The 144,179-nt window shown below is 42.9% G+C and overlaps 2 protein-coding genes across 5 annotated transcripts; both read right to left on the reverse strand.

Annotated features, from left to right (window-relative positions):
• Positions 1-2,470: 2,470 nt before the first annotated feature.
• Positions 2,471-7,439, reverse strand: gtf2a1 (general transcription factor IIA, 1). 2 transcript variants are annotated; one of them, XM_021319658.2, is made up of 10 exons: positions 7,191-7,439; positions 5,814-5,915; positions 5,542-5,707; positions 5,371-5,435; positions 3,948-4,023; positions 3,699-3,823; positions 3,519-3,605; positions 3,132-3,428; positions 2,793-2,882; positions 2,471-2,626 (listed from the first exon to the last, which is right to left on the reverse strand). In XM_021319658.2, exons 1-10 carry the CDS (start codon positions 7,218-7,220, stop codon positions 2,519-2,521), a joined length of 1,146 nt encoding a protein of 381 aa, XP_021175333.2. In that variant the 5' UTR covers positions 7,221-7,439; the 3' UTR covers positions 2,471-2,518. The 2 variants fall into 2 exon arrangements, with proteins under 2 accessions (XP_021175333.2, XP_012724363.2); XM_012868909.3 differs by having other exon boundaries at positions 3,501-3,605.
• Positions 7,440-12,973: 5,534 nt separating this feature from the next.
• On the reverse strand, positions 12,974-109,847 carry ches1 (checkpoint suppressor 1). Of its 3 annotated transcripts, none has more exons than XM_012868908.3 (6): positions 109,399-109,847; positions 66,612-67,211; positions 49,228-49,379; positions 33,321-33,379; positions 24,289-24,397; positions 12,974-18,291 (listed from the first exon to the last, which is right to left on the reverse strand). In XM_012868908.3, the coding sequence occupies exons 2-6, from the start codon at positions 67,191-67,193 to the stop codon at positions 17,745-17,747; spliced, it is 1,449 nt and encodes a 482-aa protein (XP_012724362.2). In that variant the 5' UTR covers positions 67,194-67,211; positions 109,399-109,847; the 3' UTR covers positions 12,974-17,744. The 3 variants fall into 3 exon arrangements, with proteins under 3 accessions (XP_012724362.2, XP_036003564.1, XP_036003565.1); XM_036147671.1 differs by lacking the exon at positions 109,399-109,847 and adding an exon at positions 93,440-93,855; XM_036147672.1 differs by lacking the exon at positions 109,399-109,847 and adding an exon at positions 67,354-67,376.
• Positions 109,848-144,179: the final 34,332 nt, after the last annotated feature.

Raw genomic sequence — 144,179 nt, forward strand, 5'->3', positions numbered from 1 at the left:
TCCCCAGTTTAATTTATCATGTGTTTCAAAATGTATACAAACAACAAATCAATTTGTTTCCTCGCCATGTGGATTAGTTGCTAAAAGACCCACAGCATCTAAACTCGGAGCAGTAATGATTGCGTTCTGCCTACGATATACTTCAACCAAAATTGCAGTTTTTACTTTTCTCTGCGTTAACCACAAGCAACAAAAATGGCCTCTAAATAAAGATGTTTGTAAACACAAGGACTATTTTAAATATGAACTTTTAATGTTTCTATTGATCAGAATATTATTCAAGAGAACAGCTTTTAATTTAATTGGACATCAATCCTTGTTGAATATAAAGTCCAACCAACAAGCAAGTCTATGTATTAAACTGATTGACCAGTACTTAATGCTTTGTATGATTATATAAACTCTAAAACAAGTAATAAAGTTAGATTCTCTCACTGCTGCAACTGTCTTCCCTTCCATGTGGAGGCAAACCCACTTCAAACATTTTATCGACACCTAATGGACGCGTCTAATTCCCTAATTGTTACATAGCCAAAAATTGCAGACCTCTGCAATTTGGAAATTGCGTTATTTTACATCACAATTATATTGAAAATGCGATTAATTGTTCAGCCCTAAGCAGGTGGCATTCTTTTTATTTTCGGGGGGAGAATAAAGTAATATTTATGTAAGATTTTTAACCCAAAAAGCACCGCCTTCATTAAAATGAGGAATGTTGAGCATCTTGTAAAGCTATTCTTTGGTATTGGTTTCAGAAACAAGGAAATACTAAATCTTTTCAGCACATCAGCATCAAATCACTTCACAACCCCCAGAGGTGTCCTTAAGTACGGCCCCCACTTGGGGAACCTTGCCCTGGACGCCTCTGAAGCTCAAACAGCATGAATGATAAAGTAGTGACGCTTTCTTAGTCTTCAGGACCTGGAGCCAACAGGACAAACATGCTTCCTCAGAGCTGACTTCACTTCAGAGACACGGCCGTCACACAGGAAGTAAACCCCACCAGGAGAACGAGTCGAGAAACATTTTATTTCAAACTGCTGCGGCGGGGCACTAAAAACAAACTGCAGAAATACACACAGCCCCTTCCCAAGAAAAAAAAAAAAAAAAAAAACAAGTTAAACTTACAGTGATAGAAAATGGATCATCTTAAAAGTTCTGGGAATAATGAAAGCGCAGGAGAACATATAGTGGCTGAAATGGTTTCCAACAGCGTTACGTAGCTTTCAATCAAACAGACAAAAAAAAAAACAAAGAAAGAAGAATCAAAGGAACACTTATGACATAATAAGAGCACAGTTTGGTGCTGAACAAAGTAAAACATTTCACAAGCTTTTAGCAATAAATAGATAAGGGAACGCCTCCATCTTTGCTGGCTTTACTGCGGCATGTTGACGTTGCAGGACAGAACTAGCGTCCTCCTGGGGGGAAGCGGTGGACACACAGCCCCCCCCCCCAGGCGTCTGCAGTCAGTCAGCCGGAGTCCGTCTCTTTCACTCGCACACAGAACAGAAGACGCCATTATTGATTATTGGACTGGCAGACCTCACAACACATCGATAAACTGACAGTGCAAATTATTATTCTTTTACATGGCTGCAGAACATTAAAATAAAAGCTAAGACAATCAAGTTGAAATGACAAACTTTCCATTTATACTATTCTTAAAGTTTTATTTTGGTAAAAGATGGAATGAAGCTCCAGAGACGCAGGGAGGGAAAAATAACAGCATTTTCAATTTGGGGGACATCGTGTTTTTTATATATATATATATATATATATATATATATATATATATATATATATATATATATATATATATATATATATATATATATATATATATATATATATATATATATATATAGCCAAGTTTTAAATTTAATGTAATTTTACCTTCTTTTTCCTAAGCCTTCATTACCAACACTAAAAAAAAAAAAAAAAAAAAAAAAGGATCTAAAACAGATGAACTACTTAAAAGACTCTAGAGCACCATCTTTGCCAGGACACGACAAACGGACCCAAGAAGAAGAACAGAAGCCAGAAGGTGGGGGTGGATGTAGAAGGCAGCAGGTTGGACTGAAGCGTGGACACGAGCCGCTGCAGCGCGTCCAGGCCTGCTCCTGGATGAGCTCGGCCCTCCTGCAGCTAGACGGCTCACCTCACCCTGGTCCACTACACCTGTTCCATGGCAAATGCTTACTTTAGTGAATTCGGTCAGAAAGAAGAGGCGGAGGAGCCCAAAATGTAAAAAAAAAAAAAACAAAGAAATCTGAAGAAATGACGCTTCATTCCCAGCCTCTCTCTTCTTGTTGGGTTCCCTTCCCACAAGGCCTAGTTTGAGTGTTTTGTTTTTGTCCAAGGCTGACAGCCGGGTGTTTAACGGTACCTCCCGGTCCTTTGGGTGTGGAGGAGTTCTTGACGTCTCCCCGGTCACAGAGAGTGGAAGGATGCTCGAGTGTCTGTTAGCTGGACAGGAGGAGTTAAGAGTCTCTGCTCCGGACGCTTTTCCTCCCCTTCACCACTCGGCGTCTCCGGTGGCTTTGGAAAAGACGAAATCTCTGCCGTTAAGATTCATGATCCCGTCCTTCAGGTGGAATTTCCATTTGGTCTTACTTCTGTGGATCTGTGGAGAGGGGGGGGAGAGAGGAAATGAGTCGGGGGCGGAGAGCACAGATGGACGCCGTCTTTACAGGATCAAATGTCCCCGGCTCACGCACACAGAGCATGAGCTCGGCCAGAACCATCTAGAATGAGAGTTTTCTGCAGAGGGAGGACGCCGCCGGCCTTACCTTGTCGTACTGGCACACCACAACGTTTTCTGTGTCAAACAGCTCCTGGTCTTCATCCTCGCTGACGTCGTCTTCACTGTTCAGAGGCTCCTGGCGGGGTAAACCACAACAAACAGGTCAGTACAGCTATGATCTGATGCAGAGCTGCCTGGTTAAGGTTAGGAACACGACTAAAGATGATCACACGTTGCCTCACAGCGCCGTGCTGCATCGCTACTGTCTGCTGCTCAGCTACAGCTACAGGCCTATTGTGTGGCTCCACTAACAGCAGCCACAGCCTTTCCTCCACCAGCCTCCACTCCTCTGCCGCTCGGCAGCGTTCCCTTCCCCAAAGCTCACCTCCTCAACCTGCCCGTCTTCTCCTCCGTCTTTGTCCTTCTCCTCCTCCTCGTCCTCGTCGTACTCCTCCTCGTCCTCGTCGTCCTCCGAGGAGGTGTCTCCCGCTCCGTCCACCTGGAGCATCATGGGAGGCTGCTGCTGTGCCTGGGGCTGCGGCTGGGTCTGCTGCTGGGCCTGGGGCTGCGGGGGGGCCTGGGGCGCGGCGGCCTGAGCCTGCTGGACCTGAGCCACTCCTCCGGCGGCGGCCGCCATGGCCGCCTGGCCCGGCTGCTGCACCATGGCTGCCGCCTGCACCACCTGCTGGTGGAAACGCCGTTAGAAACGGGCAGCTGGTCACGGGGGAGTCCCCTTGAAGCCATGGGCTCTGACCTGTGTGTTGCCTTGGACCTTGTTTCCTGAAGCCAAGACGATCTGCTGCGGCTGGATGATGACTCCCGTTTGTTGGGACAGCCCTCCCTGCAGAGGAGCCAGAACCTTGGGGGGGGGGAAAAGTTCAATTAATCTCAGCGGCATTAGGCTGCTTGACTCCATCGCTGATCCAGCTTGCTGGTTCCAGGGCGGGCGTACCTGCTGTATGACCGGAGCCTGCACGCCACCGGGCTGCATCTGCTGCTGCAGGACGATGGGCTGCTGGGACTGCTGGATGATGTACTGCGTCCCGTTGGGAGCGCGCACCACCTGCAGGATCTGGCCTGAGCGTCAGCAAACACAGCGAGAGGAAAAGCCACGTGAAGACGGGCCCGCTGTACCAGCGAAAGGAACAAAAAGGCAACGAGTCGCAGTTTTACAAGCTGCTGTCATCGGCGACTGCTTTACCTTGGTTGGTGATGAGCTGCTGGTACGGGGTGACCCCTGTGGGTAACGCTAGGGTGGCGGCGGTGGCTGCTGCACTCTAGAGGAGAGAGAGATGTACATCAGCTATTCCAAAAAAAAAAGTAAAAAACAGAGCAACTGGACTTGTTTTTAGTAGTTGAAGACGTTCTGCTTCCTCTCCTGGAAGCTTTCTCAATTCAAAAAGTCTGGAGTAATGTGGAGTAACAAGCTTTATACTACTGCTGTACTGCTACTGTACGTCAGCCACTGACAGAAGGCTTGGTTTAACAAAAAAAAAAAACACTTCTGTAGAAATATCAACTCTAATTTTTCTCAAGTAAAAGCATAAAACTACTCTGTTTCAAAACTACCGTACTTATAGCAGCAGTGTGTATTTTTAGCCACTAGGGGGCACTACACCTGTAACTTCCAGGTTGAATGCTGATGAAGGCCACTGGCAACACTGCACTGACGCTAAATTAAACAGTCTGTCTGTTTTTTATCTATTAGCAGACCACTTTGGACCAGCAGATTGAGATGTCATGGAGTTAGTAATAAAGACAAGGCCACATTCATCCCTCTAGGTTAACCTCAGCATCACTGAAACAGGGAGGAGGAGGCAGAGGGGGGAGAGGAGCTCCAGGAGCCGTGGAAGAGATGATGGGGTGGACCACAGGCTCCATCTTCTGACTATGAAAGGCTGCAGGAACTTCAACAGAGCTGACCTGCAGGTTTGTGAAGTATATTTACTGCATTTTGTAATAATAAGTGGAACACTGAAGCCTGTAAGGTCAGCTCTGGTATTTAAGGGGAGGTCAGACTGCCGTAAAGCAGCGCTCTAGGTCACATGACCCACTCAGCAACGGATCGGACCCTCTCAAGTAACACTGGTGAGTTTTTGAGAAAGGCAGCCCACAGTGAGCATCGGTAGCTCCAAGTGCTGTATACTGACCTGAAAAATCATTTAATACATCTCAATTCAAGCTAATATATGGTATACAGTGCTGCTTTAAGTATAAAATTAGAATTACGTAAGAGAAAAAAAATTCCAATGAGGACAAACGCTTAGACCGCCCCCAAAAAAATACACATTTCTAAGCCCTGTTACGACTATGTTATATTAGCATGTTGAATATTTTGTCTGTTTCACCTGCATCTAGTCCCACTGACCAGACAGAGCTGACCCCCAGAGAAAACTCCGTCCTCTCATTTCAATAAGAACGAGAAATAAAAAGGAGAGTGGGCTTAAGCGCATAGGATGGAAGAGAAAGAAAAGGAACGCGAGGCTTTTGTGAAAAAGGGACTGTGCCGGGACATGGACTGTGGGCCCTGCCTCCTCCTGAGGGAGTCGTGAAGAGCTGCTCAGAGGCTCGGGTTAACCCCTTTATAAATATTCAAAAGCTACACAGATCTGGGAGCCACTCACCATCCCCGTGGCACTCATGTGCTGCAGAATCTTGGGATCCTGAACGATGACTTGCTGCTGGGGTGCTGTGAACAAAAAGCGTACAAACAGCGTGGCCACGGGGCAGCTATTAACGCCGCTCGCTCCTCTTTCTCACTTCATACGATGCGTTCAGGACGCCGTTCAACCCACCTTGCTGCTGCGGAGGGGGGAGGATAACCTGCTGGGTCTGTGCCTGCTGAGGCACCTGCTGCGCTTGATGGGCCTGCTGCTGCTGCTGAGCGGCCTGCAGGGCTGCCTGCTCCTCCGTGTGGAAGCCCTCCACTGCCTTGGACTGCTGCAGCTTGCTCTCCCATAGCTGCAACATGTAACAAGACACAAGTCAGGAGGATTGGAAACAAAGTGGCTTGTGTAGTTTTTTTTTTTTTTTTTTTTTTTTTTTTTTAAGGGTTGGGGGGTGTTACCGTTTTCAGCTCCAGGAGAACCTGCTCGTCCACTCCCTCATCCAGGAACAGCTCCCGCACCTCGTTGATCACATCCTCGATTACCCCCCTATATAGTTTAGGCTGGGAGAAGGCAAAGCAAACATCTGTTAAAAGAGGCCGCTACAGAGGACTTGATTATACAGAAAGCATTTGGAGTAATAAATAAATAAAATAATCAACAGTTATTGGGACAATAAAAGATTAATCTGATGTTTACAGATGCCTTTTAATTAACGAGAGCCGGTTACTAGCGCACAACTGAACGCGTGATGCGTTCAAATGCACGCCGAGGGGCGGTGAACGGGGCGATAAGGGCAGCCCGACAACCAGCACGCGGCCTTAAAATGTCCCTCAGCGCGAGGCGACAGAGCGACCAGAGCCGATGTCCGCAGTGGACACCTCGGTCTTCTCCCTTCCCTCCCTCTCGGTTTCCTCCACTATTTAAAGCACGGCGCGGTGTTTATATGCAGAGTCGGTGACGTAGCGTCGCGAAGCACCGTCCCATCCCGGCCGGTCTATATTAGACGGCCAAGATGGCGCTATAAAACCAGGCAGCGGAGAGGAGGAGGGCCAGAAGCGGCCGAGAGAGGAGACCAGGGAGGCCATTTTACGGAGCGGCGCCAACAGCCAAGCTTCTTTTCGGCTTCATGAGCTCTCTTCAGTCTTTTATCGAGAGAGATAAAAAAAAATAATATTCGACTCAGACGAAAGTAATTTGTCTCTGACGTTAGGGAGCAGGACTTGTTTTGTGGCTAGAGTGTGTGGGTCGGGACGGCTTTCGGCGCCTCGTCGTCGTGGAAATGGTGGACAAAGATGAGGCAGCTGACTGAGCGTCGATGAATTTCCACCAGATGAGGCTTTAATGTTTCAAACCTAAGCTTGTTTCAGCCGGAGTGGATGGTGACTGTGCTTTTGGGTACATCTGAGTTTCAGAAGTCATGTAACAAACCCGTTAAACCTAACATTTATCTTATTTAACTCATACCTTTGGTACCAACACAAATTAAGAAAAAAAAAAATACCTCGCTAAAAGACGAGCAAAACTAACCTAATTTAGAAAGCTTTAACATAAAAACCTAATTTAATCTTAAACTGCATTTAAATTTTTAACCCTTACGTGTTTTTTTATCTGCCCTTTCAATGGTTTCCTGTGAAGCAACTGTCGAGTTTCGCAAACTGAAAATAATGGCTGCTTGACAGAACGTTGATTCTGCCCTTTTTAATGGATTTAAAACAGTGGTGAGTTGGTTACAGCACATTCACATGACTGCGAGAAATAAAACCAGCCTTTTCCACCAACTTTACCCCCCATTCTCCCTCCCCTCTCACTGACAGTCCTCGGAGATTGATCCTTACCACTTGGTTCGAGTTAGCCGAGCTCGCCATTATACGCGTAGTGTACAAACCACACGGAAATGGGCGAGAGATAGAGCCAAAAAAATACGACAAAAAAGACTTAAAACGACTGTGAGCGGTACTTTTAAAAGAGCCGGTATCGCTTTTGTAAATAAAACACAGTTTTTGTGGTCTTATTTACAATCCCCGGGCTGCGACTCCCCAGCCGTCTTCCTCCCGTCGTTGTCCTGCTTTATATACTGAGCGATGGAGCTGCGAGTGCGCCGAACATAGGGCAGGGTCAAATGCCGCCTATCGCGAGATTTCACGATGGAAACGATGACTAATCGCCGCCGTGGCTGCTGGGAAACGTAGTAAGCGCGTGAAAAAGGGGGTAAATACAACTCGACTATCGCATTAGCTTGGTAATGCTTCGTGATCTTATTTACCTAATTGCGCCGACTGTAAATAATAAAACAATGTAGATTAGGAATTAATGCTATTATTGCGAAGAACCACACGTAGTTTACATCAGATATATGCTACTACTACTGATAATGCAAATGTTATTATTCAGATGTTAATATGTTAAGAAATATGCTATTACTAATATTAATGCTATTACCATTAGTATTGTTACCGTTTAATTGTATATTAATAATTTAAGTAAACAATAAAATATGAAAAAAACAAATTTTTGAACAATTTAACAAAAACTGTTGCTGGTGAGGAATAAAATATGTCACCTCCACATTCATTTCAACCTAAAAAGGCTAGAATAAAAATATTTATATATAACATCAGATGTACATGGTTAGAACATCATTACTCAGCATTTTGAAGGAGGTTTGCCCTGTTTAAAACTCAAGATGTTTAGTTTATTGTGCTTCCGTTCCGACTGCTGAAGTGAGAGGGAACGCCAGAGTGGGATTAAAAAGAGTTGCTTTAGGCTTTGAGAAGGAAGATTTTAGACACTTGTGGGTCTGGCAAGGTGCTTAATAAGTTCTCTCTATGGAAAATAGCCTTCAAGTGGAGGACATTTGAAACAACTGTCAACATATGCAGGTTTGACCCTCCAAACAAGACAGCCCATGAGTTTAAGTTTTATGCGAAAGTGGGAGAGTAGGAAACATTTGCTCTCTGAGAAACACATGAAGGCCAGACTAGGGTTTACCAGAAAGAACATAAATAAAGACCACGACTTCTTTCATAAACCAAATACAGCATTTCAGCAATTGAATTTCGCACCAAGTTTGAAGCATGGAGATGGACGTGCCATGGTTTGTAGATGCTGAGCTGCAGCATAACCTGGCCAGCTCACCATCATTGAATCAACTGTGCATCAGAAAGCGCGAAAGAAAAAATATCAGTCAATCGTTAAAATAAAAAGATAGGATGAAGCAGAACACATTCATTTTAACATGAAAATGACCCAAAACATACCAGGATTAACAAGAATTAGGTATTCCTGGCCAGCGTCATAGTCCACAGACTGATGTCAGATTCGTAGTTGGCCCCAAAAAAGGATCTTACTGGTGTTATTCAGCCAAAGGGGGTAGAATACAATAGGAATATCTTTAATGTGCACAGTGGGGGAATTCGGGTGTTACAGTGGCAAAAACAATTTAGGTACCAGACTTACACACAAGATTAAAAAATATGAATAAAAAACTAAATTTAAAATTGATATGTAAAGCAGAAGAGGAGCAACTTATCAGAAAGGGGGAAAAAATACGTGCAATCTGGGTAAGATTAGTTATTAGAGGGTAGGATGTCCAAATTATTCTGTATTGAGTAAAACGTGGCTGATATTTGGTTCTTAGTTGAAAATGAATCGCAATGCCTTCCTAGAGATAAATACATGGAAAGACCAGTCATGGACATTTGTGAACAGTTCGTTTGAACAAACTATTTAATGGGGCGTTGTAATTTTTCATGTTGGTATCGAGTCCCAAGGCCTTAGAAATGGCTTCATACCTTCAAAGATTTCATGATCGAAACCCAATACTTCAAGTCAGTTTGACTAAAAAGACGATTGTTTTTTAATAGAAATGACATGGAAATCTGCTTGAAGACAACAACACAATGTACAAGCAATTTAATTCTCACAAGCAAAAAAAACTCTTAATGATTTAGCTGGGTTTATCAATGTTTTACCAAAAAAAAAAATGGCATGTCAAAGGGGGATTACCTTCCTCAATAATCTTTATCGGTATTATAGTAATCGAACCCTAAGCAGCTATTTGCATCTTCACTCTGGGGTATTAGACAGCTCAGCTTTTTCCAATTAGCCACAAACCTCTGAGTCTGAAAGACCTTCCTACCAAGCATTCTCATCTTTAGCTTCCTGCCCAGATTCTCATCCGGATTTATTAGAAGACTCCAAAATAAATATATTTCCGTTTTAAGATAAAGGAATATTTTAAGTTAGGTTTACTTTAAAATGTTTTTAAAAACGCACAATGTAGTTCGTATCTTCGAAAATGCCGTTTCTTCTACTGCTTCATTGTCAGCATTCCCTGCCTGTTGACTTGCTTGCCATTTACTCGTGTAGCTATATCAGGCTGCCACCAGGGGGCGATCGCACCGCATAAAAGCAGGACAGCGTCTCTTTCCAATTCCAGGACACATAATCTGCACTAGTCATAGCATCCAACTATTTTACATGGTATTCATTAACAAACAAACAAAAAGTGAATGCGGCATGAGCCGAGTGCACCCATGACGAAACGAGCAAAATGTCCAACAACAATAAAAAGCCTTTGCAATAAATCCGTGCTGACAGGAGAACGTAACCTCCACTTCAGTCTCCATGGAAACTTGCCTCGCTGGTCATTCTGTGGTTATGGATGATATGGAGCGGGAAAGACGCAGACCGCGCTCTGTAGCAGCTCCACCTGACGCGTCGGTTAAAACAGAAGGTCACAAACGTCCTGTCAGTTCACCTTACAGGATTTTTATTCATTTTTTTTTTTTTTGTTATCTTCTTCTTCCGGGTCGTGCTCTCACATTTTGGGGGTTAAGGATTTAGGTGAAGCGTGTTTGGAAGCCACGTGACTCATCTTGCACTTGTGAGCGTTTGTAATGCGATGAAGCACCAAAAGGTGGCCGTGGTTGTCTCCAAGTCGCACGATGCCCTCCAAAGATTTTGAGAAGGCACACTCCCCCCCCTGCACCTCTGTTCATCTTTGCTATAGTTGCATAGCAACAGAGGAGCTGCCGGCTCCAGTTGTTGTGGTGGGGAGCGTGCTGCACAGTGGCTCAAGATTAAGCCGGTCTCTCTGCTTCAATTATGAATGGGCCTCCACAGCCACACGACTCCGAAATGGCACCACTTAGACTGATAAGGCATCGAGGAACTCTTTGGTACTCTCAACATCCCCCCCCCCCCCCCCTTTCCCCTTGAGTTTGGAGGGAGGTGGGGGGGGACTCGACTTTAATCGCATGTATTGAACTTAAGCGATTAGAGGAGGTAAATGAATAATTAACTGAGAGAGGACCCACGGTTATGATAAGACCCCTGTTGATGGAAATATGCGAGGTTAATGATTGGGGTCAGGTGGAGAGCAAATTAAAGAGTTCTCATGTCTCACAAAGCCAGCTCCGTAGCAGGAAAGGGGGGTTATTGTGCAGTGTGGGAAGTGGTGTGAAGGAGGAAAGAGTGCGCTTTCTCGTAATCCTTGGCTATATTTAACTTTCCTTGAGAAGAAAGCGGTTAAATGAGACTCGAGACGCACAGGGCCTTGGACAGCCCAATGAAATTACCCTGAAGTAGCCAAACTGTGGCAAAAATATAGCGCTTTGAAATAAGTATTCACTCCCCTGACACATTGTGGCATGTTACAACCACCAGCTTATAGTGCATAATATCGCACTGGAAGGAAAATAGGCCTTTTTTATAGTACAAATATGGAAGTGGGACAAATGGAACAAAATGCAGTGGACCCAATCACCCATTTCAGGAGTGTCCAACTTTTGTCTTTGACGGTCAGTGTCTTGTTTGCGCTGTCAAAAGCCCCATGGAAGACACAGCAAACACATGGAAGGAGATGCTTCAGTCAGATTAAAGAGAAAAAAAAAGAACTAGGTCTAGATGCAAATTAGTATGTAATGCGTGAAATTTACATTGGACATCAGCCTGAACACACCATTCAGACAGTTAAACATGGTGGTGGCAGCATCGTGCTGTGTGTTGTATTGTGTTATTATTTCTTTCACTTTTTCGCAAGAAAAATCTGTAGCAAAACTTGAAGATAGCAGTTCACAGACATTCTCCGTCCAATCTGATAGATCTTTTAAAAAGGACGGGCAAAACTTCAGTTCCTGAATGTACAAATACAAGCCATACTTTTCAGATTTTCTTTGATAAAATATTTTGAAAAGCACGAATGGTGGGAGGAATTTAGAGAGAGACTATGGAGGGAGACTGTCGTTTGGCCTCAAGGAAGTTCTGGAAAACCGTCCAGCAATTCAAAAAAAGGGAAACGGGAACCGTCCCAAGCTGTGTAAGCTTTGGGAAGGGGAAGTGCTGACTGAGGACATTGTCGGGCGGTGGAAGGAGCACTTTGACGATCTCTCCAATGCGGTCACCATGTCCTCCGCGGAGGAGGCAGGGCCTGAAGGTTCGGAAGAATGTGATTCTGTACTGTAGCAGAGGTCGCTGAGGTAGTTAAAAAGTGGTGTGTCTGAGGTTTGCCCAGGTTCTGAAGGAGATGGACATCGCAAGCCTGTCACGATTGACACGGCGCTTCAATGTCAAATGGAGGACTGGGACAACACTACTGGAGTGGCAGACTGGGGGTGGTGGTCCACATTTTTAAAGAGAGGGGACTGGAGAGTGTGTTCCAGTTATAGAGGGGTCACACTTGTCAGTCGCCCTGGGAGAGCTCACTCTGGGGTGTTGGACAGGAGGCTCCGTCTGATTGTTCTCATCACAAAGTTGAGGCTGTTCCCAGTGCCAGGTGGACCAGGGAGGCTCCTGGTTACCGATCCTGTCTGAGGTGTTCATGGACAGGATCTCAGGGCGTAGTCACGGAGACGAACTCCAGTGTGCACTGGAGTGGCTCGTTGCCGCGTGTGAAGCCATGGCCCTTGACAGGGAAAAGGTGAATTGCTTGGTCTCGGTCAGGAGTCAGTGATGGAACGTGAGATGGACAGGATTGGGGCTGCATCTACAGTACGGGCACTGCTCCGGTATGTTGAGCTGAAGAAAGAGCTGGGACAAAAACAGAACCTTTGTATTTGCTGGTCCGTCTATGTTCCGACCCTCACCCCTAGCCATGAGGTATGGATCACAACCGAAAGACTGAGATCCTGGTTGCAAGCGGCTGAAAAGAGCTTCGTTTGCAGGGTGGCCAGGCTCAGCCCTAGATAGGGTGAGCAGCTCTACTCTCAAAGTAGTTGAGGTGGTTCAGGCATCTAATCAGGATGGCCCCTTGGGCATCACCATTTGGTTTTTTTTGGGGGCATGTCCCACAGGGAGGAGACCCCGGCAAAGACCCAGAACTCTCTGGAGGGTCTATATATGCCGTCTGGCCTGGGAAGCCTTTGGATCCTCCAGAATGAGCTGGAGGATGTCGCTGGGGAGAGGCACGTGTGGGTTTCTCTCCTGGTTGCCCCCCACAACCTGATCTCGGATAAGTGGAAGACAATGGATGGCTGATTTTCTTCCCATTTTACAATTCTGAATTTTTTTTGTTTTGGTCTATCAAATAAAGTCCCAATAAAATAAGCTCTGTGGTTGTAACATAAGGTGAAAATGTTTAAAGGGTAGAGATAGTTCAGTGAGAAATAAACAGTCAAGCTTCTCCTCAACTTGTATTTTTTATTATTGCAACCAACTGGAAGACAATACATCACATAAACATCATTGTAGTTTCTCAGAAAATGGAAAACAAAACAACAAAGAAAAGAAAACAACATTTATATATTTTTTGCCACGGCATTGGACAACGTTGATATTTACATGTAGTGATGAAGTAGGTCTTGAAATCATTCTTTGGCAACATGATTGCACGATAAGGAGAAAACCGAACACTTACTGAGATTAAACCAAAAAAATAAAAAAATAAAAACAAAGGAAACCAACACCCGGGTGTAATCCAATCACATCTCGCAGATCATTGACAGCTTTGACTTTTGACATCTCGAACCTATGGCTTTCCAAGATTCAGCTGAGACGGTCTGCAGAAATAATGGCAGTATTGTAAGAAATTTCGTCAGGGAGAGAGAGAGAGAGAGAGAAATAAAGCGAATAAAAACAATGGCAAAAACTAAAATGGCAATGATTTTTTTTCTTTTCCAACGGGTTTCGTTTGGCAGGTTAGAAAATAAATGACTTGTTCTGAGCGCTTTATTTTTTTTTCCCAGGCAGTGATGTGCATTTTCTTAGCGGGAATAATTAATCAGATGTATTTCCGTGACTTAAAAGGCCCCCGTTCATCTTTACGACATGCCACAGAGTGAGTCCCATTGAAAAAGCGCGGTTGTTAAATCAACACACACACCCCCTCTTTTGCTTGCCAAGTGAGCGCATTACTCGTCGCCACAAGAGCGGGGTTGTTGCATCAAACGCAGCCGAGTGATCGACCCGGGCCACGGGAGCACTCAGACAGATATGAGATGGGAGACGGATGGCACACAACGAGACACTCTGACGGTGTCTCCTCTTAGCCTTTTCTCCAGAAGCGCGGAATGGAAAGCCAGCGATGCATGCTACAGGTGGCAGAGGAGCATCCCGGTGGATGGGACGTGCATTTGTTGTTCCTGCTCGGCCTACAGATAATCTCTCAGAGCCCCATTCAGCTCAAAGAAACCCCCTCGCCTGGCTCTGCTACTCCAAACAACCCTAGCTGCATCTCCACAGACAGATTGTGAGCACTTTGACATGCTCCTCTTTAATGTTTTACATCGTTTCTGATAAAAAGACAATTAAAAGGGAAAATATAGTATTTTGTATGCTTTGAAATGTTGAAAGTGCAAAACTTAAGCTTAATTGGCCTTTCTTCAGTTTTTCAAAACAAATACTCTGAATGCACGGTCTTTGCATCCACACCTCTCTTAAAAACAGGAAGTCCCATATGGCTGATGATGCGTCATCTGGGTGTGCAACGTCTGGTAGACCTTTCACACACTTTTGAAAAAGGCCCATTGTTGGAAACACCTTTTGTGTGCAGAGTACGAAACTGTCGGAATTGTGGATTTGAGAGAAGCAACAATCCGAAATAGAGCGAAGAGGACAGAACACAGTTCATGCGAAGGCTACGTCACACAGCTGGAGCTGAGTCAACAGCAGCTCGCTGTTGTTCGTCGGCATCAAAGCGTGTCAGATAAGACGATGCTTGCTTTTCCAGCACTTGTTTTTACGTTTCCCGCTTGTCCGTAAAACAACGTCTGCTGGTTTCTGCAGACTGTATTGAATCAAGAACAATTCTCCACGAGTATGTTAATCCATGATAAATAGCTTCAGTTGCGACTCCCCCTCCCCCGCCTTTCTAAACAAGATGAAGAGAGATATGAACTGCTGCTGCACTCTGATCATGTCTTCCATAGCCCACGTTAGCTAACGTTAGCTTAGAATTATCTTGCCGTTTTGAGGGAGGTAGACAGATTTATAGATTACGGGTTTTGCGACAGGTGTCATCGGAACACTGATTTGTACAGCTGCCCCACTGTTGTGTAATAAAGCCCTAACAAGTAAAACAAGGACAGATTGTGTGAGGAAAAGTGAGACTTTCACTACGCTAGCATAAAGTTAGCTAATGTGAGGCCACAGTCGCTGGGCGGCACCTAGCCACACACGCCTGTGCGCTTCAGATTAACAATGCCGGTCGGAACTGGAAGATAAATGACGTTCACCCGATTTACTGCCAGAGCAGTTTTCCGATTCCCGTTTTTGTCACAATTGCTCGTTCACCGCTGTGGTGAATTACAGGTAAGACAGGCTTGTGAAAGTTTTTTTTTTTACATCCCTCCCTAGGATGGCCAGTTTGTTCTCTAAGATCCTGCTCTCAGATTAATTTCTCCTGACTTCCTCCTCCTCCTCACTGGATTAATCATACAATTTTTCACTTTATGAACATGAGCCGGAGACTTTACTATCACTGCCGTTGTGTTATGGTTTGATGCCTGTGTTGGACTGCATCTTCACCCCCCCCCCCACCTTTCAGAACCTCTTTAATTAAAGAGTGATTGTAATAATGGAAATGTTTTTAACTTTGATGACATGAGCTACAAGTCTGCATACGGTTGAGAAGGAAAAGTTGGGAAAAAATGACGATAATTTACCTTTTAAAGTTCACTACCGTGTTTGTCTTCTACGACAGCAAACCTCTCCATTTTCCAAATCAAATGGGTTGAAACATTGTATTCAATTTAGAAGACAAATATCCCTTTTTCTTCATTTCTTACAAGGTAGTATTTTTTTTTTGGGTGGGGGGGGGGGACATGAGCTTTATTCAGGACACCTACAGAGTTTTCCATGCCCCACTGATTCATACATTTACACTGAACAATGTCAATGGAAAGTAAGGACACATGTACATCTATACGTTGGAAAAAAAAGAAGAAGAAACAAACCAACAAAAACAATACTGTCATAAATACAGGTGGCGCTCTGTTGTGTAAATAGAGCGACTGAGGGCAGGCAGGGAGGCAGGCACAACGTTAAAGGGTGCGTGTGTTCTTGGACACACTAACTCACACACTCCACAGACATGTTCTGAAGAAACTCCGGGGGTGGTGGTGGGGTGTTAACACTGACGCCTACGAGAAAAATCAAAGTCAAAAACAAAATCAGGCAGAGGAAGACGGAAGCCCACCCTCCCCAAAAGAGGCCATCTCCGAGCGTCAGATCCTGACGCTCGGAGATGGCACCCTCGGGGAAGGGGATTGGGGGTGGGGGTCTCTTACTGCAGAGCGCTCTCCTATGTTCCTGCCTGAAAATATGTTTTTGAAAGCCCACTCCCCAAAAACAACAACAACAACAAAAAAACAACAGAAAACTAAAATGCTAAAAAGCAAAATCAAAGTGTAGGCAGAAGTCGACGGAAGCCAACCCCACACCCCCAAAAGAGGTGCTCCTGCTGGCCTGAACCCAAATCCTAGAGGTTTCACCCTCAAAGGGAGTGGGGGGGGGGGTCTTGAACTACAGAGTGCTCTACGACGTCCCTGCCTCAACACGTGCCTTTGAAAGCCCACACCAAAGAGAGAGAGAGAAAAAAAAGGCTGATTTAAAAACCAAAACAAAAGCTCCATAATAATCACAGGTATAAGAATTGGCGGAAAAACATGTTTTTTTTTTTTCCTTTCCTCTAGGATCAAGGTTTATATGAAAATAAGTCATGCTTCATGCTAAATACATCGTTTATCTTACATGAATCTTTGAATAAAAAAGATTTTGCTTCTCATCTTATTTACAAGCACCCATGCAATATAACTGAGAAAGTCCTGCAGGTCAAATTGCTTCAATTAAGAAAAAGGAAAAAAAAAATAAAATATTTTCTAACCTTTGTACAGAGTTGCCCGCGCGGGACAAATTGCTTATATCTTTATGAGGGTAGAGTGGGTTAGACGGACACAACGGACAGGAGATCTAACCCCACAGTTCATGTAGAGAGTTCTTTGACAGTGTCGGATGGACAGGAAGGTGTGGCACCTACTGGGTTTAGCTATGGTCTCTGTGAACGGAGGTACTGAGCAAGTTTTAGGGACGACGTCTACATTATGCAACAAGAACAACAAAATGAAGGAGATATTGCCTCAGACCCGGCTTCCTATCTGTCTCTACTGTGATAAACATGACCACTTTTTATTTTTATTTTATTTTTTTAGATATTTCTTCTTAAATACTATGAGTGCTCTTGAAATAAACCAAGTTTTCTTTTGTGTGAGTGGCATAAAATAATTTGAAGTGCATGAATATACATCACACTGGGTTTTGTTTTTGACACCTTAGGTCGCTCTCTTTAGCTCTTTACTACGATGCCTCCGTCTCGCTCCAGTTTTTTTTTTTTTCTCTTTTCCATCGGCTGTCGCATCGGCTACATGAAGCAACCTGGTCGCGTATCTTTGGCACAGTCTCACGTTTGTGCTCGTGGGTGTAGGAGAGCGATACCCCCGGTGGGGGTGGGGGTGGGTGGGAGGGGGAGCGCTGGGTCTCCGCCGCGTTTGCTGGCATCGCTGAGAGATTGCTACAGATTCAATGTGGAAACCAAAGTAAATGTAAGAAAACAAAAAAACAAAAACCCCAAAGAAAAACAGGTAAGACAAACAGCCATCCTCCGCTCGCCAAAATTAGTGACAAAACATGCTTTTTTTTATGGCTTTCATCCCCTTTTTAAACAACAAAAACAACATAGACACATGAGAGATACCCATCGATGTTAGTGTTGCTGAACATGTAGGAAAACATAGATTTTTGATATTGCCACAAATAAGTAGGATTCACCTAATGCCCTGCAGATAGATAGAGGGAGATGACGAGTGTCTGTTGAGACTAATGCTGTAGTAATGTTACCTGTTGACCTATTCGTGTGTGTGTGTGCGTGCTTTGAGCTGTCTGAATGTGTGTGTGTCTTAGTTTCTTAGGGTCTCTTTCTGCTCCTTCTGGCCCTTGGCGGCGCGGTTTGTGATGTTGTTGAGGCAGGCTCTGACGCCTGCCAGGTGGAGCAGCGACCCCGCCGCCTCCTTCATCTCCTCGTCGTCGCTCTCCGGCGGCTTCTCCAGCGCGCGCCGCTTCTTCAGGGGCAGCGTGTCGCTAATGCCCTTCGCTCGGCTTTTGGTCCAGGGCAGGCTACTGCCTGGCAGAGTCCCGGCTCCGGCCACCAAGCTGCGTCTCTGTCCGCGCAGGGGCTGCTGGGAAATGTAGGCGGCGGCAGTTGTGATGTGAGAATCCAACGGGATCTCCCGCGGCTCGGGCTTGACGTCCGACTGGATCTCCACGGCGATGATGTCGTCGTCTTCCACCGGGGAGGAAGGGTTGCTGGCCTGGGGGGAGGACAGCCTGCTGGGGGACTTGGCAGTGCTGTAGGTGTGGTCGTCCTGGAGGTCCTCGCCGCAGGGGGGAGGAGTGTAGCGGGATGGGCTGTCCTTTTCCCGGCTAAAGTAATCTCCCAGGGCTGATCTGCATGGAGCAAGGACACAGAACAGGAGAGAATACTGTTACTTCTGCAGCTAGGCCACGTGGAGCCATCGTCTACTGAAGCTGCTGGAAAGCAGGAAAAAGTTAAGTTAAGGTAATCTATCACGCAAACAGCCCTACTGGGCCTGATGTGCACGTCTCTCAAGTCCAATGAAAACCGTGCCTCTCTAAAAAAAAAAGGCGTAAGCCATTCCCTTTAAAGGACAGCAGCCATTGTCAGACTGCCACCTATGCATATTTCAGACGACAATGAGCCTTCTGAGCGACACACACTTGCTTTAAAATCTGAACCCTGCTCAGCACAAAGACACGACTCCAAACTGTAACGTCAGAACACTGCAAGGTGACAATTCAACAGTGAATCTGCAACACCTTGCAAAAGTATTCAAGAGCCTCTAACAATTTAACATCACGTTACAACTATAAACCTTTTTATATGTATCTATTGATAGAACAACAGAGTATTTTCGGGTAAATTGTGACGTAGGTTTTTCACTGTTTTTTTTTTTTTCCAAAGAAAACTCTGAAAGGTGTCGTCTGCACTTGTATTAAGCCTCCGTTAATTTAACACCTGTAAATAAGAACCAATGCACCCAACTGCCTTCACAACCAGAGTTCACCTGTGTGTGATTCAGTCTCAGTATAAACTCAAGTCTGGACATTTGAGTAAAAAATATTAACTTTACCTGCTTGAATATTAATTGGGTCTTATCTGTAGGCCCCACAAATCATGGAACAGAACAATGCTGCAATGGTTTCCGATTTGGGGAGTGTGGTATAGGGCCGTTTCACTGCCTTTTAGCCATCTGGAATGAAATAAATTTGCTGTACTTTACAATCTGTCAGGATTTACACCAAATACACCTAAACTAAATTCAGATGGATGAATCCATACTTTGTGAATACTGGTACCTATTAGGGATGTGCTGGTCACCGGTAAGCCATATTCTGCTTTTAAAAAGTAAACATTCTCAAAAATTCCACCAATTTCCACCATAATGTTCATTCTTTTAACGAGATCCCAAGGAAAGTGCCAGTAATGAAAATTATCACCTAATAGTTATCATTAACAACTAAACATTTTTTTGGTTTTAAATTTTTGTGTTGATACCATAAAACAGCAAAACCAAGGTATTATATTATGAAACTCTTATACTGGCCCACATCTAGAACCTTTGTTCCAAGGAAGTACCAGTCTTAGAGCTTTGTTTGATATTTTAACCAGACCCATTTTAAAATTCAAAGGCCCAGTTCTACCTACATTTCAAGAGGTCAAGGGGTGTTAAAGAGTAGTCAAATTAACTTTTCTTTTCATGCAAGTTCATCAGTGAGTCAAAAACCAAACTACGGTACATTGAGACAAGACCAATCACAGAAAAAAAACATGACCTTTCAGTATCAAATGTAAAATGAAGCACATTTCTTAAGCTATATTTGATTTATGCCCTTTAGGAAAAACTAGAAAGAGGGAACAAGTCCAAATCACACCATTCAATTTTCCATAAACAATTACATTATGTCCAAACTTACCAAGACCTGGGGCCTCATGTAAGAAGCGTTCGAACACACAAAAAAACTTGTGTAACGCATAACTTGGTGTGAAAGTACGGTGGCCAGGAGGTGCAAACGCACTGCAAATACATAAATGCGCTACGAACACAAAAAGAAGCTTACACACCGAACACATGCAATGGAAAAATGCAGCAAATCACAGAAACACAAAGTGCAAACATGCTGCAAACACAAATGATGCTGACACACAAACACACAACACACATGCAAAGGCAAAATGCTGCAAGTAGCAAAAACCGCTGCAAGTTAGGAAAAGCTACAAATTAGCTTTGCACAATTAAGTACTCCAGACCACTAGGGGGAGTAGACCACCAACTAAGTCAAATGGGGCCAGACCCGACAGCCTACGGGAATGGATGCTCAAAGGAAACTTGGATGGAAGAAAGAAAATATAAGTTTTCCTTTGTGTCTTTTTAAACATTTATTCTTTTAAAATATTATAGAACAGCAGCATATATACTTCCTTTGTGGAATGACGTTGCCAGGGAATCTTAGTCTGGGGGTCGGTTTGTTTTGCCGACAGGGGAAGGCGGGGAAGGCGCATTCGGATCAGCTCCATCATGATACACTGAAATCGGGGACATTTCTGGGGACAGCTTTCTCAGGGGACAGGTCATCCAAAACGGGGACTGTCCCTGGAAATCGGGGACGTCTGGTAAGCCTAATTTATAGTAGTTTGCAATTCTGATGTGTCGATCACTGCAGTCTAACATCTGTAGATGGCAGACCGTTGTCTGCTCCCCCTAGTGGAGGACTTCCTTTATGCAGAGCTAGTTTGCAGCTTTTCTCAACTTGCAGCGGTTTTTGCAACTTTCAGCATTTTGCCTTTGGATGTATTATGTGTGTTTGTGTGTCAGCATCATTTGTGTTTGCAGCATGGTTGCACTATGTGTGTCTAATTTCTGTGATTGCAGCGTTTCTCTTTCGCTGCATTTTTCCATTGCATGTGTTTTGTGTGTTAGTCCCTTTTTGGTGTTTGGGGTACTTTTTATGTTTGCAGCATGTTTATGTGTTTGCACAAGGACTGTCAGTTTTAACACGCTAATAACTTAAGTCTTTTATACCATAACAGCGTCATTTTCTTTCCCACCTTAATCTCTCCGGAGTGTGTTTCTTTTACTCTCTGCGCTTTCTGTAATTCCAAGAAAGTGTACAGTACAGACTGTAGCATAATAGATCAGTGCTTACTGTTGCCAAGTCCACCTATTATAAGCGACTTTGGGCTTCTTTTCTCTAAAGTCGCTTGTAAATTTCATGAGTCGCAGGTTACCTTTTTTTGGGATTGTTTCTGAAAGTGAAGTTGCTTATTTGGGCTCTAAAATAAGTGACGATAAACACAAGTTATAAAGAGACCCAACTTCAATGCTTCTTACTTTGTTGTCTCTGTATTTGGCAAATTAAGGCTGAATGACGTTGCCAAATGAAGTTACAGTGTCAGCATATGCAAGCTTTGCAAAACGGTTCTCTTTCAAGGGTATTAGGCTCCTGCCCCATTTGCAAGCAAAGTGTAAACTCCGGAATGACCTGGAAATGTATAACTTTTTTCCAGGCTTTAAAAAAAACGGTATGTAGAAATATACGAAGAAATTAATGTTGTTGGCGTGAAAGCTCAAGATTAGATGTGTGTGAGAGTGAAAAAATGAACAATAAAACTTGTGACTTTGACCTGCCGTGAAAATGCGTGGGAGCAACGATTTTTTTGTGAAATCAGAGTTTTTTGCGTGTCCGTTCACATTTCCAAATATATGCGACTTGTATGCAATCTCCTGTGTGAACTGCATTCATACGCCTAAGTGTCCCGCATGCGCAGTAGAGGACGCGATGACGTCATACGTAGCAAGCGTGCTCATTGTTTGCGGAAGTAAACATGGATCGTACTGCTGCAGCGTATCTTGCGTTCTTTCCGTTATTCTCCAACCGGAGCCAGCACATTACAACACAATCTTTTTAAGAAGATCGAAAAGGAAGATATCCAAATTTTAGTGATGTGAGCGACTTTACTGATACGGACTTCATTCATAATTTCCGAACGACAAAGGCAACCTTTAAGTGCGTCTGAACGGATCTCTTTAGCGCTCTCACATAAAAACACACATCTTCAGCGGCCAGAGCAGCAAGTAAACGTGTTGCTGTGGGGCTGTATGGACTTGCAACAGGTGTTCGTTACCGCACAATAGCCAACCTCTTTGGCATAGCCAGGTCCACCGTTAGTGACGTTTGTCCAGTATCAATGACGTGTAGGTCGGATGAATGCGACCTGGCCGTACAGACACAGGTCGCATTTGAAAAGATCAGATACGTATCGGATTCAGGACCACATATCCAAGCGACCTGGGTCGCATTTGAAAAAATCAGATCTGTGTTGATAAGACTGTCATGAAAAGATCAGATACAGGTCGCACATGGGCAAAAAAATCGAAATTGGGTCACTTCAGGCTGCAGTGTGAACGTAGCCTATCTCATGGAAATAACGTCACAATGACTTGGTGTAGCTCGGTTATCATAATCAGCATAAAGCTATAATCAGGCTCAATGGAGCAGCTAGACCGCTGGGTTTGGTTTTGATAGACAAGGTAAAACATAACTGGTACGATCCAACAAACTTTATATTGTTATATCAGTCGCTGATCTCACTCAAGACGCTGTTGGTTTGTCATTCACAACAAATATCCCTCGAGGTGTCTCTGACTGCACCGTTTTCATGGTTATTTGGACACGTGGTTAGTACTTTCTGGGTATTTATATGGATTAGCATAAGTATTTAGGGGCAAATTGGTATGTATGAAGGTAAGGTGTGTGATGACATGTCAGAAAAATGGTTTTCTACATCTGAATTGTTTCATGTGCAGCAAGTTTGAGGATTTTTCCCTACCGCCAACTTTTAATGTAAAGACTGCGCACTCTTCTTTAATCGCCCCAGGAGATTAAACAAAAAATTACAGAACTTTTAAGACTGCAAAGGAACCCTGCATGGAGCAAATATGTGGACTAAGGTCCTCTTTTTAAACGAGACAGGCAAAATGCTGTATGATGGAAAACTAACACTGAACCTCATCATGAGGAAGATGGAAAGATGGAAGAAGCTAAATGCTTTTCTTCTGGAAGAACATTTAAAACTGAGGTTCACCTTCTAGCACAACAAAAGTCCCCTGGACAAACAGAGAGAGCTACAACTGAACTGTTTTGTTCAAAGCATTTTTAAATCACATTCCCCATCTTGTTGTTTGTAGCTTGAACTATTTTGAAAAAGAAAATCCCCTGTTGAGGGGGTAAAGCTGGCAGGGAGATACCCTTTAAATTGGATCTCACACTTTTCAGATTTGTATTGGACTCTATTAATTTGGTTACATCTGAAGTTGCTTTAAATGAGCTTTTATTTAGGGGTATCAGAGTGAAGGAGGATGAATTTGAATTTTCTTTTTTAAACTGTCACAATTATGGACTACTTTATGTCAATTGATCACATACAGCCCCAATAAAATACAATCAAGTTTTGGTTTAATTATGACAAAATGCAGAAAAGTACAGAGGGGTGTGAATACTTCTGCAAACCCTGTGAATCAGTTTACAAGACATTTGCTGCCCTGATACTGCAAAAAGGGAACTAAAAGTGAGTAAAATCTTCTTGAAATGAGGATATATGTCCTTGATCTGAGTAGGTAAACCAGAGTATCTGCCAATGGAACGAGTATTCTGACCCCTAAAATAAGATCATTAGATATACGGCACTAGAAATAAGATAATAGAGATGAGTTGTTCCTATTTTAAGTGCAAAAGTCTTATTCCGTTGGCAAATCAAGGACAAATAAACCCATTTCAAGAAAATTTTACTTACTTTTAGTTTCCTTTTTGCAGTGCAGGGGACTGTGCTGTGTACAGCATTAAAGGAGGGGGAAAATCCTGAAAAGCCATAAATCAGCAGGAGCTTCAGCAGCGTAGCCCGTCCCACCGACATCCTCTCCTTCAGAATGAGAGAGTTAGCATATTAATATCTTATAAGCAAAACATGCATCTCGAGCAGTGATCAAATATTCACTGCATACCTCCAGTGAGCCCTCGGCTATGTTTAATTCATTACGCCGTGGCGACCATTATACTCTTACGCTCCTGTGATGGATGTGCATGTCCGTGCATGCTGCAAAATGTTTTTTGGATCAAGAAGCCTCTCCCTCTAATAAACCTGTTTGTGTGTGTTTTGAGGAAGGCAGACCATTGCATAAACACACCTGGGTGAAATGTTCAGAGCAGCAGGGAGCGTGTGAACGCCCGACTTTTGACGACAATAAAGATGTAATTATGGAAAATGTTTGTTTTGTTTTTCTGTGGGTGGAGGTGTGTCTGTGAGGCGCAGGGAAAGCCCTCTTTGGTCCACTTTGAGTATACGTTTGAGGCACAAAGTTTACCCACCTTATGGCCGAGGTTCTGGTTCCCACAGGGCTTACGGGCAGGGGTCTGATAACAGGGAAGAGGGCCTGGCTCCTGACGCGGGCTCCGTTCTGGATCACACCGCGAGGTACTGAAAGACAAGACCAGCACAAAACCTGAAACGGACATCGATACAGGCCCGTCCCGCATACGGTACTTAAATCAGTTTAAGAAGCAGAGAGGGATAAAAATAGAGGATCCGTCTCGAACACTTGATCGGACCTCGATAGGACGGCGGGGGAAGCTCGATGAGAATTCACTGACTATCCGAGGAGGCCAACGGGGCAATATTGATGAGCAAGGAGAGCTTAAATTGAGCGGGAAAGCGTCATAAATGAGTTAGGGCCGCTTTGATTCATTCGATTACCAACGACCGCCGGGCCCGGCTAAATGCAATGCTCTGGGCGGAACGGTGGCGGCAGCAAGCAGATCCAAACCTGGGGCTTCAGACTCATCTAAATAACTCCTTGTGCTTAGGAGTTGGTTCTTAGAGCAGTTATTTATCCCGCCAGTGAAATTTCAGATTAACTCAGAAAAAATTGCATGTCAGGAATCCGCATACAAAACACGCAGGATCTTTACCCACACCCTGAGCTGATAAAACTCAGACTAACATTTGAATATTACCACATCCATTGTAAGACCTTAAAAGTTATTTACTTTCCAAATGCATCAATGTATAAAAAAAGCAGCTACTGCTCAACAAAGAAATGTGGCTCCAGCAATTTTTCCTGCACACCTCTTCATTATCTGATTATGAAAGCAAATAGGGATTAAATTTGTGCAAATCTGTTAATTAAAGGCTTTCATTTTGAGTGTTTGTTCTGTCCAAATTGTTGTATTCATTAATTTTTGCAATGCACTAAACCGCCTGCCTAATAATGATCTGTTTAAGCAGGGCCAAAAGGCATCATTTCCTTTCCCCTCTTTTGGCGGTACTTAACTCAACGGTGATCTACGGCAACAAGTCAGCGATGCACACATCTGCGTTAATTATGTCCTCAGATCGCGGTAAATGTCAAAGGAGCTGGAGAGTCCAGATTGGACTGTGTTAGAGGAAGAATGGCTCCCGGTGGAACTGAGCTTCGATGGTTACACGTATTCGGCCTCTTAGTGCAGTTCTGGCTGGTCCAAGATGAACAAATAGGTGGGACTTGTTTCAGGTTTGGGGATGTGAGGTTTATCTCAAACTGAAGGCCATCACAGGGTCATCGAATAGTTTAAACACTTCAACCTATGCGATAAGAACATCACAACAGCTGAATTAAAGCCAGTCACTGTGGCTACAGAGTTACAAGGAGAGGAAAAACATCATTCCTGCCAGGATTGGCCTGCATTTAGCTCCATGCAGCTTACCGTCACCTCTAATGAGACTCTGTGTACTTGTTGAGGAAATACAACCCTGCCAGTTCAGGTGGACAGCCATGTCATAATAGGCCTGCAGTTTCCCTATACTCTTCCCATGTTTACATAGATTGAACAGGGATCCATTAGGTGCTCAAAGCAGATTTTTTTAAAGGCTTGAAGTCGTAACATGACCAAATGTGAAAAAGTTCTAGGCTTAGGAAGGATAGTTTTGTGAGCCACTGATTTGCTCAGACATTAGAAACTGTCCCAGCTTTTTTCTCTGTATATGCTACAATGAGTAAGGTAAGGTAGCCTGGCTGTTACACCCCTTCTCCAGAAAGGCCCACATACTGGCAGATGTATTGCTGCTGTTTCATATACTATTGTTAAAATTATTTCATTAAAATGTCTGCATGTACATTTGCAGCAGACTCTCTGGGCCCATAAAAACGCGGTGTATTTTCGGCTCCATGTGCTAATACGGGGGGTCTTGTTTAGGAGGGTGGGGGGGTTGGGATCATTCGCAGCGAAAAGACCTGCTTGGTTTTTGACCGTCTCCATAGCAACAAGTCTGAATCCAGACTGACGCACTAGCGGTGCTGGCACCTAACATCCTTCCATCCCGACGACAAAGCGAAGGGTTTGTTGTGAGCTACTGTATCTGAGCCCTATAGAAGTAGGGGAGATTATCCACCGCTTGCTAGTTACCGTGGAGATTGACCAGAGGCTGCCGGTAAGAAATAGCCGACAAATGACAAGCCTTCCATGGCATAGTCCGACACCTGGTATCAAGGAATACTGAGGCTGTAAAAAAGAATATTCAGAATATAGTCGGAAAAATTATGTTACATTTACGTTATTTGCTGATCAAATGGTTTAAATTTATTCATTTTAATGAGATGCCCTAAAAAATGCAGGACTGGGCCAAGTTTTCTCCATAGGAGTAGCCCAAGACACCCCTCTCCCCGCTGCACACTGCCAGCCAGCTGGCTGAAAGAAGCCTACTACACTTTTCTCTCTCCCTTTCAAGGTAAACAGTCAGTTTTTTTTCCAGCTGTGAAAAATGTCGTTCAAACTAATAAGAAATAAGTGTTGAACATTATATTTTTTTATCTTTAATAATCAATGTCAATTATGTCAATTGCAGGAGGAATATTGTTGCTTTTGCTTTAACCGAGATATATTAGTTCATGTTATACTGTTTTTTTTTTTTTTTTATGTTTAGATACCATATATAATGTGAAATGTTGGCCTTTTAACTCAAGGTTATTGTAGCATTAGAATTTTTAACAAGTCCTAAACTTTGTTGGTAAGATCATACACAGGCGTATAAATTGAAGAAGGCTTAGCGGCCTCTAAAAATAGATCCTGCCCAAAACTCTTCCTGGATTATGTACAGTACATGATATGCTGAAACATTATGAAAATAGTTTACAAAATATATGAAGGTCACTGAACAAACTCTACAGATGTGCCTTTAAGAGATAAAATAACCAAACTTGGGAGCAAACGCCACTCTATCTGTAAATGGTGCCACTTCCACTGTACTTTTAAAACCAGACTTTATTGTAAACATACTGTGTAATGTTAATCAACTATGGAACTTTGGACAAAACAAGAACTGACGTTAGAAAAGACCATATTTAGAGCTTGCCTTCACACCACATGAGTCAGAATATAAAGAAACCTTAATGAGCTGCAAATAAAAATGGGTTCCCCATGAAATTTCAGATTTTCTACCAAGGTCACAGTGTCATGTCCTACTTCTGACTGTGGCAGGACAGTCAGAAGATTTTGGAAGGTTGGATGAGAAGAACAGAGATAAATCTGAGCCAAAAGCTCTTATTATTCAAAGCGGACAGCTCACCACAGCCATCCCAGTTCACTAAAACAGCTGTCACTCTCATTCTCTGGGGTCAGCTTGTGTTTTGCAAATGATGACCCGCTGTTTGCTTTTGTCTGCCGCAGACGCATTTGTTGAGATGCAAATGCCAACAAACATGTACCGCAGCATAAACACGCTGCACCCCCCCCCCCCCCCCCACCACCACCACCACATGTTAAATCTCAGCCCAAATGCTAAATTTATGATTGATGTCGTAAGGAGAAATTTAATTCGCCCCGGGAGCCGCAAGCTCATTAAAACATACAAGTAGTCACGGCAAGGCCCCCCCAGAAAACAGCCTCACATATTTGGTTCATGTTGTAAGACATACGTGTACCAGCACCAGATGAAATATGAAGGAGTTGCTGGTGCTTTTGTCATTGGAAGGGTGTTTTTTAGCCTTTCCCCAGGCCTGCTGTGTCCACAGTAATCTCATTGACTGCAGTTAGCATGGCTCTGCCCCTGGTATCGCCAGCACTGCTCTCCATAACCTTATAAGTAAGTCCCTGCACAGAGTCTCTTTTGTAATCTTGATCACTTGCTGCATGGCTCTGTGTGTGTGTGTGTGTGTGTGTGTGTGTGTGTGTGTGTGTGTGTGTGTGTGTGTGGGCAGCGCATTAGGTCTTCCCGGGTTGACGTGCACCCTCCCCTCCTTCCCCACCCTTTTGCTCCAATCAGGCTTTGCGTTGCCATAGCAACATGCCACAGAGTGAAGGATCAAGCATCAGAAGAGAAAGTGATAGAAAGAAGCGGGGGACTGGGGATGTGGGGGGGTGGGTGGAGGAAATACCAGGCTCTGCTTGACACAGCGGCGCTGAAACCAACCCGAACACCGTTTCACTTCTATATACAGACAAGACCCCACACATTTCCACATATACATTTCCAGAGTTCTCAGTCCCCCTTAAACCCAGTTTAAAGGTAAAAATACAAAAAAACTCATTAAGAATTTCTGAGAGATCTTTCTACAGATGACAGGAGATGGATGGAAAAAGAAATAATGAATGGACAGATGGATGAAAAGACAGGGAGGGATGGATGGATGGATAGGGAGAAGACTAATTGATGGACGGAGAGGATAAAATGGATGGATAGATAGGAAGACGGCTAATGTACAGACTTATTAACAGATGAAGGAACAGATGGACGGATGCGAAGACGGCTAATGGATTGACTTATGGATGGATGGATGGACAGGTGGATGGATAGATATTTGGAGTAGGGGATAGGGGAACCACCGATATATTTCCATACTTTATTTTCTAAAATACTTCCAGACTGCGTAGGAACCCTGGATATAAATACACACCCACAGACACATGGCTGCCAAGTCCAAGCGTGGGCAACTCTCCTCTTCTTGCTCTCTCTACCTTGGTGTTTGCACTTGTTCATAAACCCTGTTTGTCCACCTAATTCCACCCTCTTGTTGATATTTCACCCCCCCGTCCCCCCCCCCCCCCCCCCCCCCCCCCCCCCCCCACTCGCTGTATTGATCTTGCTGCCATTCTGTGTACACTGGTGACTCATACCTCCAACTGAGCATGTATGCCGTCTCTGCAGGTAAAGAGCCCGGGACATATGCTGGGGGAGAAGAGGCGACAAACGAGACCGGGGAACGATCAGGCGGCGCTGAGACGGAGCCCTGCGCTCCTCTTAAAAGCTTCAGGCAATTCAACTATGAAAAATCCCTTTTGATGGTTAGAGAACATGTGTGTGCATCTGAGACATTTTCCTAGAAAGAATGTATTCCTCTGGTAGTTTTTCTTCTTTTTTTTTCTTCTTCCTCCAAGTATGGTCAGCTGCCCTGCCTTCTGTGTCGGCTTCCTGCGTCCCCCTCCACGCCCCCCGTCTCCTCCTCTCCTCTCCTCCTAAATGACTTCCACACGGCCCTGCAGGCTGCAGTCTGGGCTCGTCCGGCAGAGGAGCTCTCACTCAGCTCGCGCTCACAGCCCACAGGTTCAGAGGTCATTCCCAGCAGACCTTGAGATTGCAACCGTTTGAAAGCGGCCTCTCGCTCAGTCAAAACAGCCCCCCTCCTCCCCACCGGTCCGTTTGCCTGCCTGGCTGCTGTGTGTTAGACTGAGAACAGAGTCTGAGGGCAGGATGCATACTAATGCTGTCTGACTGACTGGCTGAATGACAGCCTGGATTGCTGGTGGGATGAAGTTGCTGGCAGTTTAACTGGACGGCTAACCGACTTGTCTATCTGACAGTCAGGCCGAGGAGTTTAAGAGCTTGGCTGACTGACATGCGCTGTAACTTGTAGAGGGGAGACGAAATGAAAGTAACACTTGATTACAGTAATATAATACGCCTTTTAAACAAGTGCCTCCTTTTCTTTCTGCTAAAAACCTCCAACGAGCCGAACGTTAACCTACAGCGAGAGGAAGCCGGCTTCGTTCTGATCCTGATAAAAGTTCAGTTAAGATGGAAATGGGACGTTGGAATAAGGACAAATTTGAAAGATCAACTAGGAAATATCTCTGTTATTTAGAAAAAGTCAAGCGATAAAAGCCTGAAACTGCTCAGTTGCTACTACAAGCACAAATTCACACTTGCCTGTTCGTCACTCTAGTCATCCGTATTTGGCCACTAAGCGCCCCAAGGATGATCTGTGGATTGCCGTGTGCAGCTCAAGTTTTTTAACCTGGCGCCGCCAGATGGATTTGCTCCGCATATCCATCTGGAAACCTTCCGTTGAAGTAATTTTGGGAAGGGGCGAAAATACTGGTTAGCCGATTGGCCTATGTTGGTGATAGACGGGCCAAATAAACCAATCAGATCAATGAAGCATATGACAACCAGTCGGGAGAAGAGCAAAAACATCTTTTCCTCTGAGAAAAGCCTCCAGAACAGTGTTTTGCTCTTCTTTCAGTGAAGAAATACTCTGTAATTCCGATAAAACTTGCTTGATAGCCACGCTAACGCTAGTTTCATCGGCTGAAGCCGCCATGTTCTTTAGACTCCCAAATTTTCTTTAACGGAAAGTAGCCAGACTGATCTGCGAGTGAAACCTTGAAAGCTCGCGAGATCAAGATGGTCTCACGAGGCTACAAGTTTTTGGGGAATGCGACAAAAGCAACAATAATACTCCCATCCAGAAGGGGGGCGTTAAACACAATACAGTAAGGGTCACCTCAAGACCAGTAGAAAAAAAACAAAACACTGAAACTTGATATTAAGAAACACAGTAAACCCATTTGAGTAATTATTTTCCCAGAAGATAAAACTTGAAACTCCCATTGGGAGGAGACCCTGGAACAGATCCGGAGTATTCTGAGGGACTGGGAACCTCCAGCATGAGCTGAATTGTGATGCAGAGCAGAGAGTTGTTTGGGTTTTCCCTTCTGGACCTACTGCCTGCACAACCCGATCACAGATGCCGATTGATGGACGGATGGACCGACAGATGGATGCACAGATAGATGGATATCTCAGAAACCACAAGCATCCAAGAACTGCATTACTATTGTGATGAGAAATCACTTTAAGATCTTCTTTCGCTTCATCTCTTCTTCTTCTCTTCCGAGTAGACAACAAAGTAGCGCATTATTGCCCCCTATTCCCTCAGGTGGAAACTGTGCATTTGAGTCAAACCCTGAGGTTTAAGAGAGCCGCAGATATGGATAAGTATGAATGAAAGCTCATGGCTGTCTGGGAGGTTGAAACGGTTTGCGTTCACAGACACCGGGGAAGTATGCTAAGGCTCTAAATGGTACACGCCAAACCTTTAAAAACTACATCCCACAAACATGTTCACATACTTTCATGTTGCAAACTGAAACTTTGCAGAATTGTGATACACAGAACAGGTTTACGATTACATATTTAATATATGCCAATCATCATGATCCTGCTGGATAATCTCTAACATTCCTCTTAAAGGGCCTGGTTAGAATATATGAATCTAAAAAGAATCCAAATTACATACACAAGTAGACTAATTATATATGACATGTGAAGGCAAACTGGCTGCTCTATATTTTATTCAAGTTTATCAGAGTAATGGGGGGCTGAAAACAAATGCAAACCACACTTTGCAGATTTTGTCTTGAAAAGCACATTTGCCCTATCCTGTGTGTGTATGTGTGTGTGTGTGTGTGTGTGTGTGTGTGTGTGTGTGGGTGGTACTTTAGGTTGGTTTGTCACATAAATTACCAATAAAATCTATTGAAGTTTGTGGTTGTAATGTGACAATTGTGGAAAACATGGATATGAATACGTTAGCAAGGGACTGTAGGTTTTAATATGACATATCAGTATCCTTAATTACCATTAGGGAAATGTGTGACTTGAGCTGCTTGAGGTGAGCGTGAAAGGATCAGCTCTATATTATAAGGAGTTTAATTTAATACTCTGCTGAATTTAAATGAAATGCACACTGATTTCTAAGGTGCATAAAATTCAATAACGGTGGCGACTTAAAAAACCCCCAACTAAAGCGTTATGGTGTCTATAAAAGTCTCTCTTCAAGATGCTGTATGTGTTTATTAACTTTTTATCTGATGCACGGAACCCCGGCTTCAATAAACAAACTTATTTTTCTTTTACCGCTCTTGTCTCAGGAAATATTTTATAAGTAGACATAATTGAGACAGAAACTCCACTTTTTACTACATTAATGTCCAGAAAGATTTTATTGAATTTAAATCAACAGCCGGTTGAAACTTTGTTCTTCTTTTGTACCTAAATTGCTACGTAATCAAAGTATTTTTTTCTCCCCCGCTGCTGTCACTTTCTGATTGGGAAACTCTGAGGCCGGCCCGTCAGGACGACTAGCCATCTCCTAGAGATTGTACCCGTGTTGGTCCTGCGGCCGTTTGGTGACAGGGACAGGCAGACTTCAGACCACCTCAGCTAAGAGCGGAGCAGCTCTGAAAGCTCAGGGAATGGGAGATGGAAGTAATAAGCGAGGCCACTAACAGCCCACCTCTCTATGCCCCCCCCTCCAACCCTCTGCTTGTCGTTGCCTCTGGCTGTCTGTCACAACTTTCTTTCTCCCCGCTGCCTCTGAATATCACACCTGACCATTCCTGCACAACATTAAGGACCCGCACACACCTCCTGCGACACGCGCTCTCCAGATCAACCCTCACTTGTCTCCCTTTCTGTCTGTCTATCCGTCCGGCTGCTCAGCCTCATCACTCAGACAGCGCGGGTCTAGAGGGAGTCCGGGTTCTCAGGCGCTGCCCTCTCCAACTCCGGCTCCTTGACCATTACTACTCCATTATTAGCGCCGATGGAGGGCTCGCCGCAGACGCCTAATGTATCCATTTCCCCCTCCATTTAGGGCTCGGCGGCCCAGCGAGCTCCTGGAGTGCTCCCTGATTGGGATTGAATGTCCATTTTAACTGACGTCCAGCCACCGGGGGGAGAAGGGAAGGAGGGGGTTGACAATGGAAAGTACAGGGGAAAGGAAGTGAGAGTGGACATATGTTAAGTTAAATGAGGGGCGGGGCGATAGACTAGATCTCCAGTTTCTTCTGTCTCAATTGCTTTTTTTCTTTTAAAACAAACTCTGAAATATGCCTCTGTAAAAAAAAAAAAAATGCATCCCTCCTTTGGCTGCGAGCCAAGAGTCAGATTTCAGAGCTTGGTATTCTCAAGGTGCGTCTCTAAAAAGAGGGATTTGGAATTGAGATGATTGGAGTTGGCACATCCGTAGAAGTTGGAGTGGGGAGGAGAGGAGGGGAGTGAGGGAGTGAAGAAGACAAAAGAAAGAGAGAAAAAGAGGCGGACGATCACACAAACAAGTTTGTGACTTGCGGAGGTGACACCGTACCTTGTAGGAGAACTCCTCCGTTCTTTCTGAAGAGGGGGCTCCCCGACCACAACGGAGGACTAGAGAGGAAGGAGAGAGACAAGAAGAGAAGAAGAATACAGAGAACTGGTCAATCACTTGATCTCGCGGCAGCAGCTAAACAAGCCCGGCCGGCTTCCTCGCAAGGGAGATAGCGAGGCAGGAATTTGAGCCCATAAGCCAATGCTTCTGATTATAGTGATTAGAATCCCGGGTGTCCCACTGTTGCCATTATTCCCTGTGATTACCTCGGAGAATTACAGCCTCCACGCTGCAGTCCACGGGGGTAATTTCTCATGACAGCCCCCCACCGCCCGCCGCCGGTCCGTTCACACACAGCCGCCCTCGTCAGCACGCGTGCATTTAACTGTCGCTCGTGGCACTCAGGCATGTTTAAGTGGGATGTGCACCCAGGGCGACAAACGCAGGAAAACACTTACCTACTATTGTTGGAGCCTCTGAAGTCAGGCTGATAAGTAGCATCGAGGTAGATCGAGGTTTTACCAAAACTGCTACACATGCTTCATATCATTCTGACAGTCCATGCTCCTCTTTATGAGTCCACAATGACTGACCAGTTTTCTGTAAAGAGCAAAGAGTATTGCCCTTCCTAATCTGTTGCTACGTACTGCCAGTCAGCTGGCTGAAAGAAGGCTACTAGCCTCGCCCACAACAGAGACGCACACGGACAGTCATTGTGTGGAAACTAAAGGTGCAGTGCGGTTTGTAAAGCTACAGGATGCAAGCTAATATCAGCCTGCTATACTACATTTAATACGCTACATTTGGTTTATTTTGTTCTTATTGCTATGGCTTAGTAACTTTTATATAAGTACTTTTCTTTTAGTCGCAACATGTAGATTAAGCTTAGCATCATTTATTCATCCGTTTTCTTCAACCTTTCTTCTGAGCATTCACGACTTTCATTGTAACACTTTTCAGGATTTCAGAATCTATGCTTTTCAGGATTTTTATGTGAATCTCTAGTCAAGTTGCATCATCATCAACACAACTTCCAGAAGTACTTCAAACCAACGTGACCTCTTAACATTTCTGTTCATCTCATTTTTTAAAAATCTTTTTGACATGTTTTCCCCCATTTCCTCTTTTTTTTTTTAATCATACTTCTTTGTGTTGCCCTTGTGCATGACGAGTGCTCTATAAATACAGACTTCTTGACTGAGATTAACAGGAAGGAATCAAATTCTATGAAACAATCACCTGAAAACTACAACATTTTTCTGGTGTGTTAATCTAGATTTCTGCTTTAGTCCAGGTATCAAGTGACAAGTACATTTCACTGATCTCTTCTAAACAAACGTAATAATCAATAGTTCAACTATTTTAGCAGCAGCAAGAATAATTGTTGCTTTTCTGTTTCAAATCATATAATGTGACATTATATTAAATGTGACATTTGGTAGAATCTTTTTGATATAAATATAGTGATACAGTTAAACCATGGTACTTTTAATGAAGGTTATCATAAACTGAGAAATTCACACAAGAGATATACTGAGAAGTCGCCTGGTGACCAAATTAGTCCACTGTTAGCTTTATTTGCTCAGAAACTCACAAATATGATCTTTTTTCCAAATCAGAACTCAACATGCTAAGCATGACCAGATTGTGACGACTACACCACTCTTTGGTGTGGATGCAGTTATTGAGTGAATAAGACATAATTTAGTTTTAAAAGCAAACTTTGTTTTATAACACGTTATAAGGTGCACAATATATCACATTGAGGTCATCACAGTATACTAGTTGTGAAGGACTGCTTGAATGAAGTTAACTATATTTCAAAAAATGTGCATTAAAATACTGCTGACTAACAATGTATATGAGCACCTGGATAGACTTTATCTGTCCTTCTTGCCCACAACTGATCCAGATTTAATCAACCAAGGTCCTAAATTAGATCAGGGACAGAGGCAGGGGAAATTGTGATAATGAGAAATAAAATACAAAACCTGAGTTAATTACAATCAATATAGTCAAGTCAGTAATCGACAATATCATTGCAATCTTATGTTTTTCTAATATTTGATACATGCCTTCAGGCTGCGAGAGAGAAAGCAAGACTTTCAGCAGATAATAGGAAGGGCAATAGACAAAAGTTGATCTGTTTTGTAATTTCACATTTCAAACTCTCTCCCTCACGGAACAAGCTGGACTCAGAAATGTGGACAGCCTTTTGGAAATCTCTGTTTAGGTGAGGGTTTATATTTTCCGGGGATTACATGCGGAGACTACAGTTTTAGTACTCCTAAAAACTTGGAACAAGAGATGATAAATACATTTAGAAATCTGTCACAAAATTCTGATTGGGTGTGTTTCAAACAAACCCACACCAATAGTCAAGTCACATGTTGCAATCCCTCACCTCTAAAACCCTTACCCCTATATGAAAGTCTCTGCCCTCCACAAACCATTCAAACAGTATAAACAAGTCCACTGCACACACACACACACACACACACACACACACACAACGTAACGCACAAAGCCGGGGACTCACTTTAGGTGATCATTGCACCACTAATGAGGGAGGTAATGACAGCATTTCTCACATAGACGGAGAAATCTTCACTCATGTGCACACTCACGCGAGAAGACAATGGGCGCAGTTCTGCCGGCGAGGCCATAATTCAGTGAGAAAGATGGAGGGATACGGGCAGAGAAGCGGGTGTGTGTGTGTGGGGGGGGGGTGGCTCAGAGCTTTTCCAGGTTGAGTAGTCTTTAGCTTTCTGTCAGACTGCATGTTTGACTGCCCCCCCCCCTCCCCCCACCACCCCACACACTCCGCAGTCAGACAGGGTGCCAGCATGGACACTTTTTTATACTGTATGCTCACACATGCAGAGTGGAGAGAAAACACCTGGAGATGCTGGAAAGTCCAAAAAAAGCACTTGTTTTCACTCATCCACTCTCTTTGTAATAAAAGTAGTTTTTTATGTTGGGCTAAGTGGCGGAATAAGGCAGGTGCACACACACACACACACACACACACACACACGCACACAGGAAGCGCAACAGCAGCGACCGCACATTTTAGCCCTGAGCCACCTGCTGTTGCCATGGAGAGTTGCCACATTGCGTTGCCACGGCGATAACATATTTTTCCTGCGCTAACAGCCTGTCTGTTTTCCCTGCCACCCCCACCCATCTCATTCTCCCCTCTTTCTCACTCCTTTCCTCCCTTCCAACAAACGACTGAGCAGCGCGACAGCAGTCAGCCTAAACTACCCCAGCCATCCTCAAACCCCCCCCCCCCCCCCAAGAGCCTTCGAACTACCGCCACATTATCTCTGTCCGGCGTTTTTTTCCTCGAAGGGATGCCGGAGGAAGAAAGAAAGAGAACAAGATAAGTGAAGAGAGCTCCTCCCCATCCCCCCAGGGAGACCCTTCTTCCATCCATTCATTCCTCCCCTCCCCTCTTCCTCTCATCCAGATGCTGATGGGGTGTGAAGGAATGCACCATAGGGCTGACCTCCTACCCAGCATGCTCTGTCTCTTCCTGCATCCTCTCTGTCTCTGTGTCCACTCACACCCATCTGATGATGCTTGTATTGAATGCACACAGCCAGACACACAGCTGGACTGAAAACATCCAGCTGCTCCTCCAGGCACAGGTGGGTGGGGAGTGTGGAGGGGGAGGGGGAAGGGGGGTGACTTGGGCAGCCAGGACTCACTATTACAGTCCATTAAAGAGACAGCAGAGGACAAAGAAGAAGAAGCACTCGAGCTTTAACTTTCACCACCATCACCCCCTTTCCTCTCCTGCTTCCTTTTTTATCCGTCTCCATCAGTTCCTGCATTCGGCGGCTGGAGACAGCCCTTGACCTTAACATAATAGACATGCGGTGCAACCATCCACAGCCATTAAACTTCATACATAGTATTCTTAAGAGTGAGTGCTCTTGAGAGAGATATCATGTCCTATTGATCAAACTTGAGTTCTTGGGCAGACATCGCAGAAGGTCTTATTCTAACAGGCATTTGTTAGCAGAGCTGGAGCTGCATATGTCGCCAAACTTTGCAAAGCAGAGCTAAGATATGCACCGTATATTTACCACAGAACAGCTTGAAGGTCAGAATATACTCTTGTGAATGCTCAAGGAAATCTTGAGGTGAAAGTACTCTATCTTACAAAGGTATCCGCACTCTCTCCATTGAATTATGGTCTGAACTCTGACAGATCCCACACAGATTTGCTTTGACCCAGATCATGCTAATATATCTTTGGGTGCATGTTTAGGGCCGCTGTCCTGCTGGAGGAGGAGCATCAGCCCCAATCTCAACACCAGACTGAGCAGCTTCCCTGTCGCTGCTGAAAAAAAATGCTTCCCAAAGCATGACGCCACCACCACAATGTTTCATGTTAGGGATGATGAGTTCAGAGAGGTGTGCGGGGTTAGTTTTCCTCTTCACATCGCACTTTGCATGTAGAACATCCATCCATCCATTTCCTATCACGTCTATCCCTCGTGGGGTCACGAGGGATGCTGGTGCCTATCTCCAGCTGTCAATGGGCGAGAGGCGGGGTGCACCCTGGACAGGTCAGCAGTCTATCGCAGGGCAGCATGTAGAACAATTTAACTTAATTCTAATCTGACCAGAGTTCCTACTTCCACATGTTTGTTGTGTCCCCTAAAAGGCTCATGGAAAAACTGCAAACATGACTTGGCGTTCTTTCAGCAATGGCTTTCTTCTTGCTAGTCTTCCATGAAAGCTTTACATTTGAGGTGCACAGCTAGTAGTTGTGTCAAGAGATTCTCCCACGTGAGGTGGTAGCTCATCCAGACTTACCATGACACTCGTGTGTGCCTCTCTGATTAGCTCTCACCATGTGGAGCCGTGTCTTGGTAGATGTGCAGCAATGCCATCCTCTTTCATATTTGGATGATGGCATAAACAGTGTTCCATGAGAAAATCATTCAGCTTGGAATATTGCTGTATGACCTCACTCTGCTTCAAATATTTCCACAACTTTCTACTTGACCTGTCTGCTGTGGTTTTTGGTATTCTTGATGCTGTTTGGTAAGTCGAGCTCTCAAACAAACCTCTGAAACCTCCAAAGAACATCTGGACTTATGCTGGGATCACTACAAAAATAGACCTAAAAATAAGTAAAATGTTCTTAAAATTTGGGTTTTTGTCCTTGATTTGAGCAGGTAAATGATGAAATCTGCCAATGGAATGAGTATTATGACCCCTAAAATAAGATAATTAGACATCCTGCACTTGAAATAAGACGATGGAGATGAGTTGTCCCTATTTTAAATGTAAAAATCTTATTCCATTGGCAGATCATCTTATTTACCTGTTCAAATCAGATACACTCATTTTAAGAAAATGTTACTTATTTTTAGTTTCGTTTTTGCAGTGATTAAATCACATATAGATGGACCCAATTCACTAATTAGCTAACTGTTGAACACAACTGGCTGTCATGAATTTTATTTAGGGGTATCCAAGTGAAGGGGAATTCCCACAAACGCATGCAAATGTCTCAGATTTTTATGTGTAAAATAATTTGTCACACAGTGTGTCATCTTTTCATTATCCTCTTTGTTTTTGTTTCTTTAACTTTGTTTTGGTAAATCACATAAAAAACTCAACTAAATAAATTGAAGGCTGTGGCTGTAATTTTAACAAAATGTGCAAAAGGTTGAGTATTAATATTTTTGCAAGGTGCCGTAGTTCACTGATACTGACTGCAGAACCCTTCCTACACAGTAGGTGTCACTATTGAGAAAATAATACATCAGGAACTACACTGGAAAAACCATTGAGGTTTAAGCTGTGATAAGCAATGTCCAACTGCCATAAAAAAATCAAAAAAAAAAATTGCTGCGGTCTTTTGATGTCAAACACAACAGAAGAAATTATGTCACATTGCTTTGATGTTATGCTAACATTACACTTACGTGTCAAAGTGAGGGTTTTTAAGCATGGACTGTAGACTTTACAGTTATACCAGACTGCATGACCCATGAATAAAATCTATGTGGTTTTAAAGTTTAAATGCAATAAAATCCCAGTAATATTAGAATTAAAGTGGAAAAGCTTCTGCATCTCAAAGAGTCTGACTAATGAGACAAGAATCACGACTGTCCTCCAACAGAGAGAGGAGGCAACTTCAGAAAAGAAACAGAAAGGAAAGAACAACCACTAAAAACAACTAAGAAAAGCAGGTGTATTGCGAAAGAAATGTGGGTGTACTTTCAAATGTTTTCTACGACAGTCGTCTTTCCTGTAAATGTTAAACTTATTTTGGTGTTGCGCGTGACTTGCAAGAGTGCTCTTTTGTCTTTGTTTTACCCAGAAACGCAGCAGTAGCATCTGTTTTGGGAGAGACGATCTGTTTAAATTGCCAACTTGAACTAACAAATCCTTGAAAGCTAAGAGAGGTGCAGATCAGAGAGGCAGAGAGGAGCAGCTCACCTGGAACACAATACTGTATGGACAGCAGAGAGCGCAGTTACAGGGATTTACAATTGGGTATTCTCTGTAAGCCTGAACCAGCTTCCCTTGCGCTGCTTATTTGGTTAGTATGGAATACATCCGGCCATTATAAAAGAGTGGCATGAAGAGAGCCAATGTGAAGGAAAAAAAGCCACAAGGAGTCCAACGTGAAATTGCCACAAACCATGTAGGGGACACAGCAAACATGTGAAAAACATGTCCAAAACTCTATGTTTGGGGGAATATCAACACTACACATCATACTAAACGTCCCATCCCAACCATGAAACAGTAGTGGCTGCATCATGTGGTGGGAATGTTTTTTTTTCCAGCAGGGATACGGATGCTAGTCAGAGCACTGAGGGGGGACGAGCACAAAGGGGTTGTTTCAATTTTCAGATTTTTATTTGAAAAACTAAAAACCATGTAACCTTTTCTATTAACTTCACAATCACGCACAAAGCTGAGTAATTAGCATTTTGAACCACTCTATGTTTGTCAATCAATGAAATTCAGGGTTGTGACATGAAAGAATTAGTTAAAAGAGCACTGACTCCTGCGGTAGCTACTCAGACACTGATGCTCAAAGGATGGAGTTAACAGTTGTACTCCCTTTCTGTTTAAGCAACTATTGATATATTTATTCAGTCAGCTTACCATCTCAATTACAGGAAAGGCAAGGCACATGAAATGTGCCTTGCAGTAATAAGAAGATACAGCACATAAAGGTGCATGTAAAGATCCATGATATGAGCTGAAAAACTGAATCTGAATCCGATTGGGAGATTAGCTCTGGTTAACTGCTCTAACACGTCTGCTTTATGCTGACGTCAGATAGCTAGTCTCTGTTCAAAGCAGCTATGTGAAGTCTGTCCAAGACACCAAACACGAGTCCCGTCATTCCAAATGACGTAAACAGACCAATATATGTTTATGGATGGCAGTCACATAGGTAATGCAGTTCCCCAAGATGCAACAATCCTCCCTTGGCCTTTTCGTGCTTAGGTGACTATAACTGGAATGACCATCGTTAATAACCCCGAAGTACACATTGATTCCAAGGAGCCACTGCAAAGGCTGTACACCCCACACGCAGTATAACCGTACGATAAGACCATCCAGCCAGAAGCAAAACCTTGCCCTGCGACCCTCATCGAGTTTTCTCAAATATTAGTAATCTTTTCTAATGCACCTACAACGCAACAACTATGCCTGTTGAATAGGCATACCAAGACTTACCAAGGTTTTAAAGAGTTTAAGACCTTTATAACTTTCCTATGAATTTTGGTCCAAAATGAGTTTAAAGAAATACCGGAGAAAGAGCCAGACTTATTCAAATTTTCTTTGAATCAGTCTTTGAATCAGTGTGGGGCCATAAAGTTGTGCTGTGCGTCCCCTTCTTCACCATTTCCTTCACCTACTGTTTTAGGAGTTGGTTATTTTGGCAAGTGCCTGATTACACCATCGCTCAGCACCTGATGCCACCTCTTATTCCCTTAGATGCCCATTATAGACATTGCTGCTAATTGTAGGTCAAACTGTCTTAATGGGTGCCAGATATCTAAATCCAACCTCTCTTTCTCAGTGTTTCTGTCAATCAGTGCAGTAATCAAAAGACCTGATTACTGCCTGACCAGTAAAATCAAGAAATTGCTTAAAAGAAACTTTCTGACAACATGAAGTAGGCTAAAAGAGTCATTTGCATCTATAGCACCATTTACACTACCCTTATTAAACAGATCCATGCCGAGCTCGGTCCGAGCTTGGTTCTGACAACCGTTTACACATCACGCTATCTCGGTTCCTTGGTTTCCTCGCCTCCTAGTGACGATCTGCGGTACTACTGCTCTCTAGGATTAAAGGAGGAAATTGAGCAAATCAAAATGGCGCCCGTAACATTCAGGAAGTTATGCTTGGTTATATTTCGTTGTTTACGGAGAGTCAGACAAAGACGGCAACTTTTGGTGAATTTACTTGACAGAGTCGGCTTTTGGGAAGTGGATAAGGCAAACAAACGTCTAATAAGGATTTACCGACGCAGGAAACAACGACAGACGCTGAGGTTCATCACACTGCTAAGCAGAATCATCACTGGAAAGTGTGTGTCACGGTAAGGAGGCTAGTATTATTATGAATGTCTGAAATGTCAGCTGACCGCACGGAGATGACGCGGTCTGCTCATGCGCTCTTTGTTATTAGAGAACCGGGCCAGGGAAAAACCAGGCCAAGCTCACACATGGAACTGGTCTGCATTTAGCGCGGTCCGGTTGTGTCTGGCTCGGTTCAGTTCAGTTTGTGATCCATTTACACTCGAAAGTTATCTCAGTTACCGAGCTCGGACTGGTCTCGGCTTGGTTAAAAAAGGGGTAGTGTAAATGGGGTATATCACTCACACATCTCTAAGCCCCTGGGTCTAGTGATTCGCAGGTATCAGTTACAGTTACCACAATTGGAGGAAATATGGAATAGTGCAAAACCTTCCTAAGGGTTAATAAATTACTCAAAGAGCTTTTCAACAGCTTGTAATTGATGTCAAAAGAAACCATGAACAGCATCTAAAGCACTACATGGCTCACTTTGACCATTGAACCTGACCCCAGTTAAGGTCATAATTTATGATTTAACAATAAGAAAAAGGCAAGGCGACCTATTATGAAAAATTCCCTTTTTGCAAGTTTTTGTACTTCCATTGGAGACTCTACCAAGTGGTGAGTGCTGGCCTAGTGGTTAGAGCAGCGCGCTGGTGTCCTGAGAAGGCTGCAGGTACCCGGTCCAATTCCCGCAGACCTTAGCCTAAGATTGCTTCCCAGGCGGTACTCAGTGTAGGCAGCCCACTGCTCCCTAAGGGATGAGTTAAACACAGAGACACAATTTCCCCTCAGTGGGTAAATAAGGTGCAAATCATTTTTTCTTCCTACAGCCTATAGAAACAATCCAAGCACTTAAAAACACATCCAGCTAATTTTTGGCACTAAATAAATGTTTTGTTGGCGTCTAAAATAATGAGCTGTTTCAAAAACTTCCCGTTTGTGTCACAATGGACAGGGCACCGCCCCTCACCTAGCGCCCAAAGCGGAGTTCCTCCGGCTTCATTTTTGGTCAGCTGGTTTTATTGGTCTATGCCCTGCACAACGTCTGCAGGGAAAGAAAAATATTTTATTGTTGGCTGGAATAAACTGTATGTGTCCGTGCACATCCTCCCAATCACGGATAACAGGGGTGTGTAGCTTTATTCTATTTTGGATGGCAATCTCCCAGCCAGAGACAACCTACCTTGACATTGCCAAGGAAGAACTGTTTAGAAAACTACCGACTGACTGATAACTGATAACGTCCACTTAGACGGGCCTTCTTTCAGTGTTGTAGTATGGCTGCCATCCAGAAGAAGGCACTGCCGGTCATTCTAAAGTGGAGCCAGACTAAAGTAGTAAGAGAAAGAATTAATGGCGGACGCAACATGAAGCGGTCTAAACCACAGACATATATACGTAGACGCCTCATTGGGCGGCGGTTTGCACGACGTCGTCACTGTCATATTGTATGTGGCAGAAAGTAGTGAACATCTATGTTCCTGTGTTTATGTTTTAAGTATTTAGATAGAAAAATATAGATGGAGCTTACATTAACTTGTAAAAAATATATATAAATTAATTGATAGAGATTGGCAGAACAGAGAGCTTTGGATCAATCTTTTTAGATATAGATGTGCATATATAGATTTTGAAGTGTTATAAATAAATAGGTGTGTGTTTATATATAAGTATATGTCCAGATCTGCGTATATAGTGTCTACGGTCCAAACGGAGTCCTGTGTGGGATTACTTTTGTTTAATAACTATTCAGTAATCTAATAGGTTTCTGTTTTGTTATATTTTACAAATATGTTCCAAGTTTAAGAATGTGTGAGAAAACCACAATTTCTGTTTATTCAGTCGGTATTTAATCCATGTGGCACAATAAACTGTTAAAATATAAAGCTGTACCTTTTTTTAAACTCAGCATATTAGCCCTTTATGTTATGTAAAAACCCTGTTGATACAAGAGAAAATTTGTTTTTTTAAGAAAACGGCTGCTTATCAATTAATCATTAGTTGATTGATAAGATCAATCAGCTTTAGATTAACTCATTAATCGATAACTTGCATCTCTAGTGTAGAGCGTTATTACTGTGGCCGAGTAGCCAGAGTGAATAAGCATGTTGCTGTAAGCTGTTATGGTAGCTGGTGGATGTGCTGTTGAAAGAGGGCTGAGTGTCGGCTGCCTTTAAAAAAAAAAAAAGCAAAAAATTAAAGAGCAGAGAGCGAGCTTGTAACCAAATATGGTTAACACTCATATGATATTATGGTTCGAGTGAATTAAGTAATTTTGTTTTGACTGGGCTGAACCTTGCTGGTTGTGCGGGAGGCAATACTTCTACTTCTGGGTCTGATTCGCACTCAAAGATGTACGGCTGTACCGTTGTGCATCTGCTGGCAGTCATTTTCACCTGTAGGAAGTCCAAGTGTAAACATTGGGTTGGGGGGGTTGTATCCAGCTACAGCCTAATTATATACAATAAAAAACAGCACGTTTTAAATGAGCCCAAAAAAAGCAAAACTGAGGAGAAAAAAATCTTATTATCTGAGAACGATTTTGTGCAAAAAATGTAATGAACATGTTACAACATAGACCTATCCTATATATGTAAAGGACGCATGACAGGTCACCTTTAAACACAAGGGAAAATATGTTGTCTAACGAGGCAAAACTGGAACTTTTTGGAAGGTCTGGCATAAAACAGCACTTCAGAAAAGAACACCATGATTGCAGACAAGCATGGTTGGGGTGGTAGTATAATAATCTGGGGCTGCTTTCCTGCTTCAGAACCTGAACAACTTGCCATTACTGATGGAACCTGAAATTCTGCTCTCTATAAGAAATTCTTGAAGGAGAATATCAGCTGATGACCTTAAATCGAAGAGCAATTGTGTTTTGCAATCCAAAGCACACTGGCGAGGTCATTGAAAACGGTAAATGGCAAGTCCACCACTAAGTGCCTTAATTAAAAAAAACAGGTTTTAGGGTGGCCTAGTCAAAGTCCAGATATAAATCTCACTCACATGCTTGAATAACACTGATTCCACACATTTCTGCAGAGAATGGTGAGTCAAAATTTCCCCACAGCGACGTCAAATGCTCATTACCAGCGATCGCAAACACTTAGTAGCAGCTGATGCCACCAAGAGTGGCACATCCAGTTATATGGTTCAGGTTGAAACTACTTTTTACATTATGCCAAGTCGGTTTGGACGGCTTTTTCAGTTAAAAAAAATAAATAAATAAAATCGTCATTTGAAACCTGCGTTTTTGTAATAACTAAACATTTAGGTGTGATGAAAAAGCAAAAACGAGAAGAAATCTAAAGGGGGCAGGTACTCTGTAAATGGCACTTTAAGTGTCTCTGTTGTTATTTTACTCTCTTCATTTGCGGCTTCACGGGTGATTTCCATCACAAACTCATTCACTGAAGTCTGTGAAACCCAGGCGCAGGCAGACATCTCCTGTTACAGCAGCCTGTGAAGGGCGTTTTATAAATAAAATAACCGTGTACTGTAACAGAAGTGAATACAGTAGACACACACACACACACGCATAGTGCAGGTGCTGCATCACGCGGGGACCTCCAGTTCCCTTTACTCTCCCTCTCCCGTTTCCCTCTGTGTGTGTCAGAATGCAAATGAACAGCCTCCCCCACTCCACCCCCCCCCCCCCCCCCCCACCCCTCCATGTTCCGAATCCAGCCTCCAATTTGTTCCACTTCCCCATACCTCATTGTTCAAAGTGACACTTTTACATTTTATGGTGAACCAATTATTCTGTCTTACACAGTCCGCTGGCTCTGCGAGCCAACCTGCCCAGATCAGCTGGGGAGGGGGGCTGGAGGGCTGCTACTGCTGCTCGGGCATTTGGACAGAGCGCAAGCGAAGAAGCTGAAGAAAAAAAAAAAAAAAAAAACCCTAATGGTACCTCTCTCTGACATATCCGCAGGGATAGATGGAGGTGCAGGATACTGAGAAGTTAGCAAAGGGGATGATGGAGGGCGGCGGAGAGGTCATAAAGCGAGGATGAGAGGATGCTGCTGTACTGTGGAGAGGAGTGTGTGGAAAAGTGAGCATAGACAAAGGAGGATTTAATTGAATGATAAAGTGATGGAGGGAGAGGGAAAAGAGTGGAAAGAAGAGATAAATTACAGCAAGGATAAATAAAGAAGATGAAGAGGAGGGTGCCTCGCGAGTTGCATTGTATGCCTGAGGATGAACGGGGGGACATTAAAAGGAGAGACAAGAAAAAGGAGAGGGAGGTGTAGAAGAAGCCGGAGGATATGCAGAGAGCGGGGTGGGTGGGGGTGTGTGGAGGGGGGGTTAGGAGGCGCGGCTGATGGAGCGAACATGTGCAGACGAAAATAATAAAAAGGGTCTTTTTTACCTGCGATGTGCCTGAGGGGGAGAAAGACAGGACTGTTGTTGCATGAAAACAGCGTGCAGAAAAAGATTTGAGGGGAGGATGGAGCAGGTCAGCTCTAACGCCTGCGGCGAGGAGATGCAGAGAGAGCGACAGATGGGGAGAGGATAGAGAGCAGGAGATGAATGAACACTGTAGGTTTTATGTTATAATTGGATATTGGCACTGAAAGCCTAGTTTGATTGGTGGTCTTTGATTATTGAAGATCCACTCAAATCAGACTCACTCTAAAACAAAGGTACATCCAAATCATTTATCGGGGGAGAAACGGTTCTATTTTTCCACCTGTAATCAATGTCTGCTGTCTCAGTTGGAAACTTTCTTCAGTCTATAGTGTGCTTTGTGGATCTGGAGAAGCCTTAAGTTGTGTCCCCCCGGGGTATTTTGTGGGGTGTGTTGCAGGAATATGGGGTATCTGATTGGCTCTTAGGGGCAACAGGGTTCTTCTATGTAGGAAAACGGGGACTGTATGGCCAAAGCAAGAGCTGGGTCCGCATTTTCGGCACAAAGTCGAGCCCATTCCTAGTGCAAGTTGGACTCTGTCAGGGCTGCCCCTTGTTGCCGATCCTGTGTGTGGTGTTCATAGACAGGATCTCAAAGCGTAGTCATCAAAAGTAGGGAGTCTGGGTTGGGAACATCAGGATCTCATCTTTGCTTTTTGCAGACAATGTGGTCCTGTCAGCTTCTTCGGGCCATGAGCGGTTTGCTACTGAGTGTAAAATGGCCAGAATGAGAGTCAACTCCTCTAGGTCTGAGGCCATGGTTCCAAAAGGTGGATTACCCTCGCTGGGTTGTGGAGGGTCAGTCTCTGCTTCAAGCGCAGGAGTTTAAGTATCTTGATGGCTTGTTCACAGGTGATGGTAGGATGGAACGAGAGACGGACAGACAGACTGGGGCTGCATCTGCAGTAATGTGGAAGCTGCTCCGGTCTGTGGTGGTAGAGAAAGAGCTGAGCCAAGGAGCAAAACTTTTGATTAGCAGAGTCTATCTATGTTCTCACCCCCAGCCCCAGAGGTATAGATCATGACCGAAAGAAAGAGATCCTGGGTACAAGTGGCCAAAATGAGCATCTTCTGGGGGGTTGCGGAGCTCAGCCTTAGAGATAGGGTGAGGAGCTCTGTTTTCCAGGAGGAACTCAAAGTAAGGCTGCTGCTGCTTCTCAGCATCGAAAGGAGTCAGTTCAGATGATTTGGACATCTGGTCAGGATGCCCCCCTAGGTGCCTCCCTTTGGGGGGGAGGGAGGGGCACATCCCACTGGGAGGAGACCTCGGGGAAGACCCAGAACTCACTGGAAGGACTATCCCGTGCGGTCTGGTAGCACCTTGGGATCCCCCAGAATGAGCTGGAGATTGTTACAGGGGAGAGGGATGTCTGGGTTTCTCTCCTGGACCCGATCTCGGATAAGCAGAAGACAATAGATGGATGGATGAAGGGGGGAAAAATGTTTAAATACTTTATTTTCAGGTAACTGTTTTTCCCAATGAAAGGATGATCATCTATGAAAGGACCAAGGGACCCAGCCATTGCATAATGAGTCTCCAAGGTTATCATATTTATTTTCATATTTATTGTTTTTCACATTTATTATATATTATTCATATGTTGGAAACATTTTAACAGCTCATTGACTACAGCGTTTTCCTCTCATGTTTATGCTGTATTTTCATAAACATGGTTTTGGTGTAATTTGAATAAAATGGGTACCATAATGAAAAAATCTTGAGGTCTCACTTGTTAACAGCTCTCGCTTGTAAATGAGAGCTCTTGTCTCAACAAAACTATCTGTATGAATAAATGTTTAATAATAATAATAATAATAATAATAATAATAATAATAATAATAATAGGGCGCGCTCGTGGTGTAGCGTTCCTTCATAAGACCAAGTCCAAATGTGTGTAATTCAATCTCCCCATAGATACAGCTGTTTTGTAAAAGCTTGGTATTGGCAGAATTATGCTGTGGGAATGCCTTTAATGTCCCAGCAAGGACATTAAAGTTGCTCAGAGTTGAAGGGAGCAAGGATGGAACAAAAAACAAGACAGCCTAGGGAGAACCACCTGTTAAAGATCGGAAAAGATTTGAGATTTGGGATGGGTGGTGTGTGTGTGGGGGGGGCTGGTGGTGGGTGTTACCTTCCAGTAGGACAGTAACACTACAGCATATAGCAAGACTGACAATTGAACAGTTTCAATCAAAGCACAGTCATGCGATAGAATAGCCCAGTCAAGGTTCAGACTAAAGTCCAAATGTGCCAAGCTGATAGATTCACGTGGACAGATGCCTCTTGGCAAATCTGACATAGCCTGAGCCGTTTCGCATAGAAGACTCATCAAAAATGTCTGGTAGAGACATTCCCCAAAAGATTTGGGACCTGTTAACGGCAAGAAAGGTGTTTATACAAAGTATTTGCTCGGGGAGGCTGAGAATAACTAACACCATGCGTTTTTACATTTTAATTTGCAAAAAGGGGCCGTTAATCACCTTTCACTTCCCAATTATGCGCCGCTTTGCATAATCACAAATAACAACTACAGTGATGTTTGCTGTATCCAGACAACATTTGGAAAGGTTTAATGGGTGAGGAGTCCTTTGCAAGGTACTGTTAGCAAACGTTGCACTTTTGCTTAAGGAGAAGCTGAGTTTACTCAGTAGTACCCCAGTAGATCACCTACCAAGGGAAAACCTGATCACCAAGCAACCTACACTTTAATACACAGTTGTTTATAGCTAACTCAGTAAATGATTGTAAAACACATTGTGTGAAATGAAAAAAACAATCACGGAGAATATAATATGGAGGGCATTGGTGCTGTAGTGTCTCAGGGGTTTAACAAAGGTCTCCTACAACCTTTGTCCAGCTCTGATGGGAGATTAAAGTCACAGAAGAGCACAGCTGTTCTCGGTTTATTGCTTACCTGTGGTGAAATGTCTGAGGCAGGGTGGGCGGGGATGTGGAAGGTGCGGCCAAGCTCGGCGAGTAAGGATGGTACGGCGTTTTCTTCAGTGCCTGGATCAGGTTGTGCCTATACTCCGGATCTATGGACCAAAGGGAACCTTTGCCTATGCTCTGGGGAGTGGGAAGAGAAGAAGGGAGCGGGAAAGAACAGATACAAGAGATATGTTATCGGAAGTTGTATGAAGCCTCTTAAAGCGCGTCACAGACTCATCGCAGCAGGCTGACCGCAGCCACTAGGTGGGGAGCCCAAAGTCCACGTTTACCAAACCACCTGTTAAAAAGAACAATTCTGCATCCCTGTGACGTTAAAAGACCCTGAGAAAAACAGCCGTGTGTGATAGATTACAGCAAGAACCCACCCTAGACCACCCAAACACACACAGTGAAGGATGAAAACTAATATAACCTCAATGCCACAGAGCTGTGTCCTCCCATTCCCAGCCTCTTCTTGAAAAAAAAAAAAAAAACAACCCAAAAACAAAACACAAAGCTTTTGAAGAAGATGGAAAAACTTTAACTTTCTCCACTCCAGAGGCAATGATTATGTGTATTTTTAGATCAAAGCACCCCCCCCCCCCCCCCTTCCTAATGAAGCTATCAGCTCATACTCTAAGAGAAGCCAATCTATAGACTGCAGAGAAAGGCAGCGGTAAAAACACTCTGCCTGTCTGTGGATCTTCTAGCCTTCTCTGTGCCTTCTTCAGGAAGAGGCAAAATCAAGTGTTTTGTGCGAGGCGGGACGAAGGATGAACACCATGTAAGTTGTCAAGTTCCGATCCCTTTGTAGCACACTGTCATATATGAGAGGTGCAGGGCTGGGGAGATGTCATAAGTGCAGACTTCTGCTGTCCGGAAACATAACAAGTAATCTACAGAGAGAAACGACACACGGGTCAGAAGCATTAGGTCGGGACGGATCTGAAAACCTGACATGCATTTTGCATCAGCACCAGACACATATCTGATGACGTAAGACTAAATACAGTGATAGATCAGTCTAAAAACAGTCTGTCCTTTCTTAATCAACATCATTCCACCAAAGATGCTGCAGCCTAATACGGTGCTTGTGGCATTTCCTGGCAGTGATGGAGCATACAGAGAGAGGAACCATTTCTTTGCATCTCCTTAGATTATCCACAATCCTATGAGGTTTTCAAAATAATACATATTTTTTTTATAATCCATGCAAAAAAAATCAATTCTTTAAAGACACTAAGGCTATGTTCACACTGTGGGGAAATGTGACCCATATCTGTCTTTTTAATGGCAGTGTGAACGGGCCAATTCTGATTTTTTTTCACCCCCCAAAAAATCCGACTTGTGGTACGAATTCGGATAAATATGGGATTTTTTTCAAAGCATCCGCCGTCTGAATGGTCAGGTCGCATTATATCCATCTTTTACGTCCCTCTACTAGCTCCAACTACACATCCACACACAGTAGCAGTTAGCGCTCCATAAAAGACCATTGTTAATAGCTGTGCTGCTTTCTTGTTATCTCTGGAACCGTTTTTTTTTTTTTTAAAACAAAACTTTATTAAACACTTCTAGAAACAATTCGCCATTACTTCCGTAAACAGTGCGCTGCTGTGTGACGCCCCCTTCTATTATCTGCGCATGCGAGTCGCTTTGCGTTCAGACATAAGAATGATGGCGTTCACAACTGATAGTAGTATGAAGGGCCACCTAAAAAAAACTAACAGATTTCAGCAAAATATAGTTTATAAAGTCGATCACAACTATGGTGAAGCATCTGAAAGGCTGACACACTGACGTTTGAGAGGAGTTTAAGAAAGCCAGCAAGGCTCCTGTATCTGTCACAGTGAAAGTAAAAACCTGCCAGATGGATTACTGCAACCTTGTTTAGATGCTAGCAATTTCCAGACTGCTATTGAACTGTTAAAGGCAGGTACAAAATACAAAATATGTAAACATCAAAATATGTAAATATAAATTAACCATGGACCACGCTAGAGCTGAATATTCGAAACTAGTCAGCAGCAGCAGCAGCCTTCCCTGCAGACTCTGGGTGATCATCACAGAACATTTGATGTAAAACTTCCAGAAACACAACAGGGCTGCTGCTAAATACGTTTGCATGGACCAGATACTTGTTTACAAAAAACAAAATCGCAGATCATATCAGTGTTTATATTGAAACACAAAAATGAGTATTCCTTTTTTTAGCATCTCTATCAAATTTGAAATCCCGTTATTGATGCAACCCTTTTGTATGGTCCTTTCCTCTCCTCTTCAACCCAACCCACAGGTTTTCTTTAAGTTTTAGGTCTGAGACTTAAATGGAAGCTGAAAACAGTAAGTGGCTTGTAGTTGTATAGCACTTTCTAAGTCCAGCGACCTGAAAGCGCTTTACACTATAGTCAGTCATTCACTCATTCACACAGGCTGACATGTGGCCGCAATACAACAGCTTCACCAGTAACAAGACGACCTCCCCAACTCTTATGCCACCGTCGCCCTTGTAAATGGTACATTTTCTGTTTGTCAACCCATTTCTTTGTTAGTTTAGCCACACGCTGTGGTCCATAATCTTGTTCAAAGACCCAGTGATGACTCCTTTTCAGTTCACTATCGGCGGACACAAGATTTTTATCACCATCCACCCTCCCAAGGTCCCCAGTGCCTTCAGAAGAGAAACGGATCCACAGCATCACAGATCATCACCGTACTTAACAGTGGGCATGAGGTGCTTTTCCACATTTTCATGCTCTGTTGCAGGTCAAACATCTGACCATTGACTTAAAGTCCCAGGGGGGTATAGCAAACTCTTCTTGTGTACAGTTGACTCAGTCCTAAACAACACGTTGGCCTGTAGATTATAGCACTAATAGTTTCTATGGTCATTGGGCGAGGATGCCAGTCTGTACTGTAATTTACTAAGTGACGTTTAGAGGATTTTTTTTAGCCTCCCTCTCTACCCTCCATACGGCTCCTTGTCCAGTCTAGCGGCTAATAACGGCCACTAGACTGGACGAGGCCATTTATACCCAGGGAAACATAAACCCATGAATTACCAAATATACATTTCAAGAAACTTTGATCCACTTTAAAACACAAGGTATAAATATAGGAATATAAATAGAGTTTTCATATCTCCTGTGTTGGGTTACTTTGACGACATGCGTCTTTAAATACTCATTGGGTCACTTCTACGCTGTGATGACCATGTAGAGCCTCCAGTCATTCCCTGCTTCCCCAGTGTGTCTTATTTACCCAGATAATAGATTTACCCATTACCCGGCACATGGCCGTCTCCAATGTTGACAAAATTTAAGAAGCTAAAAGAATATGTGTGAACTGATGATTTGTGCCTCCGACCAGCCTGTCTGAGTCTTTGCATTACTATGTTAGCTGTGTTGAGCCTCGCTCAGTGTGTGTGTGTGTGTGGGTAAGTGTGTGTGTGTGTGTGTATGGCAAGTTCCCCGGGGAGCGTGATATTACCCAGTGTGGTCTGCTCATGGGAGTGCTTTTATTACTGCCAGCGACGCCTTCTCCTGGAGAGCATGATATTGCACACATACACAAACTCCCACAGGGGTGACCCCCACAGGGCCTAAATCCCCCCCCCCCCACCCTCCACTGTTTGTGTAGATGCATCTATATGTGTGAGTGGTGTCTGTCTGGCTGTCGACCGATTAAATCAATGCTCTCTCCTGAATATCTGGCTGCTGGGGGCCCTCGCCTCTGCCAGCCAGTCAGCCAATCTCGTTCCGCCATCCGCGAACCCCCCTCCTCCCCGGCAGCCAGGCCAATCACACGGTGCATCTCACAGGAAGGGTCTGTAACCTGGGTTGTAGCAGTCGCCTTGGCAACAGGCATCATCAGGGAAGCGAGCAAAGGTAAAATGGAGTTTTCATTTTCAAACAATGTCATAAAGTTGAGATATGCGTAGCCCGTATGATGTCAGAAATTGGTTTCAGAGGCCAGCGCGCTTGGTACAGGAGGAACAATTGTCCGTCCCCTCTCTTCCATCTTGTCTCCCTCTACTGGGATGAGTGATTTTATTTTGCCCTCATTTATGTTCCACATCCAGCGCGTTCCTGAAAATAGTCACATAACCGCAGCTCCGCACAGCGAACGAGCGGGATTACACAACAAATAATCCCTCACTTTGAAAGGTTTGCCCCTACTTTGAGACAGACCCGATAAAGTATGAAACTAAATCTGACAAGGCCACGCATTAGACTTTTTTACACAACTTAAAAAAAAAAAAAAAAAAAAACAGGGGGTGGGGGCGAGGGACGGGCTGAGAATTCATTGAGAGAGCAGCAGTCCTTTTATGTCCTGGAACATACAGGTGATGAAGAAAACAGGCATGTCTGGGACACATTATGATGTGATTTAGAAGAGGGGGGAGAAAAAAAGAAAGAGGAGCGAAAGGCGGGGGAGAAAAACTCAGATAGAGGGATGATTGTGAGTTGCGCACATCTGTTTCCTGTGTTATATAAGCTGTGGGGGCTGGTCTCCCATGGAAATGGGAGATATTAAAAAGTCCTGCTGCCACTGACCCTGCTGGTGCTAACCAGACAAGTCCTGCTACCGCGTTCCTGAATGCACCATTAACCTGTCGCGTGGACCTTTACCTGTCAGAAAGAAGTCCTGTTTGGAGTTCTCCACAACCTGCGTAGGCCTGATCAAACATGTGGAAGGAAGTGCTCTGGTCAAATGAGAGAAAAAGGGCAACTTTTCTTTGTTGCTAATGTGCAACCACGTGTCATCTCCTCAGTAAAACCTGATAGCGCCAGGATCGTGCAGGGGGGGGGTTGCTTAGCGACCCTAAACGTTCAGCGAGTGCTGCAAAGGAATGGTTTAGATCGATGCCTGTTCCGCTGTTACAATGACCCAAAGTGCAGACCTATCATCATTATTCAAGAATCAGTCTGTAACAGAAAGTCTGACTTGGAAACAGATGTTTCCAAGTCAGACTTCCTATCTGACTGAGCTCGAGCTCTCTCACTAAGACACATAGATGAAGGTCTAGTGAATGGACAAAGCTGGTAGAGACATACATGAAAAGACTGCAAGTGAGGTTAAAGGTGGTTCAACACATGAGGAACTTAATAAAAAACACACAACATATACGTTTCAAGTAAAAAAAATAAAAATAAAATCATGCATTGTTTTTCATTTCACAATCATGCACTATTTTGTGTTGAGCTAACACATGAAATCTCAATCAAATACGTAGACGTGTCTAGTTCTAACATGTTAAAGTGTGAAAAATTTCAAAGCAAATAACTTTTGCTTGGCACCGTACTGCTCATCTAATGTGCTACTTAGAGGTTAGTTTGCTCTTTCAAACGCTGCCATGTTGTTTTACACCAAAACAAACTTGTTAACCCCTGAGAGTCACACGAGCGTCAAATTATGCCATATCTGAGCACGGCGAGACGAGCTGCTGATCTTCATGCTTTGCTAAGCTAACCAGCTGCTACATATTCAGTGAACTAGGAAAAAAAAAGGTAGCAGAGCTCTCACTGAGCATTTGGTACATAAAAAAAAAAGACAACAAGCAATGTTTTCTGTATCAGCAGCTATTTCCATAAGCTACCAATATTACCTCTTTTATCAAACTAAGCATGTAATAAGCCCAGTCTTGTTTTGCCGCTGTGGAGGTGAATTAAAGGGCAAAACAATAAAAACACCTCATTTAGTTACGTTTGTGAACCAAGAAACACATTTGCTAACAAGTATGAACAATGGTAATGTGATTTATTTTTTCTGCAAATTGTCCGAAGAGATTCTATTGGAAGTTGAAAATCTCCCCGAGGTAAATAATGTATCTATCTTAATGTGAAAATAGTCTCACAAAACTGTGCTAATTTATCCCATTTGGGTGAAATCAATTTAGACGGGGAAAACGCGGTAAATTTACTAAGGTGTAAAAAAGGATTTGACAAGCCAGAGTTTTTAAGGCCCAACAATCCACACTCTCACATATATTGGTCGCAAAGCCGGTGATCACTGGGATTGCTACTTTGCTGTTTCAAATGTTTTTTTTCAGGCTTTCTGCAAGATTCAGTAAAATGTTAGGATTAAGACTTTTTAAGAAGCTTTCAAAGAGCACTGTTCATTAAATTTTAGATGCATGTGGACAAATATAAAATAACCCTTTCCACCCAGCCTATAGTTAACGTGCTTAAATGTGTGGGCAGGTTAGCTACAACTGCACTGCAAAAATAGAGCTAAAAATAAGAAAATATTACTTGAAATGAGACTATTTTTCTTTGATTTGAGCAGGTAAATTAGATTATTTGCCAATGGAATAAGATTTTTACACTTAAAATAGGAACAATTCATCTCCATCATCATATTTCAAGTGCAGTATATCTAATTATCTTATTTTAGGGGTAAAGATACTCATTCCATTGGCAAATAATCTTATTTACCTGCTCAAATCCAGGAGAAATACATACAGAAAATGTTACTTATTTTTAGTTCTCTTTTTGCAATGTGTACCTACTAAGGTCGGCGTTTTCCAGCTCTGGCAGTGCTTTACACCTATAAAACACAGTATACTATAAGCTCTATAACGACGACGGAGACTTACCCACTGAAATACCTTCTTTCGTGCCAAACCTTGTTAAATTTACACCTTTTACGTGACAAAGTAGCAAAGTAAACAAAAATATTTTGTAAGAGTCTAATTTGAAGAAATTTTTATTCGTCCCCGTGGTTTACATGTTTGACTTTGACAAATTCCTTCCTGACTGGGCTATTTAGCAACCTTCATCAAAGGCTTTGTTGTTCTGTCAAAGCATAAAAAATGCCTGAGTTCCTCCGCAGCAACTACAGCAAATTAAGCAAATGAAAGTGCGTGTTTAGAAATTTAAAATAACACAAAAGAGTTCATAGAAAAAGTGTTAAATGAACAAATGTACAAGTCTAACACCCGACTGAGGAAAATTGGAGACCTTGTAGCGAGGATCTGGGCTTATTTAATTCTTTTTTTTCCACCATTGATGCCATGACAGCTGCAATAAATCCAGAGGTTTAGTTTACAGATGTGTGCAAGAGTCTCCCAAGCTTGGAGTCTTAGTCCACGCATTGTGCAACACACACCGATCTCTATGTAGAACTGTTTCGTTTTTTTTTTTGGCATGAGGAACATGTATTGTTCTTCTTTCAGCTGTTTTGTGACATCCCTTCAGTTGCACCCATGACTCGTCTGCTACCACCATGACAGCAGACCAAGAAGATCCCACCCTGGCCTTTTTTTTTTTTTTTTATGTTTTGAACTCGAATCCTTCGAGGATCTCTCCGTCTCTCATCAAAGGGAGCACACTGCATTCTTGAGGCCACCCTTCAAAGACAACCCGTCGTTCTGGGTGATTTTCTTTTAATGTTGTGGTGCAGTCAGTTTGGTGTGGGAAAAAAAAGGACAGGACATTAATATTGTCCTCCACTAAAACAACATGCTATAAAAAAACGTTTGCCTCTTCTACTGGACTTACCAGTAGCACCATATCTCTGTTGGAAAAGAGATTAGAAATAATACATAAAGCTCCGACCGCACGCAGCTCCGCTCTAGATGGGAGCATCAGGGTAGGATGCTTTGTTATCCACTGTGTGATCATGCACAACATGACTCAATCTATATTGCCAGCCTTAATATTATGACTGCATACAGTTTTAATAAGAGGCATCACCAGGCGGCGGAAATGCTTTAACTCAGCCTTTAACAAAGCCCCATCAAGCCACTGTGCTGCACGGATCCATCATCACGGCACACATTGTAAACGTGCAAACAAGAGGATTAAAAGAAACTAGAAGTGCAGCGTGAACCACATATATGCCTGAGAATCGGGTTCATACTTTCAGCCAAGACGAGGAGAAATAATGCCTGGTACATTTCCAAAGGGTGGGGGGGGTGGGTGGGGTGGAAGGGGATCGCAGGACCTTTCTAAAGCAGCAGGGGGGATGAAGTAAAGTCCTGATTTGAGGTGTATGCAAAGCTACTGGGGGCTTCCCTAGGGCTCGTCGCTTTCCTTTTTTTAATTATTAATCACATTTGTCAAAACGCATTAAAAACTCTGCCTACTTGCCAGGCTTTACCGATGCTTTGAAGGGTTGAAGACTTTTCCCAGATAGAAAACAAGCCCCTTCCTTCTTCAGCTAGTACCAAAGCTTGTCCCATCCAGTGTTAAGCAAAACTTAACTGCTGCAAAGTGTTCCTCCGTTTAAACACTATTATTATATATAAAGCCAGAACAGTCGTCAACGCAAAAGTAAAAAAAAAAAAAAAAAAAAAAAAAAAGAACCCAAAGACTTGACATGTTGCTTTTTATGCGGGAACTGCAGCAGATTACAGCTGTTTAAACTGCTACCTCTGGGCTAGACTGAACGCATGGCAACGTGTGACAACAGGGTTTTCTACGTATGATTCATATCAACGTCACGACAGAAAACATGTAGTACGGAACATCCGTGAGAGTTTTCACATCTCTATCTATAAGACCATTACAGACCGAGAGGCCGTTTGACAGAGAAAACACGTCACGTAGATTCTGAACCAGATCTTCAAGGTAGGGAATCATTTCCCGAAAGCGACTGTGACAAAACACCCTAAAGCCAAACTTACACATTGCCTGACTTGCTGAAGGTGTGAGATGATCAGAGCGCACCACCCTCTACGGTGTGACCCGCTGCTTAGAAGGGTAGCCGTCAAAGTCTCTCCAGCACGCCGAGTCTGGACGTTTTATATGACTGTTGCTTCATTGGCTTCCTGTTAAATCAAGAATAGAATTTAAAATTCTCCTTCTAACGTATAAAGCCCTTAATAATCAAGCTCCATCATATATCAGAGCTCTAATTACCCCGTATATTCCTAACAGAGCACTTCGCTCTCAGACTGCAGGTCTGCTGGTGGTTCCTAGAGTCTCTAAAAGTAGAATGGGAGGCAGATCCTTTAGCTATCAGGCTCCTCTCCTGTGGAACCAACTCCCAGTTTTGGTCCGTGAGGCAGACACCCTATCTATTTTTAAGACTAATCTTAAAACTTTCCTTTTTGACAAAGCTTATAGTTAGAGTGGCTCATGTTACCCTGAGCTATCTCTATAGTTGTGCTGTGATAGGCCTAGGCTGCTGGAGGACATCAGGGTCTAATTTTCTCATTCTACTGATTTCTACTGTTCTCCAGTTTTGCATTGTATTACATTGAAATGACTGTCGTCATTTCAGCTTTTAACTTTTTGCTCTCTCTTTTTTTTCTTCATAGAAAGTACACCTGGTCTGGCGTTCTGTTAACTGTGACATCATCCAGAGAAGACAGATCACCCGCTATTACCATCTAATGTAGAACAGATTACTGGATCAATGTGTGCTTCTGTGCTTTTTTGTCTCTCTTGTTGTGTCTCTGCTCTGTCTTCCGTAACCCCAGTCGGTCGAGGCAGATGACCTTTCATACTGAGCCTGGTTCTGCCGGAGGTTTTCCTTCCCGTTAATGGGGAGTTTTTTCTTCCCACTGTCGCTTCATGCTTGCTCAGAATGAGGGATTGCTGCAAAGCCATGTACAATGCAGACGGCTCCACGGTTCCCCAGGGGTGAATGCTGCTTGTCGGGACTTTGATGCAATCAACTGGTTTCCTTATATAGGAAATTTTTGACCAATCTGTATAATCTGACCCAATCTGTATAATATGATTGAACTGGATTTTGTAAAGTGCCTTGAGATGACATGTTTCATGATTTGGCGCTATATAAATAAAATTGAATTGAATTGAATTGAATTGAAGAGTGGAAAGAAGAGAGGCATCATTTAGGAGATGCCACACTAAATCCTGTTTGCAGTTTGCCACGGGGGATGAAGGGGGCGGAGCAAATTCGTGGATGGGACCCTCTGGTTAAGTTAGACCCCATATGAAACCTTGTGTAGAGAGGAAAATTAACACTACTCCTCCTCCTGAACTCACCATCCTCAAACATGAAACATGGCGCTTTTGTTCAGCGGGGACAGAATAGCTGGTCAGAGGTGATGATAACATGTATGGAGCTAAATGCAGGATCAACCTGGAAGTGAAAAAAAAAACTTGCTAGAGTCTGCGAATGACCTGAGAACGGCCGAGGGGTTCTCCGCTCTGCAGGACAGTGGCTGTTCCATTTCATTCATGTTGCCTTTCATTCACGCACCAAGGACCATTTCTTTACACCCTTTGGCCATAGACACCTGGGAGAAATACCTTTCCAATTAGAAACTAAGTGCTTTCTTATGTTTACAGCGCAGTTAATTAATTTCCTTGTTGTTGGGCAGGTGTGAGAGGACTGATGAGCTCTTCAGCTGGCTCTGAAAATCTGCAACTTTTGCGACAAACATCCTTAATCTGGGCTTTCGTACTAGCTAAGGCAACTTTATTAAATCATTTGTCAAGATCAAACGTAATTTCAGCTTTTGTTCCAAATTGTTCATTAATTAAACGGAATAGCAAATCTAGTTTAATCTGAATACAATCCAATTTAATCTATTTTATTCCACGTCTGAAATTTGAAAGGAATAGAAACTATATTCATGGGTGCATCGTGGCGCAGCGGGTAGCGCGACCGACGCGGTTGACCGCGGGTTCGAATCCGACCCGCGCTCCTTCCACCCCCTTCCTGTCAGCCTACTGATCTTACCTATAGCCGCAGAACTTTCTCACACGAGATGTTACTAGAGATGCACGAGGGGCCTATTCAGGACCCCAGCTCATTGGTGACCACAATTTCAGCTTGATCACTCCAGGCAGTTGACCAAGTGGTCAAAAACATAAATAAAATAAAAAGCAGGTGTCGCTATAAACACTCTTCAAAGTGGAAGTTGTTAGTGAGTCAGAAACACAGAGACGCATGAAGCATTTTAAAAGGAAACTTTTCGAGGACGTGCATCTCTCTTGCAACAGTAAAGCTGAGAAACTTTTTTTTTTCCAGATCACAGGAAGGCTGCACATAATACATTAAACTTGCTCTATGTGCGATCCTTTTCTGGCTTTCGTCTTCGGTCTATTATGTAACGAGCTGAAGCTAGAAATGCTGGACTCCTTACTGCACGGGGAATACGCACACAGCAATGTTTCAGTTTTGCTAGCCTCTAGGGTTTGTGACAAGATCTCATGGTATGAAAATAATCGCACCATGTTTTTGTCAAAGTGAAGTTGGTCTCGAGACGCGTCACTCAACTGCGGTCAACATCTGATTCTACCTGATTTAGTAAGTTTAAGTGATTACTCTGACCCCAGGATATGAAAGCGTGATTACAGCTTCAAGCCCTTTCACATCCATGTTTGGCCTTTAAGTTGAGTTTGAAAAGCGATTATTTCCTCCGCTATACTGACACAGTCCGCTCGTCCTGTTCATTGAGTTAACTGACACCACTGGAAGAAGCCCCCCATGGTTCTACCATTTTAACAACTGTGTGGGTTACAACCTTTTCCATACTAATTAGGAGACTCAAACGGGGATGAAGTGACAGACTGGAAGAATACCGCCGCTAACCTACTGTTAGCTGCTACAGACTCTAAAGTTGGTGTTTGCGTCGGAGTGTAGCAACACAGTTTATTTCACAGTATTTATCGTGACAGGACTGCAAAAGCACTTGTCGTGATCAAGCCTAAACAGGACAACTACACACTGAACCGGGATACTCCAAAGCCCAGTTTTACATGATTGAAACTTTTATTTTATTTTAAAGCCCAAAGGGGAGCAGTTTCATAATCTTTCTGGCACAAGGGCCACCTCCTATTTAGTAAAGCATTTTTACAAATGAAATGTTTTCCTCTCCACTGTCGCTTCAAGCATGCTCAGTATGAGGGATTGCTGCAAAGCCATGGACAATGCAGACGACTCTCCCTGTGGCTATACGCTCTTTCAGGAGGAGTGAATGCTGCTTGTCAAGACTTGATGCGATATATTGGGTTTCTTTTAGATTGGAAATTATTTTGACCAATCTATATAATCTAACACAATCTGTATAATCTGATTGAAACTTGACTTTGCCTTGAGATGACATGTTTCATGAATTGGCGCTATATAAATAGAATAGAATTGAATTGAATAAACCCCCAATAAAGTATCATCGTATTGTCTCATAGGCTGGCTGTATCGTGACATCCCTCCTAGTGCCGCTACCCGTGCTAATCACTAAAATATGAGGACAAAAGTGGTTTGAATAGTAAACTTCCTAATTGTTTTGTCTTTTTTTAAAATCTTAGTAAAATGCTTTTTTTTTTAGCTTCATGCCATGTGACCTTGCCTCTACTCCTAATATACATAAGTAATGACGGAGGCTAGAAAAAAAAAAAGTTTTTTAAACGTCAATTGGCAAAAATCGGAAATGGCAACTCAGCGTTACTAAAGTCAGAGATCAGAAATTGGCCGCAAAACGCCGGTCAGTGCATTTCTGGGATGTTAGAAGCAGAAAATGTAATATTCTGGTTTCTGTTCTGGTTTTATTTTTGAGTCATTTTCCTCTCCTGCTTTAGGTTCTCTGCTTGCTTTGAGTTTGTGTCCTGTCTGGGTTTTTATTTACTGTTAGTTTATCTTGTTTTGTCATCTGTCTTAGTCTTAGCTTTATTTTCTGTTTTAGGTTTTTACTTTAGAGTGATTTCGTTTCTCAGTAAGTTTGGTGTGGTTTCTGTCCACTTGTCCTGTCAGCTTTTTAGCTTTGGTTTCTGGTTTATTTCTTGTTTTGATCTTCTGCACTGATGTCTGGTCTAATTACCCACTCTGCACACCTGCCCTACTCCACCCCTGTTGCAATCATCTCTGACCGGTTCCACCTGCTTCCTCCTCCATATATACAGTTGAGACCAGACATCAGTGCCAGGTCGTCTTGTTGAGTTATGGGTGAGTCTCCTCCTGCAAGATTCTGTTTTTTGCTTTTGGATTTTTGACCCCCTTTGTCTCCAGTAACCTGAGCCATCCTGTCCTGTCTGTTCCTGCCCTGCTTGCACAACTGGACTGTTTGTTTTTCTGCCATTTTTGTTACAACAGGTTATTTTTGGATTTTTGTCTCTGTTTTGATTTCTGGTATTAAAATCCTTCTTTTTAAAGAAACCTCTGCTGGTCTGGCTGAATTTTGGGTCCCCTGCCTCTGATCATTACAGAAAATGTCTTTTTCTGCCCCCAAAAAAGAAAGAAATGCCGTGCCCACTCTTGCAGGACAATGTGCAGCGATCTCGGCAGCAGCTAGCAGATGTGTGGCATTTCCTAAAACATCTTCATGTCGCATCCAGCATTATGTTGCTTTGACAGGCTTCTGCTAGGCATAGTTTAAAAAAAAACTATGAGAAAACAAACACACAACCAAGAACGTTTTAACCAGGCAATTCTACCCGCACCTGAAATTCTCCCACTGTTTAAAAGTGAAAACATCAAGGAGACCTCTCATCTGAACAGGGTGAGGTTAAGTTCGGGGTGACACACTTAAGTGCAACGGCGAGAGACTTCACAGCGAGTCTCAGATTACAAAACTGCCTCTCCGCTGTGATTTCATAAGAGCCTTTGAGAGAGATATCGCTGAGTCTGTGTGTTTGTGCGTGTGTGTGTGTGTGTGCTGCACTGTTGCAACATTGATCTCTAGTCGCTGATCCACACGGCTGAGGGCAACAACACTTGCCATTAAGGCATGTCATTCAGCGCGGAGAAGAATCCTGTTTGTAAACAAAGCCATGGCAACTGCGAGACTCACGCTCTCTCTCACGCTCTCGCTCGCCACTTTGAGCTCCCGCACGCAACGAAATCGACACACACACACACACACACAGACACACACACACACGCTGTGCGGTGAGCTCGCTCCGAACCAGACCCCATCTTCTCATCAACCTGGATATGACCCAGAAATACAGCCACTGGAACAAATAGGCCGCTGTCATATTAATCTCCCCCTCTGTAAATTGATGGGAATATAATTCGGTGTGTTCGCGCTTCCACCCTCGCTCTCCTCCTCGTGAGCGCCGACGCATCTGGATTTATCCCTCGTAACCATAACTTGACCTCCCCTTCAGAGACCCTCTTATCTCTCGCTCTCCTCCACGGCGAGAGCGGCGAGTAAAAAAAAAAAAAAAAAAAGCGCAACGCAGCGCACGGTAAAGGTATCTTACAGCCTGTAATTGCATGCTCGGTTCAAAGGAAATAAACAGGTGTACGTGAGTTGGGGAGGGGAGGAAGGGGGGGGGGGTATTCACATGCAGACATTCTCTGTGAAAAGCTTAAAAAAAAAATGGCAGAGAGAGTCTGAGTGAAATTACAGAGATTCTGTAATTGCAGCTTCAGATAAAGCCCAGCTCCTGGCAGGTAGAGTAAGAGTCTGCAGAGATGTGCCCTCATTTCCACACCGGCGCCCGCGCTCATGCTCCTGCGCGTGTCTAGCCCCTTCGACGCATTCATGCGTGTTGGGGTGTGTGTGTGTGTGCGTGTGTGTGAGAGAGCCAACGTCGGTGCACGTTTGTTTGTTTGCGTGTCAGAATTGCTCCGTGTGTGCTCGTGTGCAAGAAAGAGAGAGAGAAAGAGAGAGAGAGAGAGAGAGAGAGAGAGGAGAATGGGTTTGAGGGGTTAATGAGCGTGCTGTCTTAAGCAGTGTGCAGTGACAGGAAGACAAGACAAGCCGTCCTTGCCAGAATCACCTCTCCACAAGCTGCTCCGCACATGCACACAAGCACATATGTGCACATAAGAGGAGGACATGTACTCCCCCCCACCCTCCACTCAACACCTCTGAAACACACACACACACACACACACACACACACACACACATCCAAGTCGGTAAAGCCAAATCAGTTTTGCCGTTGCTACAGCAACAGCATACTTTTATGTCAACTGCAACCTTGTTACTATGGAGATATGTATACAAGAGAAACTCTGGGCCGTCGTAGTCAAGAGCCAGATGACAGCCCAGCGCAAGCGTGTGTGCGCGTGTGCACACACACTCCCCTTCGTGCATTTTCTCTTACACACACACACACACACACACACACACACACACACACGGTCCAGATCCCATCCTGGTTAAAGCCAGACAGCAAAAGCAGTCACCTCCTCTGGTACGACCTCCATCCCAGAAACATTGATCCTCGTCGTATGTCCCCCCCGCGCCCCGCCTAGCGGCCCCTTGGGCAAGACAGGATCTAAAGGCTGCTGGCATCTGTGTTATTAAATCCTCCGGTATTAATTTAGCGCTAATTGAGAGAGGGATTCGCTCCCACTTTACCCGGAGCAAAAAATCTGCTTGGGAAAGCCGGTATTAAAAGGCTGCATCGAGACTTAAATCAAAAGCGAAGCGCTCTTCCCACCAGGGAGGCACAGAACGTCGGAGTGAAAGAGAACTATGAAAGCAGAGATCATCAACTATTGATAAGGCCGATTCTGGTACAGCTGTAGACAAAATACGCAATGTGTTTGACTTCACGCTGAATGTGTCTGCGAGCGGCTGATAACTGTCTGGCAGGGAAATAAGGTCTAACCACACATCACGGAGAGATTTAAGGCTTATACACGAGGCTCGTGTTATTTATTAATTTAACATGTGGACCGACTGCAATTGGTAATCAATAATCCATGCTCGTAATCAGGGTGCATTTCTGGAGCAAGATGGTTTTCATCAAGAATTGACTCTGATTTTTCAGAAGATTTCCATTTACGCACGCGTTATAAATAGCGACCCGGTTATCAGTAGCTATCCCTAGACTGGTCTTACTTCCCAGATGTGTGAAATGGAACCCATCAACAGAAACCGGCTGGATTTTGATGAAGATCTTTGTTGTCCCTGTTGCTGTCCAGCAGGGGGCAGGTGGACTGGGGTGCAGCAAGGTAAGATGACCTACAAGTATCTTTATCAAAGATTAACTCCAAGATGGAGCGCCTTTCCTTTTCTCTAACATCTTCACATTTTGTCACATTAAAACCACAAACCTCACTGTATTTAAGATAACAGACCAGGGATGTCCCATGTGTGGCCTAGGGGCCATTTGAGGCCCTCTGGGTGATTTTGCGCGGCCCTTGAACCCAGTTCAAGAAAGGCATAAATTTGCTTTGACAACCCAGGCAGCTGCTGCAGATCCACATAAAAGAAAACTTAAGGGAGCAACCTTTACGGATGCGAGGCCTTTTCAAAAAGGGACAAACTAAAATTCTTCTTAAAATGGAAAATATAAGGTGTAACACTAAGTTCTCTTTGGGCAAACACATTTTTTTTTCATTTTACTTGAATTATTTAATTTATAGTAAATATGGCCAAAAACATCCAGACATTTCACTGAAAATCTGACTTGGGTGCACCTATTTCTTATACTTGGTTAGATAAAGAAAGAATGACCCATATCGGTTATTTTTGAGGAAAACACACACAAAAAAATGTAGGAAATTATATGCAGATAATTTTTTTTCTTTTGTGCACTTCTACATTGGTTGACAGATCCTTGTCTTTTTTCCTGTTTTTTTTCCTACAGAATTATGACAAAGTCATTATTAACTTTCATTAAAGTATTGGGTATTTAATTTCTTGTTGAGCAGGTAAAGATGACAAATGTTTGATTAAAAAAGTTTTTGCCATTTAAACAATAATAATAACAATAATAATAATAAAAGTTTTGTGGCCCCCAAATATTTCCTCTTGACATTTCTGGGCAAAAGGTCTGGACATCGCTGTAACGGACAAACAAGGAGTTGTGCGTTATTGCTGCCCCTTCATCTTTGAAAAATAGCTCAAGGACGGAGTCTTACATCTGATTCTCATGTAGCTTTGGCTCTGGACTTTGACTAAGACATTCTCGCACATGAGTATGCTTTGCTCTAAAGTCTAAACCATTGTAATGTAGCTCTGGCTCTATGTTTACAGTCACTCTGCTGAAAAGGTGAACCTCGACCCCGGGCTGAAGGCTAAAGCAGAGTCTAACAGGGTTGTTTCCAGTCGTCTACGGCCAGCATTATGCTTCACCGTGTGCTATTGCACAGACAGAGATGTGCAATGTAAGTTTTTTTTGTTTTGTTTTAAGAATCTAGCTTTCAGTTTGTGGTACAAAGGTTTATTTTTAGTCCTAAAACAAAAGCATGACAAGAATAAGTTGTATTAGATGCATTAATATTGCTTAATTGCATTTAAAAAAAACAGTTTGAACACGTGGACTGAGCAGTAACCTGAGAATTCAAGAAACGTCTCATCATTTGAGTTCATTTGCATAAAACCCAATGCACCCACCCAAAGGTTCTAAGTAGATTTTAATCTGGATCTCTAAAAAGAAGAAGTTGTTTCTGGCATGGAGCTGCAGTGCTGACAACCAAAATGAGCATAAAAGGCTCCACAATAAGCGGTCGGCGAGAAAGGGATAACAGAACTGTTCATTTCTTTACCTGACTGCGATCCTTATCAACCTTCTTGAAACACTTGTTGAGCGACAGATTGTGCCGCACCGAGTTCTTCCAGCCTGTCGGGGCGTTTGCAAAGTACGGAAAGTGCTCCAGAATCCAGCCGTAGATGTCCTTGACTGGCAGCCGCTTGTTGGGCGCGTCCTCGATGGCCATGAAGATCAGGCAGCTGAAGGAGTACGGAGGTTTCCGGTTGGCCCCCGCCGCCAGGTCGTACGCCGAGTGCGCGTCGGCGAGCAGGGCGTCGTCCGGGGGCGGGGACGAGGAGGAGGGCGAGCGCGGGTGCTGACTGTCGGGGTCCTGCAGGGGGGAGACGCTACGCAGCCCGGAGTGGCTGAAGCTGTTGAGGAGGTCGGTGCTCTCGTGGAGCCAGGAGAGGCTGGTGAGCTCCTCGTCCTCGCCCTTGGAGAAGGAGGCGGACACGGAGAGCGACAGGTCGGCCGCCTCGGCCTCAGACGCCGCCGTGGCGGCGTCCCCCTGCCGGTAGGGCGGGCTCATGCCCTGCGACGCGCTGGCTCCACTGCTGGGGCTCTGGGCCTTCTTACTGGGGGGCATGGTGGGTCCCATCCAGCCCAGGGCTCACTCCTGTGGAGCGGCAGAAATGGAAGGAGAGAGACAAAATGGGAAAAGGAAAGAACAGAAAGAAGGTCAGCTTGTGAAACGTAAGTCGTTCGTTATATTAAGCCTTCACTTCTGTTAAAGGTCAAAAATGTGAGAATTTGACTACCTTTGCAATTAGGCCGAATTACATCTGAGAGGAAAAATCTGCATCATCATTTCCCTCTGAGGCTTTCCATCTAATTCTGACTGGTGCGGCAAATTTAGTGCTTCAACGGCTGAGGAAATCTTTCCTTGTACAACTACCCTCTAATTACCAGTGTAACAGCACGGTATTGACATTACACGGGGTTGCTGTCATAACACGTGGAAACTGTTAAAGGTCTAATGGTTGCAGGGGCTCAGAAACTGTGTCGGTGATTTAACATCTCTGCGGCATGAGAAAATGTAATTGTCAGGGGCGGCGCGATAATTGAGAGCGGCGAAGAGACCCGGTTAAATCTGAAATTCCTGGATTTACAACATCAGAAAAACGGTCGTCCAATGATGAGACTTAGTTCCACAGCGGGACGTCCGTGACAAGACATGATCATGATCGGCGTAATTCGCCGAGAAACGAAACAAATTAAAGTGCGAGTTCAAATCCGTCCCCGCTCCAATCGGACCATTATCCTGCCAACATAAGAGCAACGCTGAGCTCGTTACACGCAGGCAGAGCGCAGTAATTGAAGGGGAACGGGCCCGAGCGTCACACCACAATCAGAAGAAGGCTCACCGCCGGGCCTCTGATTGTCCTCTAGCACAGACAGCTGTGGGAAGGCGCCCGGCAGCAGCCCTAGCTAAAACGTAATCTGCTCTAGCCGCTCTGAGCCTGAGAACACACACACACGCACACACACACACACACACACACACACACAAGGAGGCACCCACGCAAACATGAATGAAAGCAAAAGCATATACTCTGCAAAACAGGAATTTTGGAGGGTATTCAATTTAAACAATAAAACATTTATATTATCAAAAAGCATATTAATTTGGAAATGTGATGTTCAGCATTGGCCACTTCATATAGTAGCAAATTCTACCTCAGTAGTTTGATGAGACGTTTTGTTTAGCATCTCGTTTCCTGGTACCTTAGGCCAACGGTACATGAAGGCTCTGGTTGCCTTAATGTGTCGGAGCAGATTTGCTCTGACGTTATTGTGTTAAAGCAAGGATCTATAACCTCAGTCCTCCAGGACCGGTGTCCTACATTAAGACGAGTCTCTCTCTGGTGATGCACAAATTAATCAAATTAAGAGATTGTTGCCAGGACTCTAAAACCTGAATGCAAGAGATAATTCCACCGTTTCATCTGGGCGTGTTAACCTGGTAAATGTCTGCAAGTTGCAAGAGACCAGTCTTTAGGAACTGTGGTCTAAGACCTCCACTTTAAAAGGCACTGGGCGTTAAGTTCATAGAGCAAATGCACTGAGGAACAATGGCCAAGACCCAACAAGACACCTTGGTTAACTTCCACCCAGACACCACGGTGAGCTACACTCAGAAGATGTTTTTACAGTTCAGCCGTTCCCTTCATTTGTTGAGTTGTTTAGCAGAAAAATAGTAAGGCTGATGTGTTCAGAAGTGCGTTTATAAAATAAATCAAAGCAGTCAAAAGACTTGTGGCAGATAAAAGTTTCTAGCCTGGGTGCCATTCCGAACTTAGTCCCGCCCACAACGTTTTAGGTCGGGAAGTTCGGTCTGGCATTGCTCAATAGTAGCTTGAGTATGCTCGCCCAATATCTGACGGGCCAATCAAATTGTCAGGGCGGGCTTTATACGATGATGGACAGATGATCATCGGTAACGTAATCAACCATGTCACCAAAGCGCGTTTGGGTTGAATTCGTTTACAACAACGATGGCTGCCGCTGGAGAGTTGAGGTGTGTAGATTCTGCTATTAGGTCTGTTCTAGAAGATATCGACAGGTTCGTGTGTTGAAGGACTCCTTGGATCCTTACATTCTTTTTGCAACACCGGCAAAAATCGTTAACGCTCATCTTCTTATGCTAGGCTAACAGTTGAGTTCCGTTGACAACAACTATGCATCGCTTAACATACGTCACACACTCCGTTGCTCTTATTGGTTGTAGGTCTATCCAATTGAGTGCAGAGTAATTTTTTTTCCTGGTTCGTTCGAAACATGGCCCATAATCACAGCTCTATGGAGCAGTATCAGACTCAAATTCTGACTAGAATTGAGTATGACCATGTCAGGCTAAAAAGTTTCAGTACCGGAGCACGAATTTAACATTTACTTAGTTCAGTGACAGCACTGAAGCTTAAATCAACGTGGCTGTTAAGCTGAGCTGAACCCAGCGCTCCAGACTAACTTCTCTCACAGGTCCCCTGGTGTGACTGACGTCTGCAGATAGAGGAGTACCGTTCAGCTGCAATCAAGCTTTTCGCAGCTAGTTTGCCATCACAATGTGCAATATTTAAAAGTCTAAATTTTCCTTTGTCTCATGCAGACTGGATGTGTTGTAAATAGGGATGTGAGGAGATCAAGAATGCTGAATTGTACCCATTGTTTAAGCAATTTCTGTATTAAAAAACAAAACACAACACAGATCTGGGCTGCAATAAATAACCAATTAAATAGTTATTACCCTGCACTATAATTGGGGACGTTGGCAGTTTAACGCTACAGAAAAGGCTTTGGGTACGGATTAAGATGTTTTGGTAAAGTCATTATGAAAATGCAAGTTTAATAACCAAAAACAGTGGCTGTGAACAAATGCTACTTTGTTTCAATAAATCATGTTGGATTGGAAATCAATCTCTTTTTTTCAGTAGCTGGACAACCTAACTGGGTTCTACATTTGGGAGAACCCTAAGCAGAAAGACGCTGACTCTCTTTAGGTATGTTGTTCATTTAGGCCCTGTGGTCAGGACGATGTCAAACCAGAAAAGTCGGTTCGTTGCTACCGTCCGTGTAGCTACACCACGACGGTGCGCGTTTGCTCTAAAAAAAAGCATGATCTAAAAGCAGATCCCAGAGCGGTTGGATTAACAAACATCTCGGCGTCCGTTGTCCTGTACAGAGGAAAAACACACTCTTCCTGTACGGGGAATCCCTGGCACATGCGCAGTATGATTGCAGTCAGTGGAAATCAGTGGCTGGCACGGAAATGACCCAGTTTTTAACATCTCTACCAGTGTTGTGCACGGAGATCGCAATTAAAACCTTGTCATGTAGATCGTGAACAGAAAATCATTCCCTGTTTCTAATGGATTGTTGTCGTGTGCACGGGGCCTTAGTGCAAGTCGCTGCGCTATAGTGACCTTTAACAACCTCCTGCCATGTTTTCCCTAATATCGGGTCACCCAACTCTACCTGTGGGAAGAGTTGAGTGACCCAGAGTGACCAGGGAAAGCAAATGGACTCCGTAGCTCTGGACGTCTTACCCGTGGTTGTCAGGGATTTTTTTTTTTTCCAACTGGAAAGAGAAACAGTATGGGCAAAAAGATCAGAACAACGTGCAACTAATTAACGTAAGCAAAGGCATCCAAACAATTGGATGGACTTAACTTACATACCGTAAATCTACCCAGATCTACCCAACCAAAATATCCGGTTTGGTCCAGTTCCACCCGTTTGTTCCCTCAGTGTATGGATGTAACCACAGATGCGGACACAGAACAGCATCCATTAGGACACGGGGATTAACGCTTGATATGTTCCGGGCCGTCTCTGTGTGCCGGGATCGCTCTCTAATCCAAGGTGATCATCGGCCGATCTGTCCCCTCGCTCGGCGCCGTTGACTGACAGCTGTCACCCACGGCGACCGGCCGCAGCGTGACAACTGTCAGCGTGCCACGGCTCCGGCTGCCATGTCACCATGGCGACAGAGCAAAACAACTCATCTCCACTCTCGTCTGCCTCCCCCCCTTCCATGTGTCTGCTGCTCTTCCACCCATCTCCCGTTTTTCACCTTTTTATCAGCGCAGATAGCTGGTTAACAGTGTTGACAGGCTGCTGTGGAAGGACTGAGCTAAATATAGAGCCGTGATGCACGGCCGCGTATAGCCGGGCCGGGCCGGCCCACAGTCACCTCGCCGCTCTTTCCTACAGTCTCTGCGGCGCGGGAAAACGCTTAGCGGGAGCTAGCGCGCCTTTGATCTCGCTCCCGCTTCCCGTCGTCTCTCCGCTCGCTTCGCTTCTCCCGCTGTCTGACAAGCGTGCATGCTCATTCAACAAGCTGTACCTGTCTGGAGGTACGCCGTTGTTGCACCAATATTGACATTGAGCATAATGAATTCAAATTGGCCCGGTGACGATGCGGCGGCGGCGGCGAGGGCGCTGGAAACGGTGAGCGGGAAATCAAAGAGATGGGCGAGGTGGAGAGCGCTTTTCAAGGTGTGTGCGCGTGTTGACGGCCGTCTCTGACAGGCTCGTCGGGGGGGGGGGCGTTTGTGACTGTGTTTGTCTTGAGGAGGAAGAAAGGACATTGCAGTGACATTGTTCCTGGTAGGAGTCCACTGGAATGCAGAGATGCCTCTGATGCTCTCTTTCTCTCCCGTCTCCTCTTCCTCCTCCTTGTTATGTTGCCATAGCGGCAAGGGGGCCATGAAACATTACGGCTGACAGTAAAGTCATCTCATTTTACTGTTGCTATGACAACAAACTCCTCACTGTTGGTTGGGGCCACTGCGAGCTGCCGCCCAAGCCTCGTGCCTGAGCTTGTGCATGTTTTGTGTGTAGATGTGAGTTTGTTTGCGAGCGAGTGTGTGTGTGTGTGTGTGTGTGTGTGTGTGTGCGCCACTGAGGCTCCCAAGGGCTCTCATAAAGCTTAACACACTTGCTCAGCTCTAAACAAACTTCCATGCAACTTCTACAGCGGCCCCCGAGGACCCACTGCTAAAGGACAAATGCAGATATCGCTCAAGTTCAGACTAAATGATGCTTGCTGTGGTGTGTCTGTGTGCGCAGCAGCGCGTGTTTGTTAGGAGCATCCTCACATTTGTTTGACAGATGGGACTCTGCTGTTCCCTCTGTCTTCCTCATTCTCTGGATCTCTTTTGTGTTTGCGTGCTTTGATTTGATTTGTGTTCATCTCTTTTTGGCGTGTCCACATTTCTTCACCCCCCCCCCCCTTTTTTTTTTTTGCATGTATACGTGTGCGCGTTGGACCACAAGCGCACTGTCTGATCCATCTTTCACATTCTTCATGTAGAACCCAGGGCATGCCAGCATAATTTAGAGCAGTGGAAGTGAGTACAGTGTGTCTTTTCTCTCTGTGACCCTGGCACCATGCTGCCTCTGTTTGCACTCTGCACCCTGAGCATACGGACTTTAAAGACACCATTCATTTAGAATAAATGCCTTTCTCCACTGGAATCGCCACTCTGGAACGATTAGTGGCTGCTGGTACACTTAAATCAGACTGCTGCTATTATTGCGGAACAATGCATTTACAGTAGGCTCGCAGAGCTTTTCAACAGTATCGTGACAAAGGTAAAATGTTGAATGTATTAAGAAAATTTATAGCTATTGCAAACCGGATTTGTTCAGACAAAGCACTGAATTTATGCCAGTCAATTAGAGTTATCTTTGTTAATTTTACCTTTGATATTCTTTGGGAATCTGATGAAGTTTTTGCATCTGTAACTTCGCCCGGCTACACTCAGACAAGCAAAACTTCGATTTACTAAGAAGTCATTAACAATCAGAAAATAAAACTCCTTCGTGAAACATCAGGGCCATGTTTTGAGAAAGCGATTTATGTCACATAAATTTTACTAAAGGCATCTGTTTAAATGTAACAACTGACTTACTCCTCTACCCTTCTGTGAATATATCAAGACAAGGACAATGTTGTATAAAAAAAGACAACTATGCCAGGGTTCTAAAAACTGATTTTGGCAAATTGTTTTGTACCCTTATACCTTAGAGACGATAAATAAATATCTCCTATTTGGCCTGAATACTGCCACGTTGTCTTTATAAATCTAAGATTACTGACTAGGATTCAGTTTGCATTGGAAAAAAGCATTTCCAACATCATCACGTTCAACACTGGGATCCTTCAAGGCTATGTGCTAACTCACTGCTATTAGTTATACGACAAAAGTACAATAAACTGATTTGACAAATACAGCATGGAAGCCAAGCTGTTTCCTGCATCCTGATTTAAAGGCCAATCAGTCAACATTTGCCAATGTCTGGTTCACACAGCACGATCTGCCCAATCTTTCCCTTACGACAATCTTATGGTCACCGTTATTATGATGGCTCTAAAGAGAATCTCAAGAGATATTCTTGCCATATGTGGTGTATCAAAAGGGATGTAATCTGCTCGGAAGGACGCCGGGACTGCTCCTAACTCAAATCGGGTATATTTAGCATGTGGAGGGGTCACCAACATGGTGCCCGTGAGCACCAGGTAGCCTCCAAGGACCACATGTGGCACCCTCGCTCCCACCAGTGAGCAGCATCTAAAACTGTATTTTATCCTTTTGCTTTTCCTTTTTAATCTCACCTGCATTTATATAAATTTAAAAATGACAAAAGCATGAGAAATTTTAATTTTTATGTAAATTTACGTTGAGCTTAGAGTCTTCTAGTTCAAAGATCAGTACAGGTAGTCCTTCGTATGACACTGTAACAGTGAAGTACCTCTCAGTTTCAAAAAAGTTGGTGACCACCCCTGTTCTAGTGTGCCGGGTGTACCCTGAGGAAAGGATCAAGCATGCAGCCAGTCACATGGGACGGGTAGCCAATCAGAAAACGAGGTGATGAAAACACAAATGGGAATCCAATGTACAGAAGACAAACAACTTTCATTTCCTGATTGCCCTGTCTCCACTCTTCTAACCAACACCTTTTGTTTTTGTAATGCTTTTTTCTGTTAAAATGAATCTAAAAAAGACATATTTATTTCACACCTGAAAAAGAGGCGGTGAAAGGACAAAAACTATAAATGTACAACACGAAAAAGGACAGTATGACCATCCCAAAGTTTTTATAAGCACTGTTTGTCTATGTATTGAATTACACCCAAACAAAAATTCCAACCTCAACAACAAGCTGATTCTACATCTATACTGACTCATGTAGACAGTCAGCTGCCCTTTAACAATGGCTACGTTGGAATTTCATTTAGCTCTGGTTTTCTGTAGGAGGGAGAAACTTGATATTGCAAATCAATTGGATCCCACATTGCATTTCAAAAATAAATATGGTTACTTTTTATCTTTAAACAAACAGACCATATTTGATATTTAGTTAACTATAGTTCCTCATAGACGCATTCAAAAGCTCAGATCATAGAAAAAAACAGAAGTACTCCCATGACATCTTAGGAAAGTTTTTAATTGTTCCAGTCTACTAGTACGATTTTACATGGACTTGCTTGACTTTTATGGTTAAATAAAAAAAATTTCTTCAGTAAAAGACTGTAAATGGCGAACGAAAACGCTTATTTGGACACCCTTTCCCAAAGCTCGTTCTATAAACATACCAGTTAAAAACTTGTTGCAGCTTTTCAAATGCAAAAAAAAGGTGCTTATATTAGTCAGTATGATACAGTTCCTTACAAACGTGCGCCTTTAAAACCCAAACATTTTCATGCGTTTTAAGATTGACCCCACTGATGGTGATAGCACACAGTATCATGAGGGCTATCTAATTGGAATGCTGTCAGTGACCTCGACGTATCCCAGCTGACCTCCAGTCAGCTCCGAGCCTCTGAAGTCCTTACAGCTGGAAGCCGGGGCCAGCAGTGTTTACACAAGTGGAAAAAAGGTTAATAAACTCCTCAGAGAGCAGACAGGGTGTAAGCTAATTCATGTGCTCTAATTGACAGTGTAATCATCTTACGCCGCATTCATGCTCTCGCAGATACTCGCCTAGATCACATGCCATATTTACGTAATCCTCCCAAGATCTCCATTCCCTCTCGGAAGCTTTTTTTTTTTTGTCAGGCACGTTGAGAGCCGAAGCCAAAGGGAAACATTTCAGCAATGCCCTTCATTTCACCGTTCTGCGCTGCAGCACCAATAAGCCAAACTGACTTTCAGCAAAAAATCACCAAGTCATCAAAAGACCGAACCCCCAAAAAAACCACATCAACGCAGAAATATTAAAATACAACCCAGTTTGGCTTCTGACACGCTGTCAGCAGCTCATTTATACTTTACTCTGGGCCTCCAAGGACCAACGCAACCATTAGAACTGCGCCAGGTTGATTGCTGCCAGTGACATATGTTGCGTGACACATCCCCGTGCACCCCGCTTCCCTGTCAGTCTTCACTATACGCTGCAATAAAGCCAGTGCCATGAAAATAATCCCCCTACCCCTGAATGGAGTAGTAATAGTAGTGTAGGAGATAGCAGCAAAGAATGGAATAGCGGATGGTAGGAGTTATTACTTTACTTGCAGAGGCGTGAGCTGAACCTTGTGGCTCCTCTGGCCACAGTGATAAAGCAGAGTCAGATGCACCGAGGCAAAACTAATCTTGAGTTTTGATGACAAAAGGACGACCTTTATCCTTCCTTCACATAGACCGGATGGACGGAAGGAAGGGGAAAAGAAGACCAACAGAGAAAAGGGGAAAATGAGAAGTCTCTAAGAGACTGGAAAATAATAACTTCTGCTACATATATGTCAGCAGGGTTTGCAGGGAGCCGTGCGACGTTCCCAATTTCAGGGCTGCAAAATTACTTCCCCCCCCACCATCTCGTAGTGCAGCCTTTCCCTGGTGACAAACATCAGGGTTCCAGGGGGCCTTAAGGAAGCAAAGACTCACCAATCACATCCTATAAGTTCTGACTGTGTCTTATTTTTCTGTCATCTACAGCAGCAAAGGATTATGGGATGGAGGTCAGGGTCAGGGTGTCCCTGAGGAATACTCCTGACCCCTGTGCCTGTGCTGCACTCTATGCTGCTAGGCAGCTCACAACAGCTGCAAGCACGTAGACGTGAATGCGTTCGGTGAACATCGGTTCAGCACAAAGAGAGCGAGAGTATTATTGCTTCAAATTGTGTCAGCTTGCAAACGCAAAGGTCAATGAATCTTATTGGGCTTTCACTTGGGAAAAATAACACAAAGTAGCTAAATGCTGAGAGATGGGATAATCCACCCCTGAACGCACCATCCCCCAAGTCAAGCAAAGACGTGGCAGCATCATGCTAAGGGGAAGCTTTTCTTTAGCGAGGACATGCAGAGGTTCAGAGAATAAGCCTGACCATACATCTAGAGCCACAATGGAATGGTTTAGGTCAAATAAAATAAAGCATCATGTGTTAGAAAGGCCTTGTCAAAGTTAAAGGGCTTAATGCAAATTAGGCCACATCCACACGAAGCCGAACAAAGCCAAATTAAGATATCCACACAGAACACTTTGAGTGTAATGAAGCCGAACAAGCCGTAATAGGCGTTGTAATACGTATGCCACGCCAGTGGGTGGTGCTGTACTGCGGTATTGTGGGAAAGTGCTGCAGAAGACCAATCCACTTTGTGAGTATTGGCTCAGAGGGGCCGAACAGCAACGCATGCCACACTTTTCAGATTTGCATTTGTTGAAAAAAAAAAAAACTTTCCTTTTCCTTCCAGGTGGACTATTATTTATTTTATTTATTTTTTTATTTTTTTACAAATTTTGACTTGTGGATACAAATGCGAGGGGAAATGTTTTAGCCTTTTATTCGGCATATGGTCGGGTCAAATGGGTCAGATTTATTGAATGAAAAAGGGAAATATGAGCAAAATGAGCCTTAGTTCTGCATACCTACTTCACTCTGTGAAGTTAGGGTTCACAGAGTGCTTTGTCACAGGGTTAACCATTATCCTCCCTTTCTTCTGGCGAAGCCGGCAAACGCAAATAAGAAGATCATGATAGTATAGTTAGGGGAACTGAGCCCCAGAACTTTCAAGTTGAAAAATGATAGGATGAAGCACATCAGTGCTGCTTATGCAGAGAGAACAACTCTAAGCTGGTTTGCCATAGGAAGTGCAGGAAAAGCAAATGTGCCCCCTAACTTGGGGGCGGAAAGGGACGATAAAGAATAAGAAAATCAAGTTGTGTAAGTGAATTATTGAAGATGACATATGTGCAGACACACAGCCTCTGTCCTTCAAAGGGGCTAACCAACAAAGCAAACAGACATTTGGATCGGGCAAACACAGAGTCCGTTTGGTCTGATTCATCAGCAGCCAGCGATCGGGAAGTCACGCTTACTCTAGCTCTCTGAGGACGGAAAACAATTAGACTGAGATGTACACACAAACAAAGAGACACACTAAGGCAAACTGAGGCTGGAGACGTGGCTACCTCAAGGTGACGTGTGTGTGTGTGCGTGTGTGTGTGTGTAGCCTGGAGGTGGTAAAAGGGTGAAGTGTAGTGGACTGCCTGTAACAGTCAGGTCAAACTTAAAAAAAGTTAAGGCCTGAGGGTCCACCGCATTGGGTATGACCATGACACACCATCGCTCCCATTAGCAATAACTGTTTTAAGCATGCAGCTGACCTGTCACGCAATGGTTGCAGGGCACACCGTCTTGATGCGCCCTTTTATTTCCAAGTGGGATGTGCCAGTCCTTTTACAGCCGTGTCGGAGGAGCACCAAAAAGGAATACGTGCAGAGATCACGTGTCAAAACACAGAATACCTGCATCATTTTAGCAGCATTAAAAAGAAGTGTTGATAGTTTGATGTTTAATAAAGTTCAATAAATTCACAAATGCACATTCTGGTCACATCACCTAGCGTACGTCCACTAGGACGCTTTTTCTGTGGCGCTTTACGTCTGGGGCAGTTCATTTTACTAACTGTTCAGATTTAACGAGATCAAAATACAAAATGACCAGCATTATTGTGATCCTCATCAAAAAAGAATTCCCTGAGTCATCTCCTGGTAGATATTTTTTCCACTGGAGTCACATAACCAGATTTCCTTACAGTAGCAGATTATAGAAACGAACTCTAAATGTCAAAGTGGGTACAAAAAAACGTCTCCGGGGCGCTAATTAAATCACTTAGGGTCGATGTGAAAAGTTCAATGCTGGGAATGGTCACCGTCTTCAGATATGGATTGTTCAGTTCAGCTGTTGATGTTTGTAAGGTTCGCAGCTTCCAAACCACGATAGTAGCCACTACGCCACTACGGTGGGGTTGGTGGACAATGTTAGGTCATCAGATAAAGATGGGGAAAAAATTATGGTGTTGTTGGGGTAGATAATTCCAGTTCTCTAGGATCAATGTCTGACATGTTAAGAAACTATTTAAATAACCTGCCTCTTAGATCAGATTAGATGATTAGATTCAACTTTATTGTCATTACACAGGTACAGGTACAAGGCAACGAAATGGAGTTTAGGTCTAACCAGAAGTGCAAAAGCAGCAAGTAATAGCAGCTGGTACGTAGGAGCAGGGATATAATTAAAACGAAGAACTGTCCACTGCTGCCATTGACCCTCTTTACAACAATAACTGCATAATGAAACGCGATCCTGTTGGTGGATGTTGTGATAACGATATATCTGGCAATAAAGAAGTAATTAAAAAGCATTAATGTCTGCTTTGCTTCAGTAGCAAATATAGCCCCCCAGATAAAAAGTCAATCCAGCTACTGGAAAATAAAAAAAAAAGTTTCCATCTAACCAATGCTTTATTGAAAAAAGTTGCCTAGAGACAATGCCCACTGTTTTGGCAATCAAACAACTTAGTTTATTTCTAAACTACTACCAAGTCTTTACCTTTTTAATCTTCTCATGCTGCACCAAATAAATGTCACCAACGCAGCAGGCAAAGAGAGCCTGGATGCACGGTGCTTAAATAATTAGCAAACAATTATTGCAGTCCAGGCACTTTTTCGTGATATGCATACTGCCTACAGCGATTACAATAGGTTTTATCAGCCAAATACTTAATTTGGCTGCCGTTAGCGGTTACAGTGCAGATAACACACAGAACAGGAGTGGGCCTGTGCCACAGTCTTGAGGTGTCCCTGTGCTCACTGGGATCGTTCTTTATATTTGACTCCCCACCTTAACTGTTTGTTGCCAGGGTGTTAGGCAGCTAAGGATCATATAAAAGAAACCAGTGACTCAGTCACAGAATGTCAAAGTGAGTAGAAAACATCTCTGAGGTGAGTAAGAACTGACTCGAGTATGTGGCAGAAATTTGGGTCAGTAAAAAAAAGACTTCTCCTTTTTGTGTTCAAAAAGGTCTGAAAAGTAGCAAAGAAAAAAAGGGGAGGGGTGGGGTGTCAAAAACCTCCCATAGATTTGCAAGAGGAACCACTTTTTTATTTAGTATATTTCATCGTTATTTGTGGATTGTGCAATTTTGTTTTGCTGTTCAAATAAGATAAATGCCGACAAAATAAAAGAAAAACCTTGAAACTGTCAAAAAGCTCTCAACATTGTCCGTCTTAAATTTGATCTTTGATTCAGGTTTGATGAAGCCTTTTAAACATCACCAGCACTACTTGTCCCCATAGTAATCAAGATATGGCTGCCTATGTCCGACTTTCCACCTTTTCTTCCTCTGCTGCCTCGGTACTCTCCATCCTTTCCTCAACCCTTCCCTGACTTCCTCTAAGGCCTCCCTGTCTTTTCTTTTTGACAGTGAGCAGGTCCCTGTTGGTGCTTCGTGCTCCTTTACAATACTGTGGGAAAGCAAAGACAATGTGTGTGTGTGTGTGTGTGTGTGTGAGAGGCAGAGAGAGGGAGAGAGTTGGAGTAAAAAAAAAAAAAAAGAGAAAGAAAGAAAGAGAAAGGCAGACTGCCAGAAACAGTATACGATAAATCAAAGCAGCCAGTGCAGAGCCAACAGAGCTTTGATAGTGGGCAGAGAGGAGCTCAGGCCACAAAAGAGCAAAGAGAAAGCCTCCGCGAACTGCTTAAATCGGGATCCCCATATTGAGGGGAGACTGGGGTGGATGATGCTTTGAGGCAGTGAGGGCTTCTTTTTTTTTTTTTTTTTTAGATGTTTGTCCTGCAGTTAAAATAAAGCAAGAAATGAAACAGTGTTCCCTCCCTGTGTCTGTTTCTGTTGTCTCTTTGCCCCCCCCCCCCCCCCCTCTGGCTTTTCCACTTATCTTTTACAAACAGCAGCACAGGCCCTCGGCCACTGGCCTAAAGTTGATCCAGACAAGAAAAAAATAAAAATAAACCATGGCAACAACAGCTGGAAGAGCAATCCCAGTTCCAAAGGTCCACCCTGTCTAGCTTCCCAAAATCCGGAGCAGCACTTTGGCCAAAACGGACGGATTGGAATCAATAAGCAAAAACAGCTCAAACGCTGAGATTAAATGGTTGTGATCAAGGAAATATTTTACTGACTCAATGTTGGCCAAGAAACTCATGACTGAGGAGTTTATTAGATCACCTTTGGCTGGAAAACGGAGGTTCTGGCTGAGAGGAGAGAAAAGTGCACAGACAAGGACAAGAGAGTGAAGCAGCAATCTGTCAGGCGCCTATACACTCCTCTCCGGCCTGCCTTTGCTGACGATCCTTCCAGCGCTTCTGCTGATGATACAACTCTGCTTACATCCTTCACTCCTCCCTCCCACTCCTACAAGCTGTTTTTAACACCGCGCAAGATACCTTATGTCCACCGAAACGTGCTCCGAATGCTGACAAAACTTAGTTCAGGCTGTTTACAAACTCCCAAGCAGGTTAAAAATGACATGTGACGTCAGATCTTATCCTTCTATAGAGCTTTTTCCCCCCAAAGCGACTCGTTTGTTGTTGTTTTCTGATGGTTTCTCCAATTAAACCAAGGATAACAGCACTGATCTAGGTTGGTTCAGCTCTAAATGGACCATTAAATAAAATGGGAACTCCATCTGCACTAGCAATGTGTCGATTAGCCAGAGATCTAAATTCACAGATTTATTTATTTTTTTTATTTTTTATATCGACTTGGATCTGAAAATGCTAAAGAAATTTCGCTCCACACAAATACCAAACAATAGGATGTACTTTTTTTGCATTCTTTCTTATTACATTAATTAAAATCAGATAATGGTTATAAATAAATATTCTGAACCATACATCTTGTGATTTCCAACCTTCTGTTGGATTCAAAACCACCATCTCAATCAAAGAACATGCAAACGACTTTGTTCTTTTTGATGTGATATAGACCTAGAAAATCAGAATCACACTATAAGGCTTCCAAAAAAACAAAGAAAAGAAACGGAAATCGGTATCGGACAGGAAAATGCGGATCAATGCACCTCTTCTTTATACAGGTGTGTGCGTCGCCTACATGATCACCATTCCTCTAAATCTGACACTGATCCACGTCTGCATCGTCAAGCTCGTAACTGGCCTGTCATCTCAGTAAACTATGTGAGATTAATAGAAGGAGGGATAACAATAATAATAAAAAGAATAATGCAACCCCCCACACCCCAACCATACACACACACACACTCGCAAAACTGTGAACAGAAAAAGGGCAAGTGAAAGAATCTTTTGTCCTTTATTCATACACTGATTAAAAAAATAGTGATGCGGAGAAACTGTCTGGTAACCGAAAGTTTCCAATTCTTAGCTTAGATGGCTTCACCGCTCACAAACTTGCTTTGTTGCTTTTAATGACTGCTTTTGAAATTCAGCCAAAAATAAAATAAAAGACTGTCGTCGTCTTTTTATACGTTGTTTGGAATACATACTGACGGAAGTGAAAACGGGTCGTGTTGAAAAGCCAAATGGAGATGGTCAAAGAGTGGACTCCAGGTTCACGGTGACATCCATACAGACAGACTTCACAAATATATATGAATTTAAATCCAAGCAAAATAAATTTGGACAAATGTCACAATTCTAGCATATTCACAAAGGCTTAGAAAAAATTATGTCAATCAAGATCCTTCTCCTTGTGTCTTTAAGGGGGTCTTGTTAGAGAGTAATGGTCGTGCCTTCTTTTTCTTTAGAGGAATAAAAGCAAAACCGATGTAATTATTTTTGGACTCAGACCCAAACCCCTCAGAGGCACATAAACACGATACAAAGTGAGCCTTCTATCACTTAGTGAACATTACCAGGATTAAATAACTAATGCTCCAGCAGTATCTTAAAAAAACCTCATCCATGCATTTATCTTTAGTTGAATTGATTACTACAACAGAGTCTTCACAGGTCTGCCTAAAAAGGTCAATCAGTCAGCCGCCGTTGATCCAGACACTGCTGCCCACATCCTCATTAAAACTAACCACATCAGCCCAGGTGTAAAGGCCTTACACTGACTCTGTAGATCTCAGAAAATAGACTAAAATATTTCTGATTGTTCAGAAATCACTGGACAGCGGATCACCGAAATACATTAAGGATTTGTTGTTGTGTCAACCTTCCAGACCACTCGGGTTTCTGGTTGAAGTCTACTCTGCATCACCAACATGCAGAAACCGCATTTAGTTTTTACGCTCCACTAATCTCAGACAAACTTCCAGAAAACTGCAAAAATGCTAAAACACTGAATTATCTCAAGTCAAGGTTAAAGACATTTTTGTTTAGAGTTACCTTTTACTGTTCTATTTGTATTAATTATAATAATCTTTATTGTCATTACAAAGTACATTCCATAGAAATCTGTTACCTGCATTTAACCCTTGGGGAGCAGTGGGCTGCCACTGGGTGAGGCAGTCTGTGGAAGTTGAACATAGAACCTCTGGGACACAAGCACATACTCTAACCACTAGGCCACAACACGCCTCTTTGCTTTTTCCTGTTTTTAATAATTAAACTATATAACTAAACTAATACTTTAAACTATGACCAGAAAGTTCCTTAATTTCAGTATGTGGTTAAAGTTTTCTTTAAATGCCTTTATTATGGCCCTGCAATGTGCTTTTATTGTGTTTTATTTTCTTAGGTTTTCATCATGTAAAGTATTTTGAATTGTCTTGTTGAAATCCAACCTTCCATCTATTGCCTGTACCTGCTTATCCATGCAGGGTCACACGGTGGGGCAACTGGTACTTGTATCTGGCGAGAGGCAGAGTACACCCTGGACAGGTCTGTTGCTAAAACATGCTACTTTATAAATGAACTTGTGTTGCCTCAACATGATCACTTGCAGACTGGAACTAAGTCTCAAACAATATTTTGTGACACGTAATTCTCCTGTGCTCCACTTAATATTTGGGATTGAGTGTGGAAATCCTCTCTTCGATGCCATGTACCTAAAGCAAGGCAATTATGGTTCAAAATTGCCAATATTGTCAGTAACAGCTCTTTCTAACACTGAAGGTAGTCTGTGTATCCTACTTAAATAACTAAGAAGCATAAAGCACGTGTGATTGGAGGGGGTGGCACTCGAGGGGAAGCTCACTGCAATGAATTGTTTCTAAAAAGCAAGTTCAAACTCTCCCCAGTTGGATTTCGGCGCTGTCTAAGATGAATGGAAAGAATGTCTGTCTGGGATGTAGGAAAAACTTGCGCAAAGGAGAAAAGTGGATTTAAATGCACAAAGGGTTTAGCCCCTTTAAAAATGAAATTGGGTCATGTCTTCATACTCTCTGCTAAAGGAGAAAAATTAATACCATTTTCTCACGAATCTTACTTGATATTTCATTCAATTAATCAAAATCATCTCAGGTGATTTTTACAAGAGCAGAAAGCCATCAATTTCCTCAGAGCAAACCTTTCTTGGCTGCACTTTTTCTTTGCATGCCCTGCAGCACTCCAGCTGGTTTATTGACTGTACCTCTGCTTCCCATCAATGTCACATTCCATATTTCATGCTGTCCACCTACTTTCCAGCTACTGTTTCGTTTAAAAAGAGACATACAGCTTACATGTCAAACGCAGTGCTGTGAAGAAGTGTTTGCCCCACTAAAGATTTTTATGCTTTGGTTGTCACACTTAAATTTTTCAGATTATCATTTCAACTAATTTCAATAACAGCCCAAGACATCCAGAGTAAATATAAAATGCAGCTTTCAATTGAGAATTTCACTTTTTTTTTTTTGTTCAATTTCACATTATCTGTGACTGACCACATTTTTTTGGGTTCAATTTTACTAGCCACACTGAGGGCTGATTACCGCCCGACCTGTAGAATCAAGAAGTCACTTATAGAAAATACAACCTTTCAGATGACATGATATAAGCCAAAAGAGCTTAAAGACCAACACATCATGCTCCTATCTAAAGGGATTCAGGAACAGATAAGAAACAAAGAGTGCAATCAGTCTGGAAAGGGTTAATGAGCTTTAACACTTTGGAACTCTAGTAAACAAACCAGAGAGAACCATTATTCACAAATGAAGAAAACATGAAACAGTGGATAACTTTCCAAGAGGGGGCAAAGCTTCCTAAATTACTCCAAGAGTGCATCAACAACTCATCCAGGGTGATCACAAAAGGACTCAGGACGAGATCTAAAGATCTGCAGGCTTCACTTGCATCAGTTACAATCAGATTTCATGATTCAGAAACAATAAAGAGACTGGGCAAAAATGACTGAGCAAAAAAGAGCATGGTGGTAGTAGTGTGATGGTCAGGGGCTGCTTTGGGACCTGGATGACTCAGCATTATTCATAGAACCATGAATTCTGCTAGAAAAGTCTGAAAAGAGAATGTATGACCATCAACTTGTGATCTGAACCTCCAACACACTTTGTATATGCAGCATGACAAAGATCTGAAGGACCTTAGCAAGTCCACCGCTGAATGGCTCAAAGAAATGAAATAAAAAGATTTATGACTTAAATCTAACAGAGATGCTATGCCCTAAGCTTATACTGGTCATTAATGCGCAAAACCTTTTCAGCGTTGCTGATCTAAAACAATTCTGCAAAGAACAATGGGCCAAAAATGTTTCCATAAGGATGTAAAAGGCCAATTTCCAGTTACTGCAAATCCTGGACCAAAAAGGTCTTAGGTTTGAGGGGCAATCCTTTTTTTAATGGGGCAAGCTTATTTTGGATATCTTTTTCCTCGTTCATACAGTAAATCAGAAGTTGAAAACTTTTTTTTAGTTAATAAAAGCTTTTTTTTTATCTTTGTTTCATCATTTGAGAAATCTAAGTGGGCCAACAAGCATAAACAAAAGACACCAGTAGGAGGCCAAATTTTCCAAAGGATGGAAGGGGTGTAGTGATTTAACATGCTTGTGTATTGCTATCAGGAAAATACACAAACTGTGGAAAATACATTTTCAATGAGGATAAGCCTAAAGGGGATACAAGCAAGCACCGAACACCAGCAAGACCAAGGAGGTCCTCGTGAATTACAGGAGGTCCAGGTGGAAAGCATAAAAGACCATGGAAATTCACATCTCCTCCGACCTCTCCTGGACTGTGAACACCTTCCAACGGGTGAAGAAGGCCCAACAACGGCTCTTCTTCCTCAGGAAACTGAAACGGACAGGACTTTCGTCTAAGATGTTAAAAAATGTCTATAGAGCTACAATAGAAAGCATTTTGTGTCTCAGCATAAGAGTGGCATGGGAGCTGCACAGTGAAGCAGAAGAAGGATATAGCACAGGTGGTAAGGACAGCACAGGGGATACCATCTACAAGATCTGGACACGATTTAGGCTGCACGAGTCCAGTAAAGGGCCAAACTTATTGCCACTGACACCCGGGCAATGCACTGTCTGACCCACTTCTATCAGGTAAACGCTTCATAAACATTAAATCAAAAACTAGAAGACTCAAAAACAGCTTCTTTCCAAAAGCTTCATTGTTGAGAAGTTAGTTGTCTGTTACATGTTACAGTCACACTACTGGTAATGCCCATTTGCACACTCTAGTTTCTCAGGGAATGTCTGATTGCACAGCTCTGTAAATGACATCTTAAAATTATTGCCCAGCATTTACTGCAGGTATAAGTTTATCACTGAGGGAGTGTTGAGATTATTTCATGCAACAACACAGTAATGCATATTGTTTGCAAAGGGACTGATGTTGGACTTTCTGGACCCAGATATAAATCTTATCTGACCCTAAAGACTATTTTCAGGAAGTGTGCTGGTCAGTGCTGTGCAAACATTTTGTCTTGTGTCTGTGTGTTACGGCATCTGTGTGCATCCTGAGTCTGTCTCAAAAAAATCTCTCTATGGTAACACATGGACACAAAGTTAAAATTCTTCAAATTTAGGGATCTCTTAGGTGTGTTCAAATTGTTCATGAAGGTGGCAGACTAAATAACTCTTTTGTTTGGTCAAGTTTTAAATGGGTTTGGCAGCGGGCGTTCTAGTTTGTAGGTAAAGTGTTGCCTGTTGGATTAGGTACGCTATGAATGTTTGCTATTGAGGTGTGTTTTTCTGATAGCGTCTTTCTCAGCCACTCTTGATAGAGAAGACCTTTAATCAGTAGGCCTGCCAAGCTTAAGCATAGGTTGAAAACATTTTGACAAGCGAGTTTTTCCTATTTGTCGACATGTAATGCCATGGCCTGGAGGTCTGCTCTCATCCAGGTTCGTTTCAAAAAATAAAACGGGCCTCTTTTCCCACTCGACTCCTCTTTGTTGTACTTTCTAATTAGCAGATTTTGAGAATAACAGCGGAGAAGGATGAGGCGGAACGCTACTGACAGAGGTGGACAAGAAAAGAACAAGCACGGCAGAGTAAAATGGAGAGGATGGTTAGATCGTAAGGTCATTAGCAGCTTTTCAAAGTCACCCCTGCTTTCAACGCATACTGTTTGACAGGTCCTGCCAGCAGAATTAGGGGTGAGGGATGATGTTGCTGAGATTAGACACGTAACTCAGGGCTTGATGCATGGTTACGCTCTCATATATGCACAAAGAAATACATCATGAAGTAATATGATAACCACATTGGTAAGATGTTGCCGCTTATTAACTGGATAGCCCCAAGACCCTTTATTTTAAAGTACCAATCTGATGCGAGTCTGCCTGATAAACACCACAGGCTCCCCCGGCTCCCCCGACGAGCGAATTGAATTCCCAAATTACCAGGCTTAAGATAACATACCTGGATAAATTGCCGCTCTTTATAAGTCTCAAATCTCTTTGTAGATATTCATCAAAGGCTGTTTCACTCCTGATGTGGAGAACTCAGGAGATGGGAAACAGGAGGACAACACACAATGTGGTTCATATTAAGGTCTCTGATCTTTTATCTGAAGTCCCCTGATTTCCACTTACATTCTTCCAGCCAGTGGTGATGTGTGGGAGAAGAATAAGGGCTGGCATCCTTTCCGCGAGTGCAAAATATCAAATGATGCACCTTTGTCGGTTGGAGATTTTTAGGGGAATATGAGGAGAGACTTGTGCTTTTCTTCTTTCAGCCTTGAGCCCCATGCAAAAAAAAAAATCTGTATCCTTGAAGCTTTCTGATATTACTTCAAGGACTCGCTTCATTCCTTCTGTTTTACGCTTTCAGTACATCTTACATCACCTTCTTTTACTTTTCCGTGGCCTCAACTCCCTCACACCTCTGGTTGCAAAGCCCTTCAAAGATCAACCAGTTTTTTCGTTTCTATTATAGACAAAAACCAGAAACACCTGCAAACACAACAAAACATCCACTTGAACACGTAGATCTGTAACACCAAAGGTTTACGTCAGCTTGTGCTTCTCACAATAAGAGGGTTGCAGTCTGAGAGTCAAACTACCGTCAAACTTGCTGTTTCAGCGCTGCTGTTCAGATCTGGCCGTGCATGTCGGCGTACCAGAAACCGTGTTTTAGGCTGGTCTAAATGAGGCGTGGGCTAGTTAGCTGTATCAAGCCATCCACCTTATTCCTATAACCCTTAAAGTTCCTTGATGAATTGTGTGGGCAACATCTAGGCGAGCATTCATCCATGTAAAACAGTCTCTTGCAGAGCAAATATAGATTTAAAACTGTAAAAACACTTTAAACGGGATAACACACTAATGGCCGCTTTCAAGTTTGGGTGGATGATCTGAAGACATGGCCACAGATTACATATACAAGCATATTTAGCTGCTTTGTCAGCCATATTAGGAATTTATATATATGAAAAAAAATTTGATTTGGCATTTTCTATGCTGGTAAATTGTGAAAACCACATTAGTTGCGTATGTAACAGATTTCTATATAACATTTCGCAATACAACTAATTTTAAATGACTATATTCTGTTGTAGTTTGAAAATGTGGACATGAAAGAAAAGACCAATAAGTCATGAACTGATGAATTATTGCAAAACATAATGTAACCACAATAGCCATTATTGTTGAGATATTGCATTAACTTATTGCAAAATAAACCGCTTTAACATTATGTTATCTTAAAGGATGTTACAAACACAATTAATCTACAGCAACTCCACCATTAATAGGAAGGAACAAGTGGTTCTAAAATATTGTGCTATTCTTTTCCTCCTCCTGGCTGCTTTGAGTGGAGTAGCGCTGCCCTTCCCCTCCCACACTTGTTGCCACACACTGCAAGTCAGATGGATGAATGAAGATTAATTTTGTTTTTCTTTCTCATACTTGTGCTTTTATTTATTTATTTTTACCAATGTGCAAGGAATAACAAAAATAATTGGAAATGAAATGCAATAACCAATGACAGTGGTGGTCAAATGTATATTAGCTGAATGAATCAGCAAGTAGATTGGCCTGCCAAAGATAGGAGCCCCTTCATGCAATCAACATGCTGCGGTGAATGAATTATCATCAGTGTTGGACGAACGTCTGCAGAGTGTGCCAAGAGGTCAAGTAATGTGGTTGTCAGGTTATTGCAACCTCAGAGTAGCACCAGGGTAACTTCTGTAGCAGTACATGAGCCGAATATAGAGCATCACTCTGACGCCGATTTTGTGGAATTTTTTTTTACGTGTCCGAAAGAAATGTGTGGCAGCAATGCTTAGACAGACGTCATATTGCATATGCTTTGGTATAAGATGTGTACAAAAATGATGCTGTTCCTATTTTTTTAAAGCCATATACAGTGCCTTGGGAAAGTATTCACCTCCTTTGGCTTTTTACCTATTTTATTACATTCCAACCTGTAATTTGGATATTTTTTAATCTTCTGTGATGTGACGGTTTTGCACAAAATTGTCCAAGTTGGTGAAGTGAAATAAGAAATAAATGAATAATAATTAAAAAAAAAAAAATAATAAACACCCCTCCAAATTGGCATGTGCTACCTACCACTGGAGCATTAGTGGAAAGCACATATATGAGGCAACAGTGGTGTGGGAGCTAGGAGTTTGTGCTGTAACCAGTTCTAACCCCCGCTCCGACCGTCTCAGTCTTTGTGTCCTGGGGCGCAAGACACTTCACCTGCTTGGTCTGCCGCTGGTGGCCAGAGGACCCGGTGGTGCCGATTGTCTGATAGCTTCGCTTCTGTCAGTCAGCCCCAGGGCAGCTGTACCTAAGGTGTAGCTTACCACCGTCTGCGAATGACTGAATGTAGTGTGAAGCTCTTTGGTGTCCTCGGGGCTTGATAGTGCGCTATACAAGTACAGGCTATTTTTATCATTTACAGTAAGCCGTCCACTCCATAGAACTGGACTTTATGGAAGTATGGCCAGAAAAACAAAAAAAACATTGTAGTGCTCTGGTCAGCCACCAAGGAATCAGTGAAACATGGTGGTGTTTCCATGGTGGGGATGTTTTTCAGAAGCAAGGACTGGGAAAATGGTCCAAGTCAAGGGAACGATGGATGGTGCTAAATGCAGGGATGTTCTTAAAGAAAACCTGTCATCATGCCTGTGACTTGAGACTGCGATGGAGGTTCAGGACAATAACCTGAAGCAGGCCCGGTGTGGCTAATCGGGAGGACCGGGACGATTCCCATGCGCTGGTCTGATATCTGGGTTGCAGAGGCCGTTGTTCTCGTTTTTTGTTTTGTTTTGGACCGCTGTTCTGTCGTGACACTGTAGAGTGGATCACGTACACTACGCTGCTACCGCTATCCCTTTTTTTTTTTTTTTTGTCAATAGTGTTTGAAAAGTATAGAAAAAGCAGGGGCGCGTCAAATGAGGACGATGAAATTGGTAAGGAAAGATGTTGAACTTTACTTGCAAACCACCGTACAAGTTAATGATCAAGTCATTGACTTTGGTGAGGTTGTGGCGCATAATGTTATGTTATATAGTTTAAATAATAGTATGCTGCAACGCCACATAACTGGGAATTTTTATCTTGTAGCCCCTCGGGATCAGAAGCAAGATACAGCACCAAGTACCAGCCATGAACCCACAGGTCCTGAGTGGGCAGGTAGGATTAATCATTAAGTGAATATTAGAATTAATATATTGAAGAGTACAATCCTGACAATACTGGCAGTTTTGGGGGTTTTCAGACACCACTAGTTGGATTTTTTCGCTGTCAAAATAAATTCAAATTCTTATCATCAGGAATTTTTCAAGATGTTGATAAAGCGATACGATAAAAGCCCAACCCTATTTCAAAATGTGGTTTAGAGTCAGAAGCAGAGTCTATAGTGATGAGAGGATTGCTCCTGTCCACTAGTTCTAATATCACTGCTTTCTACACCCAAACTATATCAGTGATCCGGTATATTTTTAAAAGTAAGATAGTAAATACACCAAAGCTCACAATTGAAAAGGGAATAGAATGAAATATGAAATTAATCGGCATTTTTTTTTAAATAATAAAGTTGTTGTCTTAAGTGGGCCGTCTGAGGCATGAAACTCCAGGGCTGAGAATGAGTCCCACTCCAGCCCTGACCTGAAGCATACTGCTGAAGCAACACCTGGGTAGTTTAAGGGGAAACATTTAAATGTCTTGGAATGGCCTAGTCAAAGTCCAGACCTCAATCTAACCATCTGTGGTTAAACTTAAAGATCGCTGTTCACACGTGAGATGGAGCTCTCAAACAATCCATTTTAATAGCAGGTTGTGAAGCAACAAAACATCATGGGGCACAAATCCCTTTGCAGACCAATGTGTTTTCCTCTGCCACTAAAATGTGAGGTAGACACCCAATTGTGCTATGAGATATTGCATGCATTTGACAGTTTTTTTTCTTCTTACCGAATAGTCCACGTCTAAACAAAATACTGTAAGCGCTAAATTGGAGGTATTTCCCCATAATCGTCACCCAGAGAAAAATGTGGATAAACGGAGGCACAACAAACTATTAGTGACATTTGATCAGATGATGAAAGCGGCTCCTTGTTTATTTTACTTCCACCGATGTTTTACAGGTGAGTCGAAAAGTTAATTTCTGTCGGTGCTCCTGAGAATTACTGCATTATATAGTAAAAGGTGTTGGCTTGACAGGCAAATAAAAATAAAGCTCTCCGGTGAGTTCCCCCACTAATCAAGTTCTTGAAAGGGCAGGGAAAACTGTAAAGCGATATCCAACACCACAGCTCTCCAGCGGAACCTGCACTAATTAAATAGCTTTAGATTTGCTCAAAGAAAAAAAAACACCCGCTTTTGAACAGGCACAACAAAAGGACTTGGTTCAAGAGCTGGACGAGGGCCAAGTAGCAAGACATAAAGCAAGTTCACATAGCAGTAGCTCGGCTAAAGATACAAGGAGGCACAACCAAACCAAGAAGCACTCAAGAAGTCTTGAGCTCACCTTTTATCGGTCTTTCAAAATACTTCCGTTTGCTAATATGCTCAGCATTCCAGCAGAACAGACACACGACATAAGGTATCTGTAGCGGCACGGTCCAACACAACATTTTCACCCTGGAAACCCATCTGACAATCTTTCCATTGTACCAATGAGTCCCAATCCAACACCACGCACACTAACCAACAGGTAATGGATTCACAAACTGCGTCTCAGCAGTGGGCCTGCTACATGGTCTAGATCAGCACTGTGCCCGTGTCCCACCTAGCTCGCTCACCAGCACCGCTTTGGATGCTGCATTGCTGTCCTGTTCTTCTCAGCAGCAACAGATTTCCTCTCAAGAGCACTTCATGTGGGACAGCGTTTAGTTTCTAAAGGCATATCTGAGTCAAACACATACAGCCACGGCTTTCAGTAAACTCAGGTCCTGCTCTACCTGATCTTTCTGTGCAGCTGAGGCGTCAGCTGAAATGCTGAGCTAACAGTTCTTATGCGATTCTCCAATAATTTGCCTTGCACCATAATTTGACGTGGTTCAGAGTAAGTGTGTGCTAACAGAATTTAGAGAAGATGTATTTCGGCTTCCCAAACCTTACGCTTTGATTTGAGCGTTCAAAAGTTTTACGACTAGTGTTTCAGCTGCTTTCTTTCCCTGCAAGTTTCATAACTCAAAACAGTCTCTTTTTCTATCTGAACGTCACTCCATCCATCCATTTTCCAACCCGCTTAATCCCTCATGGGGTCGCGGGGGTTGCTGGTGCCTATCTCCAGCATTCACTGGGCGAGAGGCGGGGTACACCCTGGACAGGTCGCCAGTCTGTCGCAGGGCAACACAGAGAGACAAACAGGACAAACAACCATTCACACACACACTCACACCTAAGGACAATTTGGAGAAGTCAATTAACCTAACAGTCATGTTTTTGGACTGTGGGAGGAAGCCGGAGTACCCGGAGGGAACCCACGCATGCACAGGGAGAACATGCAAACTCCATGCAGAAAGACCCAGGGGTGTACTCGGACCCAGGACCATCTTGCTGCAAGGCAACAGTGCTACCCACTGCGCCACTGTGCAGCCCTAATGTCACTCTTAGGAGTAAAAAAAAAAAAAAATTTTCCCCCAGATTCAAGAATTGCGTGCAAGGCCTGCCCTACAATATAATTTTGCAAGCCCCGTACGCAAATGTCAACTGATATTTCAAAACTTGCAGCAGTGCGGCTTGCCAGGGTGTGGCTGGCATAATCACAGACAGCCAACAACCAGAATTGGGAATGGAGTTTAGTATTTCTGACTTCAGCGATCGGGAATCCAAGTCTGTGACTAGAAACAGACCCCGGGTCGATACTTAGGACCAGAACAAGCCAGCTCCAGTTTATAAAAGGACAAAAAAAATCCCACTATGAGTCATAGCGCACATCTGGGTTCACCAAATGAAAGACATGTTTAACCCAGAGCAGGCATTCTGGGAAGTGTAGTAAAACTCAGAACGGATGATGGCAAGGGAGGTTTAAAAGGTTATGGAGGCGACCAAATAGTCAATGACCACTACGTGTTTACAGAAGGAGTGAGGATATGATGGAGAACAATGTAGGAGCAGCTGAGGGAGGAATCTTTCTTAGAGGTTCCACTTTTTTACCTAACGCTGTGGGAAAATTCTAGAAGAGAGACACATAAGCTTACGTTACTTGATGGGCCCACACGTTAACAGAAGGAAGGAAAAAAACAGAAAAAAATGTGTTTATATTTACTCACACATGCACTTGATCCCTCTTCCTCTAGGTCTTGCACTTTTGCCTTTTTTTTACAGTGGTTTCCTGTACCAACTGCCTGCATCTCATGCTACATTCAGAGCATGAACACCCGGAGTCAGCAAGTCTGGACACCGCTGCTAAATATTCAGCCCTGCTTTCCTCCTTGCTCCCTTTCTTCTCTGCCTGTCCTCTTCCACCTTAAACTCTCCTTCTCCCCCATCCTCGTTTCCAGTCTCACTCCTCTTCCAGCGCTAGTCCTCACCCTCCGCGCAATTTTCCCTGCAGCGCTTCCACCGCTGCTGCCTCTGCTCTCGCTGCTCCACTTTCATTAAGGGGCTCTCCTCTGATGGCCCTTCATATAACACTTAATCTTCATAACAATAAGAGCACCCTCTCACTGCGACGACTCACCTCGAGGGGCCAGCCCTAAAGATCCCCCCCGCTAAATGATGTCATCTGCAGCTAGAGCTCCTCATTGGCTCGGGCGGAAGCACCGCAGCCCGCCCCGGGCGCTGGACAGAGGGCTCAGTCGGAGCACGCAGGTCATTTGGGCCAAGGGCATTCCACTTATGGGGAAGAGCGGCGCACGTACATGTGCGCAGGTCTACATGAGCGCACACACACAACGCAGGGGCAGCGGGGAGACGGGGGTCTGTTTTATTTTCCAGTCAAAAAGAGAGATGAATACGTCTATTGAACAAAGGAGAGGGAGGTTTGAATAACAGTATTTTACATGAATGGATCTTCAGGGAAATGACTGCTCCGTCGCTCCCTCGGCTCTCTATTTTTGGCTGCAATTCGACAACAGGGCTGAGTTGAGTGTGCGCGCGCGCGTGCTTCGGGGTAGCTGTGTCGTCGCCGACCGCGTCTATCGCGCCGCAGAGGTGTCTGCGTGCCGTATTATGTTGTGGCGGCTGCGTGGCGGCAGCTTCTCGTGAACACGCGCGGCCAAACGGCAGAATGAGTGCACGCGCTTTAGCCCCAACCCCCGGTGAAATCACAGCTGTTCCCAGTTGCTACGCAGCGGTCGCGCCATCGTCTCAGATAACACACAGCCACATGCAAGTGTTAGCACGGGGAGGGGTGGTGACACCAGACTTGGCAGGGTCGCAAGGTCGCGGGGGGTATTGCACAGAAAGTTGCCCGGCAACCAACACATGATACATATCGCTTCCAAGCGCGAGCTCCTGTGTGGCCCTGACCAGATCTGAATGCGCTTACCTTATGACGAATGTGTTGACAGATGGTGATTGTTTTGCACCTGGCTCTCGCTGTTGGAGTAGAAACATGTTGAGTGTGGCGGCGCTTCATGACAGGCCACAGTAAAAGCTTCTGCCGTCTTTAGCACTCAGCAGTGAAATCAAAGCCTACATCTAGGATCATTCGCACCTTTTACTCTGCGGTCAGCAGATAGAAGACGAGGCGAATCCGAGTCACACAAATACTGATGAAAAATGCAGACGCGGCAACATTAAAGTCACTTTTTCTGGGCACAACAACTGTTAGTTGTCTTTTGGATCCAACGGCAGATTCGAAGACCATCAGTTCAAACAACTATGTGTACAAAATATTCATAGGTGTTATCACTTCCCCATGGTCCGGACGATGTCCCCAACTGTCCCCGTCAGATAAAAACAGATTGGTTTGGATCATAAACAATGCTGCAACATTAGTGCAACCACAGCATTGCAACTTTTGCTTCGGCAAAGATTGACAGGATGCTAATCAAGAACGTAGCTCCCCGGTCCAATATTGAGAAGAATCATGCTTCTTGGGAACAGTGTTCCCAAGAAGTTCCCAATGGTATTTAGTACCATCTACCAAGCATGAGTCAGTCAATCAAACCGGTGCACTGTACAAAGCAAATATAATGATTCATCTGTGATTTATTGTCATTATTGTGATATAATGACAATAAACCTAGTCTACTGTCCTTTTTTTACCCTAGTTACTAAGGATTAGTCTTTATTTTTCACAATTATTGTCAGGTTTGACCTGTACTCTGTTATGGCTACTCACAGCAACTCTTTCACGAGTATGTCAGTAAGCAAAGAGCAACGTTTGGACTTCACGTGTAGAACAGAAGGATTTATAGTCCTATGTCAATGCAAACAGTGGCATCAGTTTGAGTGCAGCGTGTGTTACATTGCGGTATTTGTCTGTGGGCACAGTTTTCCAAAACCCTGTGGTTACTCGTCTCAAACCACATTTTAGTCAGGCACCCTGACAAAGTTCAGGCATCTCCACCTGGGAGGCTACTTCATTTGTCACCAAAAGGGTCTGCGGTAAACGGGCTGATGGGGCGTATGATCGGATGCTCTTTTCATTTCAGGTTGCACAACTATTCCACAAAACTTTGCTGCAGAGTCTCCATCAGCGTCGAATGCCTGCGCTGTTCTCACCTACGATGCTCCAGATGCTCCAGATCAAGGGGGGCTACCCAAGCTTGAGTTTAGTGTGGAGGCACTTTGCATCGGGTCAGGCAGCATTTCAAGCTTTCATCTGAGATCCAAAGTTTGATTCAACATGTTGATCAGAAACGCCAGATGCCATTTCCACTGGAGGTGATGGAGCTCAGGATGGTCCTTCTTTCAATCGTCAAGAAACACTGTTACAAGAAAGCGCGTTACCTCTTTAAAACCATCTGACGGAGCAGTCGAGATGCAGATCAGTGAGAAGGTCCTCGTGTGAGACAAGGCAAGTTTATTTATATAGCGCTTATCAGTAACGAGGCGATTCAGGGTGATGTTATGTTTGTGATTCGGAGCGCGCATATAAAACTAATTCATTCAGGCACAGGTTTTATTGTGTTGCAAATTTAGCTTCTTAGATACAAGGTGCTCTCGATGGATAATGCAGTGGAATGTCTGAAAATCATGCATCAGCTTTACATAAAAGACCTTTTGCAGATCTCAACATGGCTGGTGCAGCATCTTCAGCTATTGCAGGTAACTATCATAGCTGTAAATTAGCTTTTTCAACAACAGTCATGAGTGTCTTTCGGGTCAGTGCCTCAGATCATCTTCTTTCAACAGCGCGACGTCGAGGAACTCTTCCTGAATTGGCCAGTCCTCTGAAACAGACTGCAAACACCTCCCACTGAGCCTCGTCCTGGGCATTAGTTAAAACACTCGTGAGGATCAAAACTCTCAACATTCCTACAGGTTAAATTTAAAGCGGCCCAAGTTTTGACTTGACCAAACTTCCTTTTAGTCAGGGCTGTCACATGTCAAGCCCCTGTGACGGCGTCGCCTATGCTTTCCATCGCGCAGTGGAACAAAACAGCGATGGCAGAGGAACTTATCTTTAAGAAGAAAAAAAAACGGCACAGCGCTGGGGAATAATTTGGAAAACTGTCACAGAGCGCGAATCCTATCTCCGGGTATGCCAGTCACAAACGCGCGCGCGCACACACACACACTCGGGAAGCACAAGCTTATGAGCGAACGGAGCAGACACGCAGGCGCATGGTCTCATGCACAAACAGTGACTTTGGTGTTTACATCATATGGGAAGGTATTTTTTCCCCTCAGAGTGCCAGGGAACAGGCCCACGCACGGACACACAGACGCTGACTAAGGCCCTAGGACTCCTTTTTGGAGCGAGGAGAGGCCACATGTGAGTTCGTATCGTGCGCATGTGTGTATAATTAAAGCAGCAGTCCAGTGTTTTACGATCTGTCTCAATCTAAAGTGCGTGCGCCAGGGTGCGCGGCTCCCTCGCGTTTGTGTGGATTTGCGGTGCGCGTTGTGTTTGTGAAGCCGAATCAAACAGCCCTGTTTAGTGTTAAGCTGTTGTTTGGTCAGTGGAATGTGCAGTGCTCTGTTTGTGCTTTGGCCTTATGCAGACTGAGCTAGCGCTAATCAGTTTATTAGGCTAAATCTGCATGTTTCGAGTCAGCATGAACGCCCGTGCATCGTTTGATCCGTTCGAACCTGTAAGTCGCTGCGTTAGGTGAATTCCTTGTGGTTCAGGGTGGGAAGGAGAGGACAAGAGAAATGCGAAGTGTATTAGAGTGTGTTTGTGTGTGTGTGTGTGTTGAGGTCTGTTAAGAGCTCCCAGTCCTACCATCCAGTGTGCGATGGCAGATGTTCAGAGCCTCAACCACAACAGTTGGAGACCACAACAGGCAGCCCGACGCACAAATAGAACCGTCTTCATCCGTGCTTGAAAATCCACTGCACCAAACCGGGATGTTTTTTTTTTTTTTGTCTGTTCTTGATCATAAAAAATGCCCAACCACTTAAATCCCTCCTTCGTCTCCTCCGTGATGATGTGTGTTTTTGCTAAAATAGAGCACCGGTTTGTACCCCATCTGTGGAGACAGTTCCCTGCATCATCTCTTTTCCAATTTCATTCACTCCCCGCCTTTTGATTGTCGCCGAGTCCCGGGATGAGGATCAGCAAAGGTCAGGCAGTTGCAGCAGGAGGGCAATAAGGTGATGGAGTTCCAAGCTACGTGACAATGGCCGACCCTCTTCCTCTCCAGAGGCTGTAATAACACTGTGTCAACAAAGGAGCTGTCTAAATTTCCCATGTGTCATCGGTGTCTTGCGGAAACATTTATATCTCTATCATTTTTTTTTTGCCTCATTAGAACCACAATATTTGAAACATTTCCCTGGGATTTCACCTGATAGATCAGCCAAAAAGCAGTGCAAGCCAATAAAGTGGAGGGAAAATGTCAAACATGGTTTTCAAAATTTTTGACAAGTAAAAATCTACATTTTTGCTGCGCATTTGTATTCAGGCCCCTAAGTCTGTACTTCAGACTTCTAACCATGTTCCTCCGCAAATACAGCCAGTCTTCTGGGCCACCTCTCTATCAGCTTTGCTAAAGATCACTCAGATTGGACAGAGAGCATCTTAGAACAGCAGTTCTCAAGTCATTCCACAGGTTCTTGCTTAGACGTAGCTCACAACTTTGATTGGGACGTTTTCAGCATAAATATGCATCTATCCCAACCATTCTATTGGGAGGGGGAATGGTGGCCTAGTGGTTAGAGAAGGTGAACCACCATCCCAGTCTCAAATCTTCTGCAGCCTCTAACAGGTTTTCTTCCAGGACTGCCCCGTATTTACTTCCTTCAATCTGTCCATCAACTTTGACACGTTTCTGTGTCCCTGCTTTAAAAAAGCGTCCCTACTACAGCATGTTACCCCCAACACGTTTCACTAGGGGGATGGTGTTTCCGGGGCGACGTGTAGTAGCAGTCAGCTGACCAGAGCCCCTTCTTCCATGTCCCTCCTGCATGGCCTGTGGCAAACTGCAGACGGGACCTCTTATTGCGCTCTTTCAACAGCAGCTTTCTTCTTGCCACGGTTCCATTGGGGGAACAAAGGAGGAATGGTTCTTCTAAAGACAGATATTCCCACCTGAGCTGTGGATCTCTGCAACTCCTCAAGAGCTACCCGCTACTGCGGGTTCAGGTGGATGGCCGTGTCTTGGCAGGTGTCCATCGGTACCGCACTCCTTCTGTCTTCAGATGATGCTGCTGAACAACGCTATGTTCGGTCCATTAGGATGACGTTTTTTCCTCTAACAATTTTTGGAGGCCTTCACAGAACACATGATGTATCCTACATTATTTTTCTCCCCCTGGACAGTTAGACGTTGCTTTATTGTGTTCTGTCACATAACATCCCAATAAATCACATTACACACTTATTGTTGGTAAACTGGCAAAATGGGAAAAGGTTCAAGTTACGCTGTGTATATGCTGTGTATTTTCTTTGATCAAGGCACTATCTAAACAAACAAAAGGTCCCAAACAGGACGGCGTAGACAGTCAGGACATTATTGTTCTTGCAGGCAAGTCGGAGGGAGCTTTTGAGTCATTTTTGACATAAAATCATTCCTGAGGTCATTTTGGTCCCCACACGCGGCTGTGCATGCCAACACACACTCACTGTGCATGGCTGCATCCACTCATGACATCACCGTGGCCAGACAAGAGAGAAAGGGGAGTCGTCAAGAGCCAAGCTGACGTCATCCCATTCACTCAGTGTCAATTACGTAATCAGGGGGGGGGGGGGTCCAACCGCTGCAGGACAGGCCAGCTGCTGAGCGCGTCTCTGGGACTGCGTGCAGGGCAAAGACACAGAACTGCAACCTCGTGTGCGAGGGGAGACATAGAATGTGGCGTGCTGATGGCATCATGGTGGGTGGGGGAGGAGGGTGGGGGGGTGGATATGGAGACAAAGCTCTGCAAACAGGAGTTATGCAACTCAAAGCACAAGTAAAGGCCCTTTTAGCCCCGTCTCTATGCGTACACGGTGTATGTGTGTCTTCAATGACTTTCGGGAGCGCTTCGACTTCAGGCAGAGAAATGTATTAAATTCGCACAGACACTAGAGCATATTTAGCTGAAACTCAAACCAAAATCCAAACAGACACGTCCATGTAACACACACACACACTCACTCTCTCCTTATAAACAGAGCTTCCTAAGGACAGGAAATCCTTCCACCCACGTTCCTGAGTTGCGTGGCAACCGGAGCAGCGTCACAGTGTGCATGCCTCCACTGCCGAAAAAACACACAAACAAGCCGACAGAGACTCGCATGCACATCCAAAGCGCAACTCCTTGAACCGCACTCCTCTGAAAAGCAGCAAAAGAGACGGCCGATAAGTGAGCTAACGCTGCGCGGGCTGACACTCGCCACAGCTGCCCCCTAATTCGCCGGCTGTGGATCCAGACCAAACATGACATCAGTCCTTGCAAAACATAAAGCACTTTTTTCCCCCCCTCTATTTAGAAGCTCTATTTTTGTTCCTGCTGACGTCCGTTTCTGCAGGAGGCTAAACACAAAACTGCGTGCGTGTGTCGGTGAGCGGCTACGCTTGTGTAACACCAAGGATGCGACCAACAATCGCTCGGCATTGCTGAGAGGGAGGGGAGCTAACCATAACCCTTCAACGGGTGCGGCTTCAACAATGGAGGACGTAGAGGTGCCTATTTAAGCCAGCACTACAGTTTGAAACCCTTGCTTGTCTTCAGAGAATAGACTTTAAAATACTTCTGTTAGTCTATAAATCCCTGAATGTCTTAGCACCTAAATACATCACAGACTTGTTATCAGTGTATCAACCATCCAGACCACTAAGGTCTTCTGGCTCCAGCCTGCTCTGCATACCTAGAACCAGAACTAAACAAGGAGAAGCAGCATTTAGTTCCTATGCTCCACTTATCTGGAACAAACTTCCAGAAAACTGTAAAAGTGCTGAAAGCCTGAGTTCCTTTAAATCAAGATTAAAAACACATTTGTTTAGGATTGCCTTGGACTGTTCTAGCTAAACTGTTTTACTGAAACATCATTAGTTCAACTTTGTAGTCCAACTGCTTTTAATGCTTGCTTTTAGTTTCTATTTTTCCTTGTTTTATTTTGTTTCTACATTTTATTCCAACTTGCTTTTATTGTTTTATTTTCCTATATTTTAATCATGTAGAGCACTTTGCGTTGTCTTTGTACTGAAATGTGCTGTACAAATAAATGTGCCTTGCCTTGCACTACCTCGTGTACCAGCGCTTAAAGGGCCGTGTTGGACCCATTGAACAGAAACAAAGGACTTTATCATCCTTCTAAAATTAAACCCAGTGAGAATTAAACTGCAAAACTTTTCTCTTGACATACAGATAGTCCTCTGATCCTGGAAGGTAAAGACCAACTTCAGTAGCCAAGGCCAGTCATGACAGTGTTTAAGGGACACTTTAGCTGGTTTGGTCAACCATCTTATATAGGTGGAGTAGATGACTTTTGGGTTGCTAGTCAGACTCTATGGATCCTAACTATTAAGTAATATTACTATGCCACATTATATAGCACCTCTACAACAGAGGCAAACAAAAGCTGGCAGGAGAGCTAAAAGCAGTGGTTAAAACTACACAAGCAGCAGCAGATATGACAAACAAATCTTGTACCCTATAGGGCTCCCACCAATCACAGATCCATTTGATTTTAATAATAGTCGACTACTATCATCAGTTTGCATCAGGGTTTTTAGCTCACACGTTGTTGTTTTTCATGATTCCGTCTCTGTGCGTCTTTTAAAATCTATTAACAAGAGCCACAAGTTTTCCTCCAAGTAGCTGTATGCATAGAGATTCTCTCCCTGCAGTCTGCAGCTGTACTGGTGAGTGTGTCCATGCCTTTAACCCTTTAAAGCCTGACACAGGTAATTGTGTGGAAACTTCACATATTTTAAAAAGAAAATCTTTTTTGGTTGCTTTAAAAAAGAAATAAAACAAAAAGGTCTGGCTTTCAGATCTTCTTTGTATTGTAACTGATACGTTAAACTAAAACACATCTTCCTCAAGTCTGGCATTTTTATATAGGGTGTGTGTAAAATATATTCATCTGTATCTTATAAATTGTATGTTTAGATAAATACTAACTTTGTTGAAGAGGTAGAGGTCTCAGAAACATTTGTATGAAAAAAATGATGCATTTGGAGGTATAGGGTTAGGTAAGCAGAGTTTGGTTCCAATCAGTTGATGGCTCAGTCTGAGGTCAGACAAGTTGTCTGTCTGCTTTGTTATCCAGTTTTTTTCCCGGAGGTTTGACTGATGAGCTGCCTGGGTTTGCGTGTTGTGCAGAAGCACAAATTACTTTTACTTTTAATCACATCTAATTGAGTGGATAATGTGCATATTAAAAAATTAATTAAGAACAATTCCTAAACAGCATATCATTAATAAACACTGGACATTTTAAAGCCACAATCTCTCTTATTTCATTTTCCTAAAATGTATAATAGAACTAGACTTTTTCCCTTGGAGCTGCACTCCATTTTTCTTTACTTCTAATTTATTAAAATGACTTCCTGAATAGTTTTGATGAAGACTTTTTATTTCCAAACACATTTTGAGGGCTTAATTTTTGTTAAGCTGAAGGTGGCACTTCATGCATATACATTTGAAGTGCAACTTTTATTTGAGATTAATAAAATTATGATTTATTTTGGGAATGATTATGATGATTATTATGGGAAACAAAAATAGCATTTTGGAGGAAAAACAACTTTTAAGAGTTAGAGACAGATTAAGAAGAAGAAAAAGAATCATTAGTGGCAGCCCTGGTTCACGCCTTGTTAAGAAATAAGAATATAAATAAAAAAACAGAAAGTCCCACACAATAAGTATGAGTAGGACCACAATGTACTGCAGAGCTTACTTTTATCAATGCTTAGCAGTAATATGGAAATATTGTATTAATGTGATGGTAAAATGTTCATATGGCCTTTAGTGTGTCTTTCTGCCTGAACTGTGTCTAGTAAAACAGAGGACCTGTCCAGGTTGTACCGAATGATACCTATAATGTATGGATGCATGTAAACAGAACCACCTGAAGAGCTCAAAGACAACTTAGAAGAAAGGCAGAGCCGATGCAAGCTGCATTCACCTATTTTTCTTAGGAAAACCCCTTACACTGTAAAGCGAACAGGTACATTTAAGACGGGTCATCATAGTTCTGCCTATGCAAGTCTAACCCCCCCCCCCCCCCCCCCCATGTGAATCAAGTAATGAGGGGAATCCCCCATGATTCTGACAGCTGAATCTTAGGCCATGTAGGCACATCAACAATCTTACTTCCTAACCACTATTTCCTCCCCTATATTTAGATGCACACCAACCTTTTACCACCAACCCAATGCATTGTGACGATGAAGAAATGTGTCTCTAACCCAGTCTTCCTCCTGTGCCTGTGCTCAGGTTGATGCGCACAGCGGCGCAGACAACGCAGACTTCTTTTCAATTTCTCTTTGGCTGCTGTACTGTGAACCCCCCACCACCGCCGCCTCTGTGCAACAGGCCTCCAAGGATTTTCGCAGATGAAAAGCATTCCACCAAACCTTCCTCCCTTCGGCCGTTCCCCCAAAAGTCCAAGCCGCCGTCACCCTTAGAAAGGTTTAGGATTTAAATCTCAACTTTAACATCTTTGGATGAAGTGTGGACTAACATGGTGATAGAAGATGAACATCTTCAGGTAATCTAACTGCTGCTGCTGCGAGGTGAAGAGACATGCACAGAGGATGTGGCCTTCCTCGTTTTTCAGAAAGCAGGTAGCAGAACTCACATCTCAGGCTACAATGACCTCAGCATAGCTGGTTCTGAGAGATCCGACCAAACTGTATCATAATCTCTATTTCCCAGTTCATATTTATCTGACCTTCTTCCTCTTGCTCGGTTCCCGGCCTCCTTCTCCTTGTTTGTTTGCCGTGTACTGGTCAGGAGGCGTATACAAACAGGAGATTTCTACTCAGCACACAGACAAAGCAAATAGTTGGTGGCTCTAAGGAGCTACGTGCTGAATTTGACAAGCCGTGTATTGGCTTGGAAAGGCCTTTTAATGTTACGTGTACAAAACTGCAAAAAAGGGTCCACGAGGTCCAACTTCCTATTTCCTGATAGGTAAACATATCAGGAACTTGTTTACCCGAGTATTTTTGAAATACCCCATGAGAAAAGGTTGATGGAAGTGGCAAAACTCAAAATAACTTACTCAATTTTGCAAAAAAAAAGTTTTTAGGCTTGCTTGAGATGATTTTTGGAGAGTTTATATGCTAAGTGGGAGCTGGAAACACATTTGGCGAATAAGTTCTGGCGTAGCGAACATTTACCTGACATGACTTCTTTCTCTACGTCTCAGGGCTGCACGTGACATCACCAGTGCAGTACAAGTTGACCTGACAGAACAACTATCCCCCCCTCCCCCCACCCAGATGTGTGGTCCATGCTAGATGGCAACCTGTACTTCCGGTTTATTATAGCCAATGCGTTACGTCAGCTTCCGATGAAATGACACGTTGCGTAGCCTGGTTAATTCGCTCCAAAACAGTGGATGGAAACACGTCTAATTTACATTTTCTGTTTCGCAACATTTTAAAAGCTTGGTTAAAATTTGCATGACAAATGGACTGAAACAGGGCTATTGTGTTACAACCCCAAACATACGTGCGTTCCATTGGGCTTCTCTGAGAGGCACCAACACACGTAGCAGTAAATGATGACATGGAAGGAAAATTGGACATGTTTTTAAATGTTGTTTTTTTTCCTGCCAAATTAAATTCTTAAAAATATGCTTTGTATTTGTATTCATCTGCCCTGAGTCAATACTTTTGGGCTATGTCTGGACACTTGTTTGTTTATAAAATAGCTCTGCCTCAGACAGACTGCGTGAAAAGGGTCTGTGTACTTCCTTGTTGCTACAGATTCTTAGTTGGATTTTGGACCTAGACTTTGACTAGGCCATTCTATCACATGAACATGTCATCTCAGTTTATATTTTCACCCCTCCCTGTTTTGTCCTGGTTCTTGCTTAAGAAAAGTACTCCAATGCATGACGGTGCTACTTTTTTCCACCATGGGGCGTTTAGTGTCCAGAGTCAGCGTTCCTATCCAATTAATTGAGTGCTACGTTGTGTAAGGTTTATAGTTGTAATGTGACAAAATGTGAAATATGAATACTTTTTGAAGGCATTGTTAAGGCAATTCTAAAACTGAATATTCCTAATTAATAAAACACATTGAATGATTTAAAATTATTCTGGGAAGATTTTTTGTCAACACCTAAACTCTGTGGGGGCTAGTGAAGCTGACCAACAGTTGGTTTACCAGGACATTATTAGCATAATCATTTTTCACACTCTTTGATCCAGCGGAAATTATACCCTCGTCAATGCAATGACCTACTTTGCTGAGACTGAAGCGCCGCACTCTTACTACTGGCTTGTGATGGTTCTGTGTATGAGGAAACTCATACACAGAAAATAAGTGGAACTGGTTTTTACAACTACAGCAGGTGGCTACATTGCAAAGCAGATCCTTGATGACATCAAATGCAACCAAAAAAGGCCAAATGGCTGAATTTCCCTTTTTTTAAACAATCGGTGAGGTAAGGTTTTACTCCTGGTTTGACACAGAATCATGCCCAGGTTTCTGTAGCTCCCCCATTAATGGAAAGAAAGCCCGGCTCAGATTCAGATCAGAAACACTCCAGCTTGAGAGGTAAAGACTAAACATGCCTCACAACCATTTCTCATAAGCTGATTTCTTTCTTGGTAAAAACCCAATATATCCAATTTGCTTGTTGTCGTTCACAGTGGGAAATAAAAATAGAAATAATCTTGTCAAAAGTTGTAAAAAAATAACTGCATCTAGAAAAAAGTATCATCAATGAACTACTTATTAAACTGTTACTAGACAAGTGTTAGTAAGTTCATCTTAAGTTATTAGATCTGCACCATTTAATAAATCAGAGGTCTGACTGCAATATCACAATACCAAAGCGGTGCTTGGATGCGATATTTGAAAAGTAGTCCCCTTGCATCCACATTCTGCACATCACCAATATACCTGGCCAATTGAAATGCTCATGATGATGGTGAAGGACAGAGAAGAGTGTAGGAAATGGAGCTTTGAATATGGCGACAAGTTATTTTACCACAGAGTTGAGGACACAGGACAAGTTCAGCTGGTTAATGATCCCTCCTATTCTGAGCTTTTCATTAAAAAAAAAAAAAAAACAGATCGTACAAAGTTGTGGGAAAAGGGCTGATGGCGGAAAGACAAGCAACATAACTGTTTAAGGTTTTTTTTTTTTGTAAATACACATTACTTCTAAGCGGCTGCACGGATGGAAAATTGTTAGGAAAGAAATACGTGTCCATGACAGTACAGTCCTCATTAAGATATGTTTGAACTTTCTGAATTCCTTAAAGGGGACATTTGCTTTTAAATTCTTCCTTTTCAACTGTAAATTATTCAAGTGTGGTCTAAACCAAGAGGAACTGCAACCCTTTGGTCTGACTTCCTCGTTAATTTGCGGATTCTTTACATCTAAAAAGGAGCCCCTCCCCCAGGTCGAGGAGCGTTCCACTCCACCCTGTTCGGCCATTTTTGCAGTATGCTGGGCACCCTGCAACCAAACCTTTTCATCCCTGAACTTGTAGTACAAAACCACGGCAAAAATATAAAAATGGCAGATTCACGGACTTGTTCAGCTGGGAGTCCATGACCTTGTTCAGCAGCTTCACAGAACATACTGCAGGGTTTCCTCCAGCGTATTATAAACCCGGCGGGCCGCCATGCCAAGCTTCGTCTGTTTATTTTAAATGCATCATTGTTTGAGAGCGACATAAAACGGTGAGTAAAGTTCCCGTCCGGGAGAAAACCTCTCGATCTAAATAGCTAACAGGACTACCAGGACCCACAATGACGCCTACCGCCAGTGTAAGCCCATTTTCTGGGGAAAACCCTGTGCTGGGTTGTAATTTATCTAGAAACATAACAGAGAAGAGAGAAACCTGAATGGGTTGAAGTTTGTTTACTCAAACGGAATATAAAGATATCTATGCAGCACTTTGAGAAACTATATTAAACTTTTCTACATTCCTAAAGAGACTCCCAAGTACACAACAAAATGTATTAAAGGCTAAAAAAATGAATTTTGCATAGTATGTCCCCTCTAAGAAACAGCTAGTTATTGGCTAAAAATCTTTGTGTTTTTCAACCAACTCTGTCACATTTTCTCACGATACCGTCAACAGCTTGCTCATGGCAGGAAGGTTAGAGACTAGATTTTGAAGGCAAAACTTGAAAAACTGAAACGAGTGCCAACTCCTATCAACCTATCAAAGCTTTATAGTAATCAAGAGGTCAGAAACTGGATCGATGCATCTCTAGCACAGAGATATGATAATGAGCTGTGTGCGAGTAAAAGGGGCAAAAATAAAGACGCTCGGTTAAATTCAAATAGTACGTTTCCTGGAAGTGTGCACCCCGTAACTGCTCAGCAGCTCCCCTCTACCTGTCCCGCTGCTCGGTAAAAATAGCACCGACTTTCCCATGTGAGGAGCACAACGCACGTTGTCCTCTTTTCCCCGAGTAAATACACTCCATCACGCCTCCCCAACTTAAGAGGTCAGGATATTTTTATCGGTTTTGCTGATAAGGTAATGTTGAGAGGAGCGTTTACCTTTCGGGACTGAATGTACCGGCTGCCTGCGTTCACCTGACATTGCATTTTAGACACGCCGCCATATGGCTGGCAGCCACAGCTGACCGAATCTCAGCAGAGGGTGATGATTGTGCAGGCCCTGCTAACACAACCATATATATATATATATATATATATATATATATATATATATATATATATATATATATATATATATATATATATATATATATATATATAATTTTTTTTTTTTTTTTTACAAACAGCCATTTTGGAGCGTTTATGATGAATAAACCACGAGGCTGGCATCCAGGAAAGCCGCCTTGACGCGTGCATTCAAAACACAGACAATTCAATTCATTCACACATGAATTATGGATCCATTATGGACTGTTTGAGCCGGGGTTCAGGGAATCAGTCAAACAGCTGTACTGAGAGCACTAACCCGCTGATCCATCCAAACCAATTATCTGTGTGTAGGGGGCGGAGCCTGAGTTCAATATTCAATTTACGCGATTCAATTTCACACAGGAGGCAATGGCTGGAAGACCGCTGGTGTCGAACGACCTGAACTGCTAAACAAAATAACAAAAAAGAAAAAAGAAAAAAAAATGGAGGTTTTCTACGAGTGACCCCGGCTGTCTGAGAAAGTGATGAAGAAGAAGGGCTAACTGAACCTCTAGCTACAGGGGGGGCTGCATTGAGAGACAGGGAGAGGTGGAGGGGGGGCGAGAACTCCATTGAGCGCAGCCATGGGGGGTCAATATGTGAATGAACGTTTGCCATGGAGGTGAATTATGAATGAGCGACACTCTGAGCACTCCGGGAGAGAGCATCTCAGCGCGCGCCTCCTCCTCCTCCTCTGCTAAAATCCCCCCCATCCTCTCTTTCCACCTCGTCTGCGTTCCCGGCTCCTCCTCGGTGATCCGATCGCCCTGCCTCCAGACCAGGAGGGGGGTTCTGCTGCGTGGACGGAGGCGGATGCGTGCCGTCCTGTCTGAGGAGGTGACTGGACACCCCCCCCCCAGTCGTCTCGCGCACATTTGCACGGCCCCTCAGATGGTCCGCGTGCGCAAATCGCGTGGCAGCGGTAGACAGACGACGTGAGCGCAAACACTCCCGCACGTGTAAAGGCAGACGCGTGCATTAAAGTGAAAGGCTTTGGGGGAGCACGCGCACATTTCTCCCAGCTGTTCTCCTGGCCCCGGAGCTTGTGTGTGCGGTCTGTGTGTGTGTGAGAGTGTGTGTGTGTGTAGCCGTCTGTGTGTAATCCAGTGTGCTGCTGCTCAGCCTGTGCCACGCTCTCTCCTCTGTTGCTGTGCGTCTGATCAGATCTGCCTCCTCTCAACCTGTTTGCCGTATATGGCACAGAAACACACACATACGTATAGGCGCGCGCGCGCACACACACACGGAGAAAGATGCACATAGTATCACACACACATGCTGAAGCTGCTACTACTTATCGAGCCTCTCTCCGGCACAGCTTTGCTGTGAAGGGAAAAAAATGATGTGCGTGCCCGTCTCTGCAAACAGCAAGCAAAGAGAAGTGTGCACTTGCTCGTGGAAGGAAAACTCCACACTTGGATGCAAACACATGGGGAGAGACGGGTTTTAAGGGAGGGTGGAAAAACGGGACTCTGCTTCACTGTTGCTCAACTTAAAGTAACATACCAGAGAAGTGTGTGTGAGTGTGTGCGTGTGTGTTGGAATGGGATCAGGCTGTTCCCTAAAAAGTAGCCACTCCTTTTGATCCCTTCACTCCAGTTTACAGTGGTCACTTCCAGCTCACTTTGGCACCCCTTTTAGCCTGTGGGGAAACAACCTCTGTAACTATCTCGCGCTATTGCAGACCTAGGCTGCGCACACATCACGCACTACGCCAACAACCAGCGCACTTTCCTTCAAGTGCAGAGCCATGCAGCACATGTCAGGGACACACACACACACACACACCTTTAGCGCACCTACATACAGCCACGAAAAGCCCAATGGAGTCACCTTAAAATCCTTGTGAGTTCCAGGTGAACCCTTTTCCCACTTCTTTCTCTTCTGTCAGACTTCTCTCTCTCTCCTTCTGTCTCTCCTCCTTTCCGTCCGAGCTGTCCGTTTATCAGTCTGTCCTTCTCGCTCTCTTTCTCTCTCTCTGTCCGTTTCCCCCAATTTTCTCCTCGGTTCGAGGTCACTTCCCAGCGTTTTTCCCGAGCCCCTCCATGTTCCGCCCCGCCAGTCGTCTCGAGCACCGAGCGAAGCGAGCGCGCGCACACTCACACATAGACACACACACACACAACTCACACACGCGCGCGCGAGAGAGAGAGAGCCGCTGCCGCGTTCCTCTGGTCTCCCTGTGTTTATCCCTCTGTGCGCTCTCTCCTCTGTCGGAGAAGAGCTCGGCTTGGATGTGTGTGTGGATGTGCGTGGATGTGTTTCTGGGCTCTGCCTGCCTGCCTTGCCCCGCCAGCGGCTTCAGGACTTCCCCCGGAGGCCGCCCAGGGTCCTAAAGAGCGTTTGGTTCACTGAAAGAATGCCATTGTATACAGAAGGTGTAGCCAAAGATCGTCTATTGTTTGGACAAGACCAAATGACCTCGCTTTCGGCGGTCTTGAGTATGCTATCCCAACATCTATGACAACACATTTAGATAAACTGTAGGCTATACAAAGTAACATAACTATACCCCCCCCCCCCCCCCCCATGTTTAATAATAATTCAGACGAGACGGTTACTTATTTTAAGTCAGTTGGGAAAATTATTTAGATCTGATGAATGACAGAATAAGGAGCAGAAGTATTTAGATAGTTGGTATTACTTTAATAAGATTACTTACATTTCCATAGTACTGTCTTGCACACACATTTTTTGGCCTCTGAGACTGACATCAGGGCTTGTTGTCCTTAGATCACACACTAACTGGTGTGATGGCATGCTTGGGGTGTCGCTTTGGAAGACCAATGTGTGTCCAGGCTTTAACTTCATTGGCTAATCTTGAGATATTGCCTCAGTATTTATACATACTGATTTGTCCTCTTAATGCCATTTATGTTGTGAAGTGCAGCAAATAATCCAAAACCATAACACGACATGATGCTACCACCTCCGTACTGCACAGCTGGAATAGCATTTTCAGGCAGGCAATTTCATTTCATTTTAATTTTTTTAATTTCATTCACTCAATAATGAATATAAGTAGTTCATATAACTAAAATATCCAAAATCAAAAGGAGCAGCAAGAAGTATAAACTTGTAATATCTGCACCCTATTCTCACAAGAAATATTTGCTACTTAATTCAGAAGGCTATTACAGCCATGTTTCAAATATGCAAAAAAATATACAAATACAGACGCAAAAAACACACAACAAAGCCTCAGCTTTTTCAATGTCCTCATAATGATTTTCCCATTTCTTTTAAATGCGGAAAGAGTTTTAGATTGTTTAATCTCACTGTCAAGACTTAAACTTGTACCTTTGATTGAAATGCATCTTTCCATACTCGCCGTTCTGAATCTGGATTTTTTTGCCAGGTTCTCTTCTTCGTTAAAATGTAACTATGCTTATTATGACCATACCCTTCAGTTTTAGCTTCATCAGACCACAGAGCATGAAAGATCATCAAACATTCAGGTCTTTGTCCTTGTAGTGGAAAACCGTAGTTGGTCTTTCTAAAGAGGACATAGTATGCTTTTTAGTGCCTTCCTTTTCTCATTTAAATCTGCAATGTTTTGGTCTGAATTCCTCGTTGTTGTTGCCCCACATTCCCCTCTTTTACCCCAGTTGTGAGGCACGACCGGCAGCAACTCGTTTTGGTGCTGTCTCTTTAAATGCAAAGGAAGTACTTCACACCCCGCCCCCCTCCAGGTTCCACTCCACCCTGTTCGGACATTTTTGTAGTATGCTGGGGGACGGTGTTTTGAACTCTGTGGGTTGATATGTCCAACGGCCGAACATTTTCACTTATCCCCTTGTAGCCTCGGCATCCTTCAGCTTGGACTACACAATCGCGGTGAGAGATAAAAATGGCGGATTTGCAAAACTGGTTAGCCAGTAAAAATCAGATATTGAACCAGTCAGTGAGGTCAAAATGGGTTAAAAAATATTTTCTTTACGTGGATAGACACAAACATATTTCCAGGTGTCCTTTCGTTAATAATGTGAAGTGAGGAAGGCAGAAGCAAAGACAGCAAATGCTTTTTCTGAAGTCAATTTTTTTTTTGGTCCTTTAATTATTTCTCTGTGTGAGTCATCTGCTCAAACCCATCCCATCTTTGGTGCGGCTGCCTTTTCCCTCGTCTCCCTGCCCCTCCCTCCCACTACTCCTGATCCTGCCTCAGAGCGTCATCAGGTTGCCACAGCAACGGCCCGCCTATGGGAGACAGAGATCAGATCATTATGGACCATGGGATCCAGAAACTGAAGGGCAGGATTTTTTTTTTTCCGCTTCTCTTTCTGTGAACACAGGAAGTGGGAACCCTTTACCAGGAAAGCTCGAACTCCCTCTAAGAGAAGCAGCCAGCGTGGAGCTATGCAGAGTTTTCCTGAGTGATGTTGAGGAGTTATTACAATAAACTGAATCCATTTGGAAAACATAAGCAATACACTCTCTGTTGCACGCTGCTATAAATAAACCTGGTTGGATATGTAAAACGGATTTCTTTGCGATGTAAACATGTAGCCTGTAGAAATGGTTGAGCGGAACTTGCTTGCACGCTGCTGAATTAATGGATGTGACAGACGTGGCAGCTATTGGTCCACGGAAAGCCCACAGTCAGGAAAACCAAGTGTGCTTTATTTATGGGCTGGGAAATCGAAGTGGGGAAAGTGCATTGCGGTGGGTTCAAGTTTAGAGATGGAAGCGCTGAACACGTCAGGCGAGCTGTTTTGTTTGCTAAAGATCAAAGAGAATTGTTGGGAGAATGAAGTGTGTTTATAAGTCCCTGAATCCAGCCTGCTTCTCCCTGCCCCTGTTATTAGTGGGAGGGCATGTGTGTACATGAGCATATTTGTGTTTGTGCAGCGCGCCCAGAAGGCTGCAATAAACTGAAGTGACAGTAGGGATCTTTAAGATGGGCTCCAGAGAGGCTAGATCTTATCTCCAAGTGCCTGAAAAACCTCAAGAAAATGGGGCAAAGAAATGTGACACGGGAGGAAGAGGAGAATTAAGGACACGCAGTAATGGGGAGATGTGTATAGCTCCACAGATGTACAGTGCCTTGCAAAAGTATTCATACCTTCTCACATTTTGTTTTGTTACAGCCACAAACGTCTGTGGATTTTATTAGAGTTGACTAAAAGTAGTGCTTAACTGTGACTTGAAAGGAAGTTGTGCACACAGTTTTGACATTTTGTTTTTTCAAATCAGAATTGTTAAAGTGCAGTAAGCATTTGTATTGAACTCCTCATTCCTGGCTCCTTCTGGTAGATTTTCCTCTTGGCGGTCTACCCTATTTAACGCACTCCGAGTAAAGGATCATGTCTGAATTACCGCTCACGTTTGTTCGACAAATTTGTTCTTCAAGTGCAACACAGCAGTTAATGCCAAGATTTTCAGATCTCTTTAGTGTGCTTGCTTTCAGCCCATGCAATATTAAAAGCAAATGTTCCTGTGAGATTTCGATCGGGGGCCCGCTGAACCATGGGAACCCCAGTCCCATTGCAGTCCTCTAAAAAGGAGCTTATCATGCAAAGATGTTATGGAGAGGTTTTGATGCTTAACCCACACTGGTTTAATTTTCAGAGGCAAAGAAGCTAGATGAATATACCGAATCACGGTAATTGTTTAATTACCGTTTGTCTTCACACGTACACAAGTTTGACTGCAATTAGAAAGTGGGGAATGGTCCATTTCTTAATGGGAATAACAAAGAGCTTCCCAATGGAATAGCGAAATGAATAGTGAATAGCGAAGGGAATAGCAAATGAAAGACAATCAGTAAAAAGGAAAAAAGTTGCTTTAAATGTGATTAGAACCAAAGTTGAAGTAATTTTTTTATCTGCTTTTAGAAGCTGCGATGTATGGCAAGCCGATGAGGCCAATTATTGTCCGTACAATAACCACTGAGCTATATAATACACTGGAGTGCTGATTTTGCCAAAAAACTGAAGTCACTGGCCGCCATCTTGCTCCTCCCTACTCTCACAGAATCCCATAGGATTTGGTTGCAACAACAAGCAGTTTTCTGGCTGAGTGAAAACGTTTCACAGGTAATTCTACAGTCAGTGGATGTACTAACACTATCAACTACTAGGAAATTATGTGCTGAAATATTTTACATGTTTTTCATATTAAATATATATATATGTATATATAAGTATGTGTATATGTATATATGTATATATATGTATACACATATGTAAATATATGTTTTTGTACATTGTTATTTGTATATTTATAAATGTTAAACATATATATTTAAATGAATAAAATGCAAAATATTTCAGCACATGACTTTCTCAGTACTTGATATTTTTAGAACATAACATAAAACTATATGGCATTTGATATTTTAAAAGTCTTAAGGCCCCCCTGAACATGAGAAAATCCTCGTTATTCGATGCTGTAGCGCACATATTCCCTAGTTACTGGGGGGAAATAGGGAGTACCAATATGGCGGCTGGTGGCTTCAAAGCGACTCGTTCAAACAGACGGTGATTAGCACTCCAGTGTATTATATAGCTCAGTGACAATAACGCGCAATTCCAACCCTTATTTTACGCGAGCGCATGTTTTTTACGTCACCGTAGAACACGCGGTGACATAAAAAACGCGCGCTCGCGTAAAATACATCCGGTGGCGTTAATAACGTTTGGTGGCGTTTTTTGCATATTATATTTTTAAAAGATTGTCTTTTTATGTGCTCAGCCACTAGATATAAAGGTGTTTTACCCATTAAGAACACTGCAGCACCAGACACAACCAGGACGTCCCTGATCGTTGGGGAAAGGCAGAAAGAAGATGCACCTTTCTTTCTGATCCTGTCTAAATCCTGCTTAGTTCAATAATACGGACGATAATTGGCCTCATCGGCTTGCCATAGCGAGGTAAACATGGCCTACACCCACTGATCCTTGCTTGGCTAGGTTGATGCCCGTCTCCAGTGGTCATTGAGCTGGGTACACCCTGGACAGGTTTCCAGTCCATCACAGGTGCACACCCTTCTACAGTAGGTGGCGGTATGCACCCGTAAGTTGTTTGCAATCCGCCAAACAAAGGAAAAGAAGAAGAAGCTCAAATAACCAACTATCACAACCAAGGTTTGCCTGTGACCAACATGTTCAGCTTTGAAGAGGATGACCCACAGTGACAGAAGATCACACCAGGTGCTACTCCTGTCAACTAGAAACAGAAAACTATAGACTACGATTCACACAGAATGGAACAATAACAGACTGGGAAAAGCTACCTCCTCTGGTGTGTCTTTATCCTAGCCATGACATCAGACGCTAGATGGACAGAATTTGAGGAAATCAACTAAAAAATTAACCAATCCTTCCTTGGCCTCTTTCCTTCCTTCCTCCACTGACCTCCAGATCTGAATCCAATATCACACCTTTGGGATGTGAGTGAATGGGAGATTAAATGTTGGAAGCGCATCTGGCAGATCAGAAAAAAAAAACTGCAAAGCTCTTACAATAATATGGATCAGTCTTGGAGGAATGTTTCAAATATCTGGCTGAATGTCTACCATTGAGAATGATCTGAAAGCCATATGGGGGTCCTACCTAGCAGCATTGGGATAATTACACCAGAACAGGACTAGACATCCTAACATTGTCATCTTGATGAAGGTGATCAACCATTTCAAAGGCTGACATAGTGAAAAGCAAAACTGGATATGTACCACTGCTTGTAATATTTTGGACAAACCCCCATTGCAAATAGGACAGCACTTTGTCATCTCTTATATCATTTCATTGGATAGGGATGAGAGAGAGGGGGGGGGGGGGGGGCGAGTACTGAAAAATCTCTCTAGATCCTCTAGAGCTGTAGTTCATCTTTTCCGCCTGCACATAATCTACATCTCTGGGTTTGGAGATGCCCAGGGCAGTAAGTTGATCTTGAGTCCTGTGAGCCATTACTGTTTTGATTTGGTCATTTCTTTTAGATTATTATTCTGCAGTAAGACCCGGTGGCAACCTATTTTTTTGTTCCTTGCCTTGGACACCAAATGTTTATAACAAATTTCCTGGTACTACAAAGAATTTTTGACGCCATGCACTCTAACAACATTCCCTCCTCCTCTAGTGCTCTCCTTGACCAGCCTGCCAGATTAAAAGGAGAGGGATGCCCAGGGATGCTCAGCGACACTCCCACCCATACTTAAGAATAGGCATTAAGGTGCCCTTTTACATATCCAATGCCTTGTTTCACATCACACTCACCTGCTGTGTGTGTCCCAGAGGAATTCTGAAACCTCCACACATGGACACAGATGACGAAAATGGGTTTTTGTCCAGCCTAGTTGTCAGAAAAGAAAACGGTCTGTGAGTCAGTCAACACCAAACGTTATACCAATGTCAAAGCAGAAAGTTGTGTCTTGTTTGAAGTTCCTAGATATTAACTTAAGAAAGTAAGGCTTACATTAAAAAAATATGGAAGTTACATATCCTTTAGTTTTCTTTTTGTGTTGTTTCCAACTATGGCACTTATAGTATTTCAAAAACATCTGTGTTAAAGGCATATTATGCAACATTTTACAGTTAATTAATGTGTTCCATACCGTTTTGGATGATTAAATGAGTCATTTCAGGTCGAACAAAGGTTTTCTCGGCCGCCCTGGTGGTCTGTGGGGGAAATACCGTACTTGCAATTGCAAGAGCCCTCGGCCCGCACCCACAGGCTCAGAAGTCTCGTGCAAGACCGCGAGAGTCGGTCTTGCTTTACGGTGAGAACTCCATGTGTTTTTGCCCTGCTATTCACTATATGCACGCGCAAAAGCAACAACAAAGAACCGCGTGTTAACCTCAAATAAACATGCAAGCATATCGAGTTTTATTATTATTATTATTTATTTATTTATTAATTTAAAAAAAATAAAAAAATTTTTAGTGTTGGCGAGACGCTACCGCAGCGGCCACGGCGAGGCGTTCGCCGCGGCCGCCTCGCCAAGATAGCGCTTCGGGAAACCTGATGTTCATACTTGTGTGTTAGTCATTGTTTGTACTGCCGTTTTTTTTACTTTTCGTTGCGTTAGCCTGTCTGCTAAGCTCAAAACAACCGCGCCTGGCTTGACGGAGAAACCAGAACAGCTGAGCATCTTTATGACAGTGCACTTTTACTTTCGCCCTCTGGGGGAGCCTCGCTGGAAAATCAACCCCGGTTGCATAGTATACCTTTAACGTTGGAAATCTGTCCCACTGCACTGTGCTCAATTTACATTCTTAAATTGTACCCCCCCCCCCCCCCCCACACACACACACACACACTAAAGAAACATACTTATAAAAAAAACCTTTGCAATATAAGACTATGTTACTGCAATAAACCATTTTAGGGAAATACATATTTAAAATCTTTGCCAGGACTGCCAATAATGTAATCTGGTTTCTCCTCTGGTCCTCAAAACCTTCAGAAAGGAAAAAAAAGCTAAAGATGGAACCATTTGAAAAAGACTGAAAATGGCAGCTGAATCAAAGGCTTCAAGGGAAAAATGTTAAGGGGATTTCAAAGGGTCTGGAGGACGGTTTCATAACAGAAGTCTTACAAAGGGACCATTGAAAAGGAGGACCAGGTGTGTGGAGATGGACTATGGGCTAATTTAAAAGATGGTGAGGAGAAATTTGCCCTGACTTCTTCGATCTTAGCCAGAGAAATGTAAGAAATGGCTAAAGTGTTTTTGGGGAGTTTTTGGGGAACACAAGCTCAGAGCCCCTGGGAAAGACAGTGTCTTTACTGGTTTTAAGCAAGACCGCTGATTTTTTTTTCTCCCTATTTGAAAATATAAAAACTGAGGAGAAATCTTTTATCATGCAATTTAAAGAAGCAGTAAACTCTTTCTGAATGTGTGTTTGTGGAGGAGATTTTCAAAAGTAACTGATGAGGTTGTTCTTTATGGAAAGGTTGTACATCTTAACCACAGAGAGCTGGGGTTGTTAGTCACTGATATTGATAGATCCCTTTAGATCCAGGGATTGAGGATTTTGCTCATGAAATACCTCGTTGAGTGTGTATAATGTGGAACAAGTCCATCATTAGTTAAGTGTATTTTCCGGCAATGCAATTGACTGATTTTGCAGGTGTTTTTCGACCGGGAAATATTCATGCTTTATTCTTAATTAGAAAAAAAAGCAGGAGGTTTATAATCACTACAATGTCAGACAAAATTCAACAGAATGAGTTATTTTTGATACGAAAAATACATTCACGTGTGCTTGATGTCCTATTTAGAATGGCTTCACAAGATACTGTGAAAATATAGGAGACCTTAAAAATTCTGTTATTTGAAAAGAAATATTCAAATGTTGATGTCTAATTTTTAATAGCACAAGTAAAGAGATTTCAACAGAGGAACATAAACACCAAAAAGGAACCTTATTTTAGAGATGATTCATGAATCAATCAATTATTTCTTATGATTCACATGTGTGTTGAGCTTTGATTTTCTTTTGTGTTTTCATAATTTATTTGTTTATTGTGTTCTAAAAGGTATTGCCAGTTATTGCTTATAAAAAGCGGACATAGCAACACTGCTGGAAGCCCGGAACACAGTGCTGAGCGTTTCATCATTAACTGTGTAGAAACACGTTTTCCTATTGATTATATTCTGGTTAAATATCCCTCAACAATTGCCCCACTCCTCACTTTTAGCTTTGAGATGATGGAGGGGTTTCTTGTATGTTCATCTCGTTTCGAGTCACCACACAGTCTCTCAATTAAATCTAGATCTGTGTTTTGACTGTGCCCAGAACATTTTATTTGTATCTGTGACCCAGTACTTGGTGGATTTACTGCTATGCTTTAGGCTGTTTTTCTGCTGCAGCTTTGACTTTTTTTTTTTTTTTTACAGGCAATGCAAGTTTATTTGTATAGTCATTTCAGTAGCAAGACAATTCAAAGTGCTGTACATTAGCAGAACATAGGAAAAGAAAACACAGAGCAAAGTACATTGCAGTGGTGGAGTAGCAGTAAATCAAGAAAAGTTGGACATATGGCCATACTACTCAGTTTTACTGAAATGCCCGGACATGGCCAGGTCTTGAGTTAGCATAGCATCCCCAAATCATGATGCATACAATTTAAGTTGTTATCAGATTTTCTTTATGGGATCCTGGAATTGGTTTACACCAAACAAGTCTTCAGCTCTGGTGTCCAAAATAATTTACTGGACTGAACTTATATAGCACTTTTCCAGTCATACTGACCACTCAAAGCACTCTACACTAGAGCCACATTCACCCAATCACACACACATTTATACACCAATACACAGCTCAGGAGGCAACTCAGGGTTAAGTGCCTTGCCCACAGGGGTATCGACATGTGACAAGGGGAAGCTGGAATCAAACTCACAACCTTCTGATTGCAAGACAGCTACTCAACCCGTCAAGGCACATTCACCCACATGATTTATTGTATTCCAGAAGTCCTGGTATTTGTCCAAATTATCTCTCAAACTTTTTTCTGGCCTTTGCAATTTTCTTAAAAAGGCAAGGGCTTCCTGTAAAACAAATTAAACTTTTACAGTCTTTTTCTGACTGTACAGGTTTATTGTACACCGTCATTGCAACAGTAGGAAAAAGCTGCTTTCGGTCCATGCTTTGTGTACCATGCTTTGTGGAGACATTTCATGGTTTTTGAGACTTCTGGTAGCATCTTGTGGTCTGCTTTCAGACCACAAGATGTCTCCTATATAAAAATGACTTGACTTTATCTAATATTTTTCTTTATAAAACACTAAACCTAAATGTGCCAGGTTACTTTTTCACAAGTTCCCCATAATAATGTATCCATGACTGATTTTCACTGGGAATTTTCAACCAGGAGTCTAAAAAACTGGCTCACTGCACTGTTTTCTGCACTATTAAATTATGTGTCCTATTTACGTCAGCAAGATCCGGCTGGACTTTTGCAGGGAGCAAATGTAAATTGCAGCCGTGATTCTGGTAGGATTAAGGGCTGGAGATTAAGGCTATTGGTAATGGGGCAAAAGGGGGTTGAATTCTGAATCTGCCGCATCCAAGTGGAAATAAACTACGGTCGATTACATTTTAATCATTGGCCTGGGATACAGGCAGTTTCTTTTTATTTAATGTTTCATCTTGGATTGTGTAGTCTTACCACTTGCAGCAAGATTTAAAAGATAATTAAGTGTTGATTAGGAATTTCTAAATTCAGTCCTTTCATTTGATATGTAAAGATTTTTGAAACCACTGATTAGTCTGAGGAGCCTATCTTCTCTGCCAATCTGGTATAACAGCATCTAGAATATGCTATTTTAATCTAAAACAGAAGCCAATTCATATGATATACCACATTTTAGTTTGGTTTCTGCAGTACAAAGACTTTGGCCGATAACAAGCGACCTATGTGCCATCATCCCTCATTCTTTAAATAGGGCTGCCATCTCTGCTTGTCTACCCGGAGGCCTCGGGCGAGCAGTCGGATGGGTCAGCAATCTTGTGTGTGGCAGGAAACAGGCAGGCGTAATGGCTGTCAATCAAAAAGCCTTTTATATTTCCCCTCCTAGTGTTTTCCCTCCGTGTGCTTTTTTTTTCTTTCTGCTTTTCGATGTCTTGTTTCTTCGCCAAGTCTGGCAAATAAAAGATCTAGAAACTTTAGGAAGGGAACTTAAGTCAGAAGGGGGCTATTTTTTTTATTTATTTTTTTAATCTTCCCACAATTGCCACTGCAGTGTAACAGGTACGTTATCAGATAATTTTGTGCATCTCATATTAATTTGTTTTCCACACATCTTGAGCTTTAAACTTAAGATGTGTTTAAAGCTCACGTTTAAACTACCTATTTTTTTCTTTTAATCAGTAATATTCATAAATATATTATTATACTACACACATGAGGATTCTCGAAAACAAAGCTATGACTATCAAACCTTCTGGAGGAACAGTGTATCTTTTGTCCTGGCCCTGTTACCATGCACCACATCTTTACTCTCGTAGACTAGAGTATGGGAGTTTGGTTGAATGGTCCACATGTTTTGTGGACTTGGAGAACGCTTATGACTGTGCTCAATAAGTTTATTTGTGGAGTTCTGATGGGAAAAGAGGATACCAGGGTTGCTTTTTAAGACTATCCGCTCATTGTTGAGCCAAAGCAAAAGCTAAGTCTGCATTCTTGGCACAAGGTTCAGCTCTCAGGGTTGGTTTTCTCCACCAGGCCTACCGCTTGTCTCCAATCCAGTTTATGGTGTTCACGGAAGGAATTACAAGGCCTAGTTGTGGAAAAGAGAACATCTGGTTTGGTAACATCATGGCTTTATCTTTATCGTGTTTTATGGTCTAAGAAAAAAGACAAAGTAAAGCTTTTGAATTTACTAGTCCATCTATGTTCAAACCCTTCTCTATGGTCCCTATGGTCAAAGAGATGGGGATCATGATCAAAAGAACGAAATCCAAGATCCAAACGGCTGCAATGAGCCTCCTCCCAGGTGGCCGAACTCAGCCATCAGGGGAAACCATTGCTGTCGAAATTGAAAGGGACCAATTGAGATTGTTCAGTATTAGATTATTGGGAATGTCCTGGTATTTCAAAGAATTTATGATGCCATAATTTCAAGCAACGATCCCTGCTTTGCCAGTGGTGACCTTGCCCAGCCTATCAGAGTAGAAGGGCAGGGATGCCCATCCCTTTGGAAGAGGAACAGGCCCACACTATCAACAGGACAGAATGAAAGAGGTTTGGAACAATCAACAGAGAAAGACCCTAGAGTTCTCTGACTGCCAATCAATCAATCAATCAATCAATCAATCAATCAATCAATCAATCAATCAATCAATCAATCAATCAAATGATGAGTGTGTGGAATGAGGACCTGAGAAAACATAGCGAAGGAAAAAACAAATATCTAAATAGACCTTTTAGAAGACCATAAAAATTTTTGGACAAATTTATGTAGAATAAATTAAATAATTAAATAATATGCAATATTCAACTAAAAGACAGAATAGCCTTGTTTTTATTTTACGTTTGAAAAAAATCTACACCCTCAGCCACCCCCAGGTCTTTGGCAGGAGTGCACTAAAGGTGAAAGCTTTAATAAAAATAAAAGATGTGTTACATGAGCTTTCTGATCCAGGTCAGCATTTTTGCAGGTGAATTTTTGAAGTAGCTTAAGTGGAGCTGTAGTTTTCCTAGGGAGACCAGAAAGCATTGTGCTACGACGATCAATGCTACAAGCAATAAAAGCATGTATCAAAGTCTCTGCATTAGACGGAGAGAGGAAGGGGCAAATTCTGGCAATGTTCTTGAGTTGGTAAAATGTTCTAAAATTCTCTCTCTGAGGGTCTGCCTCAGACTTAGGCAAAGAAAATGTTTTGCCATACATGCTCTAAAATAGTTAAAGGGACTTACTTTGTCTTTAGCTTTTCACAACGCTGATATGTTGACAAGTCATCTTTTCCAAGTCTGAGTGAAGTCTCAAGTTTTTTGGGCCAATTTAGATTCAAGTTTCAAGTCTTTAATGACTGAAAAAAAGTTCTTCTACTTCTAGTTCTAGGTTCTGCGTCACTGTAGGTTAGGTTTCTAAACCTGTACTGTTTGTCCTTAAGCCTAAATCACCACATTATCACTTGATAATTATCTTACAATCTTTAAATATTTATTAGCAGTTAGGTTTTAGTCACTTAAGATTTATTTTACCATAGAAAATTATTTTTAAAATGAATGAAATGGCATATTATTTACCCCATTAGAAATATAAATATGAATTTATGCTTTAAGTATCAAGAGATCAAAACCTGTTAATGTTTAATTTCTAAAAAGACTCAAAGTGTTTATTTGTCTTTTTAATAATTTTGGGAAACCATTTTCTAAACCATATTTAAAACATTTGTTTTATTCTAAATAGAACGGATTTTTAAATTGAAGGTATATATTATGAAAGAGGAATGAACACTAAATGTAGTAAGTAAATACATGAGTGTTCCTTTTGATGTTCACTACATGAGATGAAAAATAGTTAAAGATTGGAGTCTCAGACCAGGAGTCCACGTCAAGTCTTTGGGGTACAAGTCTAAGTCGAGGCTAAAGTCTTTCATTTTTTCAACTTAAGTGCGACCCAAGCTGGAGTCTCAAAGTCGAGATGCCATCAATGTGATAATGATAAAAAGTAATGTTGGGCTATCTAACCGTGACATGAGTAGAGGATGAAAGTGGGACCTAAAGTTGAGTCTTGGAGTAGTTGGTAGACCTCCATAAACCACTTGTCCCTGGTGGGCAGGTGAAATGTCAGATTAGAAACTTGAAGGTTTTCCATTAACCCTGTATTAAAATTCAATATAAGTTCAAATTCAAAATAAGGTGATTGCAGTTCTAAGGACATTTTTATTTGAGGTTCAATTGGTTCCTGTCTCATTGAATCAGAACCATGCATGATACTAAACAAACTATATCCAAACATCATGAGATCTTGTCTGAGACCTTATTGGGCATAACTTTGTCAGAATAAGGTTATTCTGACTTTGTCAGAATAACCTTATTCTGGGACATTGCTAATTAGTCAGCAATGTCACTTCACCAATCGAGAAATAGTTATACTCTTGCATTGCTAAAGAACAATCACCAAATTCCACTGGTTTTCCCACTTGCAACCAAAACTTAAAAAAGATGCATGTGACATCACGAACAGAGCAATTGCTCTGACACGGGCTCAATTATTTAATTTCTTCAGTCAAATAATGTATGTTTTCTGTGACATGAATAGGGAGAACTGTCAAAATAAAGGAAAGAGTAAATGCATAAGAACCTAAAACATGTTGTAAAGATGAAGGCTTTACCTAGACTGCCCAGGCTCTGAACTTTTATGTTTCAACAAAGAAATAAATGCAAACACATCAAGTCCATGAAGTGTCTTGAGGAAGACTGTAAAAAGCCTGGAAAGGCTCCAGACCGCAATTTGGTACTGTATCTTACGTTAAGAAATGTGATAACAATTATAATAATAGAAATACGTTTTGTTTGTTGGTGTTTTTATTGACACTCAAGGTTACCTTGCATAATTTAACATAAAAACAGACACAATATTAAAATACACTGTAAACACTGTTTAAACATATTTAGTTTTGAGTTTGGATGTGGTAATGAGTCTTCGAATCTCTATTAAAGAACAGAGTAAAGATTCAGGGTTTACATATTCTGACTTCCAGCTGTTATATTAAAACATTGAAACAACACTTCACTTTTTTCGCTCCATTTTATTTCTGACATATATTGTTGAATGTCTGAAAACCCAATTTGCCTCGCATGTAAGGACAGCTAGTGCGCATTTGTAATTTTTCCCAACTTGTCAAACTGTGTTCCTAAACCATCTCGTGCACATTTTCTGTAGGCACTCCTTACATGACAGGTCAAGTTGAAAAGAGATAGGAAGTTATATATTCTCTCGTTTTCTCTCTCTGGGTCCTTATTTCCAAATTCAGCTGAGTGCTCCGCACGGATCAATAGTAATCCATGGTGGGAGCAGTTTATTTTGGAGTGTCTGTGAAGCGTGCTGAGTGACAGGATCCAAATTTATGCTCACACATTTATTTAACAATATAAAAATCCCACTGTAGCTGGGGCTGAGCACAATATGGCACAGATCTGTGAAAAAAACCCCAAAACAACTTGCACAATATTTGGGAACTCTGTGCACTTAAATTAAATGTCTTCCAGGTCAAAGTTAGATAATCTACTGAAAGGACGACAGGCTCCCGTTTGTCTCATGGCTGTCTCCTGCCATGGTCTCGGTTTCTTACTTTAAGGATGCTGACTTTGAGGGTGCTAACTTCTGTAGTGTAAGTGCAGTCTTCAATCGTAGGGCAAACTAGACCAACATTACAGATTAAACAAAGAAAATAAAACATATATGCTGTAGCTGCAGTTTAGAAAGAGTTTTATCAGGGAAATCACAATGTCTGGTTACAAAACTGAATGTCCACCTGGGTGCAGCTGCAGGGCCACATTTTAATAGGTAAAGTTAAAATGTTTTCAAGGCTTTAAATTAACTTTTATACTCAGGAAAAGAGAATTTATTTTGTGAACCACAAAACTTTTGGATGGAACGTGTAGACAATGTAAGGTTTTGAAGAAAACCTTAGTCATTGGCATTGGACCTTACTATATTAATTCTTACCAAATAGCAAATAGTTGAGAGCTCACGGATGTAATTGTCCCATTGAAACTATCTGAATGGTCATGATGCAAGGTAATTGTGACATCAACACTGCCCATGGGACATCCATGCCTAGATTTCCCCTAACGCCCTAACTGTCACTCCCAAAATGCCAAAAATACCTAAAAAAAAAAAACCCATCAAAATTAAATTAGATGGTGTTATTGAACCCTTTGGAGTAGATGCAAAAGCTTGCTGTCTTTGTAAAGGTAACACTTAAAATAGTTTAACTAAGCAGTCTAATTTGTTGTACTGATAACCAGTTTTTAGTTATTGAAGTTATTGCAAGTCTTTATGACAGCTTCAAATTTGAATTAAGTAGCATAAAAAAGACTATTCTGGACCTGTTATTCTGCATGTATGTGTAGATGTTCTCCAAGGGTTATCCAAAAGCAACTAAACTGTGCCAACATGGAGAACACCTAGACATGGTTACTTCAACAGGCTGTAACTGTTTACTTCTACATAGAGTGAGGCTCTAATGAAAGGTCTTTTTCAGATGGATCCTGCTCTATGCCCAGTTTCACTGTCAACATGACTGAAATACAGTAAGGGAAGAATAAATGTCTAAAAGAGAAAAACATCTTTTACTTATGACGCACGTGGGGATTTAGATTTCCACCCCAGAAGTAATACAGCCATGTGATTGTAATATTATTGCCTACAAGCTGCATCTGTCAGAATGAGCACTGACTGGCCTCAGCAACATGCGTGGAAAACAGGATGAGGGGGAAGTTTAAGGAATGAGCCATGTTGAAAAACATTGGCTCTGGAAAACCGTAGATCACAAGAGAACAGCAGGGGACACCGGTGTCCCCATGACAGTTAAGAGGTTAAGGCACATTAAACATACTCCCTGCCCTGTACACAAAACAACCACAAAGACATTACCATATATTGTTTAGAGTAATGGGGAATTTCCCAACATTTTAGACTATTTTTTGTTGAGAAAAAAAAATGTATGGAGTAGCTAGCCTCTGTTTTGGTGCCTCGGGGTCTCCTCCCAGTGGGGCATGCCTGGAATGCCCTTCAAGGGAAGTAATCTCCCCTTTTCTGGTCCAGCACTATAGCTTCAGACTTAGAGGAGCTGACTTTCATCCTGGCCACTTCACACTCTGCAATTAATTGCTCTAGCCTTGAGGCCTTGTATATGAACACCATGAACAAGATTGGTGACAAAGAGAAGCTTCGGTAGAGTCCAACTTACACTGGAAAAAGGCACCACTTTGAGCCAAGAATGTGGACACAGCTCTTGCTTTGGGCATACAAGAACTATACAGCCCTTTGAATTCAAAAATACTTTATTATTCCTAAAGGGAAATTAAAAAGCAATCCTGATACCCTATGCTCCTGCAGCAGTCCCTGCAGTAGACAACCTACCACTCCAGTGTGTTGTTTCGGTCTTCCATGTTACGTTAAAGAAGCTTGTCAACCATAACAGGCCAACAATGTCTATCACCTTTATAAACTCACACTGAATCTCATCCACACCTGGCAGCCTGTTAACAGGTTGCTCCCTCAGCAACCTCTGCCAATGGATTCACATTCTCCTGATTCTTCAGGCTCTGCTTCCGCCACAGAAGACATAGTGACCGGATTTAGGAGGTCCTCAACGTGCTCCTGCCGCTGCCTGACAATATCCTCATTCCATGTCTGCAGTTCTCCTCCCAAAGTATACACAGCTTGGGATGGTCCCCATTTCCCTATTCTGAGAAGCTGAATGGTTTTCTAGAATTTCCTTGAGGACGACAGAGAGTCTCTCTCCGTAGTCTGTCCGAATTCCTGCTATGCCTGACTTTCCGCCACAAAAGCTGCTTTTATTCTGGCCACCCAAGACCTGTCACGGTAGTCTCTGAGGCTATATAAGCGCTAACGCCCTCCTTGGAAAGCTTGACAGCTTTCTTCACCACTGGTGTCAACCATCGGCTCCTCTGGCTGCAACCGCGACAGGCACCATAAGCTCCTGGAAGCTGCATCTGCAATGGAGGTCCTGAACCTGGTCATTTCTAATTCCATGTCCCCAGCCTCCCTTGGGAGATGAGATACATTCTCCTAAAAGTGTGAATTCATGATCAATCGGACAGGTTCCTCAGCTTGACGTTCCCAGCTCACCCTCACCACTCATTTGGGTTTACGAGGTCTGTCCAACCAGCTCCCCTGCCAATGGGTCCAACTTAGAGCCAAGTGGTGATTGGTTGACAGGTCTGCCCGTCACTTCACCAAGACATAATGCTGCAATTTCAAAATCAATCATCAACCTTTGGCCAAAGGTTTTTTTTTCCTCATGTTAACCTTGTTCATTGTCGTAGTAACAGGTAGGAATCAGATTAGAATTCAAATATCTTACTCTCTCTGCACGGAGTTGCACTCTGGACTGGAAGTGGAAGAAAATAAAAATCAATTACTGACATCAGTTTGTATTAAAATGACTAACTAAATATTTATATATTTATATTGTGGTCTGAAAGGTGTATGATTTTAAATAACTGGATTTGAATTTAACTTTGGCAGTGCATTGATGGACCTTGATGACTAAACTGAACTGCTGTGGCTGTCTCAAACAGACACACATTGCAGGCGACCACTTCCTTTGGAGGCCACTGAAGAGTGTGTTTGTCATACATTGTTCAACTGAGGTACCACTGTGCTGCTTCCTGAAGTGACTGCAGAAGAATCTCATTTGTTGTTTGACCACTTGACATGATTGTTCTGCTCTCTAATTAACACCCAGCTCCAGCTCATAATTAAAGTAATAATAATAATTGCAAAGAAGCTTTAAAACTACTGATAGAATTCAGCAAATGAGTTAAGTAGTCTTGTCCAATAATCACACCTAAACTCTTGTGGGAGAGATTTGTTTGGTGTCGTGCTGTCTTGGCTTGTCTGTGCTTGTTTCTTTGGATCAGTTTTCATATCAGGTTGTTAAATTGTTTCTACGGAGACTGCTTGAGAACCGTAGTTGAACAATACAGGAAAGAGCCAATGGAGTATTTTGTTTTAAATTGATCTACTCATGAAACTGCCATTTTAACACAGGTGTGGTTGCCTTTGTACGTCCCCTGTTAAGTCTCACAAAAATACAGAGGACGAAAGTAGAGGAAATAAACTATTTTCACGAATGGTATGACAAAACCATCCTTATTTGTAATTGGCAACTAGTCAACATTTTATTTTAATTACAAGGTCAATTTCGTAGTTAATCATCCATACTCTGTAGTCAGATACATTCTACACACACACTAAAGCCTATAATAACCTCCTTGGCTTTAAAATGTTTAGAAAGAATTCACTGGTGGTGCAGTGGGTCTAAAATGCTACTTGTAGCTCCACAGCCACATGAGATGTGATCACTCCACTGTTTGCTTTCCAACAGTCAGCTGGACAGATATACCTTCAGCACCAACACGCCTTTATCTTCAGCGATACAGTTAGCTCCAGAGTGTCCCTACTTCAGTGCAGTATAATCGCCTCCTGTGACAACACCCTGGCTCCTCAAGGGTCTCTCTAGCTCCCCAAATACCCTCACACCATAAGATAAAGACATTAGAGATTAAGGGATTTGAAGCGCGCTCCATCAGCGACACACGGTGACACAGACCGGGAATGCCCTGGAAGTTCAGGATCCCTCCGGCAGTTATCATCAGATGAGCCCACCAGCGCGGCGGCGGGGCTGACCGAAACAGCGCTCGGCATGTCGCCGTGCTGGTCAGGAAGGTTTTCTGTCATTCACCACTGAGTGCTGAGATGCACAAAAAGACAAAAGCTGTTTAAAACCAAATGAGAACAGGGAGTACAGCTCCGTGCGAGACTAGTCTCAATACCGGTGTTTCGTGGAATTAAATTGCTGTCACTTATATTGATGTGCAGAATGGGATTACCAAAGCGATGAAACAAAAAGGTCAATAGGAAGGTGCTTTATGGAACAAGTCATCTCTGCAAATCTATTAACTAGTTTTGCCTCTGTCTATTGTGTTCTCTCGCGCTCTCCCATCCTGCTTCTCCCCGTTTTTCCTCACTCACTCGCCGTCCCCGAGTAGGATGAGTCATCAACGAGAGAGGAGGAAAAGAAAGGAGAGGAGGTGCATTTGCATGTATGTCCATGTTAGTTTGTGTGTGTGTTGTCATTCTTTCTGAGGCGCAGTGCCATTCACACTCCTTCTCGGTTTCACATCAACCTTGCCGGTGGGGTGGAAGCTCCGAAGGTACGCGTTTTCAACAGAATCACATGTGCGAACTTTATTTTGGTCTGTACTCCACATAATTCCAGTTTTGGTGCAAAGATTTGGCAGATGATAATATGTTCAATTTCAATCTAATCACTGTGCAAAGGAGGATGAGACACCACATCCGGCCACCCAGACTTGTTCGTATAAGAGAATGAAGTTGCTAGGAAAACTTTAAATTCTGAAGACCCCAAGTGTGCAAAACCCCTCACCACAGATTCCCTCGTATGAAATTTTCAGGAACATTTGATAGAGTAGGGCACTGAGCTGCCACATTTTCTGTTCACGCTCTACACTGACTTCTCCATCAGCTCCCCAGGTTACCACCTACAGAAGATTTCTGATGACTCTGCCACGGTCTGTCTCATCACAGATGAGGATGAGTCGGAGTACAGACAGTGGAAAGAGAACTGCGTAGACTGGTGCCAGCAGAATCACCTCATGGTAAATGGAGGAAAAACAAATGAGCGTGTGGTGGACGTTCACAGATACAGACCCACCTAGATGAGATAGTAGACTGTTAGAAGTACCTGGGTGTTCACCATAACAATAAACTGGACTGTGGTGACAACACTTTACATGAAGGGTCAGAATAGACAGTACCTGCTGAGGTGGCTGAGGTCTTTTGGAGTGCAAGGGGCGCTCCTGAAAACCTTCTTTGACTCTGTAGTGGCATCATCCATCTTGTATTGAGTGGTTTGTTGGCGCAGCAGCTTATGTGTAGCTGAAAGGAAGCGAATTAATAAACTCATTAGGAGGGCCAGCTCTGTCCTAGGACGCCAACAGGACCCAGTGCAGGTGATGAGAGACAATAGGACTATAATGCATGGAGCTGTTGCAGAGCTGGAGAGCTCTTTCACTGACAGACTGCCGCATCCCAGATACTCAAAGGAGCTCTTCCGCAGGTCGTTTCTCCCAGCTGTTGTTAGACTTTAGATTTTATTTTAGGTTTTACAACATGCTAATGGTTGCATGGGTTCTCATCTGATCATGAATGGTTTACACTGTCTTTGATGCTAAGGTTCACTTGCACACACCTTAGCTACTCTGACATGCTGCTGTACCATCATGCATATTGCGTATTATACATTGTTTTGTAAACAGGCTGGTGTTTCTACGCAGTTTTTCCACCGTTTAACTTGAACATTTCATCATTTTTACCTGTGCTTGGCATATCATCAATAATCGTGCAATACTTGTATTTATTTTTGCTTTTATTTTCTATTTATGTTCAGTGGTGGGCACAAATAACCAAGAAGTTAGCTTCACTAAACACAATTGTGTTTAGATTCATTTGGAGGTTCAGGTCTGAGTCCATCACTACACCCAGATTTTGGGCCTGATCAGTGGTTACTAGCTAAAGCAGCTAAAGCAATATGCTGACTCTTGATTGCTCTTCCATTGTTCCAAAAATGTTTTACTTCAGTTTTGTTTTTATTCAACTGAAGAAAAGTTTGGCACATCCATGCATTGATTTCTTCTAAGCATTTACTCAGTGCTTTAATGGGTATCCTGCCAACTTTATATATCCCTCTGCTTCAGCACATCTGAGTCGAATAATCAGGTCATTAGCAGGACTCTGGAGAACTTGACTGCATATTCAGGAGGTAATTCAGCCATTTCACTCAGGTGTTTTGGACCGGCGACACATGTAAAAGTTACAGGACACCGGCCCTTGAGGACTCGAGCTTGACATCTGCGCGCTAAGATGACTGTCACTCAGAGTTATCAGATCAGACTGTTTTCAGCTACAATACAACATAAAATACAAAGCAGCCCACATCATCTCATGAATCTCATGTTAAAAAGCATAAAACTATTACACACAAGAACGCATCACAGGCAGACAATTCTTGCATGAGATGCACACAGCCCACTGTGCCAGCCTCCACCTGTTAGTGGAACACAAACTTTCTGACTAACAGGAGTCAGTAGGTTAGACTGGGGAGCTTCACATCCAGCACTCAGACTATTGGCACTGGCACCCCTCAGGGATGTGTGCTCTCCTCACTGTTCTTCTCCCTCTATACCAATGACTGCACCTCAGGAGACCCGTCTGTCAAACTCCTGAAGTTTGCTAACACCACAGCTGTCATCGACCTCATTCTGGACAGCGATGAGTCGGCCTACAGCTGCAAGGTTGATCCGCTGGCTCTCTGGTCAGCCAGTACAAACTGAAGCTTAACACGCTCAAAACTGTGGAGATGGCTGTTGATTTCAACAAAAAAAACCTCCTGTGCAATAATCTAGCAATGTTTGTATGTGTATGTGCACCCGTACATCACTCTGACCTCAGACACGAACATAATAACAGCAATGGAAATATTCACTCCTGCTTATATGTGTTTATATGTGTCCTTTATACTGCAGACTGTTTGATTTTTATTACTGCATTCTTATGTTATTGTATAAGTAAGCACATTGTGAGCATTGTACAATACAGAGTCCAATTCCTCATTTGTCCACACATACATGGCAAATAAAACTGATTCTGAGACACCTCACTCCATACGTGATTCAATTCAATTCAATTCAATTTTATTTATATAGCGCCAAATCATGAAACATGTCATCTCAAGGCACTTTACAAAGTCAAGTTCAATCATATTATACAGATTGGGTCAGATTATACAGATTGGTCAAAAAATTTCCTATATAAGGAAACCAGTTGATTGCATCAAAGTCCCGACAAGCAGCATTCACTCCTGGGGAACCGTAGAGCCACAGGAAGAGTCATCTGCATTGTACATGGCTTTGCTGCAATCCCTCATACTGAGCAAGCATGAAGCGACAGTGGGAAGAAAAACCACCCATTAACGGGAAAAAAAACCTCCGGCAGAACCGGGCTCAGTATGAACGGTCATCTGCCTCGACCGACTGGGGTTACAGAAGACAGAACAGAGACACAACAAGAGAAACAAAAAAGCACAGGAGCACACATTGATCTAGTAATCTGTTCTACATTAGATGGTAGTAGCGGGTGAGCCGTCTTCTCTGGATGATGTCACAGTTAACAGAACGCCAGACCAGGTGTACCTACTATGAAGAGAAAAGAGAGAGAACAGAAAGTTAAAGCAGAAATGACAACACATAATGCATAATTGAAGAACAGTAGAACTCAATATAGTGAGAAAATTAGATCCTGATATACTCCAGTAACCTAAGCCTATAGCAGTAAAACTATAAAGGTAGCTGAGAGTAACATGAGTCACTAGTTATAATTTTTGTCAAAAAGAAAAGTTTTAAGCCTAGTCTTAAAAGTAGACAGGGTGTCTGCCTCACGGACCAAAACTGGGAGTTGGTTCCACAGGAGAGGAGCCTGATAGCTAAAGGATCTGCCTCCCATTCTACTTTTAGAGACTCTAGGAACCACCAGCAGACCTGCGGTCTGAGAGCGAAGTGCTCTGTTAGGAACATATGGGGTAATCAGAGCTCTGATATATGATGGAGTTTGATTATGAAGGGCTTTATACGTTAGAAGAAGAATTTTAAATTCTATTCTTGATTTAACAGGAAGCCAATGAAGGGAAGCTAAAATTGGAGAAATATGATCCCTCTTCTTGATTTTCATCAGAACTCTTGCTGCAGCATTTTGGATCAGCTGAAGGCTTTGAACTGCATTTTGTGGACTTCCTGATAGTAAAGAATTACAATAGTCCAGCCTTGAAGTAACAAATGCATGGACCAGTTTTTCAGCATCACTCCTGGACAGAATGTTTCTAATTTTGGCGATATTCCGGAGGTGAAAAAAGGAAACTCTGGAAACCTGTTTAATATGGGATTTAAATGACATGTCTTGGTCAAAAATAACACCAAGATTTTTTACTTTATTACCAGAGGCCAGGTTAATGCCACCCAGATTAAGTGATTGGTTAAGAAGTTTATTTTTTGAGGACTCTGGCCCAAAGATTACAACTTCGGTCTTGTCAGAATTTAGATGCAGGAAATTTAAAGTCATCCAGCTTTTGATGTCATCAAGACATGACTGCAGTCGAAGTAATTGATTGGATTCATCAGGATTTATGGATAAATATAGCTGAGTATCATCAGCGTAACAGTGGAAATTAATCCCATGCTGTCTGATAATTTTGCCTATCGGAAGCATATATATAGTAAAGAGAATTGGTCCAAGGACTGAACCCTGTGGTACTCCACAGGTGACCCTAGAGTTTGAGGAAGATTTATTATTAACATGAACAAATTGGAATCTGTCTGACAGATAAGATTTAAACCAGCCTAATGCTTTCCCCTTAATCCCTACAGTATGTTCAAGTCTTTGTAGGAGAATATTGTGATCAACTGTATCAAACGCAGCACTGAGATCTAACAGGACAAGTATAGACACAAGTCCATTATCTGAGGCCATGAGAATATCATTAGTGACCTTCACCAGAGCTGTTTCAGTGCTATGATGAGCTCTGAAGCCTGACTGAAACTCCTCAAGTAGGTCATTACTTTGTAAATGTTCACAAAGTTGATTAGCAACTACTTTCTCAAGAATTTTAGATAAGAAAAGAAGATTAGATATAGGTCTGTAATTTACTAACTCATCTTGATCAAGAGAAGGTTTCTTAAGTAAAAAGAAGAATTGATCCATTGTCTTCTGGAGCATGGCTGATGAAACACCAATGGGCTGGGAGGGCAACGTGTGGTCCCTTTCATCAACCATTTGGTGGACAACTTGTTTCAAAATCAGACTGAGCACATGTATGAAGCTTCACCAAAGACATCAATGGTGGCTGATAAACATTGTTTAAAGCTGCAGTAGAGAGCTTTTCTAAAATGTATTTCTCTACATCTTTGTTAAAACTGTCACTATGTCTTCATGGTAAAATATGAGACACATAATATGTGGAAAAACTGAAGCTCCTCCGGCTAGGCCCAGTAGTCCACTTCCATTTGCAGAAATACATTGCTCCCGGTCAGAAACAACCAATCATAGCCAGGATGAACATCTTAGCAGTGTCATTCATGGTCACGTATGCGCTGCTTACCCCCCCCCCCCATCTTTCAAGTTTAAGATTGTCGGTGGGCTGCAGCTTAGTTGAAAACCGTCACAGGAAAACTGCCAATTTGTTGAGTGCCACCTGCTCAGAAAACAAAGACGGGTAATCAAAAAACTGATGACGAAAAGCAAACTAAAAAAAAAAATTATACTGAGCCTGAAATAAAACGAGGATAAACATTGAAGTGGCACGGCGGGCTCCACTGTGAGAGAGGAGCTGTCGCACAGGGAGTACGGGGAGGGACCTGTAAGGTGGACCAGTTCAAATTTTCAGGCTAAGTCCATGGTTTCTAGAACTCCCCACTGCAGATTTAATGGAAATATAATTTTTTCTGGCAGATGGATTTTTTTTTTTGATAAACTGTAAGAGATTGTGTTCATTACACATTAACCTTATCTAGAGTGGCTCATAAATGCAACATTATGTTTTATATTTAGCCTGAATACATTTTACAGAGAGGTGGTGGATAGTGGTAACATGAGTGACTGAGGATTAAACTGAATGAGTCAGGTAAATATTAATAATAGAAGAGCTCATCAGGTAAAGGGTGGCCTGATGAAGTTAGTGTGTACTGATAAACTGCACAATGGGGCAGAAAACCTGTGCATGCCAGAGATGATGACCATTTATATCGCAGACAAGCTGAATGCCATTGGGAATGAATTTACGATGCATTATGAGCAAAGAAGAAAACTGTGCGTGACAGCTGTAAGGAAATAATACTGTGCAGGTCTTTCAAGCTTGTTAGGGGATGATCAGAAACCTGCAGCTTTTACAGTGAGAGATACATGTAGAAGGGCACACAAAGAGGGAGAGCAGAGTAAAAGGGAACAAACTGCAAGAGCTACCGGCATCAGAAAGGCCCATAAATGCATGCAGGGTGAAAAAGAATTGAGGAAAGGTACTCTGAGCATCACGGGGAGTCCACGAGCAGACAGGGCTCAGAACAGCATGACAAACTGAGAATTTTTAAGCCTTATGTTAAAAATAGAGAGGATACCTGCTTCCTTAAGCCACACTGTGAACTGGCTCCAGTGAAAAGGAGCCTGATAGCTGAAGGCACGGCTTCCCATTCCATTTTTGGAAGCGGTGGGAACCAAAACTAAGCACCCACTGTCAGCAAATTACTCTGTGGGGATGATGAAATTTATCAGTTCCTTCATTCGGGTAGCAGTAATGGATTAGAGCAGATATTTTGATAAATTACAAAACGCCTTTAAATGGTGACGATGCAAACTACAACAGCGCCTGCCAGAAATGGAGTTTGAATCAGAGGCAGACATAGATGAGGAGAAACAGTTCTGCAGTAAAAGTATTTGCACCCTTACAGATCTCTGCTGTTGTTGTGTTTTTATTTTGTCATGTTTAGATATTTCATCAAACCCATTTTGATATCAGACAAAAAGACTTGAATGCAAGAATGCAAGAAAATAAGCCATCCAAAACCAGCATGTGAAAAAAGTAATCATCCTACATTAAAATTAACTGTTAAATTAACAGATGTAATCAAAACACTAATTTCAAACGCAGGCCATGAAGCCAAGCCAACTTTATTTAGTTTATGAAAAATAAAAGCAGTTGACACACCCACATTTTTGACACTTGCTGAAATGAAATAGACAAAAGAACAGCAGATTAGTGTTGATATAAATCGGGAAAATAGCTGCTTGGGTAAACATACCCCAGTCTTCAGTCAGAGCAGACACAAGTTTGAAACAACTGGAACTTTGACAAGCCCGGCTGATCGAGGAGCTAAGATGATCTTGTCATCACTCTCATTGAGGAGGATGCTATGGAGGATTAATGGCTCTCCAAAGCTTGCTGCTAGAGAGCTGCAGCAAACAGTGGTATCTGGATGTCACCAGGTCTTCATGACAGCCACTAGATGTTATTTATCTCCTAAGCACCAACAATCATCTCTATGAAGGTGTCAGACAGCTCTTCGGATGTCACCATGAGGTTGACTCTCACTTCAGCGATGAAGAGCACCAAGCTAAATGTCTGAAGTTGAAACAGAGCAAGTTTCCTTCAAAATGCGAAGTAACAACGTTCGTTTGTATCATATGCACCTGGTGGGACACTGATGGAAGTGTAACTTTAGCCATTTCAAGAGGGAATACAGGTGGAGCTGTCCTCGTTTGTTTCCAACCAGAAACTGCGTTTTTTTTTTAATTTACACTTATGATTTTTTTTTTCATTTGCATGTTAAATAACATCATTTTAAAATATTGTCCAAGGTAGTGGAGTTTTTAGTACCCATACCTTGCAGCAAGAAGGTCCTGAGCTCAAATCCCCAGTGATGGGTCTTCCTGCATGGGGTTTCAAATGTTTTTCTCGTGCAGGTGTGGGTTCTCCTAGGGTACTTCGTCCATAGCCCAAACATATGTATTGTTTGAATCATCTAAATTGGCTTCAGGGGTGAATACATCTCTGCAAGGTGGTCTTTATCAAAATTAAAGTTTCATGAGCACTTTCTTCACCCTAATTCACAGTAAGATGTTCATGATCAAATGGATCATAAAGAACATTTGAAAACAAATTCCTCCTGTTATCAGAATAAAACATTGTCATAACATCACTAGCTTTATGTTAATAAATACAGCATTTAATATGATAAAAATTAAACAAGATAAAAAATTAACTACCATATTTTTCGGACTACAAATTGCACTAAAAAATCCTTAGATTTTCTCAAAAATTGATGGTGCACCTTATGATCTAACGCGCCTTATATATGATTACTGTTGTGCTTACTGACCAATTTTATGCGCTCAAAAATCTGTTAATGCATGTAAATTCAACTTTGGTAAGCAACAAAGCTGCTCCGCTCCATGGATATTAGGAGCATTACGGTACACTGTGTCACTACCTGATCGGACCCATGAGCTGTCTACAAGACTGCCTGACTGTAATGTCTAAACTAGAAGTGCGTTCATGTAAAGGCCTCCCACGTACTCGGGTGTAGTTCACTCCGTGGAGGTCCTTGCATACTCAAGAAGGACTCTGCGTGGACTCCGCACACACCGGTATGCGTCACACTATAAACTTCTCGGAGGAAAGAAGTCTTTACATCAAACTGTTTTGTATGTGACACCAAGCCTGATACGCTGAGCTGCTCCAAGAAGCAGTCGTAAGGACGCACGGCATCACAGTCCTTCTCTGTTTTCACTGACAGGTGGAAGCCTGCTGGAAAAGAAACGGCTCTAGGTGCTCAGCTTCGCCATCCGTTACGCCGCTTCGTCCCACAGGTAGAAAGTGTTAATTCAATATAAAAATTACATTTATTTTGGCCTTATATCAGAAACAGGGCAGTGCAGTCCAACTACTCTGTCCTCCTGACAGAGACTAATAGCTCTCTCTCTCTCTTAGGAGAGCGTTGTGTACGCAGAGGGGCGGAGTGATATTACACACCTGGGAAGAATATTTAGTGCGCCTTATGGTCCGAAAACTACGGTACCTCACTGCATAAAACAAGCATGTTATTTTTCATTTCTTATTCCAAATTTAATTTTTCAACAAATTCTCAACTTTTGAAAGGATTGTGACATTTTCTTATATTATGGCAGCCTGTGCACCTGTGTCTGTATTACAGATGCCTAACGAGGCAAGTATAAAACCCTTAAAGCTTTCTGAGGTATGTTTTATAAAGCCTGTTTATTTCATGCAGCATCAACAGTTCCTGTGCTGCTGTCGCTGCTGGAGGCCAATCAGTCCAAATACTTGGCGAGGAAGCTTGATCTGACTGAACTGCCTCAGAGCTGTCCAAAGAGACAGACCGAAGGGTTGGGAAAAAGAGATGGACGCTCCAGCTCAGTGTCTCAGGCAGTCCAAGTGAAGTGGTTCTATGAAATGCTCAGCTTTCATTTGCGCAGACAGGTCTGTGTCTCTGTGCTCCTGCCAAATCCTCAATGGAGTCACAGCGCAGTGCAAGATATCTATGCCAAGCTCATCATGGAAAAGTAAATAAAGGAGCAGCAAAGCATCCCTAACGACAAACCAGACGCTCTTTGTCCATGTTAACAGCCACAGATATCGGCTAATATGCACAACCATCCCGCTTTTGAAATTCTTTGTTGCGCGCGCATGGATCCACATGCCAAACACGGTGAGACACAAGCAAAGCAACAAGCAGCGTGTGGCACACCAGACTGCTGTTCAGTCATTTCCATAAATACTCTTAAAAGGTGCAGCCAAAACCATGGAAGGATGCGATTGCCTCTTGGCTAGAAACCCACAAAAAAAAAAAAAGCTCTTTTCTCTTTCAAGAGTCTGTAGAAGGGGATGACCCACTTAATCGAACAATTTCAAGTAGATGAATTCATGTGTGTCTGTCTGGGTGCGTGCGGCGTGCGCTCGCGTGCATGAGTGTAAAAAGGCCTCCCAGTGCCTGAAGACAAACAATAAACAAAACCAACGAGCCTACAGTATTGAACAGACATGCCATGTTGTCTGTCTTGCACGAGCTGTGTATGTGTGTGTGTCTGTGTGTGTGAGAGAGAGAGAGAGAGAGAGATCTGCAAAGTAAAGTTCTGCTATGCTCTATCTTTGTGTCACAGCTATTACATTTCCATCTACCGTATAGGTATGAGCAAGAGCAACACTGGGTATCATTCTGGACACAAACTCTATTGGCAAAAAGCTCCAAGTCATTTTCTCACAACACTTAAAATGCTTTTATCTTCATGTGATGGTCATTAACGCCATAGAATGAAAAAGACTTACATTTTGCAATCTAAGTCTTTCTCAGGGAAATAAATCTATCAGAATCAGTGCCTTGCAAAAGTATCCACTCCTCTTAAATGTTTACATATGTTTCCAAGAGCCACTAAAGGCCCACAAACCACACATTGGACACCTCTGTTTTAAATCGACACCATGTAGCCGATAATTGTCAGGTAGAAGGAAAAATGTTGGCCTAGTATTTGTTTTACCAATAAAAATGTGGTGTGCATTTCTACTGAGCCCCTTGACTCTAAAGCCCATGAGTAAAATTCAGTGGCTTCAGAAGTCACACAATTAGTGAATAATGAGTATATGAATCAGGCAGATTATTTGTAGAAGTTTTGAGCAGGGTTAGCTTGTAAAACAACATAAAAAGTTTTGAACATGAAAGTGAGAACTGTTCAACGACAGAACTGCTGACAGACTGGTTAAGAAGATAATTAAACAGAGAAGCAGCCAAGAGGTCAGGGGTAACTCTTGAGGAGTTATAGAGTTTCTCAGCTCCGGTAGAAAATTCTGGGAACAGGGGAACAATTAATGGTGCACCGTGGAAGGGTTGCTATTGATAATTGTTGTAACTCATGTTACAGGTGTTTCTTCAGTGAGCTTTTGTAGATGCTAATGACTGTAGCCAAGCAGGATATCCTGTAGAGGTCTGTCTTACAGCAGATCTGAAGAATCTTCTGACTGAAGACAGTCTGATGAAGATGATGCTCAGGGTTGTCCATAATGTAATTCTTCTTTGTGAAACCATTTCCAGAGGTTCTAGAGGAGTTCCCAGAATAGAGGAGACCTTCTTTACTAGCTTTTTGAGCTTTTTGAGCTTCTTTAAGTCAGTTCCTCTCATGTTGCTACCCCAATAGATGATGGCAGAAGAGATCACACTCTCAACAACAGACCTATAGAAGATCTGCAGCAGCTTGGTGCAAAAACTGAAGGCCAAAGCTTTCTCATGAGGTACAGTCTTCTCTGTCCCTTCTTGTAAACAGCTTTACTGTTGCTTCTCCAGTCCAGTTTGTTGTTTCGGTGAACACCAAGGTCTTTATACTCCTCCACCACGTCCACTTCTTCTCCCAGTATGGGAATAGTGTTGGACCTATTTCTGTTTCCCCTGAAATCTACACTCGTCTCCCTTTTTTCACATTCAGAATTCGATGATTGTTTGCACGCCATGCTATAAAGTAGTTCACCACCTCCCTGTATTCAGCTTCTTGTCCATCTCTGAAACACCCAAAGAGTATTTCTGCAGATGGCAGGAGTCTGTAAGGTGTAAAGAGTGAAAAGAAATTGCAAGAGTACAGTCCCCTGTGGTGCTCCTGACAACCTGGTTAGACACACAACCCTTCTATCTCACAAACTATGGTTTGTTTGTCAGGTAGCCTCTGATCCAAGCGATTGTTGAGGCCCCTACTTGAGTCTTCTGGAGTTTCTGACAAAGGAAATCAGGCTGAACTGTGTTAAATACACTGTAGGAGTCAAAGAACATGATCTTCAGAACTGTCTGGCCTGTGTAAATGACAGTGGGTTTTTTGGTGGCAGGTGTATGGTGGCAACTTCAACTCCATCTCCATGGCAATGCGGAAACTGCAGGGGGTCCTGATAGCTGCTTGTTTGCTCATTCAGGTGGGCCAACAAGTCTCTTTAGAACTTTCATGATGTGGGATGTTAGGGAAACAAGTCTAAAGTCATTAAGGACGAATGGGTGAGTTTTCTTCAGCACTGGAACAATGCAGGAGGTCTTCCACAACACTGGACCCTTCTACAGGGTCAGGTTATGGTCAAAGCAGTGCTACAGGATCCCATATAGCTGCTCTGCACGGTCCTTTAGGACTCTGGGGTAGACACCATCTGAACCTGCATCCTTATTCTGGTTCAGTCTCTCTAGCTCACAGGTGTCAAAGTCCAGTTCTCAAGGGCCGGTGTCCTGCAACTTTCAGATGTGTCGCTGGTCCGACACGCCTGAGTCAAATAATCAGGTAATTAGCAGGACTCTGAAGAACCTGACTGCATACTGAGGAGCTATTTGTGCCATTTGATTCAGGCGTGTGGTAAAAGTTTCAGGACACTGGCCTTGACTGGAGCTTGACACAACTGCTCTAGCTCATCTGACTTCTAGAGACAGCAGGAGTTAAAGTTCTCCGTTGCTGTGACGGATTTCCGTCATTTGGAAAATGAGCATAAATTGTCCTGTTGCAATCCTCCTTCTCGCTCTTCTCTTTGCTCCTGCTCTGCACCCTTAGCGCCTCCTTTTCAACTTATCTGGGATTTGAGGATGCAGTATTAAGTATTATTTCAGCTTCTCACAGTTATTAAAAGCAAACTGATTGCTACGGTCATGCATAATAGCAAATGTCCTAAAATAAAAACACATCAGCAAAAATTATTCCAGCTGCACAGCATCCAACACCAAAGGGGAGAATCTTAAAAAGAGCAACTGTGATCAACAAAAGGAGGAACTGAAGTTCTTTAAAAAATAATATATCAGAAGTGTAAGGGATGGAGCTAAATACAGGCCAGAAATGGAAGAAAAACTTGTTAAATACTGGAAAAAATCAGAATGGCGTGGAGGTTAATCTTCAAGCAGAACAATAACTCTAAATGTCTGGCCAGAGCTGAAACAGTTAGTTTAAATCGAAGCCTATCCATATATATCATAATGATGAGGTCAAAGTTCACACCTAAATTCAATAGGGGATAATTGGCAAGACACTCTCCATCAAATCTGACACAACTTGAACTATTTTCAAAAGAAAAAAGATGTAATTGTGCAACGCTGGCTGTGACCTACCCAGAATGACCAGCAGCTATAATTACAGCAAAAGAGGGTTCTACCAAAAATATGATTAATAGCAGCTTAACAGATATGTATACCACAGTTATTTGGGTTTTATTTGTAAATAATATAGAAACCATGCATCTCATTTCTTCCACATAACAATAAACTTCTTACTTTTTTTATTGTCTATTGCTAAACATCCTGATGAAATACATTATGTTCTTTGGTTGTAACATGCCAGAAGATGACGATCAGTGGGGTATGAATACTTTTGCCAGGTTCATTTTAAGGAGTACTACTTCTGTTGAGTTAAAATGAAAAATAACATAAAGCTGACATAAAATGTTTTCCATTATCAATGTACTCCATTTCCCAAATATGATAGACTCATGGCTACAGGATGTGCAAGAGTGTTAAGTGTGACCGCATTGAGACAGGCCTGACCCCGGCGGCAGCGCTGAACATCGCCGTGACCTTTCTGAGTGCCGCTGCAGCTTGCTGTCTTTGTTCGCCTAATGTGTCCCACACAAAGAAACTTTTGACCGGGAACAGAGAAAGAAGCGCGGCAGAGATGGAGAGATAGCGACAGAAGGGAGGAGATGAATTGACAAAAGGAACAGGCGTCGGCTGGAGGTCTGCGCTAATGGCCCCCGCGCGTTTAGTAATTAGTAGCGGTGTCAAGAGACGGTGGGTGGGGGGGGGGTCAGACAACAGCCGTAAGAAAAACAGGCCGTACAGATGGAGCAAAGCCAGCGTACGGTAGAGAGCAAAAAAGAGAATACAGAAAGAGATTAGATTAGGTGCCAATGAACAGACAACTGGGGCAGCTGACTTCTACGGAAAGGCAAAAGAAGGAGTTCCCATCGTCGGATCAGTAATTGATCCTGTGTCACTGTGCCTTTTTCATCTGTATGAGTTTGCAAGTATGTCTATAGTTTAAGGAAGGAGCTTCCATGCCATTAAGCCCCCGGACTTCCCTTTCTGACGGGGAACTAAGCACCCCACAAGGACAATAATGATCAGCAGAGCGCTTGGTTCTATCTGGTTCTCAGGCAAACTGTTATTGGCTTAAAATCTAAAAGTTGAATTATTCACCGAGGCTGACAGTGTGCAGGAAATGAACATGTTACTTAACGAAATAACCTTATTCAAGGCATTTGTTCCTGCCACGTTACAACCAGCTAAGTGGGGATGACAGCACAGGGTTGTAATGCAATCTTATGCAATACATGAACACCCCTCAAAGACATGCAATGAGCGGAACTGAAAGATTTGTTACTGTGAATCAAGTTCATGTAAGACAGATATAGTATATATTTGAAGAGCTCCAGTACTACCGCCATACATATTAGATAGAAAAATACAACTTATCTGTAAGTTAGCCTAAACAAGTTTTTTTGTTGCTTTTATGCATTTGCTGTCAGCACACGCCAGCGTTTAGTGGGTGTTTCTTATTTGCTTATACTTTGGTCTTGGAAGCATTTTTCAAAAGTCATTAAAGCTTCAGCACTTTTTCTCTCGCACCAAATTTCGAACTTTAATTCCAAACTATATATTTCACTGAAGAGTTAATTAGCATTTCAAATTTTTTATAATGTCTTGATTGTAGGCCCCGAACTTGTAAGTTTTTATCAGGTATTGCACTTTAATGACTAAATGATATACAACTTTTTGTGTGTTTTTGCTTTTGTACCGATGTACCATGATCTCAAGGTGTTTTGAGTTTATGGGTTTCTTTTATGTTTTCTAATTGTATTCATTTTAGTTCATTCTGTGTTTTTTCTTCCTTATGTTGCATTATTTCTGTCTGTTTTCTTCCCTGTGGTTCCTTTTGTTCATTACTGTCCTACCCTCAGTTTTCCTGCTTTCATGGATCTCAGTTGTTCTTAATTTTCCACCTGAATACTCCCACCTGTGTTGCCATGCCTCTCTCTACTCCTTCCCCTGTATATCAGCAGCCAGTTGTCTTTGTTCATCGCTGGATTCTTCTGTTGCCTTCGATAGTCTTCCTCATGATCTGCCCCGTTCTTAATTTTTCTTCGTCATACCTGTGTGAGTTAGCTGTCTGAATCGTTCATTGAGTCCTTATTTTTATCATTGTTATTATGCTGCTTGATCTGTACAGTCTATGAGTGCTCTGAAAGGTGCTTTTAAATAATATTTATTATTATTATCATTATTATTATTATTATTATTATTATTATTAGTAGTAGTAGTAGTAGTAGTAGTAGTAGTAGGAGTATCTTGCAGATTCTGAGGCAAAAAGGTTATGCTTGAAGACCACGTATTTATATTAAAAAGAGTATTTATATTGAAAACATTGTAAATTATTGACATTAGCTCTGTAAAGGTAGATGACAAATAACAATAATACTAGTGACACTACATTTCCACGTGATCCAGTTTTATGCAATCTAGCATTCAAAATGCAGCACAGCTAACGCCAACAGGAAGTTGGAAAAGCAACAGAACTGTTGGTTAAAGCTGGTGTTAATTTTTGGTTAACTTTTTGCTGATTATTTTTCATATGGTTAACATAGGCTAGATGAATTTTGTAGTGAATGTGTTCATTAGTTTGGCAGAAGACAGTTCCTGCTGTTCCTAGGCAAGACTGGGAACATTTGCAAACATTAAAGAAATTATATTATGGCATTTATACCATGTCAGTAATTATTGTGTAAACCCCTTGCTTGAAAAAGATTTCAGATCTCAATGAGGTTATATCTGGT

This window comes from Fundulus heteroclitus, chromosome 15, assembly GCF_011125445.2.
Source record: "Fundulus heteroclitus isolate FHET01 chromosome 15, MU-UCD_Fhet_4.1, whole genome shotgun sequence".
NCBI lineage: Eukaryota > Metazoa > Chordata > Actinopteri > Cyprinodontiformes > Fundulidae > Fundulus > Fundulus heteroclitus.

Coding starts and splice junctions, on each gene's coding strand:
- gtf2a1 (XM_012868909.3), bottom strand. CDS start 7,220: ATGGCGAGCTCGGCTAACTCGAACCAAGTG. Junction 5,436..5,541: donor CCCCCCTCCGCAGCAGCAAG/GTGGGTTGAACG, acceptor TTTTGTTCACAG/CACCCCAGCAGCAAGTCATC. Junction 3,429..3,500: donor AGGTCCAAGGCAACACACAG/GTCAGAGCCCAT, acceptor TTCCACCAGCAG/GTGGTGCAGGCGGCAGCCAT.
- ches1 (XM_012868908.3), bottom strand. CDS start 67,193: ATGGGACCCACCATGCCCCCCAGTAAGAAGGCCCAGAGCCCCAGCAGT. Junction 49,380..66,611: donor TTGATAAGGATCGCAGTCAG/GTAAAGAAATGA, acceptor CCCACTCCCCAG/AGCATAGGCAAAGGTTCCCT. Junction 24,398..33,320: donor CGGAGGAGTTCTCCTACAAG/GTACGGTGTCAC, acceptor CTTGTCTTTCAG/TACCTCGCGGTGTGATCCAG.